Here is a 135653-nt window from a genome sequence, read left to right on the forward strand (position 1 = left end):
ACCCCACCTCCCAATCTGGTCCCGCTCCTGCCTACCTGTTGGCCTCTGCCCCGGTGATGGATATCCGTGGTGGGATCAGAAGCGGCAGCGTAGTGGGCCGTGATGGTAGTGGGACCCCAGGGTCGGAGGGCTCCGGTTCGGCCCAGCCCAGCCCAGGACCAGATGAGAGGCGGCGGCGAGGACGACGCAGGTCAGCCCCTAACATGTTGGCTCTGCCCGACTCGGGGATCTCCCGGGGCCTCTGTGGAGGGACACCGGTGGGATGGGGGCGTGGCCTGGACTGCAAAAACTAGACCCTGCCTCCAGGAACACTCCCACCAAGCCACCTGAGCGGTAGCTGATGGAAGTATAGGGTATAGCTCCTGTGTCCTCCTCGTGTCTGAGCCTTCCACCCCTTGAGCCACAGTATCTTCTGGGCCACTTTTGGATTCCCAGCCCTGGGCTCTGGGCCTGGCATCTCAACCATCTTTCTCTCTTGTGAGACTCTGAGAAGACATCATCCTTTTAGGGTCTCTTCCCACCCTCCGCGTATAAGATGCCCCTTCTTGGCCTTATGTTCTTGGCCCTCTCAGCTCCTCCACATCTGAGACTCTCAAGATCCCAGCCCTGTGCCCCTCCTCCTTCTGGCCCAAATCCTTCCCCCCATTTGGGAAGCTCCAGGAAGGTCCTCTACCCTCGTGCTGAGTGTCTCTTAATCTGGGCAGCAGGAGAAAAGTGGAGTCAAGGGAGTAAACTGAGGCATAGGGGATGCGACTCCAGAAGAAGCTCAGGAAACAGCCGTGGTCAACAGAGGCCGCCTCCCTCCCACTCCCCTGTCGCAGCCTAAGCTTCGCCTTCAGCCCAGGCCCCGCTTCTCGCACCTCGTCCCGGGTCCCGGCCACGGACAGGACACTGCGACTCCTCTTCATCCCTCCAACCTAGAGTGTCGTGGGGGCTTCGGGGGACATGTGGGCCCAGGTCATGGCCACCTGCAGGACCAAGCGAAGGATCCGCCATTAGCTCCCCGGGGCTCCCCCTGCCGGCCGGGCCAGGAACCCGCCCCTCGCCTATTGCCTCTCTCGAGGCGTGATGTCAGCAGGCTGCTGACGCACTGCCATTCAGTGACGTCGCCGACCGGTTGTCAGAACGACAGCTGACGCACGGCCCGGCTCTGGGCAGCGTCAATGCGCTGTATGGCCACTGGGGGGCCGGGAGGCCCGCGGCCCAGCCGCCCCAGCCCCCACCCTTCTTCCCGCGGGGGCTTCCCCGCCCGGGGATCCCACAGAGAAGTCTGGGAGCTCCCAGAGCTGGCCGCGTGCAGCGCGTGGTCCGAGCCGGGGGCCGGAGGAAGCGTCTCCTCAGAGCTGTTGGGTTTTTATGCCTAAACCCGAAATAGCTCTGATGTGCGGGGGCCGGCTGCAGGGAGACGGCGGCTTTGGGCACAGATGGGGGACGCACAGGCAGAGGCGCGCGGAGACGGAGACAGACAGGGACGTGTGGAAATAGAAACAGACAGACAGGGACACAGCTCGCGATGATGGGTGCGCTTTGCTGCGGCGGATCCTTGTCTAAAGGCTTGGGGGAGGGAGAGGCCGGCTCACTCAACCTTCACACCCAGGCACTTTTTTGCTTGGTGGCCATGAGTCACTGACTTAGAAACTCTGAGTCTCAGTTTCTCATCTGTGAAAATGGGATGGCAATGTGTATGGGTTCCACGTGAGAATGTACTAAGAGCTGAGCCTGTGGAAGCCTTTTGGAACCCAAGTCAGATCCCGGCCTTCCTCTGCTGAGAAGCCTAGATGGCTTGCATAGCTTTGGTTTTCCTTTTGCTGTACTGAGAATTGAACCCAGGTGTGCCTTACCACTGAGCTACATCCCCAGCTCTTTTTTATTTTATTTTGAGATAGGGTCTCACTAAATTGTCTAGATATTCTTCCTGCCTCAACTTCCTGAGTAGCTGGGACCACAAGCATGCAACACTGCCCCGCTAAAAATTATTGCGGATTAGCTGGGTGTGATAGCACGTCTGTTCTCACTGCTACTCAGGATGCTGAGGCAGGAGGATCACAAATTTGATGCCAATTTAGGAAATTTTAGTGAGACCTTGTCTCAAAATTTAAAAAAAAAATTGTTACAGACTATAGTTACCCCACTTTGCTATAGAATACCAGAACTAATTCTTCCTAACTGTATTTTTTTTTCTTGCCTTATTGCAATATCTATGCTTCAGTTTAAGGTCTACTAGAAGTGAATGTAAACATTATCCCACTGGATGACAAAACAGTATCCATTAATCATGGGCCCCAAGTACAATTTCAAAGAATGCTGAAGGGAGGAAGGGAAAAAGAGGACACAGGGAGAGAAGGTGCAAAGAGGTAGAGAATAGGTCATGAATGTAGACAGGCAGAAAATGGATTATGTATAAAATGCCCAGGTTCCAAAATTATGCTTACAGACTCGAATTCAAATCTGCCTCTGCCATTTACTGGTTGTATAACCTTGGAAAAGTCACCCAGCCTCTCTGGGCCCATTTCATCATCTGTAAAACAGGGATAGTATTTAGACCTACCTGCTGGGACCATTGTGAGGTACAAACTCATCTCCTCCCATCCTTGCCCTTACCCCTTCCTTGCTGTTCCTCACTTAAGAACATATTCAAACCTCAGGGCCATTGTACATGCTTTCTTCTACCCAGAAAATCTTGTTCTCTTCTCACTCCATGAATCCTCTCGATGCTGCTTTTGTTTCATCCATATACTTTAGACTTATAATATTCTAACAAGACATATAATTCACTTACTCCCTACCACCACCACCCCCCCTTCTTTCTTCTGTACCAGGGATTAAATCTAGAGCCTCACACATGCTGGGTAAGTATTCTACCAATGAGCTATGCTTCTGGCCCTAGCTATTGGTATTTTTTGATGGAATAGCGATTTTGGTTAGTTTTCTTCCCTGCTGGGACCCCAGAGGACCTAGCAGGGAACAGTACTTTGATTGTAGCTACATAGTAGATCCTCAAAAAATATCTTTTGAATGAATGATTTATTTGACTTCTTTACTTCTTTTGGGGTCTCTGCTTCCCTGACACTGATGCCTCCCTTCACACCATCACCTTCTGCCCCATTCTCAGCTTTATCTTTCCTATCAACATTTATTATTAGTAGTATTATTTTGGTGCCAGGAATTGAACCCAAGGGTGCTTTAACTCCTGAGTCACATCCCCAGGCCTTTTTATTTTTTGAGTCTTGCTAAGTGGCTTAGGACCTTGCTAAATTCTTGATGCTGGCCTTAAACTTGTGATCCTCCTGCCTCAGACTCCCAAATAGCTGGGATTACAGGTGTGCACCACCACACCCAGCCCTCTTAACTTTTATTGCCCCGCATATATATTTATCTGTCCCTCTATCCCTCAGTTCCACAAGGGGAGGGGATTTTCTATCTTGTTCTAGGTTGTGTCCAGGGTCAACTTAATGGACGTACAACCTGTGAAGTCACACATGTCACCATGCTTAGGTTTAGTGAAGTCCCATATGTTCTCATGCTTAGGTTTAGTGGGCTGTACTTGTACTTGTTCACTCTGGTACCAGTACCTTGAAACTCTTGATAATTTTGAACAGGGACTCTGTATTTGCATTTGTTCTGGGTCCTGTGAATCCTATAAGGGGTCCTGGCTATATCCCAAGTCCCTTGAACAGCCCAGGTAGATATTCAAGGATTTATGGGATGAAGGAAAGAACAAAGGAGTGGACACAGGCCCCACAGGCCGTGGAGAGGCAGAGACATGCATCCTACTGTCCAGAAAAACAGCAATTCTACAGAAATCATCCTGCAGAAGGAGGGAGAGCCTCAGGAACTGGGTGGAGGGGCTCCTCTAAGCCTGCCCTCTCCTCTGGACAGCAGGCTGGCTGGGAAGGAGGGTCCAGATGGCAGAGCAGGATGCTCTGGGCAGCTGGCACCAGGCTCAGGCTGAGTGAGGCCTCTTCCCCCACTCAGCCAGCCCATCAGTGTCGTCAGCCACCAGCTCAGCCTGGGGGCCTTTGTTCACACCATGGCCTTAAGCATTTGCAACTAACCAAGCTCCACACCCAGAGCTAAAGCAGGCCTGGGAAGCAATCCCGAGGGCTTCAGACATGTGTGCATACACATCGGTGCATATGTAATTGGACAGGCAGACTTTCCAGGAGTCTAAATGTTATATAGTTGAGATCAGATCATAGCTGGAGAAAATGACAGCAGCGCCACATCAGTGTATGTGGGCATGAGGTTGGACGTGCCTCTGTGTGACTGTGAGTGTGTGTGTGCATATGGGGTGGGTATGTGCATCTAGATGCAGCAGGAAGCAATATTCACAGAGGTTAAAAATGCAGGTTTTACTGTAATCCCAGTGGCTCAGGAGGCTGAAGCAGGAGGATCATGAATTCAAAGCCAGCCTCAGCAACTCATGGACGCCCTAAGTAACTTAGTGAGAGACTCTTCTCTAAATAAAATATAAAAAGGGCTGGAGATGTGGCTCAGTGGTTAAGCACCCCTGGGTTGAATCCCTGGTACCAAATCAGAGCATGGTGACATACACCTATAATCTCATTCGCTCTAGAAGCTGAGGCAGGAGGATAGCAGGTTTAAGGCCAGCCTTGGAAAAACTAGCAAGGTCCTAAGCAACAAGATATCTGAGACTTGTGGCTAAGAGACCCCAGTCTCAAAATAAAAAAAAAAAAACAGGGGGGCTGGGGTAATAGCTCAGTGGTAAAGCATCCCTGGGTGCAATAAAATAAAATAATGCATAAAATAAAACTGGGTGCAGTGGCACATTCCTGTAATCCCAACCACTGGGGAGGCTGAGGCAAGAGGATTGCAAGTTCATGGCCAGCCTTTGCAACTCAACAAGATCCTCTCTCAAAGTAAAAATTAATAAAGGTCTGGGGCTGTAGCTCGGTGATAAAACACTCTGGTACCAGTACTTAAGGAAAATAAAATGCAGGTTCTGCACGAGGATGTAGCTCAGTGGTAGAGGACTTGCCCAGCACGTGGTTCTATCCCCAGTACAGTTTAAAAAAAAAAAAAAAAAAAAATCTCTGCTCTGCTACTCAATAGCCAAGGCTCTCAAGCTCCATGCATAGATAGTGCTCAACTGCACTGTACTGATTACATTTGTCTGGATTTGAATACTTTTGAAAAGAAATTCAGTTCCTCCCACAGGTCTTCCTGGACATCCAACCTGAAATTCATCTGCCCATTTTTCTCTCCTGGCACAAGTCCTTTATTGTCATTGCAGTCTTAATCACAATGGAACTCAGGGCTAGCACTTGCTAAGCATAGGATCTATCACTGGGCTGTACCTCTTAATCACAATGTTGTTATATATTAATTTGTTAGCTTATTTTTTCTGTTTCCTCCTCTATCAGCTCCATAGGTAGTGTGTGTGGTGGCAGGGGGAGGGGTGGGGTAGGGGTGTTCACCACTGTGTCCTCAGCTCCTGGCTGAAATAGGCACTGAATAAATACTTGTTGAACAGATGAATGCAGGGCAGTGTCTGAATCTTATGTGGGGTGGGGTGGGCCCAGCCTGGGTATGAGGAGTGCCTTGAAGGCCTTGTGCTCAATTCTGATCTCCACAGGGTCCATTCCTTTAGCTATTTGCAAACAGTCCTTCATCCTTCTTCACTTTTACAGGAGTGATGACATTTCAGGAATCACTCAACCACCATGTAAAATGGGAGGGGGACTGAAGTGATTTCATGATAAGCCTCTTTTGGGATCTCAAATTCTCTGAATCTATTCTGAATCCAATACCCTCTCTAACTCACTTGGCATTTACTGAGCACCTACTATGTGGCCAACTGCTCTATACTTGATTCTGCCTTCATGGAGCTCAAAGTGAAGGAAGAGAGCAAATATATATCAGAAATATTTCATTTTATCTTGAGTGCCCTCCCTCCAATCACTCTGCCTGGCAACAGAATTTTAGTTTTCACCGACGGAAATCATCAGGGTTTTTTTGTTTATACACTGATCTTGCTCCTTCCTCAGCCAGGAGCTGGTTTCATTGGTTGCTGCAGCCCTATGATCTAGCCATAGTGCCAGGAATACATAGGTATTTGGAAAACAGGCATGAAATGAGCCAGGAAATAAATGATGGAGCAAAGATAGCTCACACGGCATGCAGGACCTCGTGGAATCCTCGGGGTGTCATTATCCACTTAGCAGATGAGGAAATTGAGGCTGACGAAGGCAAAGCGGCTTGCGGGGTCCCAACGTAGCTACGTGGTATATGGCTGTGGGATACACCAGTAGAAGCAAAGGCAGCCCCTAAAAGCATTCCCAGTCCTCCCTAGCCGCAACCCACAAGAGCAAGACACAGCAGGGATGCACTGATGGGGGGTGGGGGGTTGCTGGGGATGGGAGACAGGAAGAGTGCAAAGTAACTCGGGGAGGGGTTTCAATTTCTCCGTCCCCAGGGGCTGGAGATGCTGTACTGGCGGCAGATTGGGAAAAACGTTTGGTGATGGTGCGGGAAGCTTCCGCCTTCCTGTCCCCACTTACCGAATCTGGGGCTCCTGGAATCCCATTTCACTGGGGTCACGAAGCTGGGGAGAGACACCCCCCACCCCGCGCGCGTGCCTACCTGGGAATCCTCGCATCCGGGATCCTCCCCGCACACCTTCATCCCAGCTGTGGGGCCGAAGCCCTCAAAGGTCCCTGAGGGAGACCCGTCTTTCCTGGGGAGCCAGGGAAGCCCCACCATCTAGATTCCCTCCCTCCAGTGCGCCTGGTCCCCCTACCCACCACACCTCGCCACCCAAAGCTTACCTTGTTGGGGGTCTGGGGAGGGGATGCCCCTCCCTCTCCGGCCTTGGGGGCGGGAGGGGACAGGGGTGTCCAGACCCTTTGTTTGCTGGTGTGTGTGTGAATGTGTGTGCACGATTGTGAGACCCGCTGGATGTAGGTTCGTGCGCGCAGGTGCCTGGGCCGTGACTGCCGCTGGGGCTGGACTGACCGGGTTGTACCGGGAGGGGAAAGAGAAGGGGACTCCCCCGCCCGCCCACTCGCGGGTTTGAATGGAGAGCGAGGGGGAGGGGTGACAGTGGGAGGGCGCTTTTGTCGCGATGGCCCCTCCCCCTCCCTGAGCCGGGGAATCCCTCCTTCCTTCCCCCTGGGGCCCAATCTGGAGCCCTTTACTCCTTTTTCTCCAGATCCGCCCCCAGCACCCGCTCTGGGGAAGGCCAGGAAGAGGCACCCTTCACCCAGGTGACTGAGCTCCTCCTATCCCACCTGCACCCCGCGGACACCTTTTAATCTGAGATAATCCTGGCCCTAGGCTACAACATGGCTTTTTATCCCGTTATCGAAGCGTGGGTTGGGATCTAGAAAAGTGTACAGCCGAGGTCCCCCAAGTTAAGAGTAATGGAGTCTCTCAAGCTCCTGCTGAGGTTGCGGGCCCCAAATGAACAGGGAGGGGCTATGAGCAGCCAGAGACTGCGACAACAAGGAAAGCCCCCCTCTGAGGATCCGTGATCGCGGACTGGGCGCGGGGCCAGAAGCATTTGTAGCTAGCTAGACATTAGCGACACTCAGCGGCAGTGCGGGGAGACGCAGCGGACAGGCGCACCAGACCGGTTAGGCGGTCTCGCTGATGTCGGAGGCGGTGCTTGTGCGCCAGTTGTCTTCTAGGTGGTAGGAGATGGAGGCGGGGTTAGAGGTTGTGGTCAAAACATGGGAAAAACAAGTTCCCAAGGCAGGACTACAATCACCCCTCCACTTCTGACCCTTCCCAGGGGCAGAGCCATATCACTCCACACTTAGACCTTCCCAGGACAGAATCATGTCACCTTCGGACTGGGAAAGTTCCATCAGATCGGGTACCCCTCTCCAGAACAGGGTTAACTCCTATTTTACCAGGGGTAGGTTTCTAGCCGAGGCCCCGCCTCATGCAGAGAGCCCGGGCTGATGTCATTGCGGCGTGGCTAAGGGGACAATCCTCTTCCTCTATCTCAACTCACCCCGCATCCCCGCCGCTGCCCTGAACGTCCACCGCAAGGCGGCGGGAGATGAAGAGGGCTCGTGGTTGGGGTGACTATCCGTATGCCTAGCGGAGCCCCAGGGCCCAATGAGGCAGGGTCTCGGCGGGAACTCTCAGTGCTCCAGAACACGTGCGCAGGGCCCTTTAAGGCGGGCCTGGTTGCCAGTGCCGCCGCGACGGTTACTAAGGATGTGACGTCACGCGCTGGTGGGGGCTGAGCGTCCGGACGGAAGCGGAAGGGGCGGGGCTCCGCGGCCCGAATCTCCAGCACTGCCGCCGCCTCTGCTACCAGAGCCAGAGCGGGCTGGGCCGCCGAGGCAAGATGGTGGACTACAGCGTGTGGGACCACATCGAAGTGTCTGACGATGAGGACGAGACGCACCCCAACATCGACACGGCCAGCCTCTTCCGCTGGCGGCACCAGGTAGCGCCTGCGCGCCTATCTCCTTTCCCCACTCCCGGGACCCTGCTCCAGAGTTCTGACCCTCTAATACTGCCCAGGGACCCCGCTGTTGACACTTGGGATTCCTGCCACACAGTTTGGGCTTTCAGGATCCTCGATTCAACTCTGGTTCCCAAGTATCACTGGGCCCCCCTCTGCTTTCTGCGTGAGACTTCCTATTGACCTTTAGGGCTTTATCATAATCTAGACTCCCAAGCCGAACCTTGGGAGTCTCCTTAATCTAGTCTGAGACCTTTGGTTTACACCCAGAAGTTTGCCTCAGTCTGGACCCGATTTCTAGATGATCTAGATGATCCCTGAACCTATTCACGTACCCACTTCTGATTTGATCTCCCTTCAACATCTCCCCAATTTCTGGAGTCCAGACCCTCAATAAGTTGATTATATCCTGAGACTCTCCTTGAGTCTTAGCCAGGGATTCCAATTCGGATCCAGACACCCCACTTCTTTTCCAAACCGAACAAGGAACTCCATCCAACATTAAGATTCAGAAACCCCTTCCTAGAGTGTAGACCTGTGCCCCACCAGGGTCTTCAGTCCCACCTAGGACTTAAGTTTTGGAGCCTGGTTCCCTTCCATATTCAGTTTCCAGCTCCACTCTCATGGCGAGTCCAATTCCAGCTGTACTCCTTTGGCCTCACCTCCTCTAGACCCCGTTTTCCATTATTCCAGGAAATCCCGCCCACTTAGTTTCCGGCCCAGCCATGCCCCTTGTGTAGTGTTACAGATCCCATCGGTGCCCACCTCCAAGACCATGACTTCCTGTATTAACCTTCCCCATCACTGGAAACTCACACAACCCAAGCCCAGGACCCCAAACTGCCCTGCCTTACTTGTCTCCCAGCCTCTTGGGCTGCATTCTAGCATCAGGATTGTCTATGCTCTCACCAGTGACCCTCTGGGTCTGATTTCATAGTCACTGACCCTTCTATCTACCTACCAACAACACCCTGCCTCCATCCATACCTTAGATCCCAAGTTTGGAGGAAATCTGTACTACCACCCCTCCTCTGTCCATCAGTGTCCACAGACCAATAGGGTGCTCTAAAGCCTTGATGGCCTAACTTCTTGCTCCCCAAATTAGAGAACCTACACCCACAAACCTGTCCGCATTATGCCTTCAAATTGAAACTTCCACTTAGGAATCTCTCACCCACCCTCTTTTATGGCATCTTCCAGTTATTTGTCCAGAAACTCCTAGAATGCCCTTGGGATATGGTATTAGTCTCTACATCTTAGCGTCAGTCTTACCTCCAGACTTATTCCTTAAAACTGCAGCCTCCTTGGTAGAGTACCTGCTGGGCAAGCCCCTGGAGTGTGGGAAGAAAGTTCTAGCACTTCTATTTCTTGCAGTGTGTAACATTTTATTATGAAATATTTAAGACCTCCGCAAAGCTCTAAAGACTATTCTTGGGAACACCTATTTCTGTCACATAAAGAGGTTAATTTTACTACTGCGAAGAGAACAGTTTGGTCCTGCTGGGTGGGAGGCCTCCCCTCTCCTGGCATAGAACCATTTCCTGTCCTGCTGCTGTGGCTATAGTAGAGAGTAGGGGAAGCAGCAGACCTCAGCAGCTCCAGCACAGGTTCAGGGATAGGCAGGCTTGGGTTCTAATCCCAGCCCTGCCTGTTCCTGCTTCAATGGAATGACACGTAAGTTTTCAGAGCCCATGTGAAACTGGGCTAATATGGCCCCACCGCTTCTGTGAGACCCTTTTAAGAATGAAATGAGTCTAGTTGTGAAGAGAATTTGGGCCAGGGCCTGGGAGGACTAAACATTCTGGAGGGGGAGTGGACATTAGTAAGAAGGTAGCATGATAGTATTGTGTTTTCAAGCACAGGCCTGACCACCTGGGTTCAAATTCTGGCTCCTTCTAAATTACTGAATACTGTGTGATTTCCAGTGTGTTTCAGTTTCCCCAGCTGAGATTCACCTACCCTGTAGGTTTGTTGAAAGGGTTACTGTATTTATTTGCTGTCTGTAAGCTCCTGGGGCACTAGCTCCTATTGTCATCATTATTTAGGTAATTCTTGCTCACAAATTCCAAAGGTTTGAGACGGGATATATGAGTCTCTTCACAGCCCCATCTCTCCAACTTCCTTCCCCAGAGATAGCTGCCATCTGTGGCTTCTTCTGGCTCCTTCCATTGACATGCTGTGAGTCTCAGTTTTCCTATCTGTAAGGCAGGACAGTGACACCTGGAGAACTTTCTTGCTCCCAGGCCTTCTGTCCTGCCCAGCGTGCGGTGGCCCCTCCCACACGGGAAGTGTGAAGCTCAGTCCGGCAGACTGCCTGCCGCCCCCCCCCCCCCCCCCAGCTCCGGCCTTTTTTAGCTTTGGCCTCCCTGGCAGCCACTCTAGAGGACACTGGGGAGAGTGGTGCAGCCCAGCAGAAGCCAATAGGATGGTCAGTTCCTGCTGCTGCCCAGGGCCAGCATGGTGCCAACCTGAAAGAACCCCTTGCCTCTAGAAACCAGGAGGGCCCCAGGGTGACAGACCCATTGTGGGGAAATGGAGGCCAGGGCTGCTTTCTGTGGGAAGTGGGGATCATCTTGATCTGTTATTCATATGCAGAAAGCAAGGCTCAGACTTGGCTGTGTGGCATTAGAATAGGCTCCAGGTATTCCTATTCTTACCTGTGGTGTGCCTGGCCCTGGGCTATCTGGGCACACTGCCTCAGTAAGGCATAGAGTGAATCAGCAGGTCATTCCAGTGGCTTTGACAAGGACAATGATGATAACAGTGGGATGCCAAGTGCTGTGTTGGAAGCATTTTCTGTGCAGTTACTCAGTGGGTCTCCTCTGAGGTTCCCACAGAGAGGGAAAAACAAGACCATGAGAAATTTAAGGGACTTAGCCAGATTACTAGTACATGGCAGAGCTGGGTGCTGTGATGTGGCGGTAGTGACCACTCTAGTCACCCCGCATTTCTACTGGGCCAGAAAGCCAGTAGAACACTTGAGACACATTTCCTTGTTTAAGTCTCAGAATAGTCCTCAGAGAGAGAGGGAAAGATTGTCTCCTTGGACAGTTGGTTATGACAGTAGCCAACTTGGAAATGGTGCTTGCTGAGCATCCAGCACAGCCCTGAACTTTTTTTTTTCTCTTCCTTTGCTGGGGATTGAACCCAGAGGTGCTCTACCACTGAGCCGCTCACTAATCCTTTTTATTTTATTTTGAGACAGGGGTTCACTAAGTTGCTGAAGCTGGCTGTGAACTTGTGATCCTCCTGAGTAGCTGGGATTACAGCTGTGTGCCACCATGCCCGGCTCACAGCTCGAGACTTTTAACTGTAATCATCCTTTTTGCTCCTGCTGGTACAGACAGTCCCTGACTTACCTTGGTTTCACTTTGATTTTCCCCCCAGTGGTGTGAAGTATTCCTGTGCAGCCATTCTATTCTTCACGCTATTTTAGCACAGTATTCAATAAGTTACATGAGAACCAGAGCAATGGTACACACCTATAGTTTCAGCCACTTGGGAGGCTGAGGCAGGAGGATTGCTTGAACCCAAGGGTTCAGGGCCAACCTGGGCAACATAGCAAGACCCCATCTCCAACAAATAAATAAAAAACACGAGATAGTCAATGCAGTGTTATAAAATAATTTTGTATTAGATGATTTAGGTGATTAGATTTTGCCTAACTGTAGGCTCAGGTAAGTGTTCCAAGCATGTCAAGTCAGCTAGGCTAAGCTAGGATATTCTGGAGTGACTCGTATTACATGCTTTTGTTCTTTTTTGTAGGGGGAGGGTACCAGGGATTGAACATTTGGGGTGCTCTCCCACTGAACCACACCCCCCAGCCTTTTTATTTTTCATTTTGAGGCATGGTTTTTCTTAAGTTGCTGAGGCTGCCTTCAAACTTGTGATCCTCCTGCCTTAGCCTTCTGACTTGCTGGGATTACAGATGTACGCCACCATGCCTGGCAGTATTACATGCAGTTTTTGACTTACTGATGTTTTCAGCTTATGGGTTTATTATGATATGACCCCCATTGTAAGTTGAAGAGGATCTTTACAACCTTACGAGGTCAGCTGTTATTTGCATTGACCCATGAGGAAACCCAAGTTTCCAGAGGCTAGTGGATACCCAGGGATAACCATCTGGTATACAGTGGCCATGGGATATAACCCAAGGTCCAGCACCTCTTCACATCATCTGATGGTCACAAACAGTCTTCGGTGGGGTCCAGCAGGGGAAGACCCATCTGAACACAGACCCTCCAGGATGAGGTGGTAGTGAGGGCTGCCTCAGATAAAAGGGTTTCAAAGGCCCTCCTGACAGGCTCCAAGCCTGGCTTGGAGAGGGACATAGTATGAAGTGGTGGCACCCCTCAGGGCTCAGTCAGTGACTCTGGCTAGAGCAGGCACTGTTGAGCAGGAGAGATGGCACTGGAGTCAAGCAAGGATAGAGTAGAGAAGGCTGGGAGATCTGAGGGTGGTCTGGATAGGGGTCTGATCAAGAGGGCAGTAATGCCCAGGATTGAGGGTGGACACAGCACTGGGATCAGAAAGACTTGCTGGCCTAGAGCCAGCTGAGGGGGCCTGGACAGTAAACCCACTGCCAAGCTAGGGTGGCAGGAAGTGGATAAATGTCAAGAGTGAAAACCTCATGGCAGGAGGGCAGGGCCTGCGCTGAGTGAGGGCACAGCAGAGGACCTGATTTGGGGGAGTAAGGGCTTGAGTTCTGTTTTGAGCTTGGAGTTGGAGGTGGCTGCAGCACTCTAGGCAGAGTTAGCTTGAGGGGATTGTTGGCAGGGCTGGGAGCCCTGGTGTGGCTGAGGGCAGGTCCAGTTCAGAGGCAGAGTCTGAGAGCCAGGGGTGCGGTGGCATCTCATTACTTTATTCACCTGACCAGACCACTCTTCCCTGGACTCCTACCATGTGCCGGTCCCAATCTGGCCCTGTGGCTCCCAGTCCTGAGGAGGAAGACAAAGCAGGGCAAGAATGTCTGAAGGCTTCTACCTTCAGTGTAATACCAATAGTATTCCAGCCCAGAGGGTGAGGACATGAGGCAGCAAGCTTGGGGGGGGGGGTATTTGGGGACTGAGCATTTAGTGCAAAGGTCCTGAGGTTCAAGGGAAATGAGCTCAAGAAAAAGAGAGGCAGCCACTGTGACTGGAAGGAGGAGGTGACAGGACAGATTATGCAGGGTCCTGGGAGCTGCAGTTGTTAAGGTCTGTAAACAAGTCAGATTGGCACCATAAATACCTCGGTTGTCCTACAATAAACGGCTCCTATTCCTGCTGTATCAACATACACAAGTCATTCGTCACCCCCCCCCCCCGATATTTTGCCCAGCCAGCTGGGCTGCGACATGCAGTGAAGACTTGGGCTTTGTTCTGAGTGAGGTGGGAGCCACAGAGAGCTCTGAGCAGAAGAGGTACCCAACATGACTCAGGTGGCTGCAGCACCCACGGGACTGAGGGTGGAAGCTGGGATAGCAGGGTATGGAGATTGCTGCCCATATTTTCTGGGGCCATCTCCAGTGCAAGTTCCAGGCTGCAATGAGGCCAGGGTCAAGGGACAGACTGTTCCCGGAGTGACGGACTGCCTACTGACTGTCCCTACCTGCAGGCCCGAGTGGAACGCATGGAGCAGTTCCAGAAGGAGAAGGAGGAGCTGGACAGGGGTTGCCGCGAGTGCAAGCGCAAGGTGGCCGAGTGCCAACGGAAGCTGAAGGAGCTGGAGGTGGCCGAAGGTGGCCAGGCGGAGCTGGAGCGACTGAAGGCTGAGGCACAGCAACTGCGCAAGGAGGAGCGTAGCTGGGAGCAGAAGCTGGAGGAGATGCGCAAGAAGGAAAAGAGCATGCCCTGGAATGTGGACACGCTCAGCAAAGATGGCTTCAGCAAGGTGTGTGGGGCACTGGTGGCAGGAGGCCAGGACACGTGTGCAGGGGAATAGGACAGCCAGTGCCACATGGGGTGTAGGTGCCGCCCAAACCAAGTCTGAGGATGGGATAGGGGTTGGGTGTGGCTCCATGGCAGAGCAGTAATGTGAGGACCTAAGTTGTATCCCCAGCACCACCAAAAAAAAAATCAGGGCTGGGGCTGGGGCTCAGCGGTAGATCGTTTGCCTAGTATATGCGAGGAGATGGGTTGGATCCTCAGCACCACATGTAAATTAATTAATTAATTAATTAAAGGTATTGTGTCCAACTACAACTAAAAACAATATTTTAAAAAAATCAGATGTCGGGGAGGTAGTTTGGGGGACTGGGTGAATGAAGCACCCCACCGGTCCCCTCTGATCTGCTCGAAGGCCCACGCCCACGCTCCTGCCACCTTGATGCACATGGCTCTGAGGCCACCTCCGTCGTTGATGGGATGGGCACTGCGGCCGCGGCCACCGCGCTCCAGGCGCTCCGCAGCCTTGCCCCAGCCCATTTCCCCTCTCGCCCTGTCACAGAGCATGGTCAATACCAAGCCTGAGAAGGCAGAGGAGGATTCGGAGGAAGTGAGGGAGCAGAAACACAAAACCTTTGTGGAGAAGTACGAGAAACAGATCAAGCACTTTGGTGAGTTGGGCTGGGGATGCCACTGGGGAGGCAAGGCCAGGTAGGGGCCGGCCCTTTGCCTCCAGGCCCTTTTCAGCACCTTGCCAACACTTTTCTACAGGCATGCTCCGCCGCTGGGATGACAGCCAGAAGTACCTGTCAGACAATGTCCACTTGGTATGTGAGGAGACAGCCAACTACTTGGTTATCTGGTGCATTGACCTAGAGGTGGAAGAGGTGAGTGGAGCCTGGCTGCAGACTGGGGAAAGGGTCATTCTGAGGCTGCCACTTGGAGACACCATGCCTCTTTTTCCTGGCAGAAATGTGCACTCATGGAGCAGGTGGCCCACCAGACCATTGTCATGCAGTTCATCCTGGAGCTGGCCAAGAGTCTGAAGGTGGACCCCCGTGCCTGCTTCAGACAGTTCTTCACTAAGATTAAGGTATGGTCCCTGAGCCGCTGGGTGATCAGAGGCCCCTCTATAAGGAACCATTCCAGAGTCCTCTGGGGGAGGCAGAGAGTATGCACTCAGATTCAAGCTCCTGTGGGTCAGAACATCATGTGTCAGGAGAGCCCAGGGTCATGGTGGGTGGGAAGTGGTCCAGTGGCAGCCACGTTTTGAACATGGAGCATCCTAAAATGGGGCGAGAGACAGAGTTATGCCTACAGGGTTTTGATCTGAGCACCTAGAGAAATAGAGCTAACCACACTGATGCTGGGAAGGGCAAGGCAGGCTGGAGGGAAATCCAGAGCTGGGATGTGACCGACATTGAGGACATGCTGCTATGGGTCTGTGGTTGGGGAGGGCAGAGTGGACAAGGTCCTGGGTAGGGAAGCCAAATGAAGGACAGGTGAGGAGAGACCCAAGCCTAGGGGTGCCCTTCATGTAGTTTAGAACCCACCTGGATGTCAGGCCCATGTCCAGTGAATGCCCCTGTGTTCTCCGCAGACAGCCGACCGCCAGTACATGGAGGGCTTTAACGACGAGCTAGAGGCCTTCAAGGAGCGTGTGCGGGGCCGCGCCAAGCTGCGCATTGAGAAGGCCATGAAGGAGTATGAGGCAGAGGAGCGCAAGAAGAGGCTGGGCCCTGGTGGCTTGGACCCCGTCGAGGTCTACGAGTCCCTCCCTGAGGTGCGGCTCCCCAGCCCTAGGCGGGTGGCAGGCAGGCAATGAGCAGGCCCCACTGGGATCTCAGGGACCCAGCCCTGACTCCGGCCCCTCTGCACCCCCAGGAACTTCAAAAGTGCTTTGATGTGAAGGATGTGCAGATGCTCCAAGATGCCATCAGCAAGATGGACCCCACTGTGAGTACCAACTGCGTCTCAGGCTCTTTGGGGCAAGCCATGTGTCCCCTCCCAATCCTGCTCCTGAGTTTCTGAAGCAGACTGATAAAAGTGTCCTTCCTGGGCTTCTCCAGGGAGTAAGGAGCGGGTCATGTTACTGTGCCACATGTGCTTAGGTTTATTGGTGCTCAGCATCCAGCACGAAATGTGGCACTTCTCAGCCCTGTTTCTATGATGGCTGATCTCTGTCATGGTGGGCCATTTGTGATCCTAGCCTTAGTTTCCTCATCTGAACCACAGTTTCTCAGTATTAACTTACAGAATGCATGTGGGGAGGTGCTGAGCACATGGGAAGAGCTGGTCAATAAGAGCTCTTAATGTTTATTATCTGGAATAGTGACGGTGCTGGTGGACAAGGACTGGGAAGTGCCTATGTGGTGCTGAGGATTGCTCCTAGGCCTCAGACATGCCAGGCAAGGGCCCTGCCACTGCGCTGCATTCCCAGCCAGAGGCTTGAGCCTTAGTTGGCCTTCATTTGATGCCATTCCTGCCACCTGGCTTCCTGATTGTCCGTGTTGGTTTCCTTGTCTATAAAATGGGTCTAGTCACAGGACTTGACCAAGGGTGTCTAGAAACTTCTTTGGGGATAAACATCTAGACCAGGGTCTGCAAAGTATAACTGGAAGGCTCATTGTCTGCCTTTACGAAATAAAGTTTTACTGAAACATAGCAGCTGCACTCACTTGTCATATTGTCCACAACTAATTTTGCACTATGACTACAGATTTAAGGAGTAATGAGTTAAATCATTCTGACAGAGACCATATGGTCCACAAAACCAAAAATATTTACTTATTAGCCCTCTACAATAAATTTTGCTGAGGCTGAGGTTATAGCTCAGAGGTAGGAAAATTTCCTAGCATGGTTGAGGCCCTGGGTTCCATCCCCAGCATTGGGGGGAAAAAAAAAAAATGTTTGCTAACTTTTATTCTAGACTGACACTATAAAAATTCAAAGTTGAAGCCAGGCATGGGGGAATGCCTATAATCCCAGTGACTCCAGAGGCAGAGGATCACAAGTTTGAGGCTAGTCTCAGCAACTTAGCAAGATCCTGTCTCAAAATTTAAAAATATAAAAAGGGACTGGGATGTAACTCAGTGGTAGAGCACCCCTGGGTTCAATCCCCAGAACCAAAAAATAAATAAAACAAAACAAAAAGGCTGAGGATATAGGTCAGTGATAGGGCATTCCTGGGTTTAATCCCCAGTATTACAAATAAAAGAAAAAGGTTCCATTCCTCACCTAGACCGCCCACATTTAAAGGGCTCAGTAGCCCCATGTTGCTGGGGTAGTAACTGGACAGTGTGGCACACAGGACAGATATTTCCTTCATTTTGGACAGCTCCGATGAGTAGAGTAAGTGGTGAGCAAGTTTGAGGATATGCAGGGGACAGATGGGCCACAAAGCAGTAGCAGCCCAGCCTTATCTGCTCACCCTTCTCCCCACAGGATGCGAAGTACCACATGCAGCGTTGCATCGACTCTGGCCTCTGGGTCCCCAACTCCAAGTCCAGCGAGGCCAAGGAGGGGGAGGAGGCGGGCCCCGGGGACCCATTGCTGGAAGCCGTTCCTAAATCGGGTGATGAGAAAGATGTCAGCGCGTGACCCACCCCAGGCACTGCCACCACCCACCCGCCTGCCTGCAGGCCTATATGCTCCCCTTTACAGAAAACAAAAAATAGACACCATCTCTCCAGCCCCTGGCTTCCTCCACTTTTGCTGCTCCCCCCAGTCCCGGGGGTCTGCCCCGCCTTCCTTTTCCACTGCCCTGTTCCCAGTGCTCATCCAAGTCTCTGCTTTGAGTAAAGGGGCTTCACTGCCTGCAGCCCCCCCCAACCCGTCAGCATTATGCCAAAGGCCCAGGGGTCCAGGGAGGGGCAGAGGTCGCCAGGCCTGCCCTCCAATGGGCAGAGGCTCCCCAGTCAAGGGGCCAGTCACTGTGGGTCTGTCTGTCAAGTCTTCTATTTGGTAAAGAGCAATGATCTTCCAATAAAGGATTTCAGATGCTTGTGGTGGCCATAGCTATTATTTTGGGGGCAGAAGGGGAACCCGGTGGAGTACTAATGGAGCCCTTTGCTCCCCAGGCTTTCTTCCAACTATTTCAGTCCTCACTCTTGGCCCTGCCACATGCTGTTCTACTGTCTAGAACAATCTTCTAGGTGCCATTGCATCAGAAAAGTCCTAGATCTTCACTTCTCATCCCTGCAGGGCACCCCTCAGTGCTCTTTTGTTCCTCCCAGCCCCCTTCCACCAGTCTACCCACTCAGGAGTGGCCTCCTCAGCTGCGCCTTCCCTGTCTCCTTATTTGAGAGCAGCTTGTCCCCAGAACTGATCTAGAATCAGACCCCTGCCTTATCTCCACCACGGTCTGGGTCCCTATCACCTCTAACCCTAAAATGCTGACCTCCAGGGCCCTTACCCCCTTCCCAGGAGCTACCAGAGGACCTTTGTGAACACCAGGGCAGCTTCCCCTTAGAGCTGAAGCCAAAGTCCTCCCTGTGGCTCACCAGGCTCTGCACCGTGTGGCTATCACCTCCACCCTCTTCTCCCTTTCTGCTTTCCATATTCCTTCCATCCCTACTCCCTCCATGCTGATCTGAGTGCTTGAATTAGTATACGTTCTGTGTTGAGGTTGGAACCCCAGGCCTCACATGTAACCATGCTCTCTACCACTGAACTACATACAGCCCCAGCCTTTAAAGATTCTCTTTATCACTGTGGCCTTAGATGACTTGGTCTTGGTATCTCCCTTTGGACAGCAAGGGTCAAAATGGTTTTGACACTTGCCTATCCTACCTGGAACACCCTTCCCTGCAAGGGATGCTGCTTTAAGAAGTCATGAAACATTCAGCCATGGAAAGGACTTAAAGAGTAACACAGGCCTGGGGTGTAGTTCCACCATGCGACCAGCACGCTGGTTTCATTAAAGAGGTTCTTGGCATAAAAATTAGCTAGTGAGATCAAAATAAACACACAGACTCAATTACCTTTTTCTATGACCAGGTCCGAAATGGTTCTCACCTCTCTGGCTCACACCTCGAACCACCGGGTAAGGCAGCAAGGATTACTCAGGGCTAGCAGGAGAGAGAGAGAGAGAGAGCACACCAGGGAATGAGAGAGAGAGAGAGAGAGAGAGCACACCAGGGAATGGCCTTTCATTGGGGAACAAGAAATTCAGGGGAGAATTCCATCCAATGAAGGTTGAGGGGGGCAGCACTCCAAGGTCAGGATCAGTGATTGGCCTCAGGGTCAGTGGTCAGTCACACCCCCACATGGACAGGCCCTCGCACCAGGAGAGGGTCGGGAAAGCTCCAACACAGTTTAGCCAGAAAGCCTCACACCCAATCTGGGAGTTGCCCAATCACGTGTGAGAATGGCTTCCCACAGTGTAGCTCAGTGGTAGAATGTTTACCTATCATGGGAAAGGCCCTGGGTTTGATCTCCAGCACTGCAAATAAATGAGTAAAGAATAGTATGATAAACCACTCAATCAGCCCTAGACTTGGATATCCATCTCCAACCCAGTGGAGCCCTCTGCCTGTTCCAAGAGACACCACTCACTAGGAGCCAGTTGTCCCGGAGATCACAGCTTGGTGCCACCTTCTAGAAGTACTTCTTGACCCCCCTTTCTGAGTCACCTTCACACCTAGCCACCCAGCCTGCCTCACCTGACTGTGTGCCCTGATTTTGCTGACCTGTTTTGTCAACTTTTGTGTGCTGTAGGTGCCAACAAGGCAGAAACAGTCATTTTTTCCTCTAATATCCACCATGCTGCAAAGGGATCCTGGCACACAGGCTTAGGAAAACTGCCAGAGCAGGGGATGAAAGAGGCCAAGCTGCTGTTGTGCCCAAGCCAATCACCACCAGGGGGAAATAGTGAGCTGCAAAATGGAGTGTGGTACCCTGGTGCTTTGTACCTGGGTGAGAAGCAGAGATGGGGCTTTTTTTTTGGGGGGGGGGGATCCTGAGGGTTGAACCCAGGGGCTCTCTTCCACTGAGCTACTACATCCCCAGCCCTTTTTTATTTTTATTTTCACATAAAATTTAAGTTGCCCAGGTTAGCCTCAAACTTGTGATCCTCCTGTCTTAGCCTCCTGAATCCCTGAGATCACAGGTGTGTGCCACCACACCTAACTCATAAATTTGTTTTGAATTAAGTAATGAGCTGGGTGACAGGAGACCACAAACATAGTAGGGATTTACTCTGAAAGTCTTTTTGTGCCTTTTTGATTTGGAACCATGGAAATTAATTAGTTGTTCGAAAATAAAGATGAAGGTGCTGTTGTCCCTCCCAGGTGGGCTGCACCCAGAGTTCTGAGATTTTCCTTCACCTTCCTTTTTAATAATGCTTTCTTCCTTAAAAAGAAAAAAAATGCTGAAAAGCAAAAGAAAGAGGTTTCTTGGAGCCACAGAATCTCCCAAACTGAAAACCACATCAATATCCTCCCACAGGAGAAGGGACAAGTTGCAGCTTATCAATTTGTACAATGCTGGGAGATAGAACGGGGCAATTGATTGGCATCAGTACCTGTGAGATTCATAATGTGGACAGAGCAAGCAAGTTACATATCCCAGCAAATGGATGACAATTACATGAAGTTCAAGGATAGATTTTTCCCTCAAGGCGTTTGCCTTAGATGTTCCCTGCCTGGTACAGTCTTTGTTAAACATCATTTGTTTCCCTCCTCAGCTCCCTCAGGTCAGAAAGGTGGTCCCCAGCCATTCAACCTCACTGTCCATCTCCAGAACTTTCTCACCTTCCCCAACTGAAACTGTCCCCGTTCAACACTAAATCCCTATTCTCTTCCCTGGCCCTGGCACTCACCATTCTACTTTCTGACTCTGATTGTGACAACTCTAAGGACATCCTGGGTAGAACCATACAGTATTTGTCCTTTTGTGTGGCTTATTTCACTGAGCATGATGTCCTTAGGATTCATCCACATTTTAGCATGAATGAATTTCTTTTCTTTTTATAGTTGTCTAATATTCCTTGTGTGGATATATCATATTTTATTTATTCATTTATCTCTTGGACATGTGGGCTTTTTCTTTTTTCTTTTTTATTTATTTATTTATTTATTTTGCCTAGGTGTTTTTATTGATTTATATGCTTTTTTAAAAATTTTTTAGTTTTATGTGGTACTGAGGATTGAACCCAGGCCCTCACACATCCTTGGCGAGCGCTCTACCTTGAGCCACAGCCTCAGCCTCTTGATTTATGCTTTTTAAGTGTTTGAAATATTTCATGATAAAACAATTCTACAAAATAGATCTGTATGTAGTATAAAGGAATTATAGCAAAGAAATATCATTAAATGAAAAAAAAAAAGTGCCAGGTACAGTGGCTCACTTAGAATCCCAGAGGCTTGTAAGGCTGAGGCAGAAAGAACACAAGTTCAAAGCCAGCCTCAACAACTTTGTGAGGCCCTAAGCAACTTAGGGAGAACCTGACCCAAAATAAAATAAAATAAAAGATCTGGAGATGTGGCTCAGGGGTTGAGTGTCCCTGGCTTCAACCCCTGGAACCAAAATCAACCAAAAAAAAAAAAAAGGGAAGGGGGAAAATATTCCCTCCACTTTGGGCTCCATTCTATTAACTCATCTGATGCCTGAGACACAACTCTGATGGGGGACCCGGAATAGCAACCCCATTTTACAGAGAAAGAAACAAGCACAGCAAGGGCATATCTGGGATCTGAATTTGGTGCCCACCTTGGCGCATGTAACTGCCGTTTCAAACCAACTACCTGCGGTTGCTGGTGTGAATTTTTTAGAGAATGTAGGTCCACACATGTGCCCAATGTGGAAAGGAACCTTCTCAGATTCGAAAGAAATTTACCTCACGGCTCTTAGGGGTGGGGAGCTGTTTCTTGAACTCTAACATTTAAAAGAACACAAGGATTTTGTTTTCAATTCACCAACCCTGGCTTTTCCCAGGTCCCCTGAGAGCTCTGGGGATGCCCCTCCCTACAGACCAGGCAAGGTCAGGGGAATCCCCCAGTTCAAGCTTCTTCCTGAAAAGTGGCCAACTGTCCCAGTGTGCCCAGGGCTGTCCCCAATTTAGCATGGAAAGTCCCTTGTGGGGGAACCCCCTCAGACCCCAGCAAACCCTGGACACTTGTGGGGTTTGAGGCCTCCCAGCTGGGTGTCCAGATCTAATATCAAAGTTCTGGAAAGAGGCTTCAGGCAGTACATGAGCCTTTCCACCTGACCCCCGGCCCCTTTTCTTCACTGTCAAGTGGGGATGTTGGTCCCACTTTGAAAGAACCTGGGAAGGCTATGGAATGCTGAACACTCACTCAGCCTTTGGCTTAGTATTCTGGCTGGGAACGTGTCAGCCATTGTTTATTATTATTAGTCAGATTATTACCATCATTGTTATTATTAGTCACTCCATCTGACATTTCCTGTCGGTTACTTTTGGAGTGGCCGATGCTGGATCCCAAGTCCACCAGAAAATCTGCAGTCTAGTCCTAAACCTGGAGGAGGCTCACTAGAGCTGGCTGTTGAAGAATTTGGCACCCTCAGTTTCCTGCTACTGAACTCCTAATGGCAGGGGTGGCAACAGAAAAGGAAGCTCAGGCCGGAAGGCCACGGCCAGCCCTTCCGCTACAGTCTGGGGCTCTGGCTCCCAGGCCATTCCCACATTCCCACACTGTTTTTACCCGTACCTACCAGGTGCCAGACACAATTCAGGTGCTGAGCACATAGTGGAGAAGTAGACAGACCTTCCATGCCATCCTCCCTCCTGGGGCTGACATTCTAGAACAAAATGTCAGGTTGCAGTAAGACCAGGGAAGAAAATTAGAGCAAGCAGAAAGGACGGAGACAGGCTTGCTGATTCAAAACAGAAAGTTTATACGAAGCAGTGAGGTTTTATTTCTTGGCCTGAGAGCTTGGTTTAGTTTATTGGTTTTTTTTTTAGAAAATTTTAAGCTGGGTGTGTGGTGTACACCTATAATCCCAGCACCTCAGGCTGAGGCAGGAGGATCGTAAATTCAAGATCACCCTCAGTAGTTTGGTGAGATCCTGTTTCAAAACAAAGAACTGCCAATTTAGTGCAACGGTAGAGTAACCCTGGGTTCAATCCCCAGTATCTCTCTCCTAAAAAAATGCAAACTTTTTCTTATGAAATGGGAGCCAGGTGCTGTGGCACACACGTGTAATTCCAGTTACTGGGGAGGCTGTGGCAGGAGGATCACAAGTTCAAGGCCAGCCTGGATAACTTAGTGAGACTGTCTCAAAAGAACAAAAAGGGTTGAGAAAGTAACTTAGTTGTAGAATGCTTGCCTAGCATGTGCACAGCCCTGGGTCCATTTCCTGGTACTGAAGGGGTAGGGGAGCCAGAGAGAATGATGGCTTCTTGCTATGTTGCCCAGGTTGGTCTAGAACTCTTGAGCTCCAGAGATCCTCCTGCCTCAGATTTCCAAGTTGCCCAGAGGAAGCACATAAGTCAAGGAACTGGGACAACCTCAGGCCAATAACCACCCAATTCACTACTGACTGTAAAATAATCTTTTTTTTTTCCCTTCTTTTTATGGTGCTGGGAATTAGAACCCAGGACCTTGTGCATGCAAGGAAAGCACTCTACCAACTGACCTACAGCCCCCGCCCTAAAAACAATTGTTTTTTATTGTTATAAGGAACAAAGTTTTGGGGTTATTTATTATGCAGCAATAGAAAATTAATAATTCCCCATATCCCTGTGGCTACTGGGGCTGGAACCCAGGGACTCTGCCACTGAGCTGTTTCCACGGGCCTTTTTAATTAATTAATTAATTTATTTATTTATTTATTTATTTTTGGTATGAGGTATTGAACCCAAGGGGACTTCACCACTTCACCACATCCCCAGCCCACCACCACTTTTAAATTTTTTTTTTTTTTAAGTTTTAGATGAACACAATACATTTGTTTTTATGTGGTGCTGAGGACGGAACTAGTGCCTCACACGTGCTAGGCAAGCGCTCTACCACTGAGCCACAACCCCAGCACCCCCACACACACTTTTTTTGTATTTTATTTAGGGATCGGGTCTCGCTGAGTTGCTTAGGACCTCGCTAAACGCTGAGGTTGGCTTTGAGCTCGCTATCCTCCTGCCTCAGACTACCAAACGGATGGGATTAAGGGCGTGAGTCACCGCGCCAGCGCCTTTTTTAAAAATTTTGAGACAGGGTCTCACAAAATTGCCCCAGCTGGGAGCTGGCGTTGTGGCTCATAGGCAGAGCGCTCGCCTACCCATGCATGGGGCATTGGGTTCGATCCTCAGCACCTCGTAAATATAAAATAAAGACATTGGGTCCACCTGTGACTAGAAAAAAATATTAAAAAGGAAAAAAAAAAAAGTTGCCCGGCTGGCCTCAAATTTGCGATCCGCCTGCCTCAGCCACCCAGATAACTGAGGTTACAGGCCTGTTGTTTTTTGTTTTTCTCCCTCTTCCTGAGGAGAGAACTCAGCCAGAGAGGTGGGGTTGGCCAGGCAGAGATAAGAGAAGTCATGGGGGAGAGTCCATGAGCCGCTGTCCCCGGAGTCACGACCGTACAATCCGGACTCGAACCCTCAGCAGTCTGATCAATCCACTCTTCAATCGTTTTGCGTACAAACTCTGCTCTTCCGCCCGCCACTGTAGGCCACTCTCTTCCGCGTGTCCACGCCTACGCCCACGCCCATGCCAGCCAATCGCAGACGCTGTGGTGCATCCGGGCGCTCACCTAACCAATCGCTGGCCCACGAAGCTAGGCCAAGGACCAATCGGAGCGGCATCTTCCGGCGGGGCGGAACTACGGCCCACGGGCATGCGTGTTTCAGGGTGCCAACGGGAGGTGGAGTCCGGGCCGCCAACTTGCGGGGGTATCCCGCAGTGGCGGAGCGGGGTCTAGGGTTCGAGACTGAGTCCTGGGAAAGGGTGAGTCTGGACGGGACACCGAAGCGGCGCGCCCGGGAAGTCATCTGGAAGAAGGCTTGAGGACTGGATGCACTTATCAGAATGTGGGCGGGAGGGAGCCCCCACTCCCTCCGGGCTGGCCAGATATCCAGCGGGTGCATGGCGCAGATACTCCCCTGACAGGGGAGGTTTGGAGGTGGTAGAGGGTCCGGAGGTGCTGCTTCCTGGGCACACACCTCACTCCGATTCTATCTTCAAAGCTGGTCCTGGGTCCAGTGGAAGGAGGAAGTGGCCACCTCAAAAGTCTCATTCTCAAGATGTCATCCCAGACGGTAACGCGAACGTTTATTAAGCGTTTGCTGTGTGCCAGGCTCTGTGCCAAGCACTTTTCCTGCCTCCTTTCGTTGACTCTTCCCAACATCTGTTTGAGGTAGACATTGGTACATGCCCATTTTCCAGGTGAGAAAGCTGGCTCGGAGGGGAGCCCAGGAATCTGGCGGTTAGAACATTCTTCTCTTTCCAACGCTGTCTTATATCAGTAACATCTCCAGAGTCGCTGATAGTCTGGTGAAACTGGAGACCTGGGCCAGGAATCGGGGGTACCAAGCTGGACACAAGTGTGTGTCTTTCTCTGCCCCCATGCCCCGGGGAGTCAGCAGGGACTGGGCTCTCTTGCAGGGATAGATGCAGGGAATGGGAATTACTGGGATGGCGAAACCAATAGTAATGGATTTACTTATTTTGTGGTACTGGGCATGGAACCTAGAGGGTCTGGGGCATGCTAAGCAAGCCCTCTACAACTCTGCACCCTCAGCCCCAATAATACTTTTATTCTCATTTGGGTGATGTTCATTCATTTTTTCATGCCAATGTCCATGTTTGTGCTGAATGTGCAGGACCGCATTGAAGCCTCACAATCATCTTTCCACTCAACATTCTCAGCACCTCCACTTTCCAGATGGGGAAACTGAGGCCTGCAGTGGCTAAGAGAATTGCCTGAGTTGACATAAGAAGTCCTAGGATGCACACTCAGGTTTGTTTTATCACAGTCTGCCTGCCTGTTTATCTCAGGGAAGTTGGTTTAGAGTGAGTTTTTTTTTTTTTTTTTGGTGTGTGTGTGTGTGTGTGTGTGTGTTTGTGTGTTTTTCAGTACTGGGGATTGAATTCAGGGCCTTGCACATTGTAAGCAAGTTCTCTACCACTAAGGTACATCCCCAGCTCAGGGTGGATTTTTATATTGGTGCAAATTTGTCAAAATAAGGGAAAGTCCAAACCAGCCGTGGTGGCACGCACTCATAGCCCCAACTACTTGGGGGTTGAGGCAGGAGGTTGCTTGAGCCCAGGAGTTTTAAGACTAGTCTGGGCAACATAACAAGACACCCTTAAAAAAGGAGGGGTAGTGTTACTAGTGTCAGATGTAGTAGGTGAAGAGGCATACCACCCTGTCAAAAAAATGTGGAAACTAAGGTTCAGGGAGGGGAATTGGGTGCCTAAGGTTTCACAGCCAGGGAGCCAGAATCTTCCCCCTTGGGCCTCAGCCTGGGTAGGTGCAGGTAGAGGTGCTAAGGGGGCCTGCAGAGAGAGGCCTGGGAGCTAATGTGTTGTCTTCTCCCAGCAGAGTCAGCTTTGAGGAGCATGCCTCTCTGTCAGAAAGGGGCTGCTGCAAAGGGCAGCAAGCCCCATAGTGACAGAGCTCAGCCCATGGCTGACATGGGAGGTCTGAAGGTACTTCTGCACTGGGCTGGCCCTAGTGGTGGAGAGCCCTGGGTCACCTTTAGCAAGTCCTTGCTGACAGCCGAGGAAATCTGCATCCACATCGCACACAAAGTCGGTAAGACCAGGGCACTGACATGATGGCCAGTGTTGGGGGATGAGAAAAGCCAAGCTCATCCATCCATCTGCAGCTTCATTCAGCAAATACTGAGTGAGCACCAACTGTATGCTATCACAAAATCAATGCGCTTGTGTAGCTGATATTCTAGGAGGGAAGATGGCAGGAAATAATTTTTTAAAAAGACAAAGAAGACTGTATCAGAGGGCAGAGATGATGAGAAAAATTAAGCAGAAAAGTGACTGGTGGTGAGAAAGTTGCTCTGAGAGGATGCTTAACAAAAACTTAAGGAGATGAGGGAGGGAGCCATGGGAATATCTAGAGGAAGATGGTTCCAGGCCGAGGGAACGGCAAGTACAAAGGCCCTCAGGTGAGAGCTTGCCTGGAACAGCGAGGAGACCAGTGTGGCTGGAGTATAGTAAATGAAGGGGAACTGGGAGATAAGAGAAAGGAGGCTACAAGACAGTGGTGGAGCCTCTTGTGGACCATGGGAAGAATTCTGGATTTGACTTGCAGTGTGGTAGGAGCCATGGAGGATTCTGCACAGAGGAGAGCTGTGACCAGGCTTGGGCTCACAGATGCCCTCTGTCAGCTGCTGGGGCAGATGAACAGCAGGAACCCGAGACCTGGGCAGGGGTGATCTCCAGAAGGGATCCATCCACAGGCCGTACCTCACAGGCCTTATATGTCATGGGAAGAAGTTTCAAGGTGACACTTTCTCCTGAGGGAAGCAGGGATCAGAGCCATGGAATGATGTGGAGAGTACCCAGTGGATGTTGATTTGAATCATGGTTCTGGAGGCTGGGAAGTCCAAGAGCTTGGTGCTGGTACCTGGGAGGGCCTCCTGTGCATCATAGTGTGGCAGGGGAGAGAACAAGTGAGCAGGCAAGCTCAGGCCTTTCTTTCTCTTATAAAGCCACTAATGCCATCACAAGGACCCTCCTGTCATGACCTCATCTAATTCTAATTACGTCCCAAAGGTCCCACCTCTAAATGCCATTAATAAATGACTCTGGAGATTAAGCTCCAACACAGGAACTTTCTTTCCTTTTTTTTTTTTTTTCTTTTTGGACTGGGTATTGAACCTAGGGGCACTTAACTGGGTTATTTATCTATTTACCTATTTATTTATTATACTGGGGATTGAACCAGGGTACTTATCCACGAGCCACATCCCCAGCCCCCTTTATATTTTATTTTGAGACAGGGTCTCGCTAAGTTGCTGAGACTGGCTTTGAACTTGCCATCCTCCTATTTCAACCTCTCAAGTCATTGGGATTATAGGCATGTGCTACCACACTAGCTCCAACTTATGAATTTTAGGGGGACACCTTCAGACCATAGCATGGGATGTAAGGGTGTTCTGGTTGTGACATCTGTCACCTCATTGAACTCCAGGGTTGATTTGACTGACATGGCTAGCTAGGCAGGTGTCCCCTTCCTCCCTCACTACTCCATGTGTGCCCCCTTGAAGTGGCAGCTAGGTGGAAGAGGACATTACCCCTTCAGAGGAGGACTGTTCTTCCATCAAGTGTATGCAAGGAGCTGGATGTGCTCCCCTGCTAGACCCTCCAAACTACAGCATGGGTGATGGGACCCCTGCCCAGCAGAGGGAACAACATGCATAGAAGCCCAAAGGGCTTGATCTGTTTGAGGAAGCAAGAGACTAGACATCAATTTTCAGAATCTGGAAAGAGAAGTAAGAATTGAAACCAAATCATAAGCAGAAACCAGGTCATGGTTACTCATTGCATAAGTGTTGGTCTTTCTTAGTGCAAACTGGAGAGCCTTGGAAAGTTTAAGCTAGAAAGAAAAGCACTAAAGAAAAAAAAAACAAAAAAATGGACTGAGGCTGTAGCTCAGCAGCAGAGCGCTTGCCTAGCATGCGTGAGGCACTGGGTTCGATTCTCAGCACCGCATAAAAATAAACAAATAAAAGGCATTGTGTCCATCTACAACTATAAAAGAAATTTAAAAACAAACAAACAAACAAAACAACAATCTCACTGTAAACCTAACTTCTAAGCCATGTAAGGCCTGGGCTTTGGATTTGAAAGAGGTTGCCTGAGATCATCGATTTTGAATAGGTTTATTTTGGTTCCCAGTTTCAGACATCCCAGTCCATGATTGGTTGGTCCTGTTGCTTTGGGCCTGTGGCAAGGCAGCATATCATGGCAGAAGCATGTAGTGGAACAGAACCCCTTACCTTACAACCAAGAAACAAAGAGAAAGGCTCAAGGATCCCATGGTCCTCCTTAAAAGACAGCCTCCATGACCTAAAGACCAATCATTAGACCCCACCTTTTAAAGGCTCTGCCATTTCCCAGTAGTGCTACCCTCTGGCTAAGGCTTTGAGGAACATTTCGTTTTGTTTTTTATTTTGTTATTTTTAAAAATACTTTTATTTTATTTATTTATTTTTATGTGGTGCTGAGGCTTAAATCCAGGGCCTCGCACATGCTAGGCAAGCACTCTATCACTGAGCCACAACCCCAGCTGAGGAACATTTAAGATCAAAAATACAGCAGAAGTAGATGGGTCTCAAAAAGATAAAGAATGTAGAAAGAGCAGGACTTGGTGACTACTTTGATATGGAAGGTGTTCAAGAAATTCTTCAAGTTCTGGCTTGAAGAACTAGGCAGGGGAGGTGCGGGTTTGGGGACTATAGATGAGATCTATTTGGAATAAGGCACATCTGAGGAGGCCTTTGATGTCCGAGGAAGACAGCAGAAGGTGGTTGGATATATCTTTTGGGCTGGAATTACCAGCACATTGCTAGCTATTTCTAGAATTGTGTTAGTCTGAGATATGTTTTGCCACTGTAGAAAGCAACCCCCAAATCTTCTTGGCTTAAGGTAATCAAGTTTTTCTAAAATCAAATGCAGGTCAAATGGCTCAACTCCCCTTCAGAGCTTCGCCACTCTGTATAAGGAACTTTCAGCCCTCTTAGGGGATAGGAAGATGGCAAGAGGGTTTATTTCCAGACTCAGTAGGGTACCTATACCTTCAGTTTACATCCCACTTGTCAGCACCCAGTCCATAGTCTCATCCTAGCTGCAAAAGAGACTAGGGAATATAGTTCTCCTGTGAAACAGGGTCAACAAATTGCCTTGTCCTCTCCACATGTATAACATAAGGCCAGCTGGAGGCCAGGAAGGAGACCCGGGGAAGGCATGTGAAAGGAGATAGCAGGCCTGAAGGTCCTCAGGGCTGATGGCAGCAAATAACATGGCTCCTGACCTCCTTACTCCCCTGTTCCAGGCATCACTCCACCCTGCTTCAATCTCTTTGCCCTCTTTGATGCCCAGGCCCAAGTCTGGCTGCCCCCAAACCACATCCTAGAGGTCTCCAGAGATACAAGTCTGACACTGTATTTCCGTATGAGGTAGGTGGAGGCCCCTTGAAAACCTTTTCCCCTTTTGTTCTGGAACTGCTCAGTGCCTCTGCTAAGCTGCAACTGTGTCCCTCCCTTCCCTGCAGGTTTTATTTCCGAAACTGGCATGGCATGAATCCTCAGGAGCCAGCTGTATACCGCTGTGGACTCCCAGGGGCTGAGACTTCCTCAGAACCAACAGAGCAGGGGGTGCAACTCTTGGACCCAGCCTCATTTGAGTACCTCTTTGAACAGGTGTGAGCAGGGCTGGAGGACAGAACCATTTGTGTCACATTTGGGAGAGTCAAGGAACTCCCACTTCTCTTTCCAACTTGATATAACTAATACATTTCAACTCAGGCCATCAGAGTTTGGGCTGAATGAGAATAAGTGCTGGGATAGACTGGGAGGAGCAGGTGTGTGAGCTGTGTATTTGCCTTTCTAGCAAATGGTGGTCTCTCCTTCCCCAGGATGCCCAGAAGCAAGGAACTAGGTTTCTGTCACTAGGGAATGAAATCATTCTCATACTTCCCTTTCTGCCTGATTCCTACTCCCAGGGCAAGCATGAGTTTGTGAATGATGTGGTATCACTGTGGGAGCTGTCAAGTGAGGAGGAGATCCACCACTTTAAGAATGAGAGCCTGGGCATGGCCTTTCTGCACCTCTGCCACCTCGCTCTCCAACGTGGCGTCCCCCTGGAAGAGGTGGCCAAGGAGATCAGGTGTCTGGGAAGGGAGTGGGACTACTGAGTAGCGTTGGGGGCTGGGTGGGCCTTGAATATTGCCATGTCTTTCTTCATTCAGCAAATGCTTACTGAGCACGCCCTGTGCTAGCACTAGCTAGCACTAGGTGTTGTGGACACAACTCCAAACACGTCAGACAAAAATCACCCATCCTCTGGGAGCGCACATCTCATGAAGTAGGCAGGCAATGAACAAGATACAAAAGGGAAATGTACAGTGTTTTAGATGGCGATCAATGAAATGGGGGAAATTAAGCAGGAACCCAATGTGGTGTCCACGCCTGTGATCCCAGCGATTTGAGAGATTGAGGCAAGAGGATGGCCAATTCAAGGCCAGCCCGGGTAACTTGGTAAAATCCTATCTCAAAATAAAAAATAAAAAGAGCTGGATAATGTAACTCAGGGTAAAGTGACTTTGGGTCCCAATTCTAGTACTAGAAATTAAATAAATCAGGATTGAGTGTAGCCCAGGGGTTGGACACTTGCCTAGCATGTGTAAGGTCCTGGGTTTAATCTCCAATGCTACAAAATACTACAAAAAATAAAAAATAAAATAAATAGGAAAATGGAACATGAAATATCGGGGTGAGAGGTTTATCATTTTATTTCTGTATTCATTTGTTTATTTATTTATTTATTTATTTATTTATTTATTTTTGTGGTGCTAGGTGCTAGGCAATTGCTCTACCACTGAGCTATATCCCCAGCCCTTTGTTTATTTTCTGAAACGGGGTGTCACTATATGGCGCAGGCTGGCCCTGCACTCCTAGGCTCAAGCCATCCTCTACTCAGCTTCCAGAGTAGCTCAGAGGACTTAGTTTATATTGTTAAATTAGTTAAGTTAGGGGATTCTTTTTTTTTTTTTAATTTTTTTTAGTTGTAGATAGACACAATACCTTTATTTTATTTATTTGTTTTTATGTGGTGCTGAGGATTGAACCCAGTGCTTCACACATGCAAGGCAAACACTCTACAAACTGAGCTACAATCCCAGCCCCAGTTAGGGGATTCTTCATTGTGAAGTTTTGTAGTCAAGGAGGTGAAGGAGGGAGCTATACACATGTCTAGGAGGAAACCATTCTATACAGAGGAACTGCCTGTGCCAAGGCTCTGAGGCTATTTCATGCCTGATGTGTTAGTGGAGGTGTGGCTGGAACAGCAGGAGCCAGGGGTTATGGGAGGAGGTTCCAGCAGGGAGGTGGGGACTTGGCAGATCCTTAAAGCTCTTGGCATTAAGAACTCATTAAAATTCAAGGGAAGAGGGCTGGGGATGTGGCTCAAGTGGTAGCATGTTGTGTCCGCCGAGAACTGAAAAATAAATATTGAAAAAATTCTCTCTCTCTCTCAAAAAAAAAAAAAAAAAAATTCAAGGGAAGGCAGGGCATGGAGGTGCACACCTATAATCCCAGTGACTGGGGAGGTTAAGGCTGAGGATTTCAAGTTCAGAATTCTCAGCAAATTAGCAAGTCCCTGTCTCAAAATAAAAAAAGCAGGGGAGACTGGAGATGTGGCTCAGTGGTTAAGCACCCCTGGGTTCAATTACCAGTACAAATAATAATAATAATAATAGTAAAAATTCAAGGGAATGAAGGAGGCTGGATTCTGGGGAGCTGGAAGCCAGCTTTACTGACAGAGCCTTGGGGGATCCCTGCATTGCAGTAAGGGCTCAGATCATCAGGACACACTGTCTGGAGGAGGCAGCACAAGAGTTGTGTCTTTCAGGATCAGCTTGTTTTGGAATTTTTTTGCTTCCCAGTGCTGGGGGTTGAACCCAGGGCCTTACACATGCTAGGTACATGCTATACCATTGAGCTACATCCCCAGCCCCCAGCTGTTCTTGAAGCACATATTTTTTAGTTCCTGTTATGGTGTCACTCTGAAGGACTAGAAATGTGACAACATTTCCAACCTGGACATCAGGGAGTGTTTCCCAGTTAGGGAGCGTCTCTGCTGAGCCCCAAAGTTGAGTTGCTTTATCCAGTTGAGTTGGCAGTATGTTCTAGGCACAGGGAACAGCGTGTACAAAGGCTCAGAGGCAGAAGGCGCCAAGACTCCTTTATAGGCAAACTGGATGCAGGTGATTGCCTGAGTGAGTGTGGAGGTTGGCCACGCCCTTTTCAGGGTACTGGTGAGCCCTGGGAAGCTTGGAAGTGGGGGAGGGAGAGAATATCTCAGGAGATAGAGACCAAGGCACGGAAACCTGTGATCTAGCCATACTGGTGGTCGGTTGCAGGCAGGCAACAGGCAGAAGGGGGTGGATTGGGAGAGTGAGGAGTTAGGACTCTGTGAGCAGCAGAGAGACCTCCCAGAGCTGGGTTGTTTATTGATGTTATAAAATGAATGATTAAAATAATAGCGAGTTCTCCTGTGATGGCAACAGCCACACTCTGTCCTTACTGTGTGCTGGTCCATAGTCCAAGCACTTTGCAGGCAGCAGTTTGCTGAGTGCTCTCATCCGCCTTGGAGGTGAGCACCATTTGGTCCCATTTCAAAGATGATGCTCTAAAGGAAACAGAGCCCTTTCAAGCTTTCAGAAGTTGCCTGAGACCTGGGATTTCAGCTCCAGTGTGTCTTTGGGAGGTCTGGGCCCTGGACCCCCACAGCACCCCACTTCCCTGGGTTGGTCCTGTGTCAGGTCTCTCTATCCACATTCTTGCCAGTGTGCATATTCTTTCACCGAGGCAGCTGAGGTTCATAAGCCACTTGTCCTATGTCATTCAGCCAAGCCTGCCAACCAGGTCCCTGACCAGCCCCTTCCATGTCAACCCCACAGCTTCAAGGACTGCATCCCGCGCTCCTTCCGGCAGCAGATCCGGCAGCACAACGCCCTTACACGGCTGCGCCTGCGCAATGTCTTCCGCAAGTTCCTGCATGCCTTCCAGCCAGGCCACCTCTCTCAGCAGATGGTCATGGTCAAATACATAGCCACCCTGGAGCATCTGGCCCCCCGCTTTGGCACTGAACGCATACCTGTGTGTCACCTGGAGCTACTTTCCCAGGCCGAGGGAGAGCCCTGCTACATCCAGGACAGCAGGCGGGCCTCCGCGGACCACAGCCTGGAGCCTGCCGTGGGATCCCCCACCCACGAGGTACTGGTGACAGGCACTGGTGGCATCCAGTGGCGGCCAGTACAGGTGGAGGTGAGCAGGACACCTCCTGCCCTCTGTGGGTTCAGGCAGGCCTGATGGGTAGTCTTTGCTCACCTCTGCTGGTGGGCTACTGAGTTAGCAGTGGTGAGCCCTATCCCCACCTACCTCCGGGCTGTATTCCTTGTCCCCTGGGGTGTATCTCTTGGTGAGCATCCTCTGTCTGTCTGTCCCCTGGGGACCTGATTTCTGGGGCTTACACCCCTGGGGAACCCTTCATTGTCTGGCAGTTGGGGATGGGGCAGGATTCTCCTCTCTGTCCTCCTTGAGGTCTGGCTTCATCCTGTGTGTCTCTTGGGGATGGGTCCCCATCCTGCCTGTGGCAGAGGGACTCCTAAGAGAGATTCCAGAACAGGTGACTGGTCCTCCATCTCCTGACCCCAGGGACAGTGCAGGGGATAAGTGGGCTGTGTCCCGCTTTGTCTAGTGCCCCACTCGTTGGATTTGCAGGGTTCTAGTGATGTCAACGACAGCAGCAGGAATTCCCAAACCCACCTGTTTGGGAAGAAAGCCAAGGCCCGTGAGGCGGGTGGCCAGCCAGCAGACAGGCCGAGGGAGCCACCTTGGACCTACTTCTGTGACTTCCAGGACATCACGCACCTGGTGCTAAAAGGGTGCCGTGTCACCATCTACCAGCAAGACAACAAGTGCCTGGTGGGGCCTGGGGTGGCAATCGGGCGGGGGGCAGCTCTGGCCTGTGTCACCTGCCTGACATGCCCCTGGCCTGCAGGAGCTGAGACTGCCTTCCCGGGCCGCGGCCCTGTCCTTCGTGGCGCTGGTGGACGGCTACTTCCGCCTGACAGCAGACTCCAGCCATTACCTGTGCCAGGAGGTGGCTCCCCCGCGGCTAGTGATGAGCATCCAGGAGGGTATCCATGGGCCCCTGCTGTGAGTGGCCAGGGCAAGGAAGGTGGCCAGGATGGGTGCCCCCCCCGCAAAGCCGCTCTGCAGGAACTGCATGATGTGCAAGTGCCCGCTGTGTGAGAGAGCGCCCCCTGCGGTCCTCTAGAGTGTGCACGTGTTCGTACACATGTGTTGGTTGTGTGGCACAGGTGTGCACATCTCAGCGAACACGTGTGTTTGTGTCTGTGTGCATGGGACGGCAGGCACACTTATGTGTGCACCCAGACCTGTGTGTGAGGTCAGGCACTACTTGTATTCACTTGTGTGTGTGCCCAGTGAGGGGCTACATGCCAGCGAGGGTACCTGGGGTGATAGAGGTGCATTTGGGACTGTTATCCTGTATGTCTGGATATTTATTGTGTAGCTGTCACTGCTCTGGTGATAGCATTTGGGATTAGTGTCACATGTTGACATTGGCATTGCACAGAATGAGTGGTTTTCATGGGACAGTGTGTTGCACCAACCCGTGGTCATTCAGGGGCATGTTGGGGGTGTCCACCTGTGTGGGGGTGTCCACCTGTGAGGTGTATCTCTGCTGGGATTTGTGTGTCCCTGTCTAAAGGATTCTGTTGGTGACCTGGTGCTGAGAGTATGAAGTATCCGTCCCCACGTAGGACAGATGTGGAGATGTGGGTGTGGTTCTCTGCCTGCTGTGAGGTTTGTGACTGTGGCTTCTCTAGTCATTGGCCCTGTGTCTGGCTGTCCCTTGTACCACCTGTGATGCTGGGGCTTAGCACCTGGGGGTGTCTGAAAAGGGTCTGACTTCTCAGAGGCTTGTCCCTCTACCAGGGGAAGTGTAAGTGGCCATTTTGCTTCCTGTGACTGTCATCACAGGTGTGTGCTGCCACAGTATGGGTGTCTCTGGACCTGGTCATTATGTCAGCCACTTTGTGTGTGGCTTCTTGCCCTTCATGGCTGACACCTTGTAGTGTCCATTTGTTCTAGTCTTTATTGTCTGTGATGTCAAGGCCCCGTATTAGTCCATTTTTTGTTTCTGTAAAAAACATGAGTTCTTTTAAAGAAAAGAGACTTATTGTGGCTCATAGTCTGGTCCAAGGTTTGAGGGCCCATATCCGGTGGTGGCCTCCTTGCTGGCAGTCCTAGGACAGCCCAGAGCATCACCTGGCCACAGATAGGCAGCACAGGAGTGTCTCTTCTGGTCTCCCCCTCTCTTCTTTTTCTTTTCTCCTTCCAACACTGGGGTTTGAACCCAGGGACCCACACATTAGGCACGTGCTCCACCACTTAGCTACACTTCTGCCCTTTTTTATTTTGAGACAGGGTCTTACTCAGTTGGTAAGGCTGGTCTCAAACTTGTAATCTTCTTGCCTTAGCCTCCCAAATAGCTGAGAGTACAGAGAGGCACCACCACACCCAAGTTTTCTTCCTCTTCAGAAGCCACCAAGATTCAATATGGGGCCCTACTCTATATTAGTCAGCTTTCTAATACCTATAATGAAAGACCTGAGACAATCAACTTATAAGAAAAAAGATTTGACTCCCAGTTCTGGAGGTTTTGACTATGGTCAGCTGGCCATGTTGCTTTGGGCCTGTGGAGAGGCAGCGCATCATGGTGGAGTACATGGGAGCAGTACTGCTCATCTCAAGGCCAGGAAGCCAGAGAGCATGAGGAGGAGGAAGAAGAGAATGGGGTCTCAGAATCTTCCGTTTAAAAAAAAAAAAAAAAAAAAAAAAAAAAAATATATATATATATATATATTTTTAGGTGTAGACGGACACAACACAATGCCTTTATTTTTATGTGGCGCTGAGGATAGAACCTGGGTCCCGCCAGTGCTAAGCGAGTGCTCTACCACTAAGCCACAATCCCAGCCCCTCAGAATCCCCTTTGAGGGCATGCTTCAACGGCCTGGAGCCCATGAGCCTCTACCTCTTAAGTTTCTACCTCCTCCCCAACAGTACCAAACTGGGGACCGAGCCTTTGGGGGCACACAGAAGATCCAAATGATGGCATACCCTCATGAGCTCATCCATTCCTAATCTCTGTCCCTAAGGCCCCACTGTTACAATTGTCTCTGGAATGTTCCTCAAGGGCACCTGCGCTGAAGGCTTGGTCCCCAGTGCAGCAGTGAGAGTGGGGTTTGGATCATGAAGGTTCTTACCTGCTCACAGGTTCGACATTGGATTTTCGGGAGGTGGTGGAACTGTAGCAGGGAGGCACGGGTGGGAGAGTTGGTCCCTGGGGGCATGCCCTGCAAGGGTATATCTTGTCCCAACCTCCCCCTCCCCCGGCCACCGTGAAGTGAGCAGCTTTTCTCCTCCATGATGCATCCGCCTCACCACAGGCCTAGAAGCATTGGAGCCCGCTAACTATGGAATCAGTAGCCAGAATCAACCTTTCCTCCTTTAAATTGATTTTCTCAAGTATTTGTTCAGAGTGACAAAAAGCTAACGTGTCAAGGGGATTAGCCTCCCACATGGTTTTCGGAGGGGACAAACCTTATTCAAACCAAAGCAGCCCCTTTGTTGCCCTGTCACACTATGTAACCAGATGTATCGGTGGTCGCTGTGTGCTGGACTATCCGTGTGTCCCCATGCAGGTGGCTGTGGGTGGTGTGCACCTGTCCTCCATTTGATGGCTGTTTCGTGTCTCAGCCTGTAAACCATCTTGTTAATGTCTATCTCCAGCGTTATGTACCAGTGTGTGCCTGTTCTCTGCTCTCATGCTTGTGTCTCAAATGAATAGCCGTGTGTGTGTGTGTGTGTGTGTGTGTGAGTGTGTGTATATGTGACTTTTATCCTAGCTGGTGTGTGTTCCTCTGGGCAGGTCTCATGTTGTCTTTGCCAGGTGTAGGTCTATCAGTGGCCCCAGGTGGCCTAATGGCACCCCTCTGACCCCCCCTAGGGAGCCCTTTGTACAAGCCAAGCTCCAGCTAGAGGAGGGCCTCTACCTTATCCACTGGAGCACCGTCCACCTGCACCGCCTTATCCTCACGGTGGCCCAGCCTGACCCGGTGGGCCTGGAGCTGGGGGGTCCTGGGCTGGGGTGGGGCCTGAGCCCTACCTGGACCTCTGCTCAGTGCCCTTTCCACCCACCCAGGCACCTGGAGTGCAGAGCTTGTGCATCCGGAAGTTTCCCATCGAGCAGCAGGACGGGGCCTTCGTGCTGGAGGGCTGGGGCCGCTCCTTTGCCAGTGTGCAGGAGCTGCGGGGAGCCCTGCAGGGCTGCTCCTTGCGGGCTGGGGATGACTGCTTCTCTCTGCGTCGCTGCTGCCTGCCCCAGCCCGGAGGTACAGGGTGAGCCATGGGGTGGGCAGAGCTTCTCTCCCCCATGCCAGTCCGTGTCAGCCACTTCGCATCTGCCCCCAGAAATCTCCAACCTCATCATCATGCGTGGGTCTCGGGCCAGCTCCAGGCCACTTAACCTCAGCCAGCTGAGCTTCCACCGCATCCACCAGGATGAGATCACCCAGGTGGGGTGTGGTAGGGACAGGGTCCCTGGGGATGTGGTAGCTGGGGCCCTGGGAGGTCAGCAGGCAGCTGGCATCACAGCGGTATTCTATGCTACTTCCTGCAGCTATCCCACTTGGGCCAGGGCACAAGGACCAATGTATATGAGGGCCTCCTGAGAGTTGGGGGCCCTGAGGAGGGCAAAGCAGATGGCGGGGACTCCCCCAAACCTGGAGGGGGCTGTGGGCAGCAGCTGCGAGTGGTGCTTAAAGTACTGGACCCCAGTCACCATGACATCGCCCTGGTGAGTGTGCAGGGTGGCGTGGCGTGTTGTGCGGTGGGGACAGGGTGCGGGGTGAGGTTCACAGCCCCCCACCTGCCTGGTTCCCACAGGCCTTCTACGAGACGGCCAGCCTCATGAGCCAGGTCTCCCACGCACATCTGGCCTTCATGCATGGTGTCTGTGTGCGTGGCTCCGAGAGTGAGTGGACCCCATTAAACCCTGTGGCCCACTGGAGCCCCCACTGGTACCCACGACCTCAGTTGTTCCTGACCCCTGACTACAATCCCAGCATAGACCTCTTCTCTGCTCTCCACTGTCCCTACCGTCCCCCAGGCTGTATCTTGACCATCAAACTGTGCCCCACTCCTGACCACATGCCAACCTCAACTTGCATCCAACCCCATTTTACACCTTGGCCTCACCTATACCCCTCCCACGGCTTTGGCCCAGCCCTCAGCCTAAACCCTGACTGCTGACCCCATCCCAGTCTCCATCTCATCCCAGCCCCCTCTATAGCCCAGCCTGGTCCCCTCTGACCCAGCAGTACTCTGGCCCCCAGCAGACTCCAGCCCTGTTGTGTCCCTTGGTCCTCCCAGACCTCAACCTCTGAATATCCAGCCTTGTCTAAAACCTAAGGCCACCTCTGTCCCTCCTCTGCATGTCCCTACTTGTACAGGATGACCCCAGCCCCACCAGGACCATAACCCCAAGTGTATGTCTGTCTCTCTTGCTGTCCCCAGCACTGGCCTTACTCCCACCTTGCCCGCCTCCATTGCTCTTCTTTCCTGACCTTGGTCCTGCCCTAACCTCCTCCTCCACGTTTCTCTGTGCTCCACACCCTCTGCCTCACCCCATGCTCCATCTTTTTGGAAGGGTGGATACTGGGGATTGAACTCAGGGGCACTCAACCACTGAGCCACATCCACATCCCCAGCCCTATTCTGTATTTTATTGAGAGACAGGGTCTCACTGAGTTTCTTAGCACCTCGTTTTTGCTGAGGCTGGCTTTGAACTTGTGATCCTCTTGCCTCAGCCTCTCGAGCCCCTGGGATTACAGGAATGCGCCACATTATCCCACATCCATCTTGCATTTCTTCTCTCCCCAGACTCACTCCCAAACCTGACTGTCCCCACACCATCCCCAGCCAGAGGCCCAGCCCCCAAGTTGGCCCCTGGCCCCATGGAGGTGGGAGGCCCACAGGAGGTGGGACAGCCTCTGCAGCAGCTAGGTCTTTTCAGATATCATGGTGACGGAGTACGTAGAAAACGGGCCCCTAGACGTGTGGCTGCGGCGAGAGAAGGGCCATGTACCCATGACCTGGAAGGTGGCAGTGGCTCAGCAGCTGGCCAGCGCCCTCAGCTACCTGGTATGTGGGCTGGGCTGGCACCTGTGTCAGTGAGGGAGGCTGGATGGCTGGGCTTCGGGTGGGTGGCCAAGATACATCACTTGGACAACATGCCATACCTGGGAGATCTGTCCATGAGTCCATCTGTCCTGTGCTCACTGTGTCCCAGGTCCCCTGGGTACTGTCCTTAGATGCTGTCTTCTGTCTCTGGCCTTTCATTGCCCAACCCTTCCTGTATGATCACCCCACTTTCCAGAGTTCCACCTTCACCTTCTTGTTCAGTGGGCACCCTCTGCATGCCAGGCCCAGACCTAGACCTGCAGATAACAGAACAGAACTGGCAAACCCCTACCCTCAAGGCATTTTCACTGGAAAAGTATCTCTGGGGGATTGGTTCCAGGACCCCCAAGAATACCAACTACACAGATGTTCAAGTCCCTTCTATAAAATGGAATAGTGTTTGCCTGGAACCACCTACACCCTCCCGAAGGCTGTATTTATTTACTCACTTATTTTACTTATTTAGGTCCTGGAGACTGAACCTAGGGGCACTTAACCACTGAGCCACATCCCCAGCCCTTTCTTATTTATTTATTTTGAGACAGAGTCTCACTGAGAAAGGTGGAACTTTAGGTAGGTAGGTTGGAAGGCCTTACTAAGGCCACCTGGGAGTGAGAGAGGGAGCCAAGAGGACATCAGGCAGGGAACAGCAAAGGCACTGGGGCAGGAGTACACCTGACATGCATTTAGGGAAACTGCAGGGGCCCCTGGCCTTTCATCCCTGGCCATAAGCCTTAGCCACCAAGTTTGGGAGAACAAGAAGGACCCACTCAGCCCCGTGCTGCCTGGTCCCGATGACAGTGTATTGTCTTGGCATCCCAGTAATGACCAGGACGTCCTTTTCACATGACTGTCCCCATGAGGGCCTCTTGGGATGGGGGTTGTGGATCAAGTCTGTGCACCTGCCAGGTGGCCATCCCCCTCCTCTCCTTGTCTGCCACCCCAGGAGGACAAGAACTTGGTTCATGGTAATGTGTGTGGCCGGAACATCCTTCTGGCACGGCTAGGGCTGGCAGAGGGCACCAGCCCCTTCATCAAGCTGAGTGATCCCGGTGTGGGCCTGGGTGCCCTCTCCAGGGAGGGTGAGTACCCAAGCAGGGCTGGCCACAGGGACAGGCTTCCCTATTCCTCTGCACTTGGTGACTTTGAGCATGGCCTGCAGAGAGGGTGGAACGCATCCCCTGGACGGCGCCCGAGTGCCTGCCTGCTGGGGCCACCAGTCTGTGCACTGCTGCTGACAAGTGGGGCTTTGGTGCCACCCTCCTGGAGATCTGCTTTGATGGGGAGGCCCCCCTGCAGGGCCGCGGTCCCTCTGAGGTATGACCAGGGGATCCCTGGGTCCAGGGGGTAATCGCATCCCAGCTTTGTACAGTCCTTGTGGAAATCAGTAGTCCCCAGCAAGCGCAGGCTTCAGCTTTAGGCAGTGACAGACAGAGATGGGGAAGCGCAGGCTGAGGGAGTGGGTGCTGTTCCTTCTTGTCCTCCCAGAGCTGGTGCTCAAGGCTCAAGGGACAAAGGGCATCTGAAGAGTCAGGCAAGGCTTCCCAGGGGAGGTTTGATCTAAGTGCAGAATTAGGCCAATGAGCCAGACCTGGTACTGCAGCGGTGGCAGAGGGCCTGGCCTGGGCAAAGGCCTGGAGACTGTGCTACCGTCAGGGAGCTGCAGTCTGAGAGATGAGGGGCGAAGAGCAGAGGGGGGTGACAGCCACGGCAGGATGTGCTGGTGGTGAGATGCAACAGCTCCCCAGAGGCAGCTGGACGCGGCTCTGCAAAATGGGAATGACAACAGCAGGCACCAGTGGGCTCCACCTCTTTTGAGAGGGGCAGGACTGGGGCCATGCTGAATCCCATGGGTCCCCGCACACACAGAAAGAGCGGTTCTACCAGAAGCAGCACCGCCTGCCAGAGCCTTCCTGCCCAGAACTGGCCACCATCACCAGCCAGTGCCTGACCTATGAGCAGGCCCTGCGACCTTCCTTCCGCACCATTCTGCGCGACCTCACTCAGCTGCAGCCCCACGGTGAGCCCCACCTCAGTGCTGGCACCCCAGTGGGTAGGAGAGGGCTGGGGTCCCTGCTGATGCAGACATGGTGTCCTTAAGGTCTCTGTACAGAGGCAGGGCCGCTGAGTGAAAAGTCAGAGGCTTGGGGTGAAGTTCAACTTCTTTGGACGAATTGGACCCTTGCAGTTTCTTTTCTCTCTGGTATTTTCTGCCCAATCTCACTATATCCAGGTGTTTGCTTTTGGTTTCTCTTTGTTTTGCGGTGCTGGGAATGGAACCCGTGACCACCCGGGCTAGGCAGGCTCTCTACAGCTGACTGTGCCCTTTGTACAGAAAGTGGACTCTTCCGGCTGTTGAGGGGGAAGTTTCCTTCCTGGGGATGCTGGGGAGCAGTGTCCCCCGCCTGCTGGGGAGAGGGCCGGGGTTGAGCCTCACCTGTTACGACTTCCAGATCTAGTGGACGTCTCCACTGTAAATCCAGACTCACCAGTGTCAGACCCCACGGTTTTCCACAAGCGATATTTGAAAAAGATCCGGGATCTTGGCGAGGTGAGGGCAGAGCCTGGAGAGCTGGGGGCGGGGCCCACCTGGTGGAATTAAGGGAGGTCCTGCCTAAGGATAGTTTTGTGTTGCGGATGGAACACCCTCGGCTTTGAGCGAGATCCCCGGATGTAGGTCTAGGAGACCCATCAACACAGTAGGTAGGGCCTCGGGCTTTCTGAACAGATCTGCTAGGAGGTGTGACTTAGAAACACAGGGGTGGGATTTATCTTCTGTGCACTGCGGCCAGGGTCACTTTGGCAAGGTCAGCCTGTACTGCTACGACCCGACTAACGATGGCACAGGCGAGATGGTGGCTGTGAAAGCCCTCAAGGCGGACTGCGGGCCCCAGCTCCGTTCTGGCTGGAGGCGGGAGATCGATATCCTGCGCACGCTCTACCATGAGCACATCGTCAAGTACAAGGGCTGCTGCGAGGACCAAGGTGGGCCGGACTGGGTGAGGCTTAGATGTGCAGGGCTGGGCTTAGTCTTGTGGCCATTGGGGCAGAACCTCTGGTTTGTTCAGTTAGAATCTTGCAACCTCAGGATGGGGTGCAGCCAGGCAGCCTCCTTTCCAGCTGGGGGTTGCCACCTGCAGAGACCAAGAGGGATGAGAGCACCGGTCCTTCCCTTGCGCTGGGCTAGGAATCAGGATGGGTCCATCTTGTTTGAGGACTGGGCCCAGAGTGTGCGGGTCCTGGTTTTCCTCCACACCTAGGAGGGGACTGTGTAGGGCTAAGGGCAGGTACCCCTGGCCCGTCCCCCTGCTTCCCCTACGAATCCTTTTTTGCAACAGGCGAGAAGTCAGTGCAGCTGGTTATGGAGTACGTGCCCCTGGGCAGCCTCCGAGACTACCTACCCCGGCACAATGTTGGGCTGGCTCAGCTGCTGCTGTTTGCTCAGCAGATCTGTGAGGTGGGAGGGCCCCACCCCCACCCCATTTCCCAAACCTGCGGCTGATTTGTCCTGTCTGGTAGCCCGCTCCTGCGCACTGGGCTGGGTTCCCTCATCCTTGAACTGACTTCCCTCCGCCAGCTTCTTTGTGTCCAGTTCGCCAGGCCACACCCCCTTGGCTCCGCCCCAATCCACCTGCTCTTGTCCCTCACCAGCTTCCTGGCTCCTCCTTTGCTTGACCCCCACCTGCCACCCTGCTGTCTTTGGCTGGGTCCCCCTAAGCCTAATCTGACTTCTCCAGCCATCCTGGTCACCTATCCTCAGGCCCTGCCATTGGAGGCTGATCTCCACCCCACTGATCCTGACTCACCCCACCCCGCCCCCAGGGCATGGCCTACCTGCACGCGCAGCACTACATCCATCGAGATCTAGCTGCCCGCAACGTGCTACTAGACAACGACAGGCTGGTCAAGATTGGAGACTTTGGCCTAGCCAAAGCTGTGCCTGAAGGCCACGAGTACTACCGCGTGCGAGAGGATGGGGACAGCCCCGTGTTCTGGTGACCAGGCGGAGACACAGTCTGGGGGTGGGAGGATGGTGCAAGGGTCACTGGGAACAGGCAGGGTGGAGGAGACTGGGTCTGAGAGGGCAAGACCTTGTCCCAGTGAGGTTGGGTGGGCCCTAGAGATGCGAGGAGGTGGGGCTAGAGCTCAGCATTGCCTGGAGGGTGAGGTCAGCTTGGCTTGTTCAAGTAGATCTTCACTCCTCTCAGGCTGAGCCCTTAAGAGTGGGATCCCAACTGGGGCCAAAGGGGTCCTTCAATTGTACCCACCCCCATGAGGGTTCTAGCCTGGTCTGACTCCCAAGCCCTGAGTCCAGTCCCTAGACCTGAGTGTCACCTCTCTGCAGGTATGCCCCAGAGTGCCTGAAGGAGTGTAAGTTCTACTATGCGTCTGACGTCTGGTCCTTCGGGGTCACCCTCTATGAGCTGTTGACATACTGTGATTCCAGCCAGAGTCCCCCTTCCGTAAGTGCCAGCCCCACATCCTCACCCTAGAGTAGGCTAGGGGAGTTAGAAAGGCAGGCATTCACAGCCCAGCTCCCACCCTTGTAAGTACTTCACCTACCTGAGCCTCATTGTCCTGACCTGGAAAATGGGCCATTTGCAGTGCAGGGTGCTGTGACTATGATGAAAACTCTGCTCAAATGGACACAGGCAACATAGAAGCAGGTTATCCCACTATTTGCAAATGCCACTGGGAATGGGGCCTGAGTCATCAGGAGGCACATCTTCTTGGTTCTGTACTCTATGGTAGCATCGTAGGCTGGCTGTCCCTCCTCTCTGGCAACTGTGCCCCCAGCCCTCCAGATACCCACCTCAGCCCAGGGGACCAATGGTCCTCTTTCCTGCAAAATTCCCAGGACTTCCTCTGATTGGCCTAGGTTGACGCATGTACGCCTGTAGCCAATTACTGTGTAGATGAGGGTCTCGGGTTGGTCAGGTCTGAATTGAGGGGCAGAGTCAGGAAATTGTTAGATTATCCTCAAAGGCAGAATGCCTTCATAAAATTAAATAAATAAATTTGATTTGGGCATTTTGGTGCATACCATATTGCAGCTACTCCAGAGGCTGAGGCAGGAGGATCACTTGAGTCCAAGAGTTGGAGACCACCCTGGGCAATACAATATTTTTTGAGACCCAGTCTCAAAAAATAATAAAAACTTTATGACAGGTAGAACCAACAGGTTGCAAGGCTTAAGAACAGTGAGCCCCTGAAGGAGGCTTAGCATGAAGATCAGATTACCTAACTTTTATAATAACCCCAGTGGAAGATGTTAGCATCCCTTTTCAGGGATGAGCAAACTGAGGCCCATAGAAGTTTAGTGGCAAGTCCAAAGTCACAGCCTAGAAGTGTCAAGGTGGGATTCGAACTCTAACAGTCTAGTGCCAAGTTTTTGGCTAGTCTTCCCGGCTTCTGGGAAAGAGCTTGTCTTGATTCTACCGTAGAAATTCCTGGAGCTTATAGGCCTCACCCAGGGACAGATAACTGTGCTGAGGCTCACTGAGTTGCTGGAACGAGGGGAGAGGCTACCACGACCTGACAGATGTCCCTGTGAGGTGAGAGCCTCCTGCCTTTTCCTCTGCTCCTGCCTTCAAGCCACAGAGCCAGCAGCAGCCACAGCCCGTTTCTCCTTCCCTAGATCTATCATCTCATGAAGAACTGCTGGGAGGCAGAGTCCTCCTTCCGCCCTACCTTCCAGAACCTCATACCCATCCTCAAGATGGTCCATGAGAAGTACCAAGGCCAGGCTCCTTCAGTGTTCAGCGTGTGCTGAGGCACAAGGGCAGCTCTGCCTGGGGGATGTGCCCAGGCAGTACCCATGGAGAGGGCTTCCTACTCCCACCCCAAGAGAAGGAAGCTGACCTCACACACCCCTTGTGCCTTACTCCTGTCTGGAGACTCCATCTCTGTGAACTGACTTCACTTCCTTGGCCATGAACCTGAACATGACCCTAAAAGACCCAGGATAGGCAAGGGGCTAATCATGTCCTTGGATCCCATCCTTTTGCCTTCCCTTAACTCCCAACTTGAAACCCACCATCTTCACTGGCTGGTAATGAAACTCATATTTCCTTGCTTCAGGCTGTGGCCTTTGGGGCCCCATCTTCAGCAAAGTGGGTTTGCTGGGGTCTACTTTGGGGGGCATGTAGCTAGAGTGAGACTGAAGAGGTAGCAGGATTCATCTATTAAACCTCTGCTTCGTCTGAACCATTCTGGTTGGCTGGGGTGGAGCTCAGTGGTAGGGTGCATGCTTACCATGAGGGGGGCCCTGGGATGTCTCCAGCTCCAATAGTAAAAAGTTAAGCCACCCGCTCAGTCTGTGCATGGTACACAGAAGGCACTAAGTAGCCACTTATTAAATGTACAAAATACTGGGGGGGGGGCACTTGTCACATAGACATGACCTAGCCAGTTTCATTCTTTCCTTCCTGTGCGGCCACAGGAAGGAAATGTATTCACCTCTTTGGGCTTCATATCTCAGCTGTGGGGATGGTGGTGCTCAGTACCTCATAGGATGGAAGTGTAAAGAGCTGACGAAATGGTGTGTGTAAACTGCCTAGCAGGGAGACATGCAGATGATGCTTAATAAACATTTGATATTATTGTTCTGGTGTTTGTCAAAGTGTTTCTGCTTAACAGGCCTGATTTGAGGTGGATTATGAAGTCAGACACATTTGAGAAAGGCAGTTAAGTATTTTCCTTCTCCATCTCCATACAGAACAACTTCTTTTTTTCCCCCAGTACCAGTGATTGAATCCAGGGCACTTACCCATTGAGCCGCACCCCGAGCCCCCCACCTTTTGTATTTTATTTAGAGACAGGGTCTCACTGAGTTGTTTAGGGCCTCGCTAAGTTGCTGAGGCTGGCTTTGAACTCATGATCCTCCTGCCTCAGCTGCCTCAGCTGCCTCAGCCACTGGGATTACAGGCGTGTGCCACTGCACCCTGCTCCATCATTAACTTTTATTTTATTTTATTTTTTTTCCATTTAATTTATTTATTTTTAGTTTTCGGCGGACACAACATCTTTGTTTGTATGTGGTGCTGAGGATCGAACCCGGGCCGCATGCATGCCAGGCGAGCGTGCTACCGCTTGAGCCACATCCCCAGCCCCATCAATGACTTTTAAAGACTTGTGTGTTGGCCTGGGGATGGCTCAGTAGTATGCTTGCCTGGCATGCACGAGGCCCTGGGTTGAATCCCTTGTACCACACACACTCTCAATGCTCTCCTGACTGAAAATTCCATACTATTCCAAAGCAGTTTGGGTTGTTTGGTAGTTTGTTTTGGTAGTGCTGGGGGTTGAACCCAGGGACACTCTATCACTGAGCTACTTACCTAGCCCTTGGTTAATTTAAAGGTAAATAAATAATTTTGATTTGGGCATTTTGGTGCAGACCATATCACAGCTATTCCAGAGGCTGAAGCAGGAGGATCACTTGAGTCCAAGAGTTGGAGACCACCCTGGGCAATACAGTAAGACCCAAAATGTTGAGAGAGGGTCTCATTAAGTTGCCCAGGCTGGCCTTGAATTTGTGATCCTCCTAGGAGTCTCAGCTTCCTGAATAGCTAGGCTTACAGGTGTGCACCAGCGTGCCTGGCCAAATCTTAATTTTTTGGGGGGAGGGGTACTGAAGATTGAACTCGGGGGCACTCAACCACTGAGCCACATCCACACCCCCAGCCCTATTTTGTATTTTATTAGAGATAGGGTCTCACCAAGTTGCTTAGCACCTTGCTTTTGCTAAGGCTGGCTTTGAACTTTCGATCCTCTTGCCTCAGCCTCCTGAGCCACTGGGATTACAGCCATGCGCCACTGCACCTGGCCCCAGTTTTAATTTTTTAAAAAGTAGTCTTTAAGGCTGGGGTTGTGGCTCAGTGGTGGAAAACTTGCCTCACATGTGTGAGATACTGGGTTTGATCTTCTTCAGTACCACATAAATAAAAAAGGCAATGTGTCCAGCCATCTACAACTAAAAAAAAAAAAAAGTTTTTTTAAAAAAAGCAGTTTTAGGTTTCACAGCAGAGTGTAAAGTGCAGGGTTCCCACAGACCGCTGCCCTCTCTGGCCACATCCTCCCTTGCTATCCACATCGCATCCACAGAGGTACATTTGCTAGAATCAGTGAACCAGCATTGACATTACCATCCCCCAGAGTGCAAGTTAGAGTTCACATTAGGGTTCACTTTTGAGTTTTTACAGTCTGTGGATTTAGACAAATGTGCAATAACATGTATTGTGTCATCCAAAGTCTTTTCACTGTCCTAAAAGTCCTCTCTGTGCTACCTATTTATCCCCACTCCTCCCAAGACCGATCGATCTCTTCACTGTCTCTAAGTTCACCTTTTCAGAATGTCATTAAGTGGGAATCACACAGTATGTAGCCCTTTGAGATTGGCTTCTTTCCCTTCGCCAAATGAATTTGTTTCCACCATGTCTTTCTGTAGCTTGAGAGCTCATTTCTGAGGTTTGGTTGGGTTATTTGGCAATGCTGAAGGTGGAATCCAGGGCTAAGAGCTCATTTTCCTTTTTTTTTTTTTAAGTTGTAGATGGACACAATATCTTTTCATTCATTCATTTTTTTGTGGTGTTCTCTTTCTTTCTTTCTTTGGAACTGGGGATCAAACCCAGTGCTTTGTGAATGCAAGGCAAGCACTTTGCCACTGTACTACATCCCAATCCTTGTTTATTTTTTATGTGGTGCAGAGGACCAAACCCAGTGCCCCACACATGCTAGGCAAATGGTCAACCACTGAGCCACAACCCCAGTCTTTTTTTTTTTTTTAAGCCTTGAAGAACATTACATCATTTGAACATACTCCAGTTTATCCTTTCAGCTACTGAAGGACATCCTTGGTTCCTTCTACATTTTGACAGTTATGAATAAAGCTGATATAAACATCCATGTGCAGGTTTTTGTGTGGATGTGTAAGTTACTTTTTAAAACCTTTTATTATGGACAATTTAAAACATATTCCCAACTAGAGAGAACAATGTAACAAATCTACACCTTAAACACCAGGCAGCATCAAAGGGGGCCAGTCTTTTGTTTTTTCTTTGAGGGAAGGTCTTGCTATGTTGCTCAGGCTGGTCTCTCAAACTCCCGGGCTCAAGAAATCCTCCTGCCTCAGCCTACAAAGGAGCAGAGACTGTGGGCTCAATCTTGTTTATTTATTTAGTTTTGGTGCTGAGGATGGAACCCAGAGCCCCACGCATGCCTAAGTATGTGCTCTACAACTGAGCTACACCCCCAGTCTTGTGTTAAATCTACCCCATCCCCACCCCCAGTATCTGGGAGAGGCTGGTACGGGATTGAACCCAGGGGCACTTTACCACTGAGCTATATCCCCAGTTCTTTTTATTTTTGAGATAGGTCCTCACTAAATTGCTGAGGCTGGCCTGGAATTTTCTTTTTAAGTATTTTTTTATTAATTTATTTATATTCGGGAAAATCAAACCCAGGCAAGTATTCTACCACTGAGCCAAAACTCCAGCCCTGTGACTAGAACTTCCGATTCTCCTGCCACAGCCTCCTGAGCCATTGGGACTACAGGTGTGCACCCCTGTGCCCGGCTAACACTACGTAATTCTGAAACAAATCCTGCACATTATATCATTCCACCTGTAAAAACTTCAAAAATGTATCTCAAAAAGATAACTGCAAATAGCAATCTCAGTGTCATTGACACAGAGAAAAAGCTTAAAGATAATTCCTAGTATCATTGTATAGCATGTGAAGGTTTAGATTTCCCCAACTGATTCTTAAATATTTGTGTTTTGTCTGTTTATAATTTGTTCAAATCAAAATCCAAATGAAGGATGGGGTGGTAGCTCAGTGATAGAGCACTTACCTGGCACGCATGAGGCCCTGGGTTCAATACTGAGTACCACATAAAATTAAATAAATATAAATAAAGATATTGCGTCCATCTACAACTAAAAAAATAAAGATATGGCATCCATCTACAACTTGGATCTTATTTGGCAGTTTTAAAACAGCCAAATAAGATCCAAGTTGCATTTAGTTGAGGGCAGTTTCCTGAAAGTCTCTGAGTCTCTGGGTTCTGCTTTCTCTCTTTTCTCACCCCTTGCAACATATTTGTTGTTGAAACCAGGTTTGTTGTCCAATAGATTTTACTAGTATGATGTCATCTCTGTGGTTAAGTTTAACACATTTCTCTTTCCACTGAACTTGACAAACTGTTTGCTTTCGTTTTTTGGTGGTTTTTTTTTTTTTTTTTTTTTTTTTTTTGGTGGGGGGGCCAAGATTCCTTCTCTGGTGGCACTGTGTTCTCAGCAGGAAGCACAGATCTGCTAGTCCTGGTTTTAGTGACAGGAGCAGCTGCCCACATCCTTTGGGGATTGAACCCAGATTGGTACTGGGGTTTGAACTCAGGGGCTCTTCACCATTGAGCTACATTCCCAGCTCCCCCCTTATAGTTTTTTAAGTTTAAGAGGGTAGTTTAAGAGGGTCTCCCTAACTTGTCAGACTGTGCCTGGCAGGGATGCACAGGGTTTTATTGTTGTTTTGTCTTTTTGTGGTGCTAGTGATCAACCCCAGGGCCTCACACATACCAGGCAAGCCCTCTACCACAGAGCTGCACTTCCAGACCTGCACAGATGCAGTTTTTATTTTCCAACATTTGGAAATTTTTCAGACATCCAAAAAAGTTGGAAGAATTGTTCAGGGAACACCCTAAATTCTACAATGAATGTCTGGGCCACATTTGCTTTATAATGCTAGCTCAGTTCCCCTAACCATTCCTTTGCCCATCCATCAGTCCATCTCATATTTAAGATGTAAGACAGGGCTGGGATTGTGGCTCAGCTGTAGAGCGCTTACTTAGCACGGGTGGGACCCGGGTTCAATCCTCAGCACCACATAAAAAAATAAAATGCATTGTGTTGTGTCCATCTCCACCAAAAAATTAAAAACAAAAGATGTAAGACAAAATAGGTGGATACCATTTTTTTGGTGTGAAAATTTATATAATACTTTTTCCTGTTTTATTTTTTAATATTTATTTTTTAGTTGTAGTTGAACACAATCCCTTTATTTATTTATTTATTTTTTTTAAGAGAGAGAGAGAGAGAATTTTAATATTTATTTTTTAGTTATCGGCGGACACAACATCTTTGTTTTTTTGTATGTGGTGCTGAGGATCGAACCCAGGCCGCACACATGCCAGGCGAGCGCGCTACCGCTTGAGCCACATCCCCAGCCCACAATACCTTTATTTTACTTATTTATTTTTATGTGATGCTAAGGATCAAACCCAGGGCTCACATGTGCTAGGTGAGCGGTCTACTGTTGAGCCACAACCCCAGTCCCTTTTAACCATTTTTAAATGTACTGTTTAGTGGCATTAAATATAATACCACTATAATTTCTAGAACTTATTCATCTTTCCAAACTGAAATTCTGTACCCATTACACAATACCTCCCCCTACCTGAGCTGCTGGTAGCTTCTGTTCAACTGTCTCTGTGAATCTGCCTATGTGAGGGACCTGGAATAAGTGGAAGCACACAACATGTGTCCTTTGTGACTGTCCTACCTCACTTCACATAATGTCTTTCATGTTTACACACAAGCCAGGCATGATAGTATACCCTTGTAATCCCAGTAGCTCAGGAGGCTGTGACAGGAGGATTACTAATTTGAGGCCAACCTGGACAACTTAGTGAGACTCTGTTTCCAAAGAAAAAATAAAAAAGGCTGGGGAGCTGAGCACAGTGGTGCACGCCTGTAATCCCAGTGACTCAGGAGGCTGAGGCAGGAAGATCGCAAGTTCAAAGCCAGCTTTAGCAAAAGCGAGGTGCTAAGCAATTCAGTGAGACCCCATCTTTAAAAATAAAATACAAAATAGGATTGTGGATGTGGTCAGTGGTCGAGTGCCCCTGAGTTCAATCCCCAGTACCAAAAAAAAAAAAAAAAAAAAAGATGGGGATATAGCTGGGGTAGTATGTCCCTGGGTTCAATCCCAAGCAGTGGGAAAGAAAAATAAACAAATAAATAAGATTTGTGTTGTAACCTTTGTCAGAATAATCTTCCTTCTTAGGGCTAGATAATATCTCCTTCTACGGACAAACCACATTTTGTTTACCCATTCATCCACTGATGGGTAAACTGATGGGTGCTTGAGTTGCTACCACCTTTTGGTTACTGTTCGTAATGCCACTGTGAACATGGGTGTACAGATATCAGAGTCCCTGCTTTCAGTTCCTTCAGGTACACATAACTAGAGGCAGAACTGCTGGGTCATACAGTAAATCTATGTTCTACTTTTTTTTTTTATTTTAGTTTTTTTTAGTTGTTGATGAACCTTTATTCATTTATTTATATGTGGTGCTGAGAACTGAACCCAGTAACTCACACATGTGAGGCATGTGAGGCAAGTGCTCTACCACTGGGCCACAACATTGAATCTGCCTATGTGAGGGACCTCGAATAAGTGGAAGCACACAGCTCTATGTTCAACTTTTTTGAGAATCTGCCAAACTGTTTTCCATAGCAGCTAAACCATGTTACATTCTACCAATGAAGGGCAAGGATTCCCGTTTCTCTAATCCTCACCAGCATTTATTATTTTCTCCTTGTTTGTTTTGGTTATGGCATCCTAATGAGCATGAAATGGCATCTCATCAGAGACTTTCTTTTGTTTTACTTTTGAGATGGGGTGTCTTAGTTGTCTGTCAGCCTCAAACTCCTGGGCTCAAGTTACCCTGCACTGGCTTCCCCAGCAGGGGATACCACATTCGAATGTAGCCATGTCCAGTTTACAATGAGGTTTTGATTTGCATTTCCTGAATGACTAGTGGTGTTGAGCAGCTTTCCTATGCTTATTGGCAAAAGCACATCATTGGAGCAAAGTCTGTTTGAATCTCTTGCTCATTTTTGAACAAGGTTATTTTTTGTTGTTGAGTTGTATGAATTCTTTATAATCTGAATATTGATCCCTTATCAGATATGCTATTTATAAAATACTTTTTGGGGGGAGTCCTGGGGATTGAACCCAGGAATGCTTTACCACTGAGCTCAACCCCAGCCCCCCCCCCTTTTTTTTTTAACTATGAGACAGGGCTTTGCTAAGTTGCTGAGGCTGGCCTCAAACTTGTAATCCTCAGTCTGAGTCTCTTGCGAATTCAGGCGGGTGCCACTGTGCCCAGCTACAAAATACTATTGATTTGGGCTTTAGCTTCAGATTTAGTTCTCAACTTAGGCTGGGAAATGCATTGTTTGGGGAGTAGAGAGGGCAGCAGAGGGGCAACCTGGTTGGAGGGGGAGTGCTCTGGGTGGGGATGCTCGGGTGAGCCCAGGGATAGAGAGTGGGTGAAGGCAGGGGCAGCATCAAGCCCTGCAACAAGGTCCCTCTCTGGAGCTCAGATCAGAGGCCCAGGAGGCTGACCAGAGGCCAGAGATGGGTGGGTGGGAGGGGAAATGCCTAGATCCTAGACCCCTAGATCCTTCTTTTGGAATAGAGACCAGCTGCCTGGAGAGGGCAGAAAGGGGAGAACAGAATGATGATAAAAGCCAACCACGAGAGCAGCATCCTGGGGAGACAGTGGCTCAGGACCCAGCTGTGGCCAAAACACCCCACCTCAGGACTACCTGCAGGAAATGGGGTCCCCCAAATCTTCAAATGTACAGGTCCTCAGTGGTCAGCCAGGGCCTGGCACACAAGTCCAAAAAGTGTTGGCTTTGTTCATTTTTGTGGCTCACATTTCCTAAGGCACCTCACTGTGGCCTCCAAATCTCTTATGTGCCCCCTATTCCCAGAGGGTTGTGATCTCCCACAGATCCTTGAAACTATGCCTAGCAATCCCTGCATTGTGGCCCCTTGAAATGCTGCCTTGAAATCCCACCTTATTGGCAGCCGGACGGCACATACAGCCTCCTAGCTACTTAGGAGGCTGAGACAGGAGGATTGCTTGAGCCCTGGAAGTGGAAGCAGCCTGGGCAATAGTGAGACCTAGTCTCAAAAAAAAAAAAAAAAAAAAAAAGGAAAAAGAAAACGAAATGCTGCCTTATGGCCTCAAGGACAGTACTAGAGGCTCCTATTAACTTCCTCTCTGGGGACAGAACCCTGTCCCTGCACCTAAGTTCAGCCGGAAGGTGTGTCATGACACCCCCTTCACTCCCCACCCTCAAGGCTTCCAGGACTGACAGCAAAAGCAGCCGCTATCCTGTCAGCATTTCCTGTGGGTTCATTTGCGTGCCAGCAGAGCAACTGGGTCCTGCCCTGTCCCTGTTGTAGACTCCCCCGCTGCTGGCCCTCATATGGGACCCCCATCCTAGGTCCCTGGGGCCAGGGACTCGCCCTACTCATCCCAGGCCTGGGGAAGGATGCAACCCCTGCACTTCTGCAATCTTAACTGCTGGCTTCCGTCTCCTCCCTCGTCCCCTGTGGGACACCTCCTAAAGGCACCTTCCTCTCTCAGCCTGGCCACCATGACACCTTCCAGCCTGCTGCTGGGAGCCTGCCGGACTCTGGTCATCTTCCAGCTATTGGCCTGTTGTCTGCTGCCCCTAGGTGAGGCTGGTCAAGCTGGGTGGACTGGGTGAAGGGACGGGCAGCGGTTGAGGAAAAAGAGAAAGCAAAGCACTGCACATCCTGAGCCCTCGCCCCTGGAAACCCTTCAGTCAAACGCAGATCTGACGATGGGCTCCCCAGCATCCCCAGGAGATGGTTCTAACTCCTTGACTCATTTTGGGGGTGGTTGGGTCCTTGCTTGTGACGCATGCCTCTGTTCCAGATTCATCTTTCTCCCCGTTCAGTGCTAGTGGCCTCTTATTTACTCCCAGGTTTATCTAAGCCCCAACCTTTGCCTGTGTGGCTCCCTCTGCCAGAATCACTCTTCTCTTTTACTTGGCAAATTCCTACTTAGGCTTCAGAACTGGCTGTCCAGGAAGCCTTCCTTGGCCGACCTCCCCCAGTAGCCCAATCAGTCACCTCTGACCTCCTTCCCTGCCCCCCACATCCCTCATTGATCCTTACTTCCTCACTGGCCTGGGAACATCACCAAAGCAGGGACCGTTATCTGGGCATGAAAGGGGCCTGCTGCTGGGTGGGTTGTGGGCACCTAAACAACCACAGAACTTCCTCCTGTTCTTGCAGGTGCCCAGAGCCAGAGCCAGGAGTTCTCCCTGCAGATGGAGCCCCAGGACCCAGTGCTTCCTGCCGGCAGGTCCCTCTTAGTTAACTGCAGCACCAGCTGTCCTCATCCTGAGCTCATTACCCTGGAAACATCCCTACCGAAGGAGGTCATAGGTGAAGACCAGGGCTGGGCAGCCTTCCGCCTCAGCAATGTGTCTGGCGACAGCAAGATCATCTGCTCCGCGTTCTGTAATGGCTCCCAGATGACAAGCTCCTCTAGCATCACTGTGTACCGTGAGTAGATGTGCCTGGGGGTGGGATTGGCCTTGTTCAGTGCTGGGGGCAGATGGCCAATGGCTCTGAGTAATGGGGATCCTGAGTTTGCAGGATGCACGAGGGCTCAGACCTGGATGCTGTGTGCAAAAGAGACAGACACAGGCAGACAGAGAAATGCATCTCAACTGTGGATTCCAGAAAGTACCCTGTCCCCTGATGGGTATGGAACCCAGGGCCTCAGATATGCCTGGCAAGCGCTCACCCAGCTACACCCCAGCTCCCAAATCCCTGCCCCACCCTCCCCTTACTGGTTTCTTAGGGATCATTCAGAGTTTCTCAGCAGCTGTAGCATAGGTCTGTAATCCCAGGGAGGGATCCTCCTGAGACAGGAAGAATGAAAGTTTGAGGCCAGCCTGGGCAACTTAGTGAGAACCTGTCTCAAAAAAAAAAAAAAAAAAAAGGTCTGGGAGATGCTGCTCAGGGGTAGAGCAGCCTTGGGTTAAATTCCCACTACCAACCAGTACCCAAATAAGTAATAATAATTATAATAGAATTAAATATTCAGGTGTGGTGGTACCCCTCTGTAGCCCCAGCTAGCTACTCAAGAGGCTTAAGCAGAAAGATTGCAAGTTTGAGGTCAGCCTGGGCAATAAAATATAAAGTGCTCAGTGGTAAAATGCAGAACGCTTGCCTAGCATGTGTGAGGGCCTGGGTTCAATCCCCAGGATTGCAAAAACCAAACAAAACAAAACAAAACAAAACAAAAAAAAACAACCAACCAAACAACAAAAAGCAAAGATTAGAATAAACTACAAAAATAGCAGATTCCAATCTGCATAGATAAGTGTACTGTATGTGTGATTATATATACGCCTGTGTGTGCACTAGTGTCTATATAGATGTTTGTGTAACTATGTGATTGTACATGTATGTGTGTATGTTAGCATCTGTGTTTATTTGCCTATGAATGTTCGTTTTTTGGGAGGAGGGTACTGGAAATTGAATCCAGGGGTACTGAACCACTGAGCCACATCCCCAGCCCTCTGTATTTTTTATGTTGAGACAGTCTCTCACCCAGTTGCTTAGAGCCTCTCTAAATTGCTGAGGCTGAACTTGTGATCCTCCTGCCTCAGTCTCCCAAGTCATGGGATTACAGGTGTGCATCACCATACCTAGCTGTCTCTGAATGTCCGTCTATGCCTGTGCACCAGTATCTCTGCCTATGTGTGTATCCTTCTGTATATCGAAATGTTTGTGCATGTCCATTTCAGGATGTGTATGAGTGTATGTTGATGTGTCAGTGTTTATGCCTTTTTCTTTTTTTAAGATGCTAGGGATGGAACCCAGGTCCTCTCACATGCTAAGATTATGCTGTACCACTGAGCTACACCACAGCCTTGTATCTGTACTGATGAACATGAATGTAGACCTCTTGTGTTTATTTGCCTATATATGTTTCTTTATATGTTCCTATCTATGTCTTGAGTTTACCATGACCATAACCTGGGCCTGTACCCTGAAGCTTCTGAAGGATACTCACTGGGATGCCTTTGTCCAGTGCTCTTTGTCTTGACAAACTATGGCCATCTCTTCTTAATTCTGCATCACGTGAAGTGGCATCAAGTCAGCCAGAGTGGGAACATTAACACCACAGGAACTAGGTCAGGATTTCCTCTGCCAACCCCAGGATCCCAATTACTAGCATCACAGTCTTGACCTGCAGGCCACTATCCCTGCCCAGTGGTAGCCAAGGTGAAGGTGGAGACATATTGAAATTGTACAAATTAATATGTTAAATATCTTCCATAGCAGCCAGTCAATGGAACTCTGTGTAATAGGTTTGTGTTGTCAAGGCCAAGAGTGACCTGCTCCACAAAGGAGGCTCAGAATTTTTTCTCTTTTGGACCAGAGATTGAACCCAGGGGCACTTTACCACTGAGCCACATCCCAGCCCTTTTTTATATTTTATTCTGAGACAGGGTGAATGCATGATCCTCTTGCCTCAGCCTCCGCAGCCACTGGGATTACAGGCATTTGTCACCACACCTGGCAGGCTCAGGATTATATAGGTGTGCCTGTGAGAGGCACTGCAGCCACCCCTGGGAGAGGACCAGCCCTGGAGTATTGTGTTCCCAGTGCCTGTGTGCCAGAGCATCCTGAGAGGCTGCTGCATGGCAGGTGAATTGTGACAGATGGGAGCAAACAGAAATAGTCTCTGGAAGTGGCCAAGGCAGGAGTCAAGGCCAGAAGCTAGGAGGAAAGGCCTAGTTAGTCCCTAGGTATGACTTCCAGGATGCACATCTGTGGTTTGGAAGACCCATATTCTACCCTGGCTCGGTCACTTTCTGGCTGTATGTCCCTGAGCATATCAGCCCACCTCTCCTTTTTATGGATGGGGAAGAATAAAAAAGAAGAATGATCAAGATTTCACTAGGTTGATGTGAGCATGAAGGTGGCTGAAGTTGAAGGTGGAAAGTATAAGGAAAAATCTACAGGAACTTTAATGACTAATATGAATATCATAAGTGGTTAAAAAAAAGTGTCCATCTTCTTCCTTCCTCGTTTTTTTTTTCCCTTCTTTAGCTGTGATGTCCTTGGGAACAGAAAATCTTGGACTTTTAGTGCCTGCAGTAGGGGTGAAAGGAAATTTCTCTTCTGCCCTCTGAAGGTTTGCTAGAATAAACTGACAAAGATCAATAGGGGGGTGGTGATATAGCTCAGTGGCACAGTGCTTGCCTAGCATGCCAGAGACCCAGGGTTCCATCCACAGTACCAGAAATTTTTTTTTTTTTTTTTTTTTTTTTAGTGACAAAAAAAAAAAAAAAAAAGTTGTTCAGGGTTACAGTTCTGGGCAGGGACAGCCTGTCTAAGCAGTAGGGTGTTGCAGGGTTGGTTGGCTGACAAATACCTTTCTCCTCCCTTCTGCCAGGGTTCCCAGAGCTTGTGGAGCTGGACCTCCTTCCCCCCTGGCAGCCAGTGGGTGAGAACCTCACCCTGCAATGCCATGTGTGGGGCGGAGCACCCCGCGCCCAGCTCACCCTGGTGCTGCTCCGTGGGGAGGAGGAACTGAGCCGGCAACCTGCGGTGGGGGAGCCAGCAGAGGGCACTGCCACAGTGCTGGCAGGCAGAGGTGACTATGGTGCCAAGTTCTCATGCAGAGCCGAACTGGACCTGCGGCCCAGAGGACTGGGACTGTTCCAGAACACCTCAGCCCCCAGGCAGCTCCGAACATTTGGTGAGGGAGGGGGCTACAGAAGTTGGGTGATGAGCCAAGTCAGAGGAGGGGGTGTTGTGGACCTCAAGAATTTCTGGGAAGGCATACCCTTGGTCACTGGACAAGGTTGCCCCAGAAAAAAAGCAGGAGCCTAAGGGAGAAGGCCCCAGGAGGAAGGTCTATGGCCATGCTGGTTGTTCTGGGAAGGGAGTGACCCAAGTGAAAATGTATCCCATGAAGAGGATCCTAGTTGCAGGGATGAGGGATACTGTGTGAGGCCTCCTCTTGTTCACAACTATCCTTCTTCCTAGTCCTTCCCATGGCTTCCCCGCGCCTTGTGGCTCCCCTGTCATTGGAGGTGGGCACCTCGTGGCCAGTGGACTGCACTCTGGATGGGCTGTTCCCAGTCTCTGAGGCCCAAGTACAACTGGCGCTGGGGGACCAGATGCTGAATCCTGCAGTCATGATCCACAGAGACACGCTCAGGGCCACAGCTACAGTCACAGCACTCGCAGACCAGGAGGGTGCCCAGGAAATTGTCTGCAACGTGACCCTGGGGGGCGAAAGTCGGGAGGCCCGGGGGAACTTAACTGTCTTCAGTAAGAAGGGAAGGGAAGCAAAGCAGTTCCAGAGGGGGTACAAAGAAGGACCTCCGGCTGCACCAGGGCGTGGCACTTGGGGGCGAGGGTGGAGACTAAGCAGGGGAGAGACCAGAGCTGCCAAATTAGGGTTGTAGTGTGGGCAGGACCTCTACCCCAAATGCGGCAGAGCCTGGAACTCTCGGCCTGGGGCCTGGAAACCTGAGAGAACAGGGCTGGTGGAGGGCGTGGCTAGGGCGGTAGGAGGGTGGTGGCCAGTAAGCCCCTGGGCAATGCCCTGCTTTAGCCTTCCTAGGGCCCATTCTGAACCTGAGCGAGACCAATGTCACCGAGGGGTCCAAAGTGAATGTGAGTTGCACGGCTGGGCCCCGAGTCCAGGTCATGCTGGATGGGGATCTGGCCCGGGCTCCAGGGGAACCGGCCCAGCTTCAGGTAACTGCCACGGAGGGCGACGATGGGCGCTACTTCTTTTGTAATGCCATCCTGGAAGTGGACGGAGAGGTCTTACACCGGAACGTGACTGTCCAGCTGCGTGTCCTTTGTGAGTTATCAGATCTTTCAATTCCTCACCTCTGTCTTAGGAAGACTTGAATTTCCCTTGCCCCATTGTGCCTCTGGGGAATTTTGGGGTCTGATCACATGATGGTTTCACAGATGGTCCCAAGATTGACCCGGCCAAATGTCCTCAGCGACTGATGTGGAAAGATAGGACTAGTCATATTTTGCAGTGCGAGGCCCAAGGCAACCCAGTCCCCCAGCTACAGTGTCTGCATGAAGGCTCCAGACGTGAGGTGCCCATTGGGACCCCATTCCTTGTCAAGTTACACCACAATGGCACTTATCACTGTCAGGCAGTCAGTCCAAGGGGCACGTACACCTTGCTTGTGGTGATGCACGTTCAGGGTAAGCAAAAAAGGGTCTGTGGGGATGAAGGGGCAAGCTCAGGAGGGGCAGGAGAACACATATTTACTCCCAGCTTTTCTGCGCAGATCGGAACTCCTTCGTGGTCAGCATCCTCATAGGGGTGTTAGTGATTCTAGGCGTGGTGACTGCCATAGTGGCCTTAATATGCATCTTCGGGAAGCAGACACGGAGCGGCATCTACCACGTGAACCAGCAAGACACCTCCTTGACCCTCAGGCCTGTGCAGCCGAAAGAGGCAGTGGAATTAGAGCAGTCCTGAACTGCGGAATGCCAGGATACTGGGCCAAAGACAGCAGTGGCTTTGGCTGTATTCTCAACTTCCTTATCAATAAAGGCTATAAATTCTGTAATCCGCGGTTTGATTCCACCCGCGCCGCGGGACTCTCCGACAGCTCCGCGAATCTATTGAATGGCCCCGCGGAGGAGGAAAGGGGCGGAGTCTGCGGCGACCCAGGCACCGCTAGAACGCTAAGAGGCTGGGGGGCGGGGAATTGGCCAATGGGCTGAAGGGGTCGGGAGACAGGAGGGGCTTTTCTCGGCCAATCGGCGGGCGCGCCCTCGTTGCCGCTCTATGCCGCTCCGCCCTGGCTCGCTGGTCCCAGAAGGCGCCGGGTTTCCCAAGATGGCGGCCGACGTGTCCGTTACTCACCGGCCCCCGCTGAGCCCGGAGGCTGGGACCGAGGTTGAAGCCAGCGATGCCGCGGAGCACCGGTCTCCCGAAGAAGAGTTACCGCCGCTAGATCCAGAAGAGATCCGGAAACGCCTGGAACACACCGAGCGCCAGTTCCGTAACCGTCGCAAGATACTGATCCGGGGCCTCCCGGGGGACGTGACCAACCAGGTATGGGGGGGGCCTGTGTGGGAGCGTGGCGGGAAATACCACCGTGCGCGTGCGCGGGGGGAACCAGGCGACACCAATGCTGGTGTCGCCCAGGGGGCATCGGCGGGGACGCAGGATCCTCGCAGGGTCGGAAGAGACCAAGAACGAGATGTGGGGGGACTATGATGAAGGGAGAAACCAACTTTGAATTGAGCGAGGACGTTGCTAGGGGCGACCACAGGCTTGGGCTAGACGGAGTGATTGAAAGGGGCGGGGAATGTTAGGGGGCGGACAGTTTTAGCCCTGATGGGGGATTGTGAATGGACTACCGGATTGGGAGGTGCCATCTGCTCAGATTGTGCTTTCCCCCCACCCCTTTTCCATCCAGTGGCGGGATCTCATATCTAGAAGTTTCAGGGTTAGAGTATTTCCTACTATATCACGCATTTATTCATGATTCTTTAAGAGGTAGATCCGGAAGTTGTAGCTGCCTTCCCCCAAAGGCTCAGGATTGTTTTGGGGAAATGAGGTCTCCTGCCATCATCTTTGTGCAGGAAAGGCGGCCCTGTGTTCTGTGGTGCTCCTCTTGGCTAATCTTCCTGCTAGGAGTGCCCTTTTCTAGGGCAGTGCTTCCCCGTGCTCTTTGGACCCAGGGAAATGCCATCGGTACTGCAATGCCCTGTGGGAATGGAGGGGATTGGATTGCTTTATTCTCTTTGCTGCTGAGAATCCCTGTTCCCTGGCCCACCTGCATACCTGCCACTGGCCCTTCTTGCCATGGGTACATGGCAAGTGGGGTCCCAGGAATGTTAGGAAGGCTTGATTTGGATAGACCCGGGCAGATGCCACTGTGCCTTGTCTGGTTTGTTTCTAGAGTTGGTGCTCTTCCTTGTGCCTACCTTGTTTCAGTTGGGAACACACTGTCCCTCTTGTAAAGTGTACAGTGTATCTGGCACAAGCAGGCCCCCAGCCTCGCCCTTGAAGCTGCTTGTGAGAAGGTGACCCTGTCAACAAGAGGGAAATGGGAGGCATGTGAAGCCACACAATGTAAGCTTATTAGGTACATGAGCTCCCTGGTCAGGTACCCCTGGTTAGTGTTCCCACTGCTGCCCTGACCAACTGCACATGTTTCTTCACCTCTTTGAGCCTCAGTTTCCTCACATACAAGATGGGTTTGTTAATACTTAACTGTAGAGTTGTTAAAAACAGTCAACTTGCAGATGGAGCTTCAGACAGGTTCAACAACTTCCTGAAGGCACACACTCTGTGTTACGTTATTCACATGGAATCTGCAGCCAAGCTCTTAATATCAGCTCTGCTGGGGATGGACAGAATGGGCTTGGGCAAATAATGTTGTTAAACCTCAGTTTCCTCATTTGTAAAATGAGGTGGTAATTCACCCACCTGTATAGTTGGTCTACCTGAAGGTGGCACCTGGTTGTTCCCTAGTGACTCTCTGTCCTCTGATTTCTGTTTCCACAGGAAGTACACAACCTACTCAGCGACTATGAGCTCAAGTACTGTTTTGTGGACAAATACAAAGGGACAGGTTTGTGGGGAAATGGGGCGGACCAGGGCAGGAGAAAACAGAGTCTGAAGATGGGAGGGTTTTGGCTGTGCATCTCTTTTCCTAACTTTGGTTCCAATACCTTTTCCAAGGCCAGTGCAGTATGAGCACCAGTCTGTCCCTTGTCCCAAGGTGTCCATTTTAGGACAGCCTTGCTGTTCTTCTCTGTGCGGTCTGGCCAGACACCGGGACTTGGGCTCACTCTCTTCCCGCATTACTTGCCCCAGCCAGCCAGTCACCCAGGTCTGTTCTCCTTTGAGCTTTCCATCCTCTTGGTTCTACCTGTTCTGTGTCCCCCTCCATCTCTACTTAAATGGCAGCCTCTCTGTAGCCTCTCTGCTTCCATGATTTTAGCCTGCCACCTACTTCCCTCTAGTCTCCTTGCAAATCTGATCAAACCTTGATCATTTTTTTTTTTTCCCTTCCCCAAAACCTGTCTGAGACCTTTCTGGCACTGCCTTGCAAAGATGTGCACAAGCCTCTCCACTTCCTCAAGCACCCATAAGGTTCTGGGCTGTTCCTTTTGCTACTGATCTTAGCTGTCCCTTTTTATCCAAGCTGCACCCAGGTGGGCAGCTTTGGCCTCCCGTGTGAAAGGTCCTTGGTAAACATGTCCTGCCAGGATTGTGCCGGGTGTTAGACCTCACAGAGGCTTCACTGACAAGCTGTAACTTAGGTAGGAGGGTGCCTTTTGGGGATTACCTGACAGACTAGGGTAGTAGTTAAACTCTTGGGCCCTGGAGGCAAACAGACCACAAGTTTGAATCCTGGTCTGTCCTCACTCTGGCTATAAGCAAGTAACAAGTGATGCATTAGCATTTGTGTCTGGCATATACAAGATGCTTAGTAAATAGCCATGGGGACAACAAGTCAAATAGTTTCTGAGTACCTAGTAAATTTGCCCCTCAGTACCCACAGAAGATTGTTTCCAGGACCTGCCTTGGATATAGCAAAAGCTGAGTATGCTCAAGTCTATTATATAAAATGGTGTAATATTTGCATATAACTCACACATATCCTGTATATCTTAAATCATCTCTAGATGAGTTATAATACCTAATATAATGTAGATGCTATATAGATAGTTGTTATACTTATTGTTTAGGGAACAACAAAAAATCTGTTCATGTTTAGTACAGACACAGTCCCCCCTATATTTTCAATTCATGGTTGGTTGAATTTACAGATGTGGTACCTGTGCTACAGGGAGCCAACTGTATGTGCCAAGCATGGGGAATCAAATGTTGAATGACACTTTTCATTCATGCAGTTTTTCAGCAAATACTTATTCAGCATCTTCTCTATGCTGGTTCCCAGAGACACGGCTGTGAACCAAACAGAGATGATCTAGTCTGGGAAGAAGGATGTCATTCAACAGCTCCAATCATGAAGTTTTGTGAAATGGTCTTGGGACCAAAAGCTATAGGGAGAATGCTGTGTGAGCTCAGAACCAGGATCATAGGAGTAGTCAGGGTGGCTTCACCAGGGAAGTGATGTTTGGCCTTAGGCCAAGGTGGATTGGGGTTGAACAGTTAAGGGATGGGGTCCTCTCTTCCATACTCAAGGAATAGCAGTTGCAGAGGCCACAGGTGCAGTGTGCCTGGTGAGGTCCAGGAAGCAATAGCAAGAGATGCAAAAGGCCAGCCAGACCATAAGGCTGGGCCACACAGACTTTGCAAATAGAAGACACTGGAGCTGAGGGTTGAGGCACATGCCCGTAATCCCAGAGATTTAGGAGGCTGAGACAGGAGAATTGCAAGTTCGAGACCAGCCTCAGCCACCACTTAGCAAGGCCCTAAGCAAATTAGTGATACCCTATGTCAAAATAAAAAGGGCTGGGAATGCAGCTCAGTGATAAAATGTCCCTGGGTTCAAACCCTGGTACAAAAAAAAACAAAGAAAAGAAAGAGAAAACAAAGACACTGAGGGGGGTATGGCACCATTTGAGTACCTTTTGGAACAAAGCTTCTTTTTGTGACTGCTAGGTGGATTGATAATTTGGAATGGCAGGTGGCTGAGGGACATTTGATGGCCTTGAACAGTGGCAAATGAGGGATGCAGAATGGACCTCCAGAGCTTGACTGCGTGGGTTAATTTTATTTTGTTTTTTGTTTCTTTTTTTTTTTTAGAAACAAGGTCTCACTATGTTGCCCAGGCTGGCCCTGAGCCGCTGGGTTCAAGTGATCCCCCTGCCTCAGCCTCCTGAGTAGCTGGCAACAGGCCTATAGCACCGTGCCTGGCTGACTGCCTGGTTTTAAAGCCAAGCATTCTCTACTGGGCAGGGGGCCTGTTTCCTCTGCCCCAGACCTGTGATTGTGAGGATTAAGTTATTCCCATTTGACATATGAAAAAGCTCAGAGCCCATTTTGGATTTGGGGGCTTAAACCCAGGCTCCATTGACCATGTACTTAATTACTCCTCTCATTGTCACCCAAGTTTCTCACTAAGTTCCTAGGACAGATCAGGTGCAGCTGATGAACACTGCTGTAGGTTGTGAGCAGGTGGAGGGGTGACAGTAGGGAGTGGGCCTCATGGAATCCTGTAACCCCAGTTGGCTGGCTTGCACTTTTTTGTATAAACTGCTCAAGGTTGGCAACTGTTGGGATTAGCGGGGGGCTTGAGATGTCTGGTGGCTTCATTCTGAAGTCACATCTGTTTAGACAGCATGGATTTGGGGGCAGGCCCTCAGGGGCACTGGCTGACCTGTGCTCCCCTGCTCCATAGCCTTTGTGACCCTGCTGAATGGGGAGCAAGCCGAAGCCGCCATTAGTGCTTTTCACCAGAGCCGCCTGCGGGAGCGCGAGCTGTCGGTGCAGCTGCAGCCCACGGATGCCCTGTTGTGTGTGGCCAACCTGCCCCCTAGCCTCACACAGGCGCAGTTCGAGGAGCTGGTGCGGCCCTTCGGCAGCCTGGAGCGCTGCTTCCTGGTCTACAGTGAGCGCACTGGCCACTCCAAGGGCTATGGCTTTGCGGAGTACATGAAGAAGGACTCAGCTGCCCGCGCCAAGTCGGACCTGCTGGGCAAGCCACTGGGCCCCCGCACATTATATGTGCACTGGACAGATGCTGGGCAGCTAACACCTGCCCTCCTCCACTCCCGCTGCCTCTGTGTTGACCGCCTGCCACCAGGCTTCAGTGATGTGGATGCCCTGCGTCGGGCGTTGTCTACAGTCCACACACCCACTTTCTGCCAGGTGAGTCTGGGGCCCAGTGCAAGAGACTTTTGGGAGCAGATGACAGCCCAAAGTATCTAGGAAGGGTCCTTTGGAGTCAGCTGCTTCTCTAATCTGGTTCCCTTTTCAGTAAAGCAATAGCCACACAACTTTGAATGGGGTTCTTGGAAGAGGACCTGGGGTACAGTAGGTGAGAGCCTAGAATTGGACTGGACGGCTGGGATGTGAATCCCATCCATTGCAGGCCTCTGTTGGGTTCTCCTCCCATCAAAGGCAGGGAAGGCTGCCTTTAGAGTCGCTGATCTTTTTTTTTTTTTCTTTTTTTTTAAGAGAGAGAAATAGAGAATTTTTTAATATTTATTTTTTAGTTTTGTTTTCAGCGGACACAACATCTTTGTTTGTATGTGGTGTCGAGGATCGAACCCGGGCCGCACGCATGCCAGGCGAGCGCGCTACCGCTTGAGCCACATCCCCAGCCTAGAGTCGCTGATCTTGATTGAGCCCTGCTCACACTTCATCATTCACTCATACAAGCATCAGATGTTTATTGAGCACCAGATATGGGGGCCCAGCATGGTCTCATAGGACCCTATGTCTTGAGGTCAGAGAGTCAGGTTTGGTCAGATTCCAGCCCCACTCTGAACCCTGGGGAAATCACTCATTGTCAGTGACTCAGTGTCACTGGTTTGACAAGACAATTCCTTGTTTGTTCAAGTCACACATGCCAGGCACTTCTGTGTGTGTTCCTTGCCCTGTGTCAGGCACAGTAGGATAAGAGCAAATTAGGCCCAGCTCTCTGAGAGCCTCCAGAAGTCTTATCCACAGATGCCCAAGAGGGCCATTCCTTCAGCACTTCTCATGCAATTTACTGTCCTGTAACAACCCAGAGAAACAGGTGTCATTCCCATTTTCAGGATACTGAGGCACAGAGTTGGTAAAGTGACATGCCCACAGTTATATAGCCTTGGATATAGCAAAAGCTGAGGATGCCTGGTAGTGTCAGGATTCATGCAGCAACCTGGCTCCAGAGTCCTGGGCTATCCAGAAGCCAGCATGTGGGCTCAGATGGGACATTTGTGGGTTCAGACCTCAAGTTGCAACTTTGAGTGGGTATGGTATTCTCATGTAACTGAAATGTTGGTGCTCCATTTAACTCAGGTATCCATAGGAACCTGACTCCTTGTATGCTCGTTACTCATTCATCTGCTACCTCTGTTGCACACCTATGTGCTGGGCCCTGTGTGGAGCTGAAAACAGACCAGTAGTTCAGTGACCTCATTCTCTTGGGTGGAAGCTAAGGACCACAGGAGCATGGCCAGCTGTAGATCTTCTCCCTGAGTCTCACTTTACCCATCTTGAAATGAGGCTAGTTGTGCTGTGGTTTTTGTTAGTATGTTTTTTGAGATGGGGTCTTACTACATGTCCCAGAATGGCCTTGAACCCCTAGAACCAGGTGGTCTTCCCAACTCAGCCTGCCAGGTATCTGGGACTACAGGCATCACCCCACACGCATCTTAGTAGTTACTTTGAGTGGAATATTATGAACAGCTGCCCATTTATTCTTTCATTTACACATTTACCACCCATTTATTCATTCATTTATTTTTATTTTTACCTTTTTCGATTTTGGGGATTGAACCCAGGGCCTTGCATATGCTAGACAAGCAGTCTACCATTGAGCTACACACACTGACACCCCAGTTATTGTCTGCTGTGTAGTACACGTTGAGGTGACCACCTCTGAGCAGCTCACAGTCATGTGCAGGGTCCTGAATGGAGGAATGCTGGGAGTCAGGCATGTCAAGGTATGTGCCTTAGTCCCCATGTAGAGAAACTGTTGTCCTTTGACCCTCTGAGTCTCTGGAAGATAGGAATGATTATGAGAAGATATGTGTTGGGCCTCTGCACTGGGCCTGACCAGAGATGAAGGTGAGGTGCTCTCTGAAATTAAGCTGAAACCAGCACTTCTGCTTAGGCACTTAGCAGGTGCTGCGCCCTGGCCTAACAACCTCCCATAGCCCCAAAACCAGGCCTGGCCCCTGCCTAGAATGGGAGACTTCCCCTGCCCCTTGTTGAGCATCTTGTTTAATGCTCTTAATAATTCTACCAGGTGTGTCTGGTTGCTGGTCTCATTTTACAGATAAGAACACCAGGGACAAGGATGTAGGAACCTGTCATGACTGCCATGGTCAGCCAGCCAGTGAGAGGCAGGCTACGGTTCAAGGTTATGAAGCTGACCTGGGGCCCACACTCTTAGCCAGGCAGGTACAATGCCAAATGCCAAGCTGGGAATTTGCTGTCCTAGTGGGGAGCATTTGTTTTCTACATAATCAAGTTAAGAACACCTAATAAATCCATAGAAACCCACTCTAGAGCACTTTTCCATTTATTCATGGACAGGTTTACCCCTCTTAATTGCCTTATTTGATTACAAAATTGCTTTAAGCCAGACACAGTGGCACATGCCTATAATCTCAGCAGCTTGGGAAGCTGAGGCAGTAGGATGGCAAATTCAGAGCCAGCCTCAGCAATTTAGCAAGGCCCTAAGAAATTTAGCAGACCTTGTCTCAAAATAAAAGAGGGCAGGGCTGGGAATATTGCCCAGTGGTTAAGTGTCCCTAGGTTCAATCGCCAGTGCCAAAAAAAAAGTTACTTTAAAATATTTGCTATATAGTAAATTTGCAAAATTTACTATAGAAATATATGTAAAGCAGAATCATGGGGTCAATGTGACTCAGCATTTTCAAGACCTTGGGTTCCATCCCCAGCACAATATATGTATATATATGTATATATATACATATACACCCGTGTATGTATGTGTGTGTGTATATATATATAAAACAAAGCAGGTATCCCAATACCTTGGTTGTTGAAAAGTCTTTTCTGCTTAGTTATTTTGTGAAAGGCAATCTAGACATACTTGAAAAATTCAATAGGGGCTGGGATTGTGGCTCAGTGGTGGAGTGTTCGCTCACCTAGCACACAGGAGACACTGGGTTTGATTCTCAGCACCACATAAACATTAAATAAAAGTATTGTGTCCACCTACAACTAAATATAAATGTATAAAAATATATATAAAATTCAACATTCAACAGATCTTGAAAGGCCAGTGGCAAAGACTCCCAGTCCCTAGCACTTTCTCTGGCTGATCCTACTCACACCAATTTGTCTCCTTCTACCAAGATTGTATAGAGAGAGCATACCAAATCCAAACTTCAGAAATAGGAAACATTCAAATCTGAAACTTTTTTTTTTTTAGATGAGGACTCACTGTGTTGCCCAGGCTGGCCTTGAACTCCTAGGCCCCAGATATCCTCTTACCTCAACCCTCTGATTACTTGGGACTATAAACGTATGCCACTATGCCCAGCCCCAAAACTTTTTTGAGTACTGATTGACATGATGCTCAAAAAGTTTCAGATTTTGGATTTTTTTGTTAATATTTATTCATTTATGTATCTTTAGTTTTTAGGTGGACACATTATTTTGTTTTTATGTGGTGCTGAGGATTGAACCCAGTGCATCATGCATGCCAGGCGAGCGCTCTACCTCTGAGCCATATCCCCAGCCCCAGATTTTGGATTTTTTTTTAAGGATGCTCATTCTATAAAGTCCATGAAAATATTCTGAAATCTGAAAAACTCCAAAATCTCAAAACACATGGTCCTGAGCATTTCAGAAAAGGGATATTCAACCTGTATTATGTACATTTCAAAATGGGTGTACACATTCCTGCTTTTCTTTGTTCTTGATTCCCCAAATTGTCATTCCTGGTTTGATTTGATTTGGCTTGGTTTCTGCACTTTGGTTTTATCTTTCTGTATTTGGACATAAGCTCGCTCTTACTCCTCCTGTGCCATATACCATTTTAGGGACATTGGTCTCAAACCTTAATAGTCTTCTCTGTGTCATTAAGGACAGGGATGGACAGCACTATTTCCTGAGACAGCCTTTACCACCCCAGGGAGCCAGTCCTGTGAACAACACCAGCCTGTTTTGCCTATGATCCCTGCTTTGGCTTGGTGGCCTAGACAGGAATCCAACCCTCTCTCAGCCTCAGTTTCCTCATCAGCAAAGGGCAGGCACTGGCCTCTGCAGTGCAATGGCAAACGCCAGTGGCCTGTAAGTGTGCAGTCTGTGTCAGTCACAGAGGGACCTCCTTGCACACTTACAGCCTGGGGCGGGGCACTGCTGCCAGTCACCACTGTGCTGGTGAGCATCTGCTTGCTCTGGGGCAGAGTCTGCCCACAACTCTAGCACCTGAAATACCCTGAGAACCTAGAGACTGGTTCCCTGAATTTGTGGCAGACCCACTTGGCAACAAAGTCTGAACAAAAGTGGGTCATATGTGGCCTCCTTATTTTAGCCTTCCTGCAAAGCAGTTGTGTCTTTGAGGTTCAGGGAGCTGCCCTAGACCACTCCAGGGGTGACTGGGATGTGATATACACTATGTGCAGCATTTGAATGTCCTAATCTTCAAGTCTTAATCCTGGAACATATCTGAACTCAGAGTTGTGGATAAAGGCATGTGGGCCTGAAGAACAAAATGGCTACTGTTGAGGGCAGCTGAGAGATGTTCCTGTTCTGACCATGTCTATACCTCTGTGCTGGCTGAATGACCTCCCACTGCTTGGCACTGTCAGCCTCAAACCCCAGCTTAGAGGCACCTGCCTCACCTAGGGATGTGCACTCTTCCCAGCCCAACTCAGGCAGCACTCCAGGACACCTCCCAGTCCCCCAGCTTGTGTTTTGATGTGCCCGAGAATCTTTTTTTAGTTATAGATGGACATGATACCTTTATTTTATGTGAGGTGGGAGGGACACCTCACATATTATTTATTTTTATGTGGTGCTGAGGATGGAACTCGGTGCCTCACACATGCCAGGCTTCACCACTGAGCCACAATCCCAGTCCCTGGAAAATCTTAATCAGAGTCCCTTCCCCATGGCATGAGGCCCAGGGCAATTGACCCATGTGAGGCAGGTCCTAGCTCTGCTTTCCTCCCAGCCTTGTGGCCTTGGGCTGCTGAACTTTTGGGCCTCAGTTGCCTCTGATAAATGGATCTGAGAGCTTCTCAGAGCCATTGCAAAGATGAGTTGATCTAACACAGGAGCAGGACTTGAGACTAAGTTCCTGGCACTAAGTCCACCCCTTTTGAGGACTTACTTTCATGATTGGGAGCAGTATCTGGTCCCTGTTGTCACTTCACATGAGGGATGGCACTCAGGGTGGTATGGTCACTTGCCCCAGTGCTCATGGCCATCTCCTCCACAGCTGGCGTGTGGCCAGGATGGGCAGCTGAAGGGCTTCGCAGTGCTGGAGTACGAGACAGCGGAGATGGCGGAGGCAGCACAACAGAGGGCGGATGGCCTGGCCCTGGGGGGCAGCCACTTGCGAGTCTCCTTCTGTGCCCCAGGGCCTCCTGGCCGCAGTATGCTGGCTGCACTCATCGCCGCCCAGGCCACAGTGAGTTGGTGTGGGAGGGACTGTTCCCCAAGGTGGGCATGGGGGCCTCCCTCAAGACACTGGGCCCTTGGGGGATGCCCATTGTAGCTGGCAGCACTCTTAGCCACCTGTGTTCCTCTCTCTAGGCCCTCAATCGTGGCAAAGGGCTCCTGCCTGAGCCAAATATCCTACAGCTGCTGAACAACCTGGGCCCGTCTGCCTCCCTTCAGCTGCTGCTCAACCCCCTGCTCCATGGCAGCACAGGGGGCAAGCAGGGTAAGGGGGCCAGGCAGCGTCACCAACACTCACCAGGGCCTACAGCCTTGTCCCTCCCACCTCACCTCAGAACGCCTCTCCTGCACTCTCCTCAAGCCTCAGTGGCAGAAGCTCCTGAGGGTGCTGAGAAACAGGCTGAGGGTAGAGGTAGCTGGGGAGTTAGTGCCATTCACAGCTGGGGGCAGCCAAGTGGGGTGGTGGGAAGAGCGGGCTATTCCTCCCTGGGGCCTTTCTGGGCCCTTCTTCAGGCACATTAGGTGCTCTCTGAGAGCCTCAGTTTCCTGCCCTCTCAGCAGTCTTGAGGCAATGTTGAATGCAGTGGGGACAAGGGATTGTCTAGCCAGGACTACTATCCAGCTTCCCCCTGCATCTCCCCCAGGCCTCCTGGGTGCCCCCCCAGCCATGCCACTGCTCAGCGGGCCTGCCCTGTCTACAGCACTGCTGCAGCTTGCCCTGCAGACCCAGAGCCAGAAGGTAACTATCATATGGTGGGCATTGGGCTCCCTCCACACCCCACACTGCACAGCCCCGTCTTCCCCTTTTAGCACCTGAGTGCTGCCAGTGGTCCCCCAGTGGAGTTGTGAGATATCTGGCTATGTCATGTCCCTAGGGCCCAGGATGACCAGCCTTTTCATCTCTCACTGCAGGGTTTGGCTTTTTTTCACTATGCAGGGGACAGCTGGCCTAGATAGCCAGGGGCAGGTCAGGCCACACTGGACACACCCTTTTACAACCTGAAGCTGGGTGTGGCTACAAAAACCACTGTACTATAGCAAGTTGTAAATAGCCATCTTGCTTCTAGGGAAGAATTTCCAGGCCTCATTCTGCCCAGTGCCCCTGGCAGACGCACATAATATACAGAAAACACACGCTCCACTGGCTTAGTTTACTGGGGTGTATTCAGTGATATAGCTGTGTCTGGTGGCAAGTGACACTGAATTTGTGGGTTTGAATCATTGTGTGACTAGAGTGACCAAAAACCCTTTGTGGCTGCGGTCAGCACTATCTGTGATGATCAGCAAGGGATCTGGGTGCCTATGGACTGTCACTGTATATGTGTCTGGTAGTAGTAGAGAGCTTGGGGTTATAGGTCCTGACATGCAAGTATTTCCTGTAACTGGCTCTGGGCTGGAATCTGGGTGTGCTGGGTATTGTGACCAAGACTCTGAGTGACACCTGTCTGCTACCCAGGTCACCCTGTCTCCAGCTGTCTCTGCTCTGTTCCTAGAAGCCTGGGATCCTGGGAGACTCACCCCTGGGCACCCTCCAGCCTGGGGCCCAGCCCACCAACCCCCTCCTTGGAGAGCTATCTGCAGGTAACATGGACCCCACCCACCCACCCCTCTGAAGTCCCATTTTCCTTCCCCAGCTCTCTTCCTCCCTGGGAATTATAAATTCCCAGCTGTGTGGCCTTCGGCAAGTGACCTAACTAACCTCTTTGTCAAGTGGGTGCTCACGTTATAAGGGTAGCCAGGCACACCCTGGAGGTTAATGTCTTAGAGGCATTTGATCAGGGGCTAGATGTTGGGCAGTGTTGCCCCTTGGCCTCTGGGTATTCCAAGCAGAGGCCCTAGGGCCCAGGGAAGAGGGGTCCTTCTGGCCTAGGCCACTGACTGACACTCTTCTTCTCTCTGTAGGAGGGGGCCTGCCCTCGGAGCTGCCACCCCGGCGAGGGAAGCCACCACCCCTGCTACCACCACTGCTGGGCCCCTCTGGGGGTGACCGGGAGACAATGGGCCTGGGTCCTCCAGCAGCCCAGCTTACTCCACCCCCTGCCCCTGCGGGACTCCGTGGCACAGGCCTCAGGGGCCTTCAGAAGGACAGTGGGCCCCTGCCAACTCCCCCTGGGGTAAGGCTCCTCCTTGCACACAGCATCATTCCAGCCTCCTGCCTTGCGACATCCCCTCTGCTTGGGACCTTGCAAATCCAGCTCTCCTGTCACAGGTCTCGCTACTAGGGGAGCCTCCCAAGGACTACCGGATCCCCTTGAATCCCTACCTGAACCTACACAGCCTGCTCCCAGCCAGTAACCTAGCGGGTAAGGAGGCCCGTAGCTGGGGAGGCGCTGGGAGAGGCCGCCGCCCAGCTGAGGGCCCCCTGCCCAATCCCCCCACCCCTGGTGGAGGTGGTGGTGGCAGCAAAGCCTTCCAGCTCAAGTCCCGCCTGCTCAGCCCCCTCACCAGCGCCCGCCTGCCCCCTGAACCAGGGTTGCCCGACAGCTATGGCTTCGACTACCCCTCGGTAAGTACCTGGCTGCCTGGGATCAGCCATCCCTGAGGACCAGGTTCTGTGGTCCCTTGTCTCCTGAGAGCAGCTCAAGGATACAAGTTGAACATCCCTAATGCAAAAATCCCAAATCTGAAAAGTTCTACATTGGAAAACTTTTGAGCACTGACATGCCAATACAAGTAGAACATTCCACACTTGACCTCATGTGGGTGGGTCCCAGTCAAAATACAGACATGTTAACCATACTTGTAAAATGACTTTCAGGCTATGTGTGTTAGGTATATATGAAACATAAATTTCTTGTTTAGACTTGGGTCCCATCCCCAAAATATTTCGTCCTATATATACAGATGTTCCAAAATCTGAGAGCCCAAAATCCAAAATACTTCTGGTTCCTAAGGTTTCAGATAAGAGACACTCATCCTACTCTGCTTCTCTGGTATTAATTGTTCCAGGCCAAGCATTAGGGAGACACCAGGGGATTTGTTGGACATGATCCCTGCCCTTAAGGCTCCTATTGCCTTCCCATTCCCAGGTCCTGAGCAATCTCACCCTGCATTTGTCTTTTTGTCTGTCCTGTAAGGTTTTAGGCAGTACTGTTTTTCCATATTTAAAGAATTCAGAGTCCTGCCTGTCTTTCCATTTCTGCCTCCACTGTGAGGAGGATTCTTGTCTATATCAGAGATTTGGTCTTTATGAGATCCCCACCACCTACTGATCAGAAATTATAAAGTGGACACCCACAGGCCACCTGTGTTAGGTTTGACTCACACTGGATTAGAAAACAACAAAAGACTGAATAAAAACTGCTAGAGTTCACACATCCCAGATTCCCAGCTTGCCTTAAAAACTATGAACCTCTGACTCCCTTGGGTCTGTACACCATAGCAGCCATCCCTGTGACCAGATCCACCTGCCTGCTGGGAACAATTACTTCTGGTCTCACTTCTTCTGACCCACCTAGTCACAGGCCCTGTACCATGAATTTGCCTCCTTCTTGGGGCCAGGGTGGGGGGAGGGTGGCTGGCACAGATTCAGACCGTATGTGTTTCTGCTCCTTTCATTCAGGATATGGGACCTCGGAGGCTCTTTTCTCACCCACGGGAGCCAGCCCTAGGGCCTCATGGACCTAGCCGACACAAGGTAAGAGTAGCCTTTTCATCCTACCCCGGTTATAGCAGTTAACAGGCTGGCCCATTACTTAATAGCTGAGCAAAGCTAACTTTTTTTTTTTTTTTTTTTAGACTAGTGATTGAATCCAGGGCCACTTTATCACTAAGCTGCATTCCCAGTCATTTGGTACTGGGGTTTGAACCCAGAGTTGCTTAACCACTGAGCCACATTCCCAGTCCTTTTTATTTTTTATTTTGAGACAAGGTCTCACTAAGTTGCTTAGGGCTTTGCTAAGTTGCCAGGACAGGCTTTGAACTTGTAATCCTCCTGCCTTACCCTCTGGAGCTGCTGGGAATTACGGGCCTGCGCCACCACAGGCTAGTCTTGAACTCCTGGGCTCAAGTGGTCCCCCATTTAATCCTCTCAAGTAGCTGGGATTACAGATGGCTGCCACTGTTCCTGGCTGCAAACTTTTTTTTAAATTTCTCACCATTCTGTGGGGGCAGCAGGCAGTTCCTTCAATCACTTGGGAGCTGAGCTCATCAGGGGCGCAGTGGTCCCCAGTGTCCTCTCACATACGTGGTAGTTCGTAGGCTGTTGAAGGATGCTGAGCCGGGGGAGTTTATCTCTTATCCACATGGAGCTCATCCTCCCACAGGCCAGCCTGTGCTCATTCAAGTGACCATGGTCTCAGGGTTCCGTGAAGGACCAAGGGAGAGCAGGTCCCCATGTGCCAGCTTTCTTCATTCCTGTTGATCAAAGCTCATTATGGTGAAGCCCAGAGTCCTTTAAGAGGGGATCCTACAGTTGTCTTCATCACTCAACCAACCCCCTCTCTGCAGACGTCTCCCCCACCCAGTGGCTTTGGAGAGCGGAGTGGTGGAGGTGGCGGGGGGCCCCTTTCTCACTTCTATTCGGGCTCGCCCACTTCCTACTTCACCAGCGGCCTGCAGGCTGGCCTCAAGCAGAGCCACCTCAGCAAGGTGAGGAGCCTCCCCAGCCAAGGACAACCAGGATATGGGGGTTGGGGGTGTCTGCCTCCAGGGCTTTGTGACCCTTGGTCCCTCAGCCAAGGCTGGGGCAATGGCAGCGGTTGGGCTTGCTCAGGGAAAAGTGAAAAATACTTACACACTGCCCCTATACCTTTGTATTGAGTGGTAAACTTCTTGCCTTCCCTGCTTCCTCTACCATTGATCCAGGTAGCTGGTATTAGCCCCAATTGACAGGAGGAAACTGAGCCTCAGAACTACAGTAATCTGCCCCAGACCTTATTGGTTTAAATGGCAGATGCAAGACATGAACCAGAAATCTCTCACCCTCCCTCTGGCCTCAGGATTGATCTTTCCCACTTCTCCCATTTTTCCAGGCAATCGGCTCCTCCCCTTTGGGCTCCAGTGAAGGACTCCTGGGTCTGGGCCCTGGGCCCAATGGCCACAGCCACCTCTTGAAGGTACATGCAGGGGCAGGAGGTGGGGACATACTAGGCTGGGAAGTCTCAGCCCTTGAGTGGCCCCTGATCTGGTCCCCCCTGCCCTTTGTCTCCAGACCCCACTGGGCGGCCAGAAACGCAGCTTTGCTCACCTGCTCCCCTCACCTGAGCCCAGTCCAGAGGGTAGCTACGTGGGCCAACACTCCCAGGGCCTTGGTGGCCACTACGCAGACTCCTACCTGAAGCGGAAGAGGATTTTCTAAGGGGCCAATGCTAGAGATGCTCAAGGGCCTGCACCAAATCGCTTTTGGGTTTTCTGGTGTTTTGTGTGTGTGCGCGTGTTTTTGTGTTTTTTTTTTTTTTTTTTTTTTTAATTTTCTTTCTTTCGGTAATAGAGAAATCTCTGAAAGACTTTGCTGACCAGCCAGCCGGAGCCCAAGGAGTATGGTGGCATCCGGGAGCCTCATGGCACCTCTGGCCTGCTCCCAGCGCCGAAACCCCGCAGCCTTAAGAGAGAGGGGCCACAGTCTGCTCTCTCCCCCTCCTGTGTCTCCTGTCCTCCGCCTGTGCCCGGCTCTCTGGGAGTCCTCTCCTGCCTCATCACTCCTGTATTTTGGCCTTTCGAGTGCCTTGGAGGTTTCCCTGACCTCCCGTGAGGATCAGAGACTGTCCCCCTTTTTTAACTTTGACAATTGACTTTTGTTTCCTTTTCTAATTTTTATTATTTTGTAAGCCATCCAGGATGAGCCCTAGCTCTGATTGCATCAAGGTCCAACCTGTCTGGGCCTCCATTCCACACTTTGCAGTTTGTAACAGCTCCACACTTTTCTTTTTCCCATGTCTGCTGCAGGCATGGCTATCTTTTGCCCCTACCTGCCCACTTTGGCCAGTACCCCAGCCCTGGGTCCCCAGCTCCCTACCACAGTCCCCTTGCCTTCTGATGCCTTAAAGTTGGGCCACAGGCCCTGCTGGCCAGAGCCTCTCAGATGCCGAGCTCCAGAAGCTTGACTCAGGACCAAACAGCTCTGGCCTGGGGATTGGTCTCCAACCCCGGGACGGTAGAAGGCCAAAGCCTTGGTCTTGGCAAACCAGCCCTCACCACCCCTTCACCCAGGCCTAGGTGCAGAGACAGGCTTTCTCTGCCAGCTTCAACCAATCCCCCTGCCTGTGGGAGTGGGCTTCCCGTGCCCATCTCCCGGAACCTCTGCTGTCTCCCCTTGTTGAAGATGAGCTCCACCTCCACCCCAGGCCAGATCTCCCGGAGCTGGCCTCCTTTCAGCCCAGTACGACTCATGCAGATAGGCTATACACCTGCCCACCAGCAGGACCTGTCCACCTGAGGTGACCCTGGGCACTGCCCCTGGCCAGCTGGGCCACCAGCTTCCTTGTCTTGACTCTGGGGCCCACATTCACTTCAGGGGGATGTCCTCTCCCCAATCTTCCCATAAAGACCTTTGCTGAATTAAAGTTTGTAAGTAAACGGTTTTAAAGAAATAAGAGCTGGCTGTTTCTTGGGATAACAGTGGGCCGGGTGGGAAGGCCGGGTTGATCTAGGATGTTTCCACGACTGAGTTCCCACCTGGTGCCCTCCTCCCCCGGCGCAAACACCTCGCCGCCTCAGGACCCAAGCAAACCTCTGCGTATGTATTCGGTTCGCGTGTCCGGGACTGCGCATGCTCGGTCGTCTGGTCACGTGATGCCTGTCATGGCCGCCTCCGTGGCCCGGGGCGGCGTGAATGCCAGGGTCTTGCTGCGGGTGGCCAGGGGTTCCTGGTGGAGCAGGTCCAGGGAGGCAGCGGCCCTGGCGATAGCCAGAAAATTCTGGACGACAGGTACCCAGGGCTCCTGGGACAGACTGCGTTAACCAGTCGGACGCCGGCAGAGCGGGGCGCAGCCGCTCACCTAACCGTGTTTTCTAGGCTCGCGCCCGGCAGGAGAGGAAGAGGCCGGAGGCTCTGAGCGGCCCGGGGACGTGTGAGTGTACGGGTCCAAATCCCTCGTTCCTCGTCCCATGAGGCTCCCCGATTCAAGCCCTGTACTGCAACTTCATCCGGGGCTTTTTTTCTGCCTCGCCTCATTCAATACCTACCTATTTGTCTCGCCCATCCCCTGTCTCCTAACCCTAGAATCTATGCGGCCCCTGAGCCCATCGTCCAATGTGGCATCCGCTCTCCCATCTGTCCCCAGGGTGAACGTGATCTTCGTAGACCGGTCAGGCCAGCGGATCCCGGTGAGCGGCAGAGTCGGGGACAATGTTCTCCACTTGGCCCAGCGCCACGGTGTGGACCTGGAAGGTAGGAGCCAAGTACAGGAAATTATGGAGGACCTGATCCTCTCTCTCTCTCTCTCTCTCTCTCTCTTTAATCACATCAAAACAGATATGTCTCTCTATTGACTAGCCCACCTGTGGCTTACTACCTAATATGTACTAAAATCCAAATTCTTCATCATGGCCACATCCCTTTCCCAGTCTTCATTTATTAGAGGCACTAGAACTTCCTTCTGGGAGCTGTGTTCCCTTCCTGCTTGCTCCCTCCATTCTAGCCACTCTGTCATTTCTCAAACAGCCAAGCTCATTCCTGCCTCAGAACCTCTGCATTTTCTGTTTCCTGTGTCAGAAGTGCTAGCCTAGCAGACCTTTTTGGTTCCTTCTCATCCTTCAGTTCTCAATGTAAATGTTTTCTTCCTGACACTTCCATCCCGCTCAGTCCAGCTAAAGTCTCCATCCCAGTCACCCTCATAGCACTGTTTTGCTTCCCTCCTTGCCATCTTTTTCACAGTGAGCTCAGGGACCCAGTTCACCTTGTTCATGCATATCTGTTGCCTGGCATGGTACTTAGATGTAACAGGTTTTAAATCAGCTTTTGCTGAAGGAACAATAATAATAACAAATTATTTTAAGCACACTAGTACATATCAACTGGCTGAATCTTCATGAGAACTTTATGTGATAGAAGAGATTTATTCCATTTTACAGATGAGGAAACTGAACACCAGCTTAAGTAGACCCATCCCAAAATCAAGGAAGTGGCAAAACTAGATCCAAATCCAGCCCATTTGAGCCCCTAATCTGTGCTACCCTTCTGCAAACATTTAATGCCTACTATGTTTTGGGTAACAATGTACAAAACAGATAAGGACTCTGTCATCTCACACCAATTTCAGCCTAATAATGACAATAATCCCAAGAGTAAACATATTATTAAGTCATGATCAACTGGAAGGGTGGTATTAAAAAAAAATATACACTGCTGGGTGTGGTGGTGCACGCCTGTAATCCCAGCAGCTGAGGAGGCTGAGGCCAGAGGATCACACACACATTCAAAGCCAACCTCTGCAACAGTGAGATGCTAAGCAACTCAGTGGGACCCTGCCTCTAAGTAAAATATAAAATAGGGGGCTGGGGTTGTGGCTCAGTGGTAGAATGCTTGCCTCACTCATGTGAGGCACTGGGTTCGATCCTCAGCACCACATAAAAATAAATAAAAATGTTAAAAATGAATAAATAAGGGGCTGGGGTTGTGGTTTAGTACTAGAGCACTCACCTAGCATGTGCAAGGCCCTAGGTTCGATCCTCAGCACCACATAAAAATAAATAAATAAAATAAAGGTATTGTGTCCAACTACAATTTAAAAAATAAATATTTAAATAAATAAATAAATAAAACACAAAATAGGGCTGCATATGTGACTCAGTGGCCACGTTCCCCTGAGTTCAATCCCCAATCCCCCATCTCCTCAAAAATAAAGAAAAATAAAAATAAACAGGGTTTATTTGTTGGGAGACTATAATAAGAAATCTTTTCAAGCCAGATGAGGTGGCATCTGCCTGTAATCCCAGTGCCTAGGGAGACTGAGGTAGGAAAATCACAAGCTCAAAGCCAGCCTCAGCAATTTAGAGAGTCCCTAAGCAACTTAGCAAAACTCTGTCTCATAAAATAAAAAGTACTGTGGATGTGGCTCAATGATTCATTAAGCATCTAGGAGTTCAGTCCCTAGTACCAAAAAAAAAGTCTTGGGGTTGAGGCTGTGGTTCAGTGGTAGAGCGCTTGCCTAGCATGTGTGAAGCACTGGGTTCAAACCTTAGCACCACATAAATAAATAAAATAAAAGTATTGTGTCCATCTACAACTAAAAAATGTATTTAAAAAAGTTTTTTAAAGTCTAATCCAATCATTAAAGGGGCTGTTGGGATATTGGAAGGCCATAGCAGGCCTTCCTACCATGGAAGTAGTTATGTGTTAGAATGCAATAGCCAGAAGTCCAGAACAGAGTTTGGAACATGAATTTTAGAGGCAAGTATCCTGTATTCAAATCTTGCCTTTTAACAGCTATATCCCTGAGCAAGTTACTTAACTGTTTCCTCATCTATAAAATGAGATGATTTAGTTGTCATCTCATTGGATTGCTGTTAGGATGAAACAATATTTAGTAGTACTTTGTACCTGGCACAGAGAGAGGGAAGGCCGATTGACTGGGAACAGGTAAACCCAGAGATTAAGGTGGTTGAATTAAGACACTCTGGTTGCAGATGAGCCAGGCACAGTGATGCCTGCTTATTATCCCAGCTATTTGGGAGGCCAAGGGGAGATCACTTGAGATTAGGAGCTAGAGACCAGCCTGGGCAACATAGCAAAATCCCATTTCCAAAAGAAAGAAAAGTTATTTGTGGTGTAAACGGGACACAAAATTAAAAGGGGGATAGGGACAAGAAATAGGAGTTGGGGGACTCAGAGAATAGTTGAGTTGAGCCCCCAGAGACAAAAATGGTAAAAGTGGAGAGAAGAGCATTCCAAGTCATGGATACAGCAAGTGCAAAGATCCTGAGGTGGGGATGAACTTGGGTATTGGAGTTTGGCTATTAGAGTGGCATCAAGAGGGTCAATGTGAATGAAGTGGAATGAATGAGGGGAGAAGGAATCTCAAGGACTCAGTAGAGGAGTCTAGATTTTTTCTGGATGTGAAACCATTTGAAAAGTTTTAGGCCAAGAAAGACACCAAGCATAGTTCTTGATGACTGATCAGAGGGTTCAGAAGTGTGTCCAACAACAAGTGATGAGTAGAAAGACCCTAGGTTCTGCCTCTTTTAATCCTTACTCCTGACATATTCTCCCTTCTCCCTCCGGAGTCAGCCAGGGTGTCCTCTGGGAGCAGCAAGGAGGCAGGAACACACTGGCCTAGCACAGGGTCACAGCACTGGCCGTTCCCCTCTCAGCTTTGCTGAAGTCACTCCATGCTTATTATTGGTTCCACACACCCAGCCAGGTCCTCGGTCTGCTGGAGAGTCCTTGGGAATTAAGACACTCTGGACATGCCCTCATAAAGCCTGCAGGCAGCTCCAGAACAACGAACTTTGCAGGTGACCTGACATATGACCGGGAGAGAGTGCTGAGGCCTGCAGTGAAACAAAGAGCTTCTCCTTGGCACCCTTTGTGGAATGGCGCCTGCCCCTCACCAACTGTTCCCTTCACTTCCTGCCCCCAGGAGCCTGTGAAGCCTCTCTGGCGTGCTCCACCTGCCATGTGTATGTGAGTGAGGCCCACCTGGATCTTCTGCCTCCCCCTGAGGAGAGGTGAGCAGGGCAGACCCCCAGGCTCTGAGTGGCAGGGCTCAGCTGCTGAGCCTCCAGGTCCCCATGTCCAGAGGGGCCACCAGGGAGGGCAGCCCCAGTTCTCCCGCCTCCAGCTGCTGGAAGGGGAGCCTCCCCTCTGCCCATTCCCAAGTGGACTTGGTCAGCCTGCCTACCCCAGGGCTGCCAGTCTCCCCAGCAGCTGGGCCAGCATGTGGACGGCTAACGCTGCGCTCATTGCTCAGGGAGGACGACATGCTGGATATGGCCCCCCTCCTCCAGGAGAACTCGCGCCTGGGCTGCCAGATCGTGCTGACCCCTGAGCTGGAAGGGGCTGAATTCACCCTGCCCAAGATCACCAGGAACTTCTATGTGGATGGACATGTCCCCAAGCCCCACTGACATGGGCAGCAGGACTGTCCCCCACACCACCATGGCCCCAGGGCCAGGACTTGAAGGAATAGTCGAGCCGCCAGCCCAGCCCAGCCCGGAGTGCGAACAGGCTGGAGAGAGATGTCAGAAGCACCGTGAAGGCCAGAGACCGTGCTTGGAGAGATCACTATGTCCAGACTCTGGAGGGGACAGGGCCCCTACTTGGGGTGCCATCCCCCAGCCCCTAAGAATGGGAGCGTGAGCAGGGGTGGACTCAAATTGAAGCTGCAATAAAACTGTCTCATAGATTTCCAGCATGTCGAGTGTCCTTGGGGGACCCCACATTCTGCATCCGCATCTGCTGGAACCCCAGCTCTCCTGTCCCAGCAGCAAGAGATGACCGCTGGGGATCTGAGGCAGAGCCTCGGGATCCCCTTCTTCCTAGGCAGGTTGCCCCGGTGGTGAGGCCCCGCCCCTGCAGCTGCGGAGGGATTTGAAAGGATAGAGGCTGCCCTTGGCCCTGAGCGGTGTGCAGGTGACCTGAGTAAAGCCAGGAAGGAGAGGCAGCGCTGAGGAGACCCCAGCGGCCCGCCCCACCCAGCTGGGGCTCATTGCACCCTCGGGCAGCGGCCTTAGGGCTTTTCACCCCTTGGTGGTGGGGCGGGGCTGGGGTGTGACTGCCAAGACCCCGACCTGATGCTGCTGGGAGAGCTCCTGGCGTCTCGCTGTCTGGACGTGGAGCCGCCAAGACCCTCCGCCCAGCAGAAGCCGAGGCCCCCCGGATGCTTCTGGCTCAGTGGCAGGTGCGTAAGGCTCGGCGCCTGCCCCAACCCTGCCGACATTTCACCTAGCCTGGTGGCAGGGGGTCATGGCCTCTGGTTCTTGAGGTTATCCAGAGGTCACCGAGTTAGTTACTGGTACTTCCAAAAAGAGCTTCTGGTCTCCAGACACTTAAGATGATCTAGGCTCTGAGGCCATACAATTTCACACCTCCCTGAATCCCCGTGGCCCATGTGAGCACCACCGAGGGTCATCCAGGGGTTATGTAGGCCAGCGTATACAGATTCAGACAGAAATCATATACAGTCAGCGGGTCTTCTACTCAGAAGTCAGAAGCCCTGGCCTGGTCACCAAGAGTAAGTCCCTGCTTCCTGGGCTCCTGGGTGGATTAAATGGTTAATAAGGGCTGAGAACATCACCTGGCATGCTTACCTTGAGCCTTGTTTGCAATTACTTTGTAACTTTTAAACCTGAAACAGCCTAGAAGGGATTCCACAGCCCAGGCAGGGTGTGTGACCTGCTCAAAGGCACAGTTAGCAAGGAATAGGCTCCAGTGAGCACCCCCAGGCCTTCTGGATCCAAGAACCACCCAGGGATGGAGGTAATCACCTGGCCTCTTGTCCACAGGTCCCTCTGGCCTGGATGCCAGGACTCCATCACTGCCCTGGGCTTCCTTCAAGAGACAGAAGAGGGGCTGGCCCTGCCCCCAACTCAGGACCCCCTGGCCCTGGGACCCTGCTGGGGACCAATGACCCTGGGGACTTTGGACCCCTTAACTATGGCCAGGAATTCCAAGAACATGCAGACCCCAGTCAGCCCGAATCGCTGCAGCATGGTGCCCCCTGAGGGTCCTCCAGCCCGACCCCAGAGAAGACCACGCAAACAGCCGCACCCCTGCCGGGGCACTGAGAAAGGGGACCCCACGTTCGAAGGAGTGACTCTGACTTTTCAGTTAAAGCCGGACTGCAGCCTGCAGATCTTGCCCACCTACAGGTAGGGCCCAACTGGGACAGGGTGACCTTTACAATATCCACAGCAGCTGGTTCTAAGACCCCACCTCCGTCCAGTTACCCAAATGTTATAGAAAATGCCATGCTATTTGCGTAGACAATGTACAAACCGAATACTTCGTTTTATTTATTTTTGTGATATGACGGGTTGAAACCAGGGCAATCTGCCACTTAGCTACACTCTCAGCCCTTTTTATTTATGTTTATTGTGGTATTGATGGTTTAGCCCAGGGGTACTCTACCATTGAGCTACACCCTCAGCCCTTCTTTATTTTTGAGACAGGGTCTCCCTAAGTTGCCCAGACTGACCTCAAACTTGTGATCCTCCTGCTTCAGCTTCAGAGTTTCAGAGTAGCCGGGATTACAGGCATGGGCCACTGAACCCAGCTTCCCGTGTACTTTAAGTCACTTCTAGACCCCTTAAAATATCTCATGCAGTATGTATACATGCAGTATGTAAATAGTTAAACTGTATCATTTAGGAAATGAAAAGTCTGTATGTGTTTAGTACCTGTGAATTTTTTTTTCCCTAAATATTTCCTTTCTTAAAAATTTGTTCTAAGCTGGGTGTGGTGGTGCACGCCTGTAATCCCAGCGGCTCGGGAGGCTGAGTCAGCAGGATCATGAGTTCAAAGTCAGCCTCAGTAAAAGCGAGGCACTAAGCAACTCAGTGAGACCCTGTTCTAATAAAATTCAAAATAGGGCTAGGGATGTGGCTCAGTGGTGGAGAGCCCCTGAGTTCATTCCCTGGTACCCTCCCCCCACGTTTTTTTTTTTCCTAATTATGTATACATAACAGTAGAATGCATTCTGCCACAGCGGGCATAGATGGAATATGACTGCTCATTCTTCTGGTTGTACACATACATGCACATAGGGTTGGAATGTCCAGTTCATTCTACTATTCTTCATACCTGCTTCCTTCTCCCCAAATATTTACAATCCACAGAGGTTTTTTGTTTGTTTGGTTTGTTTCTTTTCTTACTTTCTTTTTTTCTTTTTTTTGTACCAGGATTGAACCTCAGGGCGCTTAACAACTGAGCCACTCCCCAGCCCTTATTTATGTTTCATTTCCAGACAGTGTCTCACTGAGTTGCTTAGGGCCTCTTAAGTTGCTGAGGTTGGCTTTGAACTTGCAGTCCTCCTGCCTCAGCCTCCCAAGCCTCTGGCATTACAGGGTGCACCACCACACCTGACCAGATTTTTGTTGTTATTTTTACGATGCTAGGGATGGGCCTCCAGGGCCTCCTGCCTACTAAGACAACCCTACAGTTGGTTGTGGTCTTGGATACAGAATCCCTGGATAGGGAGGGCTGACGTGTACATCCAAGAAAGGACCAGGACATTGATGGGGACTGGAATGTGGCTCAGCGTATGGTGATTGCCTAGCATTTGCAAGGCCCTAGGTTCAACTCCCAGCACACCACCAGAAGAAGAAAGGAAAGTATTGGGAGACAGATGCCCTGGAGTCAGTCCTTCCACATGAGGGATGGCTCAGTCTGATTAAGACCTCAGGCCAGTGCCATGTCCAGCCCTGCCTCTGTCTCCACTGAGACTTGGTCCCCTCTGTCAAACAGGCTGGTCCATACTGAGGGCAGCTGTATACTTTCCCCCAAAGTGAGGCTCTAACCAACTTAGCAAGACCCTGTTGCAAAAAAATAAAAAAGGGGGGGATGTGGCTCAGTGTTAAATGCTCCTGGGTTCAATCCCCAGTACTCTGCCCCCCCCCCAAAAAAAAATGGTTACAGGCAACACATTTATGTTTTGGTATTGGGAATTGAGCCCAGGGCACTTTTCCACTGAGTTGCTTCCTCAGTCCTTTCTTTTTCTTTTTTTAAAATTGGAGACAGAGTCCTGCTAACTTGCCCAGGCTGGCTTTGAATTTGCCATCCTGCCTCAGCCTCTTGAGTTGCTAGGGTTACAGACATCACTACAGCCCTGGCAACAGACAGCACTGGATGTACACGGGCTCATGATGCCCATTGTACAGGTTAGAAAACTGAAGCCTCGAGGGTGAGGATGTGGCTGGTCCAGGGCCACACAGCAGGCAAGATGGAGAACTGGCACTTGAGCCTGTATCCCAGCACACCACCCTTAGAATGACTGTCTCCTAGGGCTGCCTGATTCCTTGATAATGAGTGTTCAGGGGACAGGACGCTGATCCCCAATGCTAATGCCTCATCTGCCCCGCAGCAGCCACTCTCAGGGACCACCCGCAAGCCCTGCCAGTGCCCCTGAGCCCAACCCTGGAGGCAGCGAGGCCCAGGGTGAGTCCTAAAGATGTAAGAGCTATAAATATTTGGGGGGGCCAACTTCCTGTCTTCCCTGCCTCTGTCTCCCTGCCCCCTCCCCCTCCCGCTTCCCCATTTAGACCTGCCCAGGAGTTGGAGTGCACCCCTCCCTTCAGGCTGAGTCACCCCACCCCCAGCTTCCTCCCCTGCTGAGCGGCACCATCTGTCCCTCTTCCTGGCTCTCCCTCTGTCTTTAACAACACCCAAGGCTGGCCCAGAACCAGGTGGGGCCTTCACAGGGACCCCCCACACACACAATGCCCTACCTCCACAGGTCTCTTGAATTCAGATTCTTGACTCTGATCTTTGCCCTTTGACCTCTGACCCTCCAGCTCCACGATGCTGTGCCTCCTGTAGGACCCAGAGGACCCCACTCTGGAGAGATGCTGAAGATGGGACCCCTCTCTGCAATGCCTGTGGTATCAGGTCCTCAGCATGGAGGAGGGAGTTGGGGCCGCCCCTCATTAGTGTGGGGGGATCTGGGAAGAAGAGGTACCTCTTGAGGAAAATGGTTTCCTCATGATAGTTTATGGGTCCCTGCTGTATCTTTTGTTTTTAGTTGTAGATGGACGAATTCCTTTATCTTATTTATTTATTTTTATGTGGTGCTGAGGATCAAACCCAGGGCCTTTCTCCACTGCTAAGCTACATGCCCAGCCCCCCTGCTGCATCTTAAATGATAATTTCTTGTATCTCCATCCCAGGTACAAGAAATATGGTACCCGTTGTTCCAGTTGCTGGCTGGTGCCCAGGAAAAGTGTCCAGCCCAAGAAGCTGTGTGGCAGATGTGGGTTGTCCATGGACCCCCACCAAGACCCAACTCAGGAAATGTAAGCCCTTCTTCACTCAAGTGACCTGGTTCTGCCTCAGTTTTCCTAGGGGAAGAATGGGCAAAACTCCTAGGAGTAAGGAAAGTCAAGCCTGTCTCCTGTCTCTCCCAGGAAGAATATCCAGGCTCAGTCCCCAGACTCCCTGTTTCATGAGGTCACCCCCCCTGGTTCAGCCCCTTCTCCAGTCGGGCTTGATTGGACTCCAAATAAAGGAAACTGTTTCAGCTGTGACTATTGTTATTGCTGTTAATACTTTGAGAAAGCCTGAGCTACTCAGAGCAGTGTGATTTCGGAATCCCATTCTGGGTACTTTCCTTCACTTCTCCCCATCCTGGGAAGATGGGGGCAGGTGTTTCATTGGGGTTGTGAAGAAAACACACACACAGAGAGTTATATATATACAGACCAACACAAGAATTAACCACATTCACTCAGCACAGTGTCCTATATAGGGAAACAGTCACCACACAAACGACACACATAGATGCACAAGACAAATGCATGCGCTGACACCCACATGTGAAAGACACACAGATACAGACTGACCACACAAATCAACAGACACAGCCAGTGGCAGACACCTGTGTGTCATCGCACAGGGGACAGATGCATGTCGACAGACACACAGGTGGGCCCTTCATCCGCTAGCCTCACCCCTGCTTTCAGACTGTCACCCTCCCTGCATCCTTGAGCATACCAACCCTGCTGTGTTCCCCTCTCCTCTCTTCAAGAGATGCCCCACAACCCAAAGCCAAAAACTGACCAGGGGAACCAGCCCTGGGCAGCTGGGATGCACAAGCACTAGAGCTTATTGAGAGGGAGAAGAAAGAGCCCAAGAATGGACGGGGTGGGCCAGGGCTGTGACTCAGTGATGGAGCACTTAGCCAGCAAGCCCTGGCTTCCATCCTCAGCACTGCAAAAATAAATAAATAAATAAATAAAGGTGAGTTGCATCAAGGTTGTGTCTGCTGCCTACTGCAGGAGGTGACAGAGTACAAACCTGCAAGACCCTCCTAGTCAGTCTCACCTGAGTACAGCTGTAGGAAAAGCCCCGGGGCCCATATTTCTCAGCCCTCAGATCATTGCTAACCTTTCCTCAGCCTGAAACATCTTCCCTCCACATCTCCCCAGGGCTGCTACCTTCTTGTCATTTGGAAAAACTTAATATCACCCCTTCAGGGAAGCCTTCCTAAACCACCGACTCTAAAACAGAACTCCACACCCAGCCCACATCAGTCTCAAGTTCAGCTCCTTGCCAGTATCCCTCTTAGAACCTGCCAGAAGTTTCATTTCTCTATCTGGCCCAAAAGTATTTAATCACATTCATCTTTCTCCCACTAGACCATGACTTAGGTCCAGGTGGCCACATCTGTGTGCTTGACCACAAGAGGCCTCCCCAGTGCCCAGCATGGAAAAACTTGAGGTTACACATTGAACTCATCAAGGTCTCTGTCTGCAGATTCACAACTGTTTTTACCCATTTATTGAGCATCTATTGTGTGCCCCAGTGGGGATACTTGGTGAACAGAAAGAACAAAGTACAGGGCTGGGGTTATGGCTCAGTGGTTGAGCACTCACTTCCCACGTGAAGGACCCTGGGTTCAAGCCTCAGCACCACATAAAAATAAGTGAATTAAAGGTGTTGTATCCAACTACAACTAAAGATTTTTTTTAAATATATTTAAAAAAAAAAAGAACAAAGTACAGTACTGTGGTACATCCTGTAATCCCAGTGACTCAGGAGGCCAAAGCCAGAGGATGGCAAGTTCAAGGTTAGCCTCCAGAGCTTAGAGCCTATCTAAAAGTAAAAATAGCTAGGGGTTTAGCTCAGTGATAGTGTTCCTGGATTCAATTCCCAGTACTGCAAAAAAAAAAAAAAAAAAAATTTAGGGGCTGGGGTTCTGGCTCAGTGGTAGAACATTTGCCTCGCACCTGCAAGGTCCTGGTTTCGATCCTCAGCACCACATATAAATAAATAAAGTTATTTTAAAAATTAAAAATGAAAAGATCAATGATCTGCTGGAGCCAATATTCTAGGCTGAGAGAGCAATATTCAGTTAGCTGGTGCAGTGGTGTACACTTGAAGGCCCAGCTACTCAGGAGGCTGAGGGAAGAGGCTCATTTGAGCCCAGGAGGTGAATTCAGTCTGGGAAACACAGACCCCATTTCTTAAAAATAAATACAATTTCAATAAAATGTCAAATAGAATCTTTTTTTTTAGTTGTAATTGGACACAATATCTTTATTTTTTATCTTTATGTGGTGCTGAGGATCGAACCCAGGGCCTCGCACATGCTAGGCGAGCGCTCTGCCACTGAGCCACAATCTCAGCCCCCAAATAGAATCTTAAGTAGTGATCTGGGCTACAGAAAAATGTGTAAGAGGAATTGAGCCAGATGCGGTGGCACACGTCTGTAATCCTAGCGACTGGAGAGACTGAGGCAGGAGGATCATGAGTACAAAACCAGCCTCAGCAAAAGAAAGGCACTAAGCAACTCAGTGAGACCCTGTCTCTTAAATAAAATTCAAAACAGGCTGGGGATGTGGCTCAGTGGTTGAGTGCCCTTGAGTTCAATCTCCAGGTACCCCCCCACAAAAAGAATTGAGGGGCTACTTTATCCATGGGGCTCAGGGAAGGTCCCCTCAGGGATTGACATGGCATAGAGACCTCAAGATAGTGAACTAGGGCTGGGGTTGTGGCTCAGCGGTAGTGAGCTTGCCTAGCATGTGCAAGGCCCTGGGTTCGATTCTCAGCACCACATAAAAATAAATAAACAAAATAAAGGTACTGTGTCCAACTACAAATACTTAAAAAAAAAAAAAAAAAAAAAGTTAGGGAACTAGCAAAGGGACCTGGAGGTGAGGACTCCCCTGTCAGAAGGAACAGCATGGGCTGGGTATGGTAGTGCACACCTGTAATACCAGGTACTCTGGAGGGAGATTGAGGCCAGCCTCATCTTAGTGAGACCCTATCTCAAAATGAAATAAAAAGGGCTGGGGGTGTAGCATTGTGGTAGAGCACCCCAGGGTTCAACTCTCACTATCAACAAAACCAAACCAAAGGACAGGACAGGCAGGCAAGATTTTGTGGGCTTCAGGGGATCTGGAGGAGGCCAGGGGAAGTGGTAGAGACTTGGGGGGGAGCCCAGCAGGGACTCTAACTTGCCTGTGCTTTGTTGCTTTTTGTCCCTAGCACTTAACACCCAGAACCAGTTTGCCCTCTCATGCCCTCCTTCCTGTTCTCATCTTTGCTCATTAAATGTTGGCATGGGGGCAGCCAATGAAGCTTGGAGCTGCCCAGGCGGACTTCCTCCTCCAGAGCTCTGTGTTCCTGTTTTTGAGGGAGGAGGGAGAGAGGGGGAGGCCCAGCTGTTCTCTCCTTATGCCATTGGAGGGATGGTGGTGTGCGTGGGGGTTGCTGCTGATCCCCTGTGTTAGCTCTGAATCATAATGGGTCAAGTGAAAAAGCAGGTTGGGGTAAACTGAGGCAGTGTGGGTGGACACTGGGTGGAGGAAGCTTTGGGGAGGGGGCAGCAGTGGTCCTTTAACAGGAGGGATATCCTGAGGGCTGACACCCACAACTGCAGCCACTGCTCCTCCCTCCACCCATCCCACCACTTGGGAAGGACTGCTTGGCCTCTCCCGCAAGGCGGCTTGGCTCTGCCGGTAAACAGACCTGGGGAAAGCACCTGATCTCCCACCTTCAGGATCTAGCTGGGTCAGGGGGCAGATCGGAGGTCCGCGCTGGGCGGAAGAGATAAGCAACTGGGAGGAGGAGGAAGGAGCTGGTCCCCACCCTGCCCAAGGGTCCTGTGATGGCAGGAAACTGGGTACAGGGAGGTAAAGCTCCAGATCACACTGCTTACCGGCGACTTGTCACGTGCCTGACACATAGTAGGCTCTCAAAAAAAAAAAAAAAAAAGTCTTTTGGAGGAATAATCGTCGCAATCGTGATTCGACCACATTGTCTCACTTTGCATCGACAGAAGCTGAGACCGAGAGTCCTTTATAAAAACTTTATTGGGGGAGATGGGTAGAAAATAGGGGTAATACCCCTGGAGTTGAATAGATAAATAAATGAATAAATAAATAAATAGATAGAACAATAAATAAGCCCCCGTGTGCGCCTGGGGGGCGGCCCCCGGCCCGCGGGGAAAAGGGAGCAGGTCACGCGGAAGTCAGCTGGATGGCGAAGACCTCGCCCCCCGCCGGCGACTCCGCGGAGCCCCCAGTCTCGGGCCCACCTTCCGCGCTCCCGCCGGCGCCCCCGCCCGCGCCGTTGAGGCACACAGCCTCTCCTGAGCTCTCGGCCTCCTGGACGTTGTACTCGCCCTTCTTGCAGGCGGTGGACTGCACGTAGAAGGCCAGGCCCGCCCCAGCCGCCAGCAGCGCCGCGCCCCCGGCCGCTCCGCCCACGGCCACCCACAGCCACGGACCTGCCGCGTGGAAATTTTCACCGAGAGTGAGAAAGCGCCAGGCTCCTCCCACCCCCAGTCACTGTCCCCTGGCATGAACACGAGGTCAGCCTTCATGCATCTGGCATGTGAGCCCCAGGGAAGTGAGCCCGCCTGTGAGAAGTTGGAGAGCACCTAAGGCCCTCTAGGGCCAGTGGGACCGCAGACCCAGTTGACACCCCATGCGAATACAAGCCCTTGACCCCATAGTGGTGAGTCAATTCTCTCCATTCCCAAAAGGACGAAGACCAGAGAGGCCAGCGCAGTTTCTCCACCCCAGAGAGGACCATCCCCAGGAGCTACATTTAATGGGGGAGGGCACCTCGTTGACCCCCATCAGCTTCCCTGGTCCCCCTTCTCCACAGCGCCATAGTGGAGGGTGAGTTAGGTCAAGTCATCCTCACCCTCTACCCCAAAACCCACTTCAAGTTCATCAGAGCCTCCCACAGCTGTCACAGCTCTGAAGGGTCCCTCCCCCTGGAGCTGACCTTCCCCCGGACCTCCGCCTCCCACCCCTGATCTTCCATCAAGAGCCCCTTTCGTCAGGCGCGTTGACTTCTACTTTGACCCACTTTGGTCTTGTCTTTTGGGATTGAGAGGCAGAGATTGATACAGACCCGAGCCCCAAGGCCCGGGTCACGCCCTCCAGCAGATCCCTTGCTCCACCCCCAGCTGTCACTTACCAGCCACGCGCACCGTGATGCGTCGTGAATGGCGCCCGTGCGCGTTGGTGGCGGCGCACTCGTACTCCCCGCCGTGACTGCCCATAGCGCCCGCCACGCTTAGCGTGCTATTGTTGCTCGACAGGCCGATGTTGAGGGCTCCCGGGGGTGCGCGCCAACTGATCTGGGCTGGAGGCCAGGCCTCTGCGCGGCAGGTCAATGTGAAGTTCCCGCCTGGCCGCACGCTCGAGGGTGAGGCGGCCAGCTCCGCCACTACCGGACGGTCTGCAGGGTCAAAGGAGTGAAGACCGATTTAGCGGCTGCCCAGCGGTTACCCAGGTACCCTACTCTGGCCCATCATAATCGGCCTGATGCCTCCTCTTTTCCGGTGAGGGGAGAAAATGCTGCTCGCGTCAGAGCACCTTCCCTCCACAGTCAGTATTTTAGGACATAAATTTTGCTCCCTTCTTATTGAATGGGAGGAGGTGGAGCTTTGCCACTATCCATCCAGGATTTAAGCGAGCAGGAGCGAGTTCCTGTTCTCTAGAATTTTCATTACCCCCCAGGTTTAGGCCAGAACTCCCCGCTCCCAACAATGGGACTGGGAGAGGTGCCGCTGAACTTCCGTGGGCTCTGTCACCACTGCAAATTACTTTTCCAGGGACAGAGTCCCTTGCATCAGGAAAGGCCTACACTCACATTCCACGCCCACAGTGATGGTCCGGGAATCTGTGCCATGAGCATTGGTGGCCACACAGAGATAGGTACCCGCGTCCTCTCGGGACACACGCTGCCTTTCAGGCTGGGGCGCACCCTCTCTGGAGCAGTGCACTTGTGGGAAGGGCTGACCTCGGGCGGTGCAGGCCAGCGCTGCAGGTTTAGCCCCTTCCAGCCACGTCTGATGACTTGGGCAGGTGGACTCATCCATCTGTGGCGACGCTGCAGAGTAGCCAGTAGAGGGCGTCAGGGAGGGGGCCTGGGACCCTGGGGACACCCCTTACTCCCGCCCACCTGGGCCCCGCTCACACTCCGCGCTCACGACAACTGTTTTGACCGTGGAGCCGTGCCGGTTGGTGGCGTTGCAGATGTAGATACCAGGTGTCAGGTCACTAGCAATACTGGGGTCTCTAGGATTAGGGTTTGAGCTTGCCAACGGCAGCACCGTCCCCTCACTGGCACCCTCAGAGCCCACGCACTCCACGCTTGGCTCTGGCTTCCCATCGACATCACAGGAAAACAGTCGTCCAGATCCTTGCACCCATGTCCAGTTGCTGGGGCAACTCAGCTCGTCAAAACTGGGGCCATCTGGGACACAAGGAAGCAGGGGTTCACATAGGGGACAGGAAGCTGGTCTGGGTGGTGCCGACAAACCCTATCTTGTCCTGAGCCGCCTCTACTCACATTCCACCGTGACAGCCACATTTTTAGCTGCAGAGCCTCGAGGGTTGGTGGCTTCGCATCGGTAAGTGCCTGCATGCTCCCGAGCCACGCGCAGCAGCCCTTCGACAATTTTGGCCTCCCCAGTGCGCACACAGCTCACGTTGGGCGGAGGGACCCCGTGTGCCACACAGCTCAGCGAGGCCTCTGTTCCCTCCAACCAAGTAATCTGTTCTGGGCAGCCCACACTGTCTAGGGCCGGTGCATCTGAAAGGAGGCGTATGTTGTCGGGTTTGAGGTCTGGAGACCGATGTGATGACCTTAGTGACCCTTTTTGGGTCCCGGCGCCAGGCTGGGTTGGGCAGGCTGTGCCCTGCAGGGACTGCTAGCCAAAAGCGGTGTAGCTAATCAAGCCAAGAACTGCTTTGAGGCTCCATGAGCCCTGAGAAGGGGCATTTTTCTAATTCTCACAATGAACCCACAGGCCCTCTCCAGTCTTCAGCCTAAAATTTTTGGCCACTCAGACCGCCCATTTTTGCCAGAGTACACCCACACACCTACGCCCCCATCCTTTTCCAAGATTGGTCCCTGATGCTGCTTCCTCACCAGCCTCTTCCCTTTTCCCAAATCCTGCCCAAAGACACACTTCAAACCCTATTCTTACACTTCCCTGTAGGTCAGTCCCGCTTAGGCCCTGAGAACCAGAAAGAGATGCGCCCTGGGTACCCCACTACTCACATTCTACTGTTAGTGTCACGTCCTTGACCGCCTCGCCCTGTACATTGACCGCTGTGCAGCGGTAAGTGCCCGCGAGTGCGCGAGTGACCGGACCCAGTAGGCCAAGCGCCAGCACCGCCCCGCCGTCGGGCCTAGCGCAATGCACTGAGGGCGCTGGGTTTCCTCGGGCCTCGCAGCGCAATGTCTGCTCTGGGCCCTCTGGCCACGTCCAGCTTCTGGGACAATCAGAGTCGTCCAGCCGGGGACCATCTGTGGACAGGGGCGTGGAATACAAGAAGCTAAAAGTGGCTTGCGATGAATGACCCCCGCTTCCACTATGCGATCGCTATCGGAGAGTGAGCAGGTGATTGGAGGTCACTAGGAGCTGGGCGATGGGTTAACATTAACTCACATAGGACGCGAAGCTCCGCGCTCTCGTTCTTGCTCAAGATCTCCCCATCCACCTCGAGGATGGCTTCGCAGAAGAAGCCGCGCCTGTCATCATTCTCAGTGACGTTTAGCTGGAGTTGGGCGGGCTGCCCCAGAACAGCAGCTGGAATTCCCTCCAGTGTGACCAGGGTCCGAGCCCCGGCTGTGCAGGTTACTGTCACCATCTTCCCCTCCGGGGCGTTGGGTTCGCTCAGGTTCAGGAGGGGCGCGGGGAAGCCTGGGGACCGAGCATTGCCGGGAGTCCGCTGACCACGCCCCTCCTACGGGTCAAAGCCCGCCCCTTATCTCCCGGAGCGTTTCCCGGGTGGCAGCCAACTTCCCAACCTCTATCTGTCAGTCCTTTAAAAATTCTCTGATCATGCCTGTTCAGGTACTGAGATCCCGCCCACTCATCGCCCCGCCTCTGAGTGGTTTTGGCCCCACCCCTAGGTGGCGGAAATCTGGGTGCGCAGCTCCTTACTGTAGATCGTTAGGTTCTCCCGGGTCTCTCGGCTTTCGCCCCCCAAGGTCACGGTGCAGACCAGCTGCCTGGCACCCTCCTGCTCTGCGCTTGCGGTGACTGTAGCAGTGGCCATGAGGGCGTCCCCCTCGAGTGTGACATAAGGATTCAGTCTCTGATCTCCCAATTCGAGGTAAACCCCAGCCTCCGGGGCTGGAAACAGTCCGTCCAAAGAGCAGCTCACCGGCTTTTCTGAGCCCACTTCTAGGAGCCGGGGAGCAATGAGGCGCGGGGAGTCTGGAGACAAGGCTAGGGTCGAAGAATAGGGCTTAAATTTATGTACTGAGCAGTCGATATGTACTAAGCATTTCACATTCACTCTTATATTATCAGTCTTAAGGCATAGACGAAAATAACTCAGCGGGTGAGCGTTGAAGTAAGGAGTAGCATTCAGATGCATATGTCTCTAAACTTAAAAATCAGCCCGCCCCAACTTGGGGACCCCACACCCACTCACCGAAGGTTCGGAGCTCTCTGGGGGAGGAACTGTTTTCAAACAGTCCCAGGCCATGCGGCCGAAGGTCCAGCTCCGCGCGGCATGAGAAATTAGCTCCATGGTCTTCTCTCCGCGCCAGTACCGTGGCGGTGAGCACCGCGCCCCGCGCTCGGGGTGGCTCGCCGGCAAAGTTGCGGCGGATCAGCTCCTGAGCCCCGCGCAGCAGGGTCAGAGTGAGGCTCCCGCGGGGACCAGCGCCCGGGACCCTACAGCTCAGGGTGAAGTTCTCGCCCACGGGCTGCCAGGCAGGTAGCGGCACCAGCTCTACGCGATCTGGCCGCTCTGCAAAATGGGAATCGCTGCTATTGAAAACGCTGGGGCTTAGGGAGGCAAGACCCAGAAGGGAGAGCGTGGGAATAGAGAGGGTGGAGCCTAAAGGGGAGGACCCCGGAACCCTGGGGCGGGGCCTTGGAAAGGAAGGAAAGTAGTGGAGTATGAGCTTGGCCACACAGAACTCACGGAAAGTGCGAATGAGCCCACGCGCCTGTAGTGTACGCCGCGCGCAGCGGAAGAAGCAGACGGGCTGGGTCTCTGGCTCGCGGATGTCCACTAGCTGCCGCGCCAGCCAGCGCAAGCCCCTCTGGGTCCCATTTCGACGCAGCGAGGTCTCCAGGCCACCGCGCTCCGGCCGAGGGCAGTTGGTGCTGCAGTTCAGCCACAGCGAGCCCCCGCGCTCCACAAGCGCAACGCGGGGCTGCAGGTCTGCCCAGAAGGGCTCCTGCGCGACCGCTGCCCGGGGAAACGCGGGCTCAGCCTGAGACCTCAGTGCCCCTACACTGAGTCAGGGGTCCCCGAGGGACGAGCAGAGGCCACGTCAGGAAAGAACCCAGGAGTCCCGCGTCCTGCCCGGGCCTCAGGTTTGGATGTGTGCTCCCAGAGTCCAAACCTTGAGGGTGTCTCTGGGACATGGCAACGGTGAGCCCTGGTCTCCAAGGCGCCAATGAAGTGGTGGGAAAACATGGTGGGAGGGGAAGAGAGGGAAAATGGGGTCTTCGATGCACACAGCAACGCTGGGAGGAGGGGACTCCAGGTGGGGGATGGGGAATGAACGAGTTCTCAAGGTCCTGGCAGATCGCCAGGAGACTGAGGTTGGAGTGAGGGCAAAGTTGTGCCTGAGTCAAGGATAAGGGAGGACCCCAATCCTGGGTAAAGAATATGGAAAGAGGACGCGGGGCTGGACGCTTGGAAGGAACCGCGGGAACGACCCGGTTGCCAGGGCTCCGAATGGAGCGGGAACAGCGCCTCTGAGTCATGAGTTGAGGAGATAGGGTCTTTGCTGATCGTGAGTGGGAAAGACGCCAGTCCATGGTCCACAGTGCACCACACAGAGCGAGGAGGTACCCGGGGAAGGGACAGGAGAGCCACAGGGTCTCTAGGGCACAGGGTTGGGTGCAAAAGAACACCCTCCATCTCGAAGGGAGTAGGAGGGCCAGGAGTCACGAGGCTGGGTCTCTGTGCGCGGTGGGGGGAGGGAGACAAGGGCTCAAGGTGGGGAGCAGAAGCGTGGGATCGAGGAGAGGGCGGAGCTGGGAGGGGCGTAAGGCCGCTGCCCAGGTCTGGCAACTCCGCCCCAGCTCTGTCCACCCCGAGCAGCAGCGGGCTCTTACCTGAGAGGCCAAGGATCCCCAGGCCCAGGGCAGCCCAGAGGCCGAGTAGCGCTCGGCGCAGCCCTGGCGAAGGCCCTGGCATCGCCGCCGCGGGGGAAGCGAAGGAAGGAAGCGAGGGGAGCGCGAGTGACGAGCCCGGCTAGAGGACGGCGCGGCGCGGCGGGTGGAGTGTGGGGGAGGCAGAGTTGCGCTCGGGGATTGGTTTAAACGTTGGTAACTTGGTTTCCAAGGAGGGGGCGGCGGCAGAGGCGGCGGGGGGCGGGAGGCGAGCGTGCACTGGGCTCCAGGCCTTGGCGAAGGCGAGCCGGCAGGAGTGAGCGACCCCCGGGTTTACGTGGAGGTCGGCCCGATCTCCTGGAGCCTTCTGGGGACGACCACGCTCTCCCGCGTCATCCTCGGCCGCGACGCGGAGGTGGGGGGATGCTGGGTTGCCCTGCCCAAACCTCCACCCACCCTGGTTTAGATGCTAGGATAACAAGCTGGGCTTGAGCTCCGCCCGCAGGTTTGGCTCCTCCTACCAGCGCCCCTTGGGGCGGGGATTGATTTGGAGCTTAAGAGAGGTTTGAGCAACACCGTGTGGGGAAAAGACGGGTCTAGAGGACGGTGTGGGGATGCCTCCTTCCACTGAACCGTCTTCTGACCCCGAGGAGCTGAAGATGACAACCACACCTCGATTCCTCCCGCTCCGCTCCGGCACGAGACGAGGGGGCGGGGACGAAAGTGCCAGCGAGTCGGAGACACGTGTGCGTGCGCGCAGCGTTCGCGGGCGTCTAAATTAGAATCGGCTCGGCTCGGGGTCTGTATTTACCCAGCGTGCAGCGGGCATGTGTCTACCCGCCTGTGCAAGCGCGATCTTCCCAAGGAGCGCTTCTGAATGCGCCTTCCTGGGGCGGGCGGGGTCCTGGACAGTGTCGGCTCCACCAGGTACCCTGAGCGGGCCTAAATTCTGCATCTTCGTGAGACCGAGAAATCAAATGTCACACTTTTGACCCTGCATCTGGGTCCCAAGCTTTGACACCTCCCATATGCCCACCTGGCCCAGTGACTACCAGGACGTTGCTAGGACACCAGGCTCTGACAACCTACGTGGACCATCTGATGACCTCTCTCTTGCTGTCACTATCTATAGATAGTTCGTCTGGGTATCCCTTTCCCGCAATACGTGACCCTATATGACCCCACCCACTTATTTTCTGTTCCTCAACGCTAATAGTGGGCTGTGGGGATGAGGACCCCTCCGATGTTGGCCTCCTGGGAAGCCGACTGTGTAAAGTGGAGATGGGGGTGGGAAAGGAAACTTAACATCCAATCAGAGCTGCTGCGTGGTAGCGACGGAGCCAATGAGGAAAAGCTGTACAATGAACCAGCCCTCCCCCAGCCCAAGGCCCCTCCAGGGCCCCATTTAGCCCATCTGCACCTCACTGATAATGCTAGCAGATGTTTTTTTACTACACCGGCTGGGAATGCAGAGGTACTGGGGCCCTGGAACCTCAAGTAGGCCTTCAGGGAGAAACCTCAAGTGCCTAACTAAGCAAGACAAAGAATTTTGAGAAAGCAGGGCCAGTAAAGGAGACACTTTCCTCTAAGGATCCTTAGGCTGTGTGACAGAGACTGGTTAAAGAAGCTTTATTGATCCAAGCTGGGTTTACTAAATTGTTCCAGACTTCTTTTTCCTTTGGCTTAGTTGGCATAGAATAGCTTTCTAAGCCCGGGCTGCTTAGCTGGGCACTTGCACAGGTAGGCAGCCCCCATGGCAAGAAGAATCCCCACAAGGGCTGCGATGGAGGTGGAGGCCAAGGCTTTGGAGGCGGGGTTCCAAGCTGAGAGCAGGAGGTGAGAATTAGGAAAGGAGCACATAGAGATCTGGCGACCACCATGTGGTCATTAGGTCTGCACACCATCCTGAAGTCATAGCCTCCCTCCCCCAAGTCCCCAGGTGCCTCACCTAAGGCTGTTAGCATAATAGGTGCTGAGCTGCTGTGTATCACCAGACCGTGGAGACTGAGGCGCGCGTGGCAGGTCAACGGCTGCCATAGGTTGCTGGGCCCAGTGCGCAAAACATGGGTCAGCGTCACATTGGCCACATGCAAATTTTGGAAGTGCTCCAAGGTTTCGAAATAGATGATCTGGCCGCGGCGCCTCAGGATCACCATCAAGGAGCCCACTGGGAACACGTGCGTCACGTGGCAGCGCAGAAAGTACTCCTGGCCAACCAAGATCGGTGGTTCCAGGATAACGCTGCGAGGCCGCTCTAAAGCAAGAGGGGAGCCCCACCGTAAGGTCCGCGGGCGCCCCCTCTCGCGACTTTCAACTACCCCATCCTTCACCTTCTTCCCCTCACCCCAGCTGGACCTGTACCCCTGTCCCTCACTGTAGGCGGTGATCCTGGCGGTGGCCTCTCGCGTTTTTCCTGCGCAGGTGACGAAGCAGTGTACGTTGGAGCTCCAAGCCCTCACATCCAGCAGCTGGTAAGATACCCAACCTGGCCCACTGAGCGTCTTGCCCAGCAGTAGCTGGGTGCCGACGCTGGAACTTTCCGGCAGCAGCTGGACGCTGGAACTTTCCGGCAGGGGGCAGCTATGGCTGCAGTTAAGCCACACTGAGCCCCCCTGCGGTACCACCACCAACTCCGGACTAATGCGTACCCAGAAGGGCGCTGGTGTCCCTGAGGGTGCGGGAGGGCTGCCGCTGGTGCCTTGCACACGCTCAGCCTGGCGCCCCAGCACGCCTCCATCTCCTGGATACCCGGTCACCAGCAAAAGCAGCAGCGACAGGAGGAGCAGAGACCCCATGGCAGAAAGCCTGCGCTGAAGGGCCTGGCGCCAGAGAGCCACCACTGGCTCTGGAGATAGGAGATTCGTAGTCCTGCCTCCTTAGACCCGCCCAGAGAGGGGCCCCGAGATCCCCAGGGGACCCAGGAGCCCTGCAGAAGATATCTGTCCCTTTTGGCCCAGGAATGAGATTCCAGACCCCATTGACAACCAGTTGTCATTTCAATTTTGTGGACCGGGGTCCAGATAATTTTTTTTTAAACTCCCAGATTTAGAACAAAGCCTCAGAGTTGAGCCAACAGGCAACCTTCTCTTGGGAGAGGAAGTGGGAGGTTGGGAGCTGTGGCTGGGTAAGTAGAGTTTCTTCCAGGAGATGTGACAGGGTTTTCTCTACTCACAGAGGCTGACGCTGAGGCTGATGAAAAAACTTTATTGGCATAAAGGAGAGGCTTCCTGAGGTGGGAGGGGGTCCAAAGCCTTGCAGTACTGGACCCCCATCACTGCCCCCAGTGTCCTGAACACTGAAGGGTTTTGGAGCTGCACGGTGTTCTATTCCTTCATGGTCCCACTGAGGCGGAGACAGGAGATAAGGTAGGGTACACAGTCGGGAAGAATTTCATGGGGCTTTATAGTGTCGCTGCACAGGAGGGGCATAGTCACTGAGGATCACTGAGAACATAGGCTGAGAAACATGTGGGTGGAGAGGTGATTAACAGCACCAGTGCCGAGAAGGGGAAATAGTAAGGTCTCAGTGAGTGGTGGCCAAGCATGTCACCATTGCTAGCTCCTATGGTGCCTTAATGCCTGACAGAAAAAGCACCCTTTCTGGGAGAAAGCAGCTTGGCCAATGGAGAATGAAAGTCCAGCCCCACTTGATCTTTTTACCAGGCACTCTTGTGCAGTGCCCAGCCAGGACAACTCTACCTGGTGACTCTGAATGTAATTAGACTGAGAATTCCATAAGAGTGAGAACCTGTGTTCACCTTGTTCACCATTGAAGCCTACATAAAAGGTATGCAATAAATAGCTGGCAAAATACCAAATTAATAAATACATCATCATCAAGAGTTGGGGACAACTGGACAGCAGTGTCAGAGCCTTAGAGGATGTACGGGCCTTTTTGTTTCACTGCTACCTAGGTCTGTGGGTTTATTCTTCCTTGGGGCTGCGGGGCCCCGCCTAGGCAGTAGGGAGTGAACCTCAGTATTTCCAGGCTGTGGATCCACAAGGTCCACGGCCATCACTCCCCCACTGTCCTGGTCAGATCTGACATGTGTCCAGGTCTTGCCGTCTCCTTTTGGCTCAGGTGTGAGGCCTGGAGATCCTGTTTGTGCAGATGCCACGACACCAAATGTTGTCTGTATCCTCAGGCCACTGTCCTATCCTGTTACCCTGAGGAGGTGGACTTCTGTCCACCAAATGGCTTCTGTCCACCATTCTCTTTCCAGCAACACCATGCAGACGAGGGGGCTGCGAGAAGGAGGCCCTGTCTTGGGGCGGGCTCAGGGGGGCGTGGCCTGTGTTTTCAGCTTCATGGCGGCGGCCTCCTGCGCCTTCAGGAGTTTGTATATCTTGATCTTCCGTTGGCGGTTATAGAGGTAAGTGGCCACGACCACAGCACCCAGGATGGCCCCAGCCGTCAACAGAACGATGATGAGCACATTTTTCCCGGCTGCTGGAAGGACACAAGGGACTGAGGATCAAGCTAGGATCTCTGTTCCCACCTGCGCCCAGCCCCGCACACTGGCACACTCACTGAGCACGGTCAAGAACACCTTCCGGGTGACCGCTCCGCGAGAGCTCTCTGCCTTGCAGAGGTAGGTGCCCTCATACTGCTTCTTGACAGGTGTCAGGTCCCCAGTGGGCAGCGGAGCCCGATCCGTTTCCCGAAGACAGGTCAGCTGAGGGACGGGGTTACCCCATGCCTGGCATGACAGCTTCTGGTTGGTCTCTTCTGGCCAGGTCCAGTTCCCCAGGCAGTCACTCTCATCCAGTCGGGGCCCATCTAGGGAAACAGCAGGGTGAGTGAAAGGGGGACAAGGACACCCCCCATATCTAGGACTACCAGGGGTGGGGACAGGCCTTGGAGGGCAAGAGTTGACGGGGCCTTTGGGCTGGACCACGAGGGCAGGGGTCATTGTCCAAGACCTCCACTCACACAGGACCCGAAGCTCCTTGGTCTGGTTCTTGTACAGCACGTGCCCAGCCACCTCCAAGGCAGCAGAGCAAGAGAAGTGGCGACCGTTGTCCTCAGCTGTGGCGTTCAGCAGGAATTGGACGCTCGGGGCCCATGGCTCAGCTGGGGCATCGCTCAGCCTCACCCCGAGGCCAACGGAGGCTTCACACGCCACTTCCACCTGGGTCCCTTCTGAAACTTCCTGCTCGCTCAGGGTCAGGTTGGGAGCTGGGAAACCTGAGGCGGAACACAACAGTGAGCCCAGCCCCGTGGCAGGCCATGTCCCCTGAGAGCCTCACCCCTGCCCTTCTTACTGTAGACTGTCAGGTTCCTCCAGGACTCCTGGCTCTGGTTCCCCAGCATGATTGCACACACCAGCGGATGGTCACCCTTGTTCTCTGCAGTCCCCTCCACCCAAGCTGTGGCTGAGAGGGAGTCCTTGTTGTACGTGACTGTGGTGTTCAGCCTGTGGTCCCCCAGGGCCAGGTGGACCCGGGCCTCTGAAGCTGGAAACAGCCCACCCATGGAGCAGACTACTTTCTCCGATGTGCCCACCTCTAGGATCCTGGGGGTCTCAAGCTGTGGAGAAGTCATCGGCAGGACTGGGGAGAGAGGGTGAGCGTGAACAGAGAGGCTGAGACATCCCCACGGCTGGCTGGGGCATCTTTACTAAAGCCATAGAGAGTCCAGGAAGAGAACGTTCCAGGTGTGGGAGTAAAGATGCCCCAGATCCTGCGGCCACAGGCACCCCATCCCCAGGGCATCCCGCTCCTGTAGGTAAGCATCTGTCCTTTCCAAAAGCTTCCACAACCTAGGGTACCACCTTCTGGCACAGCCAGGGGCTCCTTCCCAGGAACCCGGCACCCACGCAGGAACGCTGTTCCCCTCTGAGTCCACCTTGCCCGGGGCCTCACCAAAAGTCCGGAGCTGCCTGGGGGCTGAGGTGTTCTGGAAGAATCCTAGTCCTTGGGGCCGCAGGTCCAGTTCAGCTCGGCATGTGAAATTGGCACCATAGTCACCTCTGCCCGCCAGCACCGTGGCAGTGCCCTCTGCTGGCTCCCCCACCGCAGGTTGCCGGCTCAGTTCCTCCTTCCCTCGGAGCAGCACCAGGGTGAGCTGGGCCCGGGGTGCCCCACCCCACACCTGGCATCGCAGGGTGAGGTTCTCGCCCACCGGCTGCCAGGGAGGAAGGGGGAACAGCTCCATGTGCTCCGGGAGCCCTGTGGGGACAGTGGGGGAGTTTCCCATGAAGCTGGCCAGCGGGCACCTGTCCTGGAATCTCGCCACTCCCCTGACTTCCCAAAAGAGGAAGGTAAGGTAAGCAGACAGGAATGCAAGAGCTTCAGGGAAGGCTGTTGAGAGGCCCAAGTGTTTGTAAAGGGGACCAAAAAATTCTTTATGCAGTGCAGCTGGATCTGAAAAGAACTGCAAACTCTTCCCCACAGCCTGGTCAAATATAATGCCCAGGAGAAGCCGCTCCACTAGACATACTTTAACCAGGGCTCCTATGAGCTGAGGTGTGGCTGGGGCTAGAGCTCCAGCTCAGCCTGCCCCAGCCCTGGTTCCATCCCAGACCACAGAACAAAACCTCTGCTCAGCCTGACTTTTTGCTCCATGGTGCACACCACCTTCTTTTTCTTCCCCATATTGGGGATTGAACTCCTGAGCTACACCCCCAGTCCTTTTTACTATTTATTTTGAGACAGGGTCTCACTAAGTTGTTGAGGCTGGCCTTGAACTTCCAATCCTCCTGCCTCAGCCTCTGAGTTGCAGGGATCACAGGAGTTCACCATCACGCTCAGCAACACATCTCCATCTTCTAAACATATACGATAATGTATTCTATTCAATTAAGTTGTTTCCCTATTTCCTCCTTTTGCCCAAGGAGGGAAGGGATGTGTGTGTGTGTGTGTGTGTGTGTGTGTGTGTGTGTGTGTGTGTTGGGGACAGAACCCAGGCTCTGGGGGCATGCCAAGCACCCCTAGCCCAGGGGCAGAGATTTTTGTCTGCTTTGTTCTTTTGTTCTGCCTGGCACACAGTAGTTGCTCAATATTTGTCGAAAGAATGAGGTAGAGCAGGCCAAACTGATGGGAGGCTTTTCAGGAGCCCAATTTGTTAAAAAGTTGGTTTTTTTCCCCCAGTGCTGGTAAAACCCAGGGCCTCACTCAGCTCCATCCCCAGCTCCAAGGGCCAGATTTCAAGGGAAAGAGAAGAAGGAGCTGTGGATCCCATGTTAAAAATGGTCAAATAGAAAAATGAAATCGAGGGCTGGGGCTGAGCGGTAGAGCGCTGGCCTGGCATGTGTGAGGCCCTGGGTTCCCTCCTCAGCACCGCATAGGAATAAACAAAGTGAGAGATCCATTGGCAACTAAAAAATATTTTTAAAAAAAGAGAAAAGAAAAAGGAAACCGAACACCCCCTTGAATATACCTGCAACACAGAGGCCAGACTCCATTCCATACGGAGGAACAGAATCCCAACCTGATGACCAGGACGTGTATTGCAGGATGAGCTGGGGATTAGTACCAAGACCCCTGGCTCCCCAGGGAGGGAACATTATGACCTTCCCTTCCCTAATCTCTTCTCAAGAGGTCCCAAAGTGTCACCTGCAATGCCCCTAAGGTGTGGGGAGCCAGGCTGGCCTGTGTTGGACGCCAGCTTATGTTGCTTCTTGCTGTGGATTGTGGTCAAGTGCCTTTGCCCCTGTGAGCCTCAGTTTCCTGAACTGTAAAATGGGGCCATTAGAAGTGGAATAATATTAATCAATTTAAGAGACTGAGTGACTAAAAATGGGCAGGAAGCTTCTCTTTAGGGTGATGAAAATGTTCTCAAAGTAGATAGCGGCAGTGGTTGTACAAATCTATAAATACACTGACACATTCATCCAATTGTGCTTTTTTAAAAATTTTGCGGTGCTGGAGACGGAACCCAAAGCCTTCGAATGCTAAGCAAGGTACTACCACTGAGCTACACCCCAGCCCCCAAAGGGGTGAATTTTGTGGTATGTAAATAATATCTCAGTAAAACTGTTTAAAAAAACCAAAAGGTCACAAAAACCTCAGAGGTACAGCTCTTAACTCCTTTTTTTTTTTTTTTTGAGTGGGGTGGTGCTGGGGATTGAACCCAGGGCCTTTGTGTGTGCAACACAAGCACTCGACCAACTGAGCTAGATCCCCAGCCCCAGCTCTTAACTCTTAACTACAGAAACTGGAAATGGCAGGATAGGAGGTCCCATCAAACCTCAGCCTCTAAATGGGACTCAGCAATCCTTAAGCCTTGTTCCCTTAAAGGACAAGAACTTGGGGAAGGGTGTCTGATTCGTCCTTACCTCTCCTGGACCCTGATCCTCAGTCCCTCACCAAATCCTGGTCACTTTGTCCTTCATCCCTTCTTGGATGCCCCCGTTGCCAATAACCTGTGCAGCCCCTCAGGCCCAGCCCCAGCCACTTTCTGACTCCTGTACGCCCTGCTACCTGGAGTCTTGACCTGCGCACGAATCCTCCATGGCTCCCAGCACCCCAAGGAAGAGAAGGTCGCACGGCTCCTCCTTTCCACCCCAACAGTGTCTAGCTCTTCCTGACCTGCCCCCAGGATGTCCCCTTGTTCACGGGCTGTTCCCTCTGTGCTGGGGATTGACCTGGGGGCTTGCCCATCCCAAAGGCACACGCTACCCCAGCCCCAGGGCGCCCATTTCTACCAACTCCTACACATCCACCAAAGTCCTAGTGGTCCCGTTCTCTGGGAACTATACTTCTAACTTTTTTTTTTTTAATTTTTTTTTTATTTTTCGGCGGACACAACATCTTTCTTTGTATGTGGAGCTGAGGATCGAACCCGGGCCACACGCATGCCAGGCGAGCGCGCTACCGCTTGAGCCACCTCCCCAGCCCCTACTTCTAACTTTTTTTGACATGGCTTAGCCACCCAGAGGATGCCTCCTCATGTTGGCACCAAGAGTGGGGCAGAGCCCAGCCGGTCTCTCCTAGGCACCGCCCACCTCATAGGCCCTGGAAACAACCACCAGGCGGCCACCCGCCCATTTCCCAGAGGTGGACACCAAGGCAAAGGGAGATCTAAAGTCACCGAGGAGAAATGTGGCGGAGCTAGGACCCAACCTGTAGTGCTGGGTCCTCAACTGCCAGGCGGAGACTCAGAGAAGCCCTTAACGAGATTTCCCAGGGGTTTTCAGAGGCCACCAGGAATGTTTGGGGACTTTCCTCACCTGGCGGGCCAGCGTCTGCTCAGACACCCTCCAAACCAGAAGTGGAGTCGATGAGTGCCCAAAGGCTTTCTTTGTGAGGAGCCATGAGGCTTCGCCCTACTGTCCCTAAGGCAGGAGGTCTCACGTGATGGAAAAGTACACCTAGGACCCATGTCCCCCACCCTCACCCCGTCCCTAGAGCCATGCTGTGCCTGAGACCCAGGCAGTCTCATTCCAAGTCACTTGGCCAGTTCTCTTTGTTGTTTCTCCTTTTTGTTTTGTTATGATTTGAATTATGTTTGTGTTTTTTTTTTTTCCTTTGCCTTGGAAACTCATTCTCACAGATCAAAAATCCTCAAAGCAAAAAGGACATTACAAGAAAATCCCCTGCTCCCCCTTTCCTGGAGCCTCTCAGCAGTTTTTCTGTTCACAGCCAATTAATATTGTCCTTGTCATTTCTCTCTCTCTCTCTCTCTCTCTTTTTTTTTTTTTTGAGATGGGGGTCTCACTAAGTTGCCCAAGCTGGCCTCGAACTTGAGATCCTCCTGCCTCAGACTCCTAAATTGCTGAGATTACTGTGCCCACATTATTATTTCTTGTGTTTCCTTTTAGAGCTCCTTTGTATGTAAATACCACCTCCCCGTCTGCCCCCTTTGGCTCTCTGCCACAGAAGATGGCATGCCATTCATGCCCAGCAGTACTTTCTTTTCAATTTTAGAGTACACCTTGGAGCACTTCCCTTCTGGCACAGAGGAGCTTCCTCATTCTTTTACACAGTTACATACTATTCTCTGATATGGCAAACCTACTTTTCTCTCCCATGCCCTCTATAATGCAATCATTTGTGAACTTGTGTCCTCAAGCAGCTAAGTGGTAGAGAACTTATCTAGCATGGGTCACATCCTGGATTTGATCCCCAGCACCACAGGCAGAAAAAAATAAAAACTTTAAGGCTCCACCAATGCCTTGATGGGAGGGGCCCATTTAGGACCAATTCCTAGGACTGGGATTTCTAAGGTGCAGAACACAAGCATATATCAATGTTTTTTTTGACACTATCAGAGAATGAAACCAGGGGTGCTCTACCACAGAACTAATATGCAAATCCTTCTTAAAAAAATTATTTATATTTTGAGCTGGGTGTGGTGGCACATGCTGTAATTCCAGCGACTTGGGAGGCTGAGGCAGGAGGATCATGAGTTCAAAGTCAGCCCCAGCAAAAGCAAGGTGCTAAGCAACTCAGTGAGACCCTTAGTTGACCCTTAGTTGAAGGGCACTCAACCACTGAGCCCCATCCCCAGCCCTATTTTGTATTTTATTTAGAGACAGGGTCTCATTGAGTTGCTTAGCACCTCACCATTGCTGAAGCTGGCTTTGAACTCTCCATCCTCCTGCCTCAGCCTCCTGAGCCACTGGGATGACAGGTGTGCACCACCGTGCCCAGCAAGCAAATATCATTTTGAGACTCAATACCTAATAACTTGCCACAGGGTTGTGCTCAGACTCTCCACAGTCTGGCCAGCACAGCTGTTGTCAATTCTTTTAATCAATGTGTGAACAATGTCATCTGAGGGCTAGTTTTAATTTGCATTTGTTTTTAGGGTTAAGAAAAAAATATTATTTTGCAATTCTGGGGGTGGAGCCCAGGGCCTCACACATGCTGGGCAAGTGCTCTATGGCTGCTGGGCTGCACTCCCAGCCCATGCATCCTTTTCTAAAGCATCAGATCCAGAGCCTCCTGCTATGTTTAAAGAGTATAAAACTCCTGGGTGAAGCTCAGTGGTACAGCATGTGCTCAGCATGCGCCAGGCCCGGGGTCCATCCCTAGCACCACACACAGAGATTAAGGCATAGAGAGATGGCGTTTTCAAATGGTCCCAATTCCTGTTGATACTCAAAATGTAACCAAAGAAATTCAAAGGGCTTCCAGTTGACAGTGGAACTTTCTCCCTGCCCTTCGGTGAGCTGCTCTGAGGTTCCACCCCCACCTCTCCTACCCCATCTCCCTAATCCTGTCCCCTGGCCGCCACTCACTGTACACGGTGATGGAAATCAGAGCTGATGTTTGGTTTTGGCCACAGTTGGAGAAGCACATCGGCTTGCTGTCTTCCTCCACGTCACTCAGTTCGAACATCTTCCAGTTGTGCCCTCTGTCTCGCTCCTCCTTGGTCAGCGGAGTCTCCAGGCCCAAGAAGGCCTCCACTTCACAAGTTGAACTACAGTTCACCAGCACAGAGCCGCCTCGGGGCAGAGTGGCTTCTGTGGGGAAGACTGACGCTTGGGCATCTCCAGGCTCTGGAACACAAGGGTGAGGACAGAGGCGTGACCCATCACATGCGCCAAAGTTACTGTGTGCCCAATTGGGCGGGAAGCTGGGCACACGGCCCTGAACTAACAAAACCCTCTGCCTTCAGTGTGGGAGACAGGAATATTTGTGAGCAAACAAGATAATTAATAAGGGATGTCAGTAAAGATTTGGCAAAAACAAAACAATGAGAGAACCAATGGTGCCTTGGTGATAGAGCTGGGCTAAGACCTGAGTGATGAGAAAGGGCTGGCCATCCAGAGAAAAGGGAAGTGGCTTCCAGGCAAAAGGAGCAGCAAGTGCAAAGGCCCTGAGGCAGAGTGGCTGGAGCCCAGGAAGCAAGGGGAAGGGGGAGTAGGGGGAAATGAAATCAAGATCACGTGAGCAGGGCAGAGCACACTAAAGAAGAGTTTTTAAGGCTGGGGATGTAGTTCAGCGGTAGAATATGCAAATGTATATATATATATATAATATATACATATACATAATATATATGAATATACATATACACAAATGCCTATGGTGTTCTTTGAGGACAATGAAGAGCCATGGAAGGAGAGTCAGATTGTAATACCAAGTCAGTCCTCTCCTGCCTTCTAAGAGGTCAGGTGAAGGGAGCTAGGAATCGGGCTAGCTCCTTCCTCCTTTAGACACACTGTTTCCCCTCTCCGAGCCTCAATTTTCCCACTTACAAGGTGAGTGGGTGTAGTCACCACACACCCCTGTTAATAGGAGTCACAGCACAGGGCAGGTAGCGAGTGGTTGGCTGTCTTGTAAGGAAGTGCGATTAGAAGGAAGAGGTTATGTTAGACCTCAGACTCTGCCTGCAAAGTTGAAAAAAAAAAAAAAAAAAAACACTTAAAGTGCTGTGGAGGCCAACTGTAACCCCAGTGACTGGAGGGCTGGAGGATCAAATGTTTGAGGCCAGCCTCGCAATTTAGCAAGGCCCTAAGCCAACTTAGTGAGACCCTGTCTCAAAATAGAAAATTAAAAGCTGGGGACGTAGCTCAGGTGAAGCACCCCTGGGTTCAATCCCCAGTACCAAAAAAAAAATAATAATAATAATAATTAAAAAGGAGGGAGCCTGGCTGTAGTAGTCACAGCTACTTGGGGAGCATAGATTGAGCTTAGGAACTTGAGATCAGCAGGGGCGACATACCCAGACCCCATCTCAAATGATAATAATCATGATGATTAATATTAATAATAATAAATCTGAGGGGCTGGGGCTATGGCTCAAGTGGTAGAGAGTCACCTAGCACATGTGAGGCACTGGATTTGATCCTCAGCACCACAAAAAAAATAAAGATATTGTATCTACCTAAAACTAAAAAATAAATATTAAAATAATAATAATAATAATAAATCTGAGCACCCCTGCCTGACCCTTGCAAGATTCCAGGCCTCAGATTAGCTCTAGCTGGGGCGGAGGCAGAACACAACAGAGACTGGAAATTCTCCAAGGGTGATTCTGGAATTATTCCCATTTCACAGGGGGAAAGAGGGAGGGCAGGCATCGGCCTTGCTGGACAGCGTTGGAAAGAAGGAGACAGCAAGACGACACAGTTCCAGCTCCACCACGGGTTCTAATCTGGACTCATCCTGATTTCTAGTTAAGTCACCTCCCCTCTCTAGGCCCCTATCTGGGCTGGAGCGGGCAGCTGGGGAGTGCTGCTGCGACCTGCTTCGACCTGCTTCGCAGTCTGTGGTCCCTGAGAAAGTGACTCTGGAATTCCCCTGAGCAGAAGCAGCCTGGACTTCCCCAGGGGCAGAAGATGAGGAACAGAAGGTCTGTGGGAGGAGATGGGTCCCCAAAGCCTACTCGGAGCGGAGGCCAGCCCCCTACACCATCTGACGGTGTCCTGGGGCCAGGGGTGGTGCTGCACCCCCACACAAAGCCTGCGAGGTGGTCCTTATAAATTGGGGCCCCATTTTACAGCCGAGACCCTTAAGTGTAAAAGGGGCCCGAGGCCACCCATCGAGGTCATTCGGAGTCTGGGTTCCATCTGCGGCTGGTGACTTTCAATGGGGGGTTCTAGTTCCATCTCCCATAACCCTAACATGACCCTAAGCAGGCACAGACTGATCCCTTGCCAACCGGAGAGGCGTCCTCCCACGGCGCACGTCCAAGGCGCACGTCGTATCCGGGGAGCTGACCTGACAGCCACCCGCACCTTCGACTCACCTGGGAGCAGAGCCCCGAGCAGAGCCAGGAGCAGGGGCAGCGCGGACGCGGCGCCGGCGGGGGCCATGGCAGCCTGGGCAGTTCGCAGGGAGCAGCGCGGAGGCGAGAGGTGCTCACTGCGCACTGGAGCCCGGAGAGCGCACGGGTTCTTTATAACAGCTGGCCACGGGGGGCCGAGGGGCGGTGCTGCTTTCCCGGAAACCTCGAGCCTTCCCCTCCTCAACGAGGGCTCTGGCATTTCCGGACTGAGAGAATGCCCGGCCCGAGCGGGTGGTCCTGCCTCGCTGGCCGTGGCAGGGTCGGAATTTCCAAACTGAAGCAAGGAGGGCGGCAGGGCCGGGAGGGGAAAGTAGGGGGCTGCTCCGGGCCACCGGGGGCGGGGGTCTCATCCCCGGCTGGAGTAACCTCGATTCACAGTTTACTTGGTGATCGAATACTGCCAACTACCCTGAACAGTCGAGACTGATAACGTGTCCATTTCACAGAGGGGTAAACTGAGGCTGCGAGTTGCGAAGGGATCCGAACTCAAGTCTTGACTCCCCAGCTCGGGCAGGCCTCTTTAATCGAGTGGACAAGCCCCTCGCGGGGGTGGGAGCCCAGGGATCCTTGCCCGGAGTCCTGCATTCAAAGGTGCCCCTCCCCAAAGGGCATGTTCCAGCCAAGCTGCCACCGAGGTTTCCGGAGAAGCGACCTGAGCAGGCCCAGGCACCTCCCCGCGCCCGCAAGCCCTGCGAGCGAGGACGTGCGGCGCTCCCCGCCCGTGGGTTCCCGCGCCCCCCCTCCGACCCGCGCGACTTCTCTTCCCCTTTCGGCCTCGGCCACGAGGGCGTCTTCACAGCTCCCAGAAAAAGGAAGGAAGCCGCGTGGTCCTGACGCCCGGAGACCTTCCGCTGTCGTCCCAGGCTCTGCAGGGAAACTGAGGCTTCGCGGTGGCGCGGGGAGAAGGGCGCCTGCCCCAACTGTGCGCGCCCGGCCACGGCCTGCACCTGTGACCCCAGGTCTCGGCATCCACACGTCGAGGCTGGGGACCTTGGGTCTCAGGATACTGAACCACGCCGCCTAAAGCTTCCTGTTGTGGGACGCTTGTGGAGTCGCTATGGAGACCTTGGAGGGGCCACGGAGGTCGTGAACCAGAAGGGGAAGGGAGAGGTCCGGGGGATGCGCTGGCCCTTCCTCCCCGGGACCCGGGCTGGGAATAACACGCCATCAGAAAAGGCGCCCCTCTCCCCGCTCGGATTTTTCTAAGGAATTTCCACGGGGATCTTTTGTCTTTCGGGTGCGGGTACGCTGCGTGCTGAATCCCCGCCCGGCAACGACCTGGGCAAAGTCCCAGCGTGAGATCAGGGACGGCCCAGCGCGCAGTCTGGAAAAGCCCGAGCTTTCTTTCCGGCGGAGTTTTCCTGGGCTCGCCTGGCGGGTTGCTCGGTTCCAGAGCAGGAGCGCGAGCAGCGAGCTCCCTCGCGCGGTCTCAGGCCTCCTTTGCAGCCGCGAAGCTATATTCTTTTCTCTGTTCATCAGGCGCCTACTGTGTGACAGGCATCGTTCCAGGTGTTGGAGACACATCAGAGAACACAGAAAACAATCCTCGCACCGTGCAGGGATCGTCTTAGTGGCGGTACCAAGAAACAAAAATAAGATATATGGAGCGTTGGGCGGGGGGGGGGGTTTCGTTTGGCAGTACTGGGGACTGAACCCAGGGCGCTTTACCACAGAGCAACATCCCCAGCCCTTATTCATTCATTCATTCATTTTTATTTTAAGACAGGTTTTCATTTGCTTAGGGCCTTGCTAAGTTGCTGAGGATGGCGTTGAACTTGCGATTTTCCTGCCTCAGTTTCCTCAGTCACTAGGATTATGTGGCTAGCAATTTAGTTTTTGATTAATACTAAAGAAGAAAAATTAAGCAGGAAAGGGAATAAGAAGTGTAAGAGTTAGTCAACTTTCTTTTTGTGTGTATATGTGTGTGTGTGTGTGTGCACGCACACACACACACACACACACACACCAGGAATTAAACCCAGAACTCTGGCATACTAGGTAAGCTCTCTACCACTGAACCGCACTCCAGCCATTGTTATTTTACTTTGAGATGAGGTCTTGCTAAGTTGTTCAGGCTGGACTTGAACTTGCGATCCTCTTGCCTCTGGCTCCTGAGTAGAGGAAGACTTAGTGAGAAGGTGACATTGAGCACAGACCAGAGGGAGATGAGGAGCAAGTCATGCCAACCTCCCGAGGAGTGGTGTACCAAGCAGAGGGCCTGGAGGTGGAAAACCCCTGCATAGGGAACAGCTCATGGCCAGTGTGTCTGCAGCAGGGTGGGTGAAGGACTAGAGGGAAAGAGGGCAGAGAGGTGACAGTGTAGGTAGCACAGGTGCTTGGCGTCTAGGAAGGGCTCTGGTTTTTATTCCTAGTGAAGTGGGAGCCGTGAAGGTTTCTGAGCGAGGAGGGACTACCTGACTCAGGTGTTCACAGGTGCCTTCTTGAGGCTGCTCTGGTCCAGATGAACAATTGCTGGAGCTGGGCTGGGAGGTGGCATTGGAGAAGTGGTTGAATTTGGAATGTGTTTTGCAGCCTGGGCCAACTGGTCTTACAGGGCAGCATCAAAGGTGACTCCTTAGTCCAGATCTGAGCCCCTGAGAGGATGGAGGGCCATTTCCTGAGATGGGAATAGATGTTAATGTGGGGCAGGCTGGCAGGGGGAGCATGTTCCTCCTGGTCTTGAACTGCCTTTGTATTTCTGCAAGGAAAAGGGAAACAGATATTCCCCAGCCCTTTGCTGTAGTCTCCAGGAAGGGAAAGGCTTCCTGCCAGGTGCCAGGCAGTCTCAAGAAGGCCTAAATTCAGGGTATAATTATCCAAACCCCACTCCATGGCTTTGAACCTTCTCTCCCCATTCTCTGAGCTCTGATGTGGCCACCTTGCCATTCCCTCAGCCTAAATGCTCTTCCAAACGATCCCCAACACAGACAGCTCCACTCTTCTTATGGCTTGGCCTTCTCCTAAAGGCTTTCCTGAGTGCCCCCAACTACATCTTGCATCTTGCCCTGTCCACTGTCACTTCCCTAATATTCTCATTACATTACTGAACTGATCACCCCAGTAAATTCTTCTGATTTACTAGATTCTCTGTCACCTCAATTTCTGGGAACTCCAGAAGAGCATGGAGTCTGTCAGCTCCAGCACCCAAATCAATTTCTGATCCATAGGTGGATGACGAACACCTGCAGTCAGCAACTTCTACACGTGGGTTCCATACCCACAGATTCAACCAACTGTGGACAGAAAACTTTTGTTTTTGTTTTTGTTTTTTTATCAAATCTGTACTGAACATACACAGACTTTTTTCCTTGTCATTGTTCCCTAAACAATCCAGGATAACAAAAATACTTACATAGCATTTAGATTGTGTTAGATATTGTAAATCTTCTAAAGATGACCCAACCTCTATGGGAGAATGTGCGTAGGTTATAAACAGCAGATAAAACCCCATTTCACATAAGATGCATCTGTAGATTTTGGTGTTGAGAGAGGTCTTGGAACTAATCCCCCCTAGTTACCAAGGGACAATTATATTCGCTGAGTTAATTAACTTCTTTTATCTCTGAGCATTCCGAATATACTGATTCTCCAGTCTGGGATTCACTTTCCTTCCCATGCACTGTCTGCCACCCCCCCATTTAAATTTTTTTTTTTTTCTTCAGTGCTGGGGATGGAACCCAGGGCCTTATGTATGCTAGGTAAGTGAGTGGTCTTTCAGAGATACAGTTCCAGTCAATGTATGTGGTTTTTTGTTGGTTTTTTTTTGGGGGGGGGGTTGTTGTTGTTTGGGTTTTTTTTTTTTTTTTTTTTTTTTTTGGACCAGGAATTGAATCCAGGGGCATTTATCCACTGAGCCACATCCCCTCCTTTTTAGAGACAGGGTCTTGCTGAGTCGCTTAGGGCCCAGCTGAATTGCTGGGGCTGGCCTCAGACTCATGATTCCTCTACCTCAGTCTCCTGAGCTGCTGGGATTACAGGCATGCGCTCCCATGCCCAGCAATGTACGTATTTTGTTCCAATCACAACTTTGCTTATCTTTCCACCCTTCAAAACCTTATTCAGTAGTGGAATCTCATCCTGTCCTAGTGGAGAATCTGCCCAAGATTCAGGCGTAGGTGAACATCATGCTCAGAGTTGGCTCAGCTGGGAGCCCTGGCATGGGCCTTTCTAGGTTGGAGGCTTCTTTGGGGAAGGGACAGGGCAGTTCCTTCTTGGCTGCTGGCTTTGCACTATTTGAATGACCCAGCAGAATCAAGTAGCACCCACTGGGGAAACCGGAATTTCTCTGCTTCTGCTCTTGGGTGGGGTCTGTGTAAGCTGCAGGCCTCTGCAGCTGAGAAAGCCCGTTTCTTCTCCGCTGCCTCTAATGTGTTGCAGCTCTTAGTGGCTGGCTATGCCCTCCAGGGTTGCAGCAGACCCCAGCAGCTCGCTGCCGTTTCTTCTTTCTGGGTTCTCCTCTTGCAAATTCAAAGAATGAAATCCACAGACGAGGATGAGTGAGTATGAGTAAGATTTATTCAAGTGTGAATAGAAACACACTTGTCCCACAGGGCAGACGGGACCCAATGGGGGTTGCCACTTGCATGTGCGAGTCTAGGGGTTTGTGTAGCACTTGGGTCAACGTTGTTGGTCCAAATTTATGCTGACCAGGCTTTGGCAAGGTACTGATGTTGGTTAACCTTTGAGTCTGAGCTTCACTCAGGTCTGCCCCTCTCTTGTTTTCCTGGCCTGCAATCCTAGCTTTCCAGGGGTTTGAGGTTGGTAGATTGTGGATGCTTCAGGGTTCAGAGCTGTGGCATACCCTGCCTGGGGCTAGGCCACCACAGGGTGACAGGTGACAGGCTGACTGTCTCAGGCCCTTGCCATCATGGTAGGCTCTGCCAGCCATGGCCTGTGCTTGCTGCTGGTTCTCTGGCTCCGCTGGGTCACTGCTCTGGAGATCTGGGACAAGGACATGGCTTCACTGGCAGACTAGGTGGGTGTGACGTCCTGAAGACCCCTTTGCTGAGATGGGGGCATCTGTGAGCTGGGTGCTGGCCTCTATGCCAACCATCCCTTGACAGATGCTGGGTTCCACCATCGTGGCCATCTGCCTCTCAATGAGTTTCATGGGGAATCGGATCCAGTGAACTTTAGCTTTCGGGAACCAGAGTCAGCTGGGATTCTGAGTGTCCTGCCTTTTGGGGAGACTTTTCAAGACCGTGAAGTCCTTGCCCTCTCTGGGCCCTGGATTACTTCACCTCCCAAGAGGCTGGGACAAGGGACCTGGGGGGTAGCATCAACTCCCAGGAAGAGTCTTCATTTGTCTTCTTAAAAAGACTTTTTGAGGGTTGGTGAGTACAGTGCTTATCTAGCATCGACAAGGGCCTGGGTTTCATCCCTAGTACTGCAAAAGAAACAAAACCCAAAAAACAAAAACTTTTTTTTTTTTTTTTTTTTTTTTTTTAGCACATGCCTGTAATCCGTTACTCAGGAGGCTGAAACGGGAAAAATGCAAATTCAAGGTCAACTTTAGCAATTTAGGAGGCCCTAAGCAACTTAGACCCAGTATCCAAATAGAAAAAGTGGGCTGGTGATGTAGCTCAGTGGCAGAGCCCTGGCCTAGCATGTGCAAGGCCTTGGGTTCAACTCTCAGTGTGGGGGGGAAAAATCGAACCAAAAAAAGCAACTTTCATTTGTTTTTGTGCCAAGGATTGAACCCAGGCCCCTCACAAGCACTCTACCACTGAGCTATATCTCCAGTCCTTTTTATTTTTTGAGACAGGGTCTCACTAAGTTGCCAAGGTTGGCCTTGAACTTGCCATTCTCCTGCCTCAGCCTCCCCACTCATTGGGATTACAAGCATGTGCCACCAGGCCCCTGCATTCATGGAAGATTTCAAATAAGCAACCGTGGACATACAGTCAGCCTTCTGTATCTATAGGTTTCAAATTCTGTTTCAACCACCACCCACAGACTGAAACTAAAAGAAAAAATTACATCTGTCCTGAACACTTCTTTTTTCTTGTCACTAAATGATACAGTGTAACAACTATGTATATAATATTTATATTAAATTAGGTATTATAAGGCATCCACAGATGATTTAGAGTCTATGGGAAGATGTACATAAGTTCCATGCAAATACTATGCCATTTTATACAAGGAACTTGACAGCTATGGACTTTAGTACTGCCCCCCCCCCAAAAAAAAGACATTGAAGTCCTAACCCCTAGCACCTGTGAATGTGATTGTATTTGGAAATTTTTTTTATATATATATTTATTTTTTAGTTGTAGTTGGACAAAATACCTTTATTTTATTTATTTATTTTTATATGGTGCTGAGGATCGAACCCAGGGCCTCGCACATGCTAGGCGAGTGCTCTACCACTGGGGTTGTGGCGGAAACAGATGACTAAGTTAAAGTGAGGTTATGAAAGCATATTCTAGACTTTTTACCATTTCCCTCTGATGCCTATTCCATCCCGAATCTGGCTGAGGATTCCAGCTTGGAGGCATAGGTTCTGACTCATTCCTTTCGAAAATCTGTGTGGGCAGCAATTGGCCTCTCACTTCCCTGAAAGTCTTGAAGCAGAAGGAACTGCATTTGCACTTCTAGTTATGACTGTTGAGGCTAGGCTGAGCACTGCCAGAACAACAGGGTCTTTTTCTAGGCCTTGGTGACCCCACAGGGCCAAGTGAGAGGCACAGCTGAGACACAGGCATCCCCTTTTTTTAACGTTTTTAAAGTCTTTATTTATTCTTATGTGGTGCTGAGGATCGAACCCAGCGCCTCGTACATGCTAGGTGAGCACTCTGCCGCTGAGCCCCAGCCCCAGCCCAGCACCCCTTTTTAGTGGCCTCCAGTAGCTTTGTTTTGGAGGTGTTAGTTTTATGGGCCTCACTCATGCTGAGCTCTGCCCCAGTCCTCCAATACCTTTCTTTGTACTTAGTTGTGAGCCCAGCACATTCCAGAGATGTTTGCAGACAGGGGAGGCCCAGCACACTCGGGGTGGTCACCATGGCCACCTACACTGCTGAAGGTAGTTCTGGCCAACTTTCTTATTTACATATTTAAATTCATGAGGTATCAATATATTGTCCAGGCTGGCCCCCAACTCCTGGCCCCAAATGTTCCTCCTGTCTCAGCTCCACAAGCAGCAGTTGGGAACTACAGGTGTGTCCCACCACACTCAGTCTGGCTGACTTTAAAGAACTTGACCATGTTACCTTATAGTCTAGCTAGTTTTAAGGCCCCAGATTTGATCCCCAGCACTGCAAAAAAAATAAAGAATTGGGATATTGGTTTGGTGTCTTTAAAGATGTTTATTTACTCATTTATCACGAGATCAGAAGGCACTGGCTTTCCTGATTCTGGGCTTAGGGCAAATTCTGTGCTTGGGAGCTTTGTCTACTTGTGGACTCAAGACCACACTTTGGCTGTGACAAACAGGACAGCAAACCCTCAGAGCCAAGCACGCAGTCGCGGTGCCAGGAGGATGACATACCAGAGGCCCAGGCATCTCCTCAAGCTCCTGAGCCTGACTCACCAGGGGTTAGTTAATTCTGGCAATTTCAATAAATGATTAATGTCCTTTCATAAATGATTGCACTGCAGACTGCAAGCTCCTTGAGGAGAGTGCCCAGTGGAGCCCAGCTCTGGAGACCAAGCCCAACACACAACAAACAGGATTATTCCAAATGGCAATGAACTGTTCTCTGAGGCTGATCCTTGGATGAAAAACTAAAATTTATTTTAAACCCAACAAAAAAGAGAACTGGGATGGAGCTCATCCTGGCTCTGCAGAACCACCTCTTCCTGGGGCTGAGGCCTGCTTGGTCGCTCTGTGTGGCCTCAGCTTCCTAAGTGAGATGAGGCGGGGCCAGGCAGCATCTCTCTCACAGGGTTCAGGAGGCTCCCAAGCCTGCCAAGGGCTTGGTCTGGCTCATGGCCATGCAGCAAGGAGGAGGGTATCCAGGGCCCTGGGCAGTGCAGGGCGAGGGTCAGGGGAAGTTGCTGTAGGGCAGATGGAAGGGGTAGAGGGGCGAGTAACGTGAATCCTGCCAGAGTAGCTTGTTCTCCAGGAAGGCGACAGTGGGCAGGGTGAGGACCAGGCTCTGGTGCTTGAGCATGCTGTACACGTTCAGACCTGGGCAGGTGGGGAGGATGGCAGCCAGGTCAGGGAGAGGCTGCCCTTGGGCTCTGCTCCAGTCCCGCCCGCATCCGGAGCCCCATTCCCTCCTCAGGGCACACCTGTCCTGTTTACAGGGACATCATGGTCTAGCATGGTTAGGAGAGCCGGGCACCCTGGCTTCAGATCTTGCCTCAGCCACCCCCAGGACCCTCACCAGAGAGCTGCCTCACCTACTAAGAGGCTCTTGTATGCTGGGCTCTGCCCAGTACTTGGCCATGACTCCTACCTCACATTCCAGAAGGAAAGATAGAGCAAATGAATAAACATAATGTGCTAGACAGAGACCAGAGCTGCCAGAGTTAGTGAGCAAGGTGGGGGGGAGGACTGGGGGGGAAGAGGGAGGCTGAACAGGGCCTGGGGGGCCTGCAGGTCATCTTGGGCTTTTTCCCTGAGGGAGGTGAAAGCCATAGAGGGCTTTGGGCAGAGCAGGGACAAGCTATGGTTCAGATGCTCACACATGCCCTCTGATGGAAGTGGGGGGAACACACTTTGACAGCTATTACCTTGGACCTTTTTTTTTTTTTTTTTTTTTTTTAAGGCAGGCAGTTAGGGAAAGCTGAGGATCTGATTAGGGAGTGAGGTCATTTGCTGATCCAGAGCATTCAGTGACCAAATAACAGATGCAAGATTTGAACCAGGTCATGACTCTAATGGTGGGACCTGCACATGCGTATTCTGGGGGTCTGGGAGATGGGTCAGTGCCCTTCACTCACCTACAGCCGGGATCAAGTTGAAGGTCTTGAGCCCAGAGGTGGCCTCCACAATGTTCTGTGGCATCTCCTCATGTATCCTGTGAGAGGACAGGAGGTGAGCCCTGTAGAGGATGGAGCTCAGGCCTCCCCATCCCTGCCCTTCCCAGCATTCTCACAAATCCACAAGGAGCACAGAGTTCCCCCAGCGCCGGTAGCGTGCCAGCTCTGTCAAATACTGGGGGTCTGGAGTGGGCAGCTCCAGGGAGTCTACAATATGCAGGTCGTCCTGGTGGGAGGAAGAAAGCACCCCTGAGCCTGGGTCCAGAGCTCCCTGTGCCAGCCGACCTCCCCAGGCACCCTGCCCCCATTCTCTTAAGATCCTCATGGCGCCCAGTAGGACTGCTTTGTACCTGAGCCAGCTTGACGGTCAATGCCACCTTGAGGCCCAGCGCCCTCATTTTCATGGGTAGCATGTAGTAGTAACTTGTGGGGCCTCGGGGACCATGGGCAACACCTCCTGTGGGGACAGAGGTGTGTGAGCAGGTATGGGCCACTGCTGGGCTTGGAGGTCAGAAATGTGCCTCACTGGCTGGAAAGAAGTTGCTGGAGGAGAGGCTGCCCCCCTGCCCAGTCAAGCAAAGAAGTGGGGATCTTGGGAAGGGAAAGAGAGAGGAGGCTGGACCAGTGACTTTACTTCTCTGGAACTTGGTCTACCCAGGTGTCAAGTCCTGAGTTTTGATGATTCCTAACCCACAGGACACTGGGAATTACAGCACGACATGAGATTAATTAAAGCACAAACCATTAATGCTGCAGTTATGAGGAAGTTAAAATTTTCAGGACTGGCCAGGCTTGGTGGCACAAGCCTATAATCCCAGTGGCTCAAGACCTGGAATGCCAAAGTAAGGAGCTCAGACTTCACTCAAAGGCTTGTGGAAGCTGGGTGGTTTAGGAAGATCCCTCTGGGTACCATGTGAAATGTGGGCAAGGAAAGATGAGAGGGGAGGGGAGGCCAAGAGGGGCTGTGGCCATGATCTGAAAAGAGAAGACATGCAGTTGAGGAGAGGGAACAACTCTCAGAACTCTGTCACCCACTGAGACAATAGGGTCTGTAGTCCCAGTCTCTTGGCTGATGAGGAAGTGCATGGGGCTGAGACCATATCACACAAGAAGTGGGCAGCTGTGTGTGAAGAAGCACCCAGGTGCTGGACTCAGCCAGAGCCCTTCTCCCCCTTGTCCCCACTTACCTCCTCGCCAGATGGGGGACCGGATGCTGCCATGCCGAGCTCGCCCGCTGCCTTTCTGTGGCCAGGGCTTCCGGCCACCGCCTCGCACCTCAGCCCTAGTCTTGGTCTTGGCATAGCTCTGTGGGTACAAAGTGAGCAGGGGTCAGGTCCACAAGACAGATGACATTGCAGGTGCCTGGTCCAAGAATATGGTGGTAAGCCAGGCAGAGAGACCTGCTGCCAGGAGGCACAGAGATCAGGGCTCTGATGGGACAAGCACAAAGTGATTAGAGATGGAGAAGATAAAGAAATCAGAGTTCCCTCTTCTGTACCAGAACATCAGCCTCCCAAAGAAGGGTCCTGCTGGCTCTCAGTAGATGTCCTATACTTTTTAAATTTTAATGTAGCTACATATTAATGGTAGGTGGCTGGAGAGAACAGGGAAGAGGCGCGGGGTAGGGATCATAAGGAACATGGGATGCCATGCTGGTGGCTTTATTCCCAGGGTGATGGGGAGACATGGAAGGAACTCTCTAGACCTCTGGGGCAGGTGGTTAAAGGCGGACAGACCCTGACTGATAATGGATTCTTCCATGTTTTTGGCATAAAATCCAAACACCTCACTATTGTTCCCATTGAGCTTTACAGCATTATTGGGCTCCTTCTGGTCCCTGCCACAGTACTTTTGCATGACCTGCTTTCATTATCTCCACCTTAGCTCTACTGTCACCTTAATCTAACCAGATCTACAAGTAGGCTTGAGGTTAAATGCCCTTTCTCTGGGATGACTGCCCCAAACTATACATTTACAGACATGACTACTTAAGTAGTGTTCATCTCTCCCACACAACTGTGAGCTTCATGAAGGCAGGGACAGGGCCTGTCTTGTCCACTGTTGAATCCTCTCACCTAACACACTGCCACAATGCTGGGTGCTCAGAAAATGCCTAAGAATTGACCTACCCTTGAATGGCTCTAGAAAGAAAAGACGAAGTCCATGTTGAGCAGTCCAGAGAAAACACAACATTGGTTTTCTCTGCTCCTGCCTGAGCCCCACAGGAAACTCCATCCCCTTTCCTCCCTCTACCCAGGAACTCACAATTCTCTTGAAGTTCTTCTGCCAGGTGGCAACCTGGTGCAGGATATCTAGCCTAGGGAAGAGGAGGGAAACATGAGAACTAACTCTACTTAAAACCTCCAAGGTCCCACAAGACCTGCGTTTTCCTGACCCCATCCTGTACCTGCTCCTGCCAAGTTGGTTTCTCTGAAAGATGAAGTCTAGCCTCAGGGCTTTTGCACTTGCTCTTCCCTCTGCCTGAAATGCTTTTGCTCTGGCTGGTTCCTTTTCAGCTTGCAGGTGCCAGCTTAAACTACTTGAGAGGAGTCTCTTTTTACTACAGCTATACTTTACCTTTTTTTTTTGGTACTAAGGATTGAACCCAGGGGCACTTTACCACTGAGTATGGATAGGGTCTCACTAAGCTGCTTAGGGCCTCATTAAATTGCTAAGGCTAGCCAAGCCAGGCATGGTGGCACACACCTGTGCCACCCACAGGCTCAGAGGCTAAGGTAGGAGGATTGCAAATTTCAGGCCAGCTCCAGCAACTTAGTGAGGCCCTAAGCACTTCAGTGAGACTCTCAAAAATGAAATAAAATAAAATAAAAGGCTGGGGATGTGGTAAAGCACACCTGGGTTAAATCCCTGGTACCAAAATAGAGAGACAGACAGACAAGACAGGTAGCTAAAGCTGGCCCCGAACTTGTGATCCTCCTGCCTCAACTTCACACAATCCCGAGGCAGGGAAAACCGTCATCCCCCTTTGACAGGTGGAGGAACAGGTTCACGGATATGAGCCCTGGTCACCCCATTCCTGAACTCGGGCTCCCCATCCCTTGGCCGATCAGTTCGCCATTACAGACCCCAACTCACCTGGGTGCTGTGGCGAAAACGTCAGGGTGCAGTTCAGCCAGGCCCACGCGCTCCTGCTCGAAGCCCCGCAGGGACTCGACCCAGGCCTGCACAGGGCGCCGGTGCGCGGGTAGTGGGAGTTCGCACTTGCGCAACACCGGCTCCCGGAGACCTGGAACGATTAGGAGGTCAAGGGTCAGGGTCAAGAGTCAAAGTTCTCGGTCGCCGCCGCCCCTCCTTTGGACGACCCTAGCTGCCTCACCCGCACCCGCCACCGGCTCTGAGTTCTCCGCGGGCCGTGCTGCCTCTTCCGCCAGCGAGCTGAGGCCCTGTAAGTGGTAGGCAAGAGTGAGAGACGACCCCCCGGCCTCCCTGCCTTTGTCCTCTGACCCTGTCTCCCGTCCTCCGCCTCACCCTGCAGCCCGAGGGCCGAAGCCAGGCCCGCGCCCCGACCCGGACTAACTGCAGCATCGCCCAGCTGCTTCCCACGCCACTGGAGGTCGAGGCTCCCTCGGGTCGCGCGCGTGACGCCACGCGATGACGTCACGCGCGCGACACCGCCCGCCGCGCCAGGATCCGACGCAGGAAAGCGGAATGTTGTGAGAACGTGGTTCGGCGGCGGGGTGCAGCCCAGCGTATCCCTACCTCCGTCCCGGAACTAACCCCCGGGCCCACTCTTCACTTCTTAGCTTAGGGACCTCTACGGCACTTGGGAACTCGACCGCTCCACAGAAAGCCCCACCCTCCCTTAGGCCTTGTCTACCCCCCCTGGGTTCCGCCCCCAAGGAACCGTGCAGGAATCCAACCAATGAAACGTCTCCTGCCTGAAGCCAATTAGCCAATGTGGGTGGAATGGCCCGCCCACGACCCGGGGGTTTTGAGCGCGTACCTATGAATGCCAGCCGTAACTGTTGAGTTTCTGCTGCCGGCCACGCCCTCCGGCCACGCCCCCATTTAGCTTCGGATTCGCCGGGTGGTTTTCTGTGTTCGATTTTTTTTAAATTTATTTTTTAGTTGTAGGTGGACACAACACCTTTATTTTATTTATTTTAATGTGGTGCTGAGGATCGAACCTAGGGCCTTGCACGTGCTAGGCGAGCACTCTACCGCTGAGCCCCAGCCCCAGCCCAGCCACAAACCCAGCCCCTGTGTTCAATTTTATGGGTTGGTTGGTGTAGTTGTTTAAATGCAGGGCCTTGTAGCTCCCACAGAACCCCTTCAGGTTTGGGCCAGCCTGCTAATATCCCCCAGGGGAGGGCTGCGTCCTCTGGAAGCCCCTCAGATCAGCTCTGTGTCTCTCTCACCCCTGGGCCAAAGTCCGGTCCCCTGTCACATCTTCTAGAGCTCTCCGAGGACAGCAGAGTGGGGGTTTCAAGCTCTCAACAGTAATCCAGATGCTTATTTTTAGGATCTTTTCTTCGTTCCCACACGACCTTCAGGGGGCGCCACGAGCCCGTACCTGGCCAGAGCTGTCCACTTGAAGGCCAATAGGCTCAGTAGGCTCTCGCCGCACTGCTGACCCCGAGGTTTCGGAGCTATCCTTAGTTTCTTCATCTAGAAAATGGAGAGGTTATGAGATTTTGGTAAAAGGATGGCGGCAAAGCGTGCCAAGTTTGGAACTCAGTTAACATAGCTTTACCAGGGATTGAACCCAGGGACGCTTAACCATTGAGCAACACTCCCAGCTCTTTTTAGTTTTTAATTTTAATTTCCAGGATCTCGCTAAATTGCTGAAACTAGCCTTAAACTTGAGATCCTCCTGCATTAGCCTCCTGAGTCACTAGGATTATGGACATGTGCCACCACGCTAGGATGCAGCACTATTATTGAAGGGAGAGGTTTGTCATCAAAGAGAAAGGAGACAAAACAAGGGTGGGAATGGACCCTGGAGGATTTAAGTGCTGTACTAAATTGAATGTGGGTTTTTTCTTCTTTCGTTTTCTTTCTTTTTTTGCATCTGATATGTAATACTTTGTAGGCGTTTTTATGGAGTATTAATTAAAATTTACAATGGGGCTGGGGGTGTAGCTCAGTGGTAGAGTGCTTGTCTAGTATGGGTTCCATCCCCAGCTCTGCAAAAGAACTTTTTAAAATTTATTTTACAAAGTATTTGTTACAGTCATGTGCCACCATACAATGAGGCTTCAATCAGCAGTGCCTTGGTATAATAGAACTAAACATTTCTACTGCTTAGTGACTTTTTTTTTTTTTTTTTTTTTGGTACCAAGGATTGAACCCAAAGGCACTCAACCACTGAGCCACATCTCCAGCCCTGCTTAGTGTCTTTTTAAATTGTGGGTTTTTTTTTCAGTGCTTATAATATTCGGTATAGTAACACTGTACTGATTAGTAGCTTAGGAGCAGCAGGCTGTATCACATAGCTTAGGTATGCAGTAGGCCACATCACCTAGATGTGATGTAAAAGGCGTACCCTCTGATAGTCTGCTCTGAGGACAAAATCCCCTCTGTATACATTTCTCAGTATGTATCCTTGTCATTAAGTGACATGACTATTCTATCACCACAAAATGTGAATGTGTGTTTAAAACTCCATAGACTTTGCTTTGCTTTTTTGTTTGTTTGTTTGTTTGTTTGTTTGTACTGGGAATTGGACCCAGAGATGCTCTGCCACTGAGCTATAATCCCTAATGCTTTTTATTTTTTGAGACAGGGTCTCACTAAATTGCTGAGGCTGGCCTTGGACTTGTAATTCTCCTGCCTCAGTCTCCCCAGGTGTGTACCAGTGTACCTGGCTATATTTTGCAATTAAAAAGAAAACTGACACATACATACATCCTGGGACGGTGGTTCATGCCTTTAATGCCAGAGATACAAGAGTCTGAGGCAGAAGGATCACAAGTTCGAAACCAACCTCAGAAATTTAGTGAGGCCCTAAGCAACTTAGAGACCCTGTCTCAAAATAAAAAATGAAAAAGGGCTGGGAATGTGGCTCAGTGGCTAAGCACTCCTGGGCTCAATCCCCAATTCTCCCTCCCCCAAAAACATAATAATTATACATTTTATGGGATACTGGTGACAATTCACTATGTATTTATATAATGTGTGATGATCAAATCAGGGTAATTAGCATGTGCCTGTCTGTAAACATGTATCATTTCTTTGTGTTGGGAGCCTTTGAACTCTTCTTTCCTAGTTCTTTATAAAATACATAATAAATTGTTGCTTGCTAGTCTCCCTACTTTGCTGTAGAATATTATAATGTATTTCTCCTATTTATCTGGGTTTTTCCTTTGGGGGAGAAGGGCAGGGATTAATCTCAGGTCCTCTCACATGCTAAGCAAGCACCTACTACCGAGCTACACCCCAGGCCCCTTCTAAGTAGATTCTGGAACCTGTTTTCCAACTTTGTTCTCTCTCCCCTTCCCCTACCTTCCCAGCCTCTGGTGACCATTTTTTTTTAGTGGGAGGGGTTACTGAGGATTGAACCCAGGAATACTTCACCACTGAGCTTCATCCCCATCCCTTTTTTATTTTGTGACAGGGTCTTGGTAAGTTGCTTAGGGCTTGGCTAAATTGTTAAGGCTGGCTTGAACGCGATCCTCCTGCCTCAGCTTCCTGAGCACCTGGGATTACAGGCATGTACCACCACTGTTTTACTCTATACTCCCATGATATCAACTTTCATAGCTTCCACATGCATGATAACATGCACTACTTATCTTTCTGTGATTGACTTATTTCACTTATAATGTCTTCCAGTTCCATCTATGTTGCCACACATGTAAGGATTTCATTCTTTTTATGGCTGAATAATACTCCATTGTGTATGCAGATTACATTTTCCTGTGTGGATGGACACCAGGGTTGATTCCATATCTTAACTGTTGTGACTAGTGCAGCAATAAACCTGCCCATGGAGGTATTTCTTTGGTTCACTGATTTCATTTCCTTTGGTTATGTGTCCAGTGTAGAATAGCTGGATCATATGGTAGTTCTATTTTTGGTTTTTTGAGGAACCTCCATACTCTTTTCCATAATAGCTGTACTAATTTGCATTCTCACCACACACAAGTGTTCCCCTTTCTCTGCATCCTCACTAGCATTTGTTATTTTTTGTCTTCTTGATTAAAGTCATTCTAACTGCAGTGAAATGACATTTTGTTGTGGTTTTAATTTGCATTTCCCCTAATGATTAGTGACGATGAGCGTTTTTTTCGTGTGTATTTCTTGGCCATTTACTTTGCAATTTTAAAAGATCTTTTCATCCCCAATTTTGTAGAATTGTATTCATTTTGTGTTTTCATTGGTTATTCACATACCTGGTAAAGAAAAGTTCAAAAAAATTACAAATGGAAGGGCTGGGGGTATAGCTTAGTAGTAGAGTATATGGTTAAGTATTCACACAGCCCTGGGCTCAATTCCTGGCATCAAAAAATAAAGAAATAAAAAAAAGAAAGGGGGGCTAGGGCTGGGGCTCAGTGACAGAGCACTTGCCTAACAGGTGTGAGACCCTGGGTTGGATCCTCAGCACCACAAAAAAATAAATAAACAAAATAAAGGTATTGTGTCCATCTACTACTAAAAAATAACAATAATAAACAATAAAAATAAAGAATGAATAGAGTTAGAACCATCTCTTCCAATGTATGCCCCTGACCCAGTTCTCCCAGAAGCCACCACCACAGGGTGTCTCCTCCCAAAACCAGTTTATGATTTTACAGGCGGATTTGCAAAGTTGGCATGGAGTTTAGCTTTCATATAGTGATGATGGAACAGCACTTAATTGCTTAATGATTTATTAGGCACCAACTGTGCATTACCAGGGTAAATCCAGAAGATACCCTTGGGATACTCATAGCCCAATGCAGAAGGCTGTGGGGTCAAAATGGGGGAGGAGATTAATATGGTAGCAGGGAGCTCAGGGGAAAAATTTCTGCAAAGGGACAGGGGTTGGGGGTGAGTCCCTAGGCTGTAATCTAAAAACTACAGCTAGAGGGTGTGACAGGACTCCCCCTACCACCCAGATTCTGAGGATAAACCCAGGGCCTCAGGGAGCTGGCTAAGTGCTTTACCACTGAGCTACACCCCAGCCCAAGTTCTGCCAGGACTTCGACCAGGAGATGAAGTATCTGAGGGAATGAACTGCAGTTGCAGGGGCCTGGGGGGGGGAGAGACTTTCCTGACCACCACTTGCGTCCTTCATGGATTTTCACTAATGCTGGTCCACCTCAGGGCCTTTGCATCACTGTTCCTCCTCCCTGCAATGTAGTTTCCCCAGAGCTCCCAATTCTACTTGTTCCCATGCCTCCTTGGATTCTTCGCCCAAATATCACCTCCTTAGAGGATCCTGTCCAACCACCCTACTGAAAACAGCAATCTCTGCCCCTCATCCTTCTTTTTGATCCCTTATTCTGCTCACCCCACCCCTCTTTTTGGTACTGGGAACGGAACCAGGGCCTTATCTGTGTTAAGCACTCACTACCACTGAGCTGCACCCCAACGCCCTGCCCTATTTTTCCCCATTAGTATTTATGTTCTCCATCTTCGATGCTTTTTGTCTGTCTGTCTCTCTCAGTGACTGAGGCTGGAATTTTCTTCTGTCTTGATTCCTGCTGTAGCCTCAGCATTCAGCATATTGCAGGAACACCAAAGGTGCTCAATAAGTGCTTCTTGAGTGTGTTCCTTCACTCATTATCCTGATGCAGGATCCTGGGCCTCAAAGTCTCTACCCTCTGAGGTCAATGATTTTTTTTTTTTTTTTTTACCCATAGTCCCAGAAGTCACATAGACACAGGCTCAAATTCAGGGGCTGCCACTCATTGACTGGATGTCCTTGTGAGCTTTTGGGAGCTGTGGCCTCCTTCCTAATCTGTAGGTGAGATATGCCCAAACTCTCCCCTGCTGCGCTGTGCTAAGGATCTTTCCTTCCATTCCAGCTCCTCACAGAGGAAGTCTGTAAACATCTGAGTTAGATCATGTTCCCTGTTTTCCTTAGAGAAAAATCCAAAGTCCTTGTTACAGCCTACAAGGCCCTAGAAGGACCTGTCCTCACCTCCTCCTTCCCTCCACCTGCATCACCCTGTGGCTGCAGCCTCTTTGCCAGAACCTGCCAATCACATCCCAGCCTCAGGGCCTTTGTACTTTTTTGGGGGGTACTAGGGATTGAACTCAAGGACATTCAATCACTGAGCCACACCCCCAGCCCTATTTTGTACTTTATTAGAGACAGGGTGTCACTGAGTTGCTTAGCGCCTCACCATTGCTGAGGCTGACTTTGAACTCACGATCCTCCAGAACCACTGGGATTACAGGCGTGTGCCAACCCACCCAGACTTGCATTTGTTCTTAATTTCTTCTAGATCCAGAATCATTCCCTTCCAATTGTCTTTTCCCCCATCCCAACACCTGCATTCCTCCATCCCTTAACTAAAACAATCCTTCTTTTTCTACCCCACATTCATCATCCACCTTCCTTGTTTAATTTATCTGTGAAACATTCGCCACATTCTAATAGATGATGTCATGCTCTTCTTTATCCTGGTTTTCTGTGTTTTTTTTTTTTTTTTTTTTTCTAGTGCGGGGGATGGAACCCAGGGCTTCACTCATGCTAGACAAACACTGCACCACTGAGCTACACCCCAGGCTTGCCTTGTTCTGCCACTAACATATTGATTATGAGTCTTAATAAAAAAGAGGTGATGGCTTTGAAACCTGCACCCTAGGAGGCTCAAAGTTTAACTATTTGAGCCTAAGCCTTAGTAGAGGTCAAAAGTTGATGCAACCAGTTCTTTCCTGTGGATCAAAGGCTCAATTGCAGGTGACCTGTGTCACTAGAAGTGACACAGCTAGCAGCAACCTTGCTTTCCAGAGAAGCACTTTGCTGGCTGTGGATATCCCAGCAATTGAGGGGATGCACTTTGGAAGCTGGAGGGTCCTGCAGCATCTGGGTTCCTGCATCACTTCATAAAAGCCAGCACAGGGCTGGAATGTCATGGGTCAGATCACAGGTAGGAAGTACAAGGCAAGCGGATGGGTCCAACGGGGGCAGTCCAGCCTAAAGTCCCCTCCCCCACCAACTGCCAGAACATCTGCTGAGCGTTTCTATTCAGCTCAGCCTGTGAGTAACTGCCAAACCCCATGAGGAGGAGGAGCCTCCTATCAAGGCACCCTCCAGCCTCTGGAGATGAGGCTGATTTGCATGGACATTTCTGTTTGCTTCATTTCCCTGAGCAACTGCAGTGGGGGAATGAGGCAGAAAAAAGACAGAGAAATAGCGCCAGAGCCAGGTGTTGGCAGAGTCTGACCTCCCACTCAGGCTAAACCCCTAGGCCGCTCACATGGGGTCCCTGGGCCTCCATTTCCTCCTCTGTAAAATGGGAGTACAATTGCCCCTTCCTCATATGCTTTTTGTCCCCACCTCCAATACTAGGGATGGAACAGAGGGCTTGTATGTGCCAGGCAAGTGCTCCACCACTGAGCCACATCCTGAGACACTCACATGGTTTGTGGCAGGACTGGGCTTCTGCATCCTCACATCTCCTCCTCACCTCCTTCTTCCCTCCAGCTGCATCACCCTATGGTTGCAGCCTCTTTGCCAGAACCTGCCAATCACATCCCAGCCTCAGGGCCTTTGCACTTGTTCTTTTTTGGGGGACACGGAGGTCTCCTAGATGGCGAGGGGCCAACCTTTGCATGACATCTCTTGTGCATTGGCTCTTGTGAGACTCAGCTGATGGGAGGCCCTGGGTATAGATTGGAGGCAGGAGGATGGGAAGAACCAAGGCTTTTCTCCTCTCTCTGTTTCTGAAAGCCTCTCTCATCTAACAAAACTGCCTTGTAAGCTAATTTTTGTTTGTTTGTTTGTTTGTTTGTCTGTGGCACTGGAGATTGAACCTGGGACCTCAAGCCTTCTAGGCAAGTGTCTAGCTCTGATCTACATCCCCAAGCACCACCCCACACTGTAAATTTTGAGACAGGTTTTTGCTAAGTTACCCTGTTTGGCCTCCAACTTTTGATCCTCCTCCTCAGCCTCCAGAGTAGCTGGAATTGCAGGTGTGAACCACTGTGCTCAAAGCATGTTTGTTCATTTTTAGTTTCATTCATTCCTTCGTTTTTGCTGTGTTAAGGGTGGAACCCAGGTCCTCTCGAATACCAGGCAAGTGACCTAACACTGAATTTTACCTATACCAATTTTAAGTAGTCCCTCAACTATGTTATCAACTATGTCCTCTGGTTTGGGATTGTTTTCTGATTAGGCCCTGAGTGTTGCAAGGGTAGGAGGGTTCTTTTGTAATTTTTTTGCTATTATTTTTAGATATAATTTAAATACAATAAAGTCTTGCCTTTTTAGTGTACAGTGGTACAAGTTTCCACAAACCTATATAGTCAAGTAACCACCCCCACAGTCAAGATCTAATATGGTTTCATCACACAAAAAAATTCCCATGCTCTTTTTTTTTTTCCGATTTTTAGTCGTAGATGGACACAATACCTTCATTTTATTTATTTATGTGGTGCTGAGGATCGAACTCAGTGCCTTACACATGCAAGGCAAGCACTCTACCACTGAGCCACATCCCCAGCCCCCCCCCCCCCATGCTCTTCTGTAGTCAAAGACACTCTAGAGTCTGGCGATCACTGATCTGTTCACCTTCCCTAAAATTTTCTTTTCTTTCTAAAGAGAGAGAGAGAGAGAATTTTAATATTTATTTATTTGTTTATTTATTTATTTATTTATTTTAGTTTTCGGCAGACACAACATCTTTGTTTGTATGTGGTTCTGAGGATCGAACCCAGGCCGCACGCATGCCAGGCGAGCACGCTACCGCTTGAGCCACATCTCCAACCCAAATTTTCTAAAGTTTTGCCCTCCCTTCCTTCCTTCCTTCCTTCCTTCCTTCCTTCCTTCCTTCCTTCCTTCCTTCCTTCCTTCCTTTCTTTCCTAGGGATTGAACCCTGGGGGCATGACCACTGAGCCACAACCCCAAGTCCTTTTTTTATTTTTTATTTTGAGACAGGACCTCAATAAATTGCTTAGGGCCTTGTTAAGTTGCTGAGTCTGGCTTTGAACTTGTGATCCTCTTGCCTCAGCCTCCTGAGCTGCTGGGATTACAGGCATGAGCCACCATGCCCAGCTAGTGTTGCCTTTTCTGGAACTATCCCAGAAATAGGATTATATGAGTTGTAGCTTTTTTTGTTTGGCTTCTTTACCTCCTCACAATGCCTTTGATTTTCTTTCACAGTGCTGGGGATTGAACCCAGGGCCTCCCAAAATCTAGGCAAGTTTCCTACCACTGAGCCACTGAACCACACCCCCAGCAGTGCAGTGGGAAAGATAGACTACAAATTCTCTGTTCCTTCCCTACTACTGTGCTACTGTGAGAGTTTGCTTTGTTGTTGTTTAAGGGAGAATATGTATTTATTTATTTTTATATAATTTTTCCCCCCAAAAAATATTAATTTAGAATCAGCTAGATTCAGTTTAGATAATCCCAGTTTGATTGGTGACATTCAAAACATCACAATCAAGATGAACAGATGCCTCTTCTTCATTAGGCCTGATCAGGCTTGTTTTTGTTTGTTTGTTTGTTTGTTTGTTTTGTATATTTATTTGTCAGTTTTTGTTTTTTTATTTTCATTTATTTTTTTATTTTTGGTACTGGGGATTGAACTTGGCACTCAACCACTGAGCTACATCCCTAGTCCTTTTTTTTGTATGTTATTTAGAGACAGGGTCTCACTGAGTTGCTTAGTGCCTTGCTGTTGCTGAGGCCGGCTTTGAACTCGGGATCCTCCTGCCTCAGCCTCCTGAGCCACTGTGATTATAGTGGCTGATTTCTTTTTATTTTAGTGGCTAATTTTTCTTTATGTTAGTTAGTGCTGGAGGGGCAACACAGGGTCCCATGCACACAAAGCATGACTCTACCACTGAGCTACACTGCCAGTATCCTTGATCAGGATATTGACCTTAGTCATATCAGTGTCACAGAATGATCTGGTGCTATTTGACCTTGACATCCACAGAGAACACAAGGCCACGGGTAGTTATGATGATGGCATGGAGGTCAAGTTTGTTAATCTGGGAAGTGGCTGCCTTGGGAGCCTGGAAGTCCTGGCTCCCAAGAGCGGGGGTGACTTGGGGAATCTTCTTTTTTTAATTGGCTGCAGACCTCTCTCAGCATTGACCTTCAAACCCTGTGCTTGGTCTTGGCCTTTGGGAGGGGCAGAAGCCCCCCTCTTCACCTTCTGACCCATCTTGGTAGAAAGGCTGCTGTAAGCTTTTGATGTGTTAATATTTCTCAAGGGCTTAGGATAGTAACTGGCCAGTTACTCGCAGCTGTTACTGTTGAGCAAGGGGAGGGGGGGCCTTGCTGAGAAGTGGGCTCCTCCTCTCATTGGGTCCAGAAGAGGGAGCCCACCTCTTCAAGGCTCCAAAGGCCAAAACTGCATCTGGTGAGGACGTGGCAGTGGCTAGGTTCCACTGGGAGCCTCCCCATCCTATCCATCCCCGCAGCTAAGAGTGGGCCCCAAGCCCATGGACGGCTGAGACAAGGCAGCTGCCAAGATCGGCATCTGGAAGGTTTCTCCGCAGCCTGGGGCCCCTTCCCCCGTGATGGGGCGATGATGAGAAAGTTGAGACCCATCTCAGACACTTCTTTCCTTGTGGCTCCTCCTGCCAAAAGCAGAGGGCTGGGGGTGGGGGGCTGGTGGAGGGCCAGGGAGAGCTGAAAACAGGCCTAAGCCTCATGGATTTGGGAATGTTAGCAATATATGAAGTGGGGATGGCATCAGAGGTCAAAGGGTTCCCTTCCTTTGGATTATGGAGAACATGCTACATTTCCTCATTGACTGATGCGGGCTTGAAAAGTAACCACTTCCCTTCTGTTCTAATCCCTAGGGCAGGGGCAGGAGTCACTGCATAAGACTGGAGTGAGACTCAGGATGAACAAGAGGGCTGCCAGGTTAGAGGAGCCAGGTGGCTCTAGTTCAGGTCCCACCATGCCTACAAACCCAGGCTAAGGCAGGAGGATCATAAATTCATGGAGAGTATATTAAAAAAAAAAAAAAAAGCTGGGAATATAACTCAGTGGTAGTGCCTTACTTAGTACACCCAAGGCCAAGGTGCTGAGTTCAATTCTCAGTACTGCAGTACAAAAAGAAAAGAAAAAAAGGAAGAATGCGATCACTCCTATGTGCCTCCTTTCTATCACAGAGCTATACCCACCAACCTCCCTGTTTCTCATTACTATAACAAAATACCTGAGAGAGGAGAACTTATAAAGAAAAGAGAGGATTCATCTTAGTTCATGGTGTTGGTCTATCTGGTGATCACCTCCTTTTTTTTTTTTTTTTTCAGAGTGGAAAGTAGAGGCTTTATTAAAGGACAGCAGAAAAGACTTCTCCCAGAGGAAGAAGGGGACTCAAGAGGTGGAATCCAATGATCACCTCCTTTTCCTTCTCCTCCTTCTCATGTCTACATAGTGCTGGGAATTGAATTAGGGGCCCTCTAACGCTGAGATGCACCTCCAGCCCTTTTTATTTTGTTATTTTGAGACAGTCTGGCCTTGAATTTGCCCAGACTGGCCTTGAATTTGCAATCCTCCTGCCTCAGCCTCCTGAGAAGCTGAGATTACAGGAATGCTTCCCCCACACCCAGCTGGTGATAGCCTTTGTACTAGCAGAGTCCCAAACCATGCAGGGCTTCACATGTCAAGAGACAAGAGCACGTGTAGATAGGAGCCCATATCTATTTGTCATTTCTGATCTCTGTCCCTCTGTCACCCCTCCTAGGGATAGAACCCAGGGCCTCTTGCATGCTAAGTAAGCGTTCTACCACGGAGCTACACCCCCAACGTCCCTTTCCTTAGCCAACAGTATTCAATCATGGGGGTTGCACCCTGATGACTTGTCCTAATTACCTTCCAAAGGCCCCATCTCTAAACACCATAATGGGAATCAATTTCCACCTCTTAATACTCCACAGTAGGAACTCAATGTCAGCATGTGAAGCCCGGGACACACACACCAACCTTATCCAAACCACAGCACAGCACTCAGGTTTCCTCATCTGTAAAATGGGGTGATGAGAATAATAATAATATCCACCTCCTTAGGTTGTGAGGGTCCACAGAGCCACGCCCAGCACACAGTGTGGTGTGAGCATTAGCCATTATTGTGATTCTATAATTCGTGGAAGCTCATCTGAACCCCTTCCTTCTCCTCTATTTTCCCTGCCTGAGAGCTCTTCAAGAAAGGTCCCGGTTTCCTTCCTCTGCCACTGTTCCCCCATTCACGGGCCCCCTAGGGCAGGGCCAGCTCTCCCTTTGACCTCTTCCGATTATCAGGAAGTCCAGGCCTCCCGTGTCTTCCAGCTGACCTGGAGAAGCCCTCATATTGCCCCAGAGGCAGAAGGGAGGCGGAAGTTGCCTGTTGGTGTATCTGTGTG

The 135653-nt window shown here is 51.1% G+C and overlaps 10 protein-coding genes across 23 annotated transcripts; 6 read left to right on the forward strand and 4 right to left on the reverse strand.

Annotated features, from left to right (window-relative positions):
- Window positions 1–8231: 8231 nt before the first annotated feature.
- Window positions 8232–18311, forward strand: Cdc37 (cell division cycle 37, HSP90 cochaperone). The gene is made up of 8 exons (XM_076871388.2): window positions 8232–8422; window positions 14039–14314; window positions 14870–14978; window positions 15079–15194; window positions 15278–15400; window positions 15908–16090; window positions 16192–16263; window positions 17752–18311. The coding sequence occupies exons 1-8, from the start codon at window positions 8321–8323 to the stop codon at window positions 17905–17907; spliced, it is 1137 nt and encodes a 378-aa protein (XP_076727503.1). The 5' UTR covers window positions 8232–8320; the 3' UTR covers window positions 17908–18311.
- A 6800-nt stretch (window positions 18312–25111) lies between these two features.
- Tyk2 (tyrosine kinase 2) lies at window positions 25112–46892 on the forward strand. Of its 8 annotated transcripts, XM_076849018.2 has the most exons (26): window positions 25112–25211; window positions 25451–25649; window positions 26087–26223; window positions 26809–27021; window positions 30283–30406; window positions 30502–30649; window positions 30952–31115; window positions 33910–34276; window positions 34733–34936; window positions 35013–35170; window positions 38052–38160; window positions 38247–38436; window positions 38516–38619; window positions 38724–38900; window positions 38990–39077; window positions 40119–40246; window positions 41232–41367; window positions 41448–41602; window positions 42155–42305; window positions 42739–42836; window positions 43078–43270; window positions 43624–43742; window positions 44108–44280; window positions 44631–44748; window positions 45730–45840; window positions 45924–46892. In XM_076849018.2, the coding sequence occupies exons 4-26, from the start codon at window positions 26826–26828 to the stop codon at window positions 46056–46058; spliced, it is 3546 nt and encodes a 1181-aa protein (XP_076705133.1). In that variant the 5' UTR covers window positions 25112–25211; window positions 25451–25649; window positions 26087–26223; window positions 26809–26825; the 3' UTR covers window positions 46059–46892. The 8 variants fall into 8 exon arrangements, with proteins under 8 accessions (XP_076705133.1, XP_076705104.1, XP_076705098.1 ...); XM_076848989.2 differs by having other exon boundaries at window positions 26806–27021; window positions 34733–35151; XM_076848983.2 differs by having other exon boundaries at window positions 34733–35151.
- A 7603-nt stretch (window positions 46893–54495) lies between these two features.
- On the forward strand, window positions 54496–60744 carry Icam3 (intercellular adhesion molecule 3). Of its 2 annotated transcripts, XM_076871395.2 has the most exons (7): window positions 54496–54817; window positions 55403–55675; window positions 58587–58892; window positions 59183–59470; window positions 59757–60011; window positions 60125–60373; window positions 60460–60744. In XM_076871395.2, exons 1-7 carry the CDS (start codon window positions 54631–54633, stop codon window positions 60651–60653), a joined length of 1752 nt encoding a protein of 583 aa, XP_076727510.1. In that variant the 5' UTR covers window positions 54496–54630; the 3' UTR covers window positions 60654–60744. The 2 variants fall into 2 exon arrangements, with proteins under 2 accessions (XP_076727510.1, XP_076727516.1); XM_076871401.2 differs by lacking the exon at window positions 59183–59470.
- A 265-nt stretch (window positions 60745–61009) lies between these two features.
- Raver1 (ribonucleoprotein, PTB binding 1) lies at window positions 61010–77950 on the forward strand. 4 transcript variants are annotated; one of them, XM_076849045.2, is made up of 13 exons: window positions 61010–61235; window positions 62697–62763; window positions 65506–65975; window positions 71236–71427; window positions 71553–71682; window positions 72062–72156; window positions 72911–72998; window positions 73320–73531; window positions 73627–73923; window positions 74980–75054; window positions 75867–76007; window positions 76391–76474; window positions 76570–77950. In XM_076849045.2, the coding sequence occupies exons 1-13, from the start codon at window positions 61017–61019 to the stop codon at window positions 76714–76716; spliced, it is 2217 nt and encodes a 738-aa protein (XP_076705160.2). In that variant the 5' UTR covers window positions 61010–61016; the 3' UTR covers window positions 76717–77950. The 4 variants fall into 4 exon arrangements, with proteins under 4 accessions (XP_076705160.2, XP_076705166.2, XP_076705175.2 ...); XM_076849051.2 differs by having other exon boundaries at window positions 72914–72998; XM_076849060.2 differs by lacking the exon at window positions 75867–76007.
- A 193-nt stretch (window positions 77951–78143) lies between these two features.
- On the forward strand, window positions 78144–82702 carry Fdx2 (ferredoxin 2). The gene is made up of 5 exons (XM_076871410.1): window positions 78144–78285; window positions 78373–78427; window positions 78641–78747; window positions 81938–82025; window positions 82268–82702. Exons 1-5 carry the CDS (start codon window positions 78150–78152, stop codon window positions 82422–82424), a joined length of 543 nt encoding a protein of 180 aa, XP_076727525.1. The 5' UTR covers window positions 78144–78149; the 3' UTR covers window positions 82425–82702.
- Window positions 82703–83090: 388 nt separating this feature from the next.
- On the forward strand, window positions 83091–87516 carry Zglp1 (zinc finger GATA like protein 1). Its single transcript, XM_076857686.1, has 5 exons — window positions 83091–83197; window positions 83802–84167; window positions 86378–86451; window positions 86808–86901; window positions 87180–87516. Exons 1-5 carry the CDS (start codon window positions 83091–83093, stop codon window positions 87307–87309), a joined length of 771 nt encoding a protein of 256 aa, XP_076713801.1. The 3' UTR covers window positions 87310–87516.
- A 3956-nt stretch (window positions 87517–91472) lies between these two features.
- Window positions 91473–97649, reverse strand: Icam5 (intercellular adhesion molecule 5). The gene is made up of 11 exons (XM_076871416.2): window positions 97568–97649; window positions 96420–96689; window positions 95922–96242; window positions 95426–95713; window positions 94928–95182; window positions 94537–94785; window positions 93823–94065; window positions 93448–93726; window positions 93121–93360; window positions 92443–92706; window positions 91473–91741 (listed from the first exon to the last, which is right to left on the reverse strand). Exons 1-11 carry the CDS (start codon window positions 97647–97649, stop codon window positions 91473–91475), a joined length of 2760 nt encoding a protein of 919 aa, XP_076727531.2.
- A 1598-nt stretch (window positions 97650–99247) lies between these two features.
- Window positions 99248–100359, reverse strand: Icam4 (intercellular adhesion molecule 4 (Landsteiner-Wiener blood group)). Its single transcript, XM_076857692.2, has 3 exons — window positions 99939–100359; window positions 99513–99818; window positions 99248–99387 (listed from the first exon to the last, which is right to left on the reverse strand). The coding sequence occupies exons 1-3, from the start codon at window positions 100357–100359 to the stop codon at window positions 99248–99250; spliced, it is 867 nt and encodes a 288-aa protein (XP_076713807.1).
- A 404-nt stretch (window positions 100360–100763) lies between these two features.
- On the reverse strand, window positions 100764–111309 carry Icam1 (intercellular adhesion molecule 1). 3 transcript variants are annotated; one of them, XM_076871427.2, is made up of 7 exons: window positions 111206–111309; window positions 108750–109010; window positions 103429–103734; window positions 102829–103116; window positions 102497–102751; window positions 102095–102343; window positions 100764–102010 (listed from the first exon to the last, which is right to left on the reverse strand). In XM_076871427.2, the coding sequence occupies exons 1-7, from the start codon at window positions 111270–111272 to the stop codon at window positions 101841–101843; spliced, it is 1596 nt and encodes a 531-aa protein (XP_076727542.1). In that variant the 5' UTR covers window positions 111273–111309; the 3' UTR covers window positions 100764–101840. The 3 variants fall into 3 exon arrangements, with proteins under 3 accessions (XP_076727542.1, XP_076727538.1, XP_076727536.1); XM_076871423.2 differs by having other exon boundaries at window positions 100764–102013; XM_076871421.2 differs by having other exon boundaries at window positions 100764–102031.
- Window positions 111310–118531: 7222 nt separating this feature from the next.
- Mrpl4 (mitochondrial ribosomal protein L4) lies at window positions 118532–123771 on the reverse strand. The gene is made up of 9 exons (XM_076871434.2): window positions 123662–123771; window positions 123510–123576; window positions 123269–123419; window positions 122438–122489; window positions 121360–121477; window positions 120523–120629; window positions 120289–120398; window positions 120134–120210; window positions 118532–119375 (listed from the first exon to the last, which is right to left on the reverse strand). The coding sequence occupies exons 1-9, from the start codon at window positions 123716–123718 to the stop codon at window positions 119230–119232; spliced, it is 885 nt and encodes a 294-aa protein (XP_076727549.1). The 5' UTR covers window positions 123719–123771; the 3' UTR covers window positions 118532–119229.
- Between the last annotated feature and the right edge of the window lie 11882 nt (window positions 123772–135653).

This window comes from Callospermophilus lateralis, chromosome 1 (assembly GCF_048772815.1).
Source record: "Callospermophilus lateralis isolate mCalLat2 chromosome 1, mCalLat2.hap1, whole genome shotgun sequence".
In the NCBI taxonomy this organism is placed as follows: Eukaryota; Metazoa; Chordata; class Mammalia; order Rodentia; family Sciuridae; genus Callospermophilus; species Callospermophilus lateralis.

What these genes read in the sequence shown, in the direction of transcription:
- Fdx2 (XM_076871410.1), top strand. Translation starts at nt 78,150, where the DNA reads ATGCCTGTCATGGCCGCCTCCGTGGCCCGGGGCGGCGTGAATGCCAGG. An exon ending in CCACGGTGTGGACCTGGAAG is followed by an intron (nt 78,748 to 81,937) that starts GTAGGAGCCAAG and finishes TCCTGCCCCCAG; the next exon opens with GAGCCTGTGAAGCCTCTCTG. An exon ending in CTGCCTCCCCCTGAGGAGAG is followed by an intron (nt 82,026 to 82,267) that starts GTGAGCAGGGCA and finishes CTCATTGCTCAG; the next exon opens with GGAGGACGACATGCTGGATA.
- Raver1 (XM_076849045.2), top strand. Translation starts at nt 61,017, where the DNA reads ATGGCGGCCGACGTGTCCGTTACTCACCGGCCCCCGCTGAGCCCGGAG. An exon ending in CAGCACAGGGGGCAAGCAGG is followed by an intron (nt 71,683 to 72,061) that starts GTAAGGGGGCCA and finishes CATCTCCCCCAG; the next exon opens with GCCTCCTGGGTGCCCCCCCA. An exon ending in CCTTGGAGAGCTATCTGCAG is followed by an intron (nt 72,999 to 73,319) that starts GTAACATGGACC and finishes TTCTCTCTGTAG; the next exon opens with GAGGGGGCCTGCCCTCGGAG.
- Mrpl4 (XM_076871434.2), bottom strand. Translation starts at nt 123,718, where the DNA reads ATGCTGCAGTTAGTCCGGGTCGGGGCGCGGGCCTGGCTTCGGCCCTCG. An exon ending in TTCGGCCCTCGGGCTGCAGG is followed by an intron (nt 123,577 to 123,661) that starts GTGAGGCGGAGG and finishes TACCACTTACAG; the next exon opens with GGCCTCAGCTCGCTGGCGGA. An exon ending in TCTGTGCTCCTTGTGGATTT is followed by an intron (nt 120,211 to 120,288) that starts GTGAGAATGCTG and finishes GTCCTCTCACAG; the next exon opens with GATACATGAGGAGATGCCAC.
- Tyk2 (XM_076848989.2), top strand. Translation starts at nt 26,826, where the DNA reads ATGCCTCTCTGTCAGAAAGGGGCTGCTGCAAAGGGCAGCAAGCCCCAT. An exon ending in GGCGGCCAGTACAGGTGGAG is followed by an intron (nt 34,277 to 34,732) that starts GTGAGCAGGACA and finishes TTGGATTTGCAG; the next exon opens with GGTTCTAGTGATGTCAACGA. An exon ending in TTGCTCAGCAGATCTGTGAG is followed by an intron (nt 43,743 to 44,107) that starts GTGGGAGGGCCC and finishes CCCCGCCCCCAG; the next exon opens with GGCATGGCCTACCTGCACGC.
- Icam1 (XM_076871421.2), bottom strand. Translation starts at nt 111,272, where the DNA reads ATGGCCCCCGCCGGCGCCGCGTCCGCGCTGCCCCTGCTCCTGGCTCTG. An exon ending in GATTTCCATCACCGTGTACA is followed by an intron (nt 103,735 to 108,749) that starts GTGAGTGGCGGC and finishes CTGTCCCCACAG; the next exon opens with GGCTCCCGGAGCACATGGAG. An exon ending in GAGGAACCTGACAGTCTACA is followed by an intron (nt 102,752 to 102,828) that starts GTAAGAAGGGCA and finishes GTTCCGCCTCAG; the next exon opens with GTTTCCCAGCTCCCAACCTG.
- Zglp1 (XM_076857686.1), top strand. Translation starts at nt 83,091, where the DNA reads ATGCTGCTGGGAGAGCTCCTGGCGTCTCGCTGTCTGGACGTGGAGCCG. An exon ending in CAGATCTTGCCCACCTACAG is followed by an intron (nt 84,168 to 86,377) that starts GTAGGGCCCAAC and finishes TCTGCCCCGCAG; the next exon opens with CAGCCACTCTCAGGGACCAC. An exon ending in TGGAGGCAGCGAGGCCCAGG is followed by an intron (nt 86,452 to 86,807) that starts GTGAGTCCTAAA and finishes CTGACCCTCCAG; the next exon opens with CTCCACGATGCTGTGCCTCC.
- Icam3 (XM_076871395.2), top strand. Translation starts at nt 54,631, where the DNA reads ATGCAACCCCTGCACTTCTGCAATCTTAACTGCTGGCTTCCGTCTCCT. An exon ending in GGGGAACTTAACTGTCTTCA is followed by an intron (nt 59,471 to 59,756) that starts GTAAGAAGGGAA and finishes GCCCTGCTTTAG; the next exon opens with CCTTCCTAGGGCCCATTCTG. An exon ending in TGTGGTGATGCACGTTCAGG is followed by an intron (nt 60,374 to 60,459) that starts GTAAGCAAAAAA and finishes TTTTCTGCGCAG; the next exon opens with ATCGGAACTCCTTCGTGGTC.
- Cdc37 (XM_076871388.2), top strand. Translation starts at nt 8,321, where the DNA reads ATGGTGGACTACAGCGTGTGGGACCACATCGAAGTGTCTGACGATGAG. An exon ending in GAAACAGATCAAGCACTTTG is followed by an intron (nt 14,979 to 15,078) that starts GTGAGTTGGGCT and finishes ACTTTTCTACAG; the next exon opens with GCATGCTCCGCCGCTGGGAT. An exon ending in TCAGCAAGATGGACCCCACT is followed by an intron (nt 16,264 to 17,751) that starts GTGAGTACCAAC and finishes TTCTCCCCACAG; the next exon opens with GATGCGAAGTACCACATGCA.
- Icam4 (XM_076857692.2), bottom strand. Translation starts at nt 100,359, where the DNA reads ATGGGGTCTCTGCTCCTCCTGTCGCTGCTGCTTTTGCTGGTGACCGGG. An exon ending in CGCCAGGATCACCGCCTACA is followed by an intron (nt 99,819 to 99,938) that starts GTGAGGGACAGG and finishes CTCTTGCTTTAG; the next exon opens with AGCGGCCTCGCAGCGTTATC. An exon ending in TATTATGCTAACAGCCTTAG is followed by an intron (nt 99,388 to 99,512) that starts GTGAGGCACCTG and finishes TCCTGCTCTCAG; the next exon opens with CTTGGAACCCCGCCTCCAAA.
- Icam5 (XM_076871416.2), bottom strand. Translation starts at nt 97,649, where the DNA reads ATGCCAGGGCCTTCGCCAGGGCTGCGCCGAGCGCTACTCGGCCTCTGG. An exon ending in TGTGGCTGTCACGGTGGAAT is followed by an intron (nt 93,727 to 93,822) that starts GTGAGTAGAGGC and finishes CTTGTGTCCCAG; the next exon opens with ATGGCCCCAGTTTTGACGAG. An exon ending in AGTTGTCGTGAGCGCGGAGT is followed by an intron (nt 93,361 to 93,447) that starts GTGAGCGGGGCC and finishes GCTACTCTGCAG; the next exon opens with CGTCGCCACAGATGGATGAG.